The sequence below is a fragment of the Xenopus laevis genome, chromosome 3S (genome assembly GCF_017654675.1).
Source record: "Xenopus laevis strain J_2021 chromosome 3S, Xenopus_laevis_v10.1, whole genome shotgun sequence".
NCBI classification, from domain to species: Eukaryota; Metazoa; Chordata; class Amphibia; order Anura; family Pipidae; genus Xenopus; species Xenopus laevis.
This window is the reverse complement of record NC_054376.1, coordinates 131,225,158-131,339,704: the sequence shown is the minus strand read 5'-3', so window position 1 is coordinate 131,339,704 and position 114,547 is coordinate 131,225,158. Positions and strand designations below refer to the sequence as shown.

The window sequence follows — 114,547 nt, the reverse complement described above, 5'->3', positions numbered from 1 at the left end:
ATGGTGGGGATGGACTCAGTGCCCCAGTTACAGGTGTATGTGGGATGGACTCAGTGTCCAGTTTACAGGTGTATGTGGGATGGACTCAGTGTCCCCGTTACAGGTGTATGTGGGATGGACTCAGTGTCCAGTTACAGGTGTATGTGGTATGGGACTCAGTTTACAGGTGTATGTGGGATGGATCAGTGTCCCCAGTTACAGGTGTATGTGGGATGGACTCAGTTCCCAGTTACAGGTGTATGTGGGATGGACTCAGTTCAGTTACAGGTGTATGTGGGATGGACTCAGTGTCCCAGTTACAGGTGTAATGTGGGATGGGTGCCCCAGTTATGTCCAGTTCCAGTCAGGTGTATGTGGGATGGACTCAGTTCCCCAGTTACAGGTGTATGTGGGATGGGCTCAGTGTCCAGTTACAGGTGTATGTGGGGATGGACTAGTTCCCCAGTTACAGGTGTATGTGGATGGACTCAGTTCCCAGTTACAGGTGTATGTGGGATGGACTCAGTGTCCCAGTTACAGGTGTATGTGGATGGACTCAGTGTCCGTTACAGGTGTTGTGGGATGGACTCAGTGTCCCAGTTACAGGTGAATGTGGGATGGACTCAGTGTCAGTTACAGGTGTATGTGGATGGACTCAGTGGTCCCCAGTTACAGGTGTAATGTGGGATGGACTCAGTGTCCCAGTTACAGGTGTATGTGGGTGGATGTGGGGTGTTGTGGGATGGACTCAGTGCCCAGTTACAGGGTGTATGTGGGATGGACTCAGTGTCCCAGTTACAGGTGTATGTGGGATGGACACAGTGTCCAGTATACGGTGTATGTGGGATGGGACTCAGTGTCCCAGTTACAGGTGTATGTGGGATGGACTCAGTGCCTCCAGTTACAGGTGTATGTGGGATGGACTCAGTTCCCCCAGTTACAGGTGTATGTGGAATGGACTCAGTTCCAGTTACAGGTGTGTGGGATGGACTCAAGTTTCCCCAGTTACAGGTGTATGTGGGATGGACTCAGTTCCCAGTTTACAGGTGTATGTGGGATGGACACAGTGCCCCAGTTACAGGTGTATGTGGGATGGACTCAGTGCCCCAGTTACAGGTGTAATGTGGGATGGACTCCAAGTGCCCCGTTACAGGTGTAATGTGGGATGGACTCAGTGTCCAGTTACAGGTGTATGTGATGGACTCAGTTTCCCAGTTACAGTGTACCTCAGTTCCCCAGTTACAGGTGTATGTGGGATGGACTCAGTGTCCCAGTTTACAGGTGTATGTGGGATGCTCAGTGTCCCAGTTACAGGTGTATGTGGGATGGACTCAGTGTCCAGTTACAGGTGTATGTGGGATGGACTCAGTGTGCCAGTTAAGGTGTGTGGGATGGACTCAGTGTCCCAGGTGGTGTATGTGGGATGGACTCAGTGTCCAGTTACAGGTGTATGTGGGATGGACACAGTGTCCCAGTTAAGGTGTAATCTGTGGATGGGCTCAGTGTCCCAGTTACAGGTGTATGTGGGATGGACCTCAGTACCCCAGTTACAGGTGTATGTGGGATTGGACTCAGTTCCCCAGTTTCACGGTGTATGTGGGATGGAACTCAGTTCCCCAGTTACCAGGTGTATGTGGGATGGATCAGTTCCCCAGCTTACAGGTTGTATGGTGGGATGGACAAGGACAGTGCTCCCAGTTACAGGTGTATGTGGATGGACTCAGTGTCCCAGTTACAGGTGTATGTGGGATGGTTGAGTACAGTTATGTGGGATGGACTCAGTGCCCAGTTACATGTGTTGTGGATGGACTCAGTTCCCCAGTTCAGGTGTATGTGGGATGGACTCAGTTCCCACAGTTACAGGTGTTATGTGGGATGGACACAGTGCCCCAGTTTACAGGTGTATGTGGGATGGACTCAGTGCCCAGTTACAGGTGTATGTGGGATGGACTCAGTTCCCCAGTTACACTGTATGTGGGATGGGCTCAGGTCCCAGTTACAGGTGTATGTGGGATGGACTCAGTGTCCCAGTTACGGTGTATGTGGGAATGGACTCAGTGTCCCATTACAGGTGTATGTGGGATGGACTCAGTGTCCAGTTACAGGTGTATGTGGGATGGACTCAGTGTCCCAGTTACAGGTGTATGTGGGATGGGACTCAGTGTCCCAGTTACAGGTGTTGTTGGGATGGACTCAGTGTCCCAGTTTACAGGTGTATGGTGGGATGGACTCAGTGTCCCAGTTACAGGTGTATGTGGATGGACTCAGTTTGTCTCCAGTTACAGGTGTATGTGGGATGGACTCAGTGCCCAGTTACAGGTGTATGTGGGATGGACTCAGTGTCCCAGTTTACAGGTGTAATGTGGGATGGACTCAGTGCCCCAGTTACAGGTGTATGTGGGAATGACTCAAGTTTCAAGCCAGTTACACGGTGGTATGTGGGATGGACTCAGTTCCCAGTTACAGTGTATGTGGGATGACTCAGTTTCCCATTACAGTGTATGTTGGATGGACAAGTGCCCAGTTACAGGTGTATGTGGGATGACTCAGTGTCCAGTTACAGGGTGTATGTGGATGGACTCAGTGCCGTCCGAGGTGTGTATGTGGATGGACTCTCAGTTCCCCAGGTTACAGGTGTATGTGGGATGGACTGCGTTCCCCAGTTACAGGTGTCGTGATGGACTCAGTGTCCCAGTTACAGGTGTAATGTGGGATGGACCAGTGCCAGTTACAGGTGTAATGTGGGATTGGACTCAGTGGCCCCAGTTACGAGTGTATGTGGATGGACTTCAGTGTCCCTCAGTTACAGGTGTTAATGTGGGTATGGGCTCAGTGTCACACAGTTACAGGTGTATGTGGGTGTGAGCTTCAGGTGCCCCCAGTTTTGGTGTATGTGTTGGAGGACTCAGTGTCCCAGTTACAGGTGTATGTGGGATGGGCACAGTGTCCCAGTTACAGGTGTATGTGGGATGGACTCAGTGCCCCAGTTACAGGTGTATGTGGGATGGGCACAGTGCTGTGCATGCAGGTGGTGCAGTAGAACTACACTTTTACACTGATATTAATAAGAGGCACCAGAAGGTGGCAGTGTGGGGCAGATAAGGGCACAATGTGCTGAAGCTGCACAATTTATCAGGCACAAATGCCCAGCCCATGCCATGCTTAACCCTTTGTGCAACCTGTGGAGAGGTGCAGCACACACATAATATTCACAACAAGCACTCGGGGGCCAAGGACTTCTATATCTCCCCTGAGCCAATCAAAGCTCCCTGTGCCCTGGTATCAGTTCAGCTGGGCAATAAACTGGGCAACCGTGCCATTCAGTTCTGCCCCAGCTTAGATTAGCCACCCCCGCACCTTCTGCCGGTCTGACTTGCGGCTCAGTTTGGGGCCACACACTGTGGGAGATGCTGATTTATATGTCCTCTAGCGCCAACCTCTGCCACTTGCTGGTCCCACCAACCCCTGTGCTGCCATATCACCCCTCTGTTCTGCTGCTAACACAGTAACTCTGAAATAAACTGCCACCCAGCGACACCAACTGTCATCTGCATTCAAACACAGGCACCAACCATACCCCCCTCTGGGGGCACCAGGGCAGCTCATGGGCACAGGTGATCAGACACAAAGTAATAGGGGGAGAAGCCAAAGGTGCAAACACTTGAGAGGGAAGGACAAGCTTCTGTACAGAAAGATACATGTAGATACAAGGAACAGACTCCCAGCAGGGTTGGTAGGACTAATACAGTCACAAGGAAATCCGAGGAAGGAGAGGCAAAGGGGATAAGATCACCAGGAAACAGCAATCCAGCCAGTGGCTACGGTAGGACTACATACAGTAAAGGAATGAGGAGGGAGACGTGAAAGGGGATAGATACAGGGAAATCCAGACTCCCAGCAGGGCGTGGTAGACTTAATACAGGAAAGGAATAACGAGGACAGTGAATAGGGGGATTAGATACATGAAACAGGACTCCCAGCAGGAGGGTGGGAGACTGAATACAGTAAAGGAATAGGACTCAGGGACAGTGAAAGGCGGGATAGATTACAGAACAGACTCCCAGCAGGGTGGTAGGGGACTAATAAAGGTACAAGGATAGGAGGGAGAGTGCCAAAGGGGATAGATACAGGGAAACAGACTCCCGACAGGTTGGTGAGTGCGGACTAATTTACAGTAAAGGAATTAGAGGAGAGTGACAAGGGGATAGATTACAGGGAACAGACTCCCAGCAGGGGTGGTAGGACTAATACAGTAAAGGAATAGGAGGGAGAGTGAAAGGGGATAGATACAGGCGAAACAGGACTTCCCAAGCAGGCGCATGGTAGGACTAATAAAGTAAAGGAATAAGGAGGGAGAGGGAAAGGGACTAGATACAGGGAACAGACTCCATCAGGGATAGTGGGACTAATACAGTAAAGGCAATAGAAGCGAAGAGTTGAAGCGGTGATAGATACAGAACAGGATCCCCAGCAGGGGTGGTAGGGACTAATACAGTAACAGAATAGGAGCAGAGTTGAAAGGGGGATAGATACAGGGAGACACAGACTCCACAGCAGGGGTGGTAGGACTAATCACCAGTAAAGGGAATAGGAGGGAGATGTGAAAGGGGGGATACAAGGAAACAGACTCCCAGCAGTGGTGGTAGACTAAATACAGTAAAAGGAATCAGGAGGGAGAAGTGAAAGGGAACATAAGGAAGTTGATACTTTACAGAAAGCGGGATAGATACAGGGAACAGACTTCCCAGCAGGGGCGTTGGTAGGACTAAATAAAGTAAAGGAATAGGAGGGAGAGTGAAAGGGGGATAGCATACAGGAACAGCAACTCCCAGCAGGGGTTCACGGTGGGGACTAAGTACAGTAAAGGTAATAGGGAGGGAGAGTGAAAGGGGGATTTAGCATACAGGGGAACACGACTCCCAGCAGGGGGGTAGGTAGGACTAATACCAGTAACGGACAATAGGTGAGGAGAGTGAAAACAGGCGCGGGATAGATACAGGAACAGACTCCCAGCAGTGCATGGTTAGGACTATAAAGTAAAGAATAGGAGGAGAGTGAGGAAGGAGGCGATTAGATACCAGGAACAGACTTCCCAAGCAGGGTGGTAGGACTAAACATGTAAACGGAATAGGCAGGGAGACCAGTGAAAGGGGGATAGATACAGGAAACAGGACTCCCAGCAGATAGATGGGATAATACAGTAAAAGGGAATAGGAAGGCGAGACGGAAAGGGAATTAGATTACAGGGAACAGACTCCCAGCAGGGGTGTTAGACTAATACAGTAAAGGAATATAATGGGGCACATGTTACATTACTAATCACACAATCCCATGGGCCAGACACAGAGTAAACTCATCACATTAGAGAAACAGACATAAAAGACTTTATTCTGGATTATTCCTGTAGCAGTTGCTGCCCACATGGGGGTATTACCAGTACATTATACCCACGCAGCACTCGGGGTATATTGGGGTACATATATTGCTGTGCCAGCGCAGTAGTGCCGCTTCCTTACCTTATAAATAACAATATGCTCACACCACAGATATCTGCAGCTCCCACCACCCCATGATTTGTAGTTCAACAATTTATATAGTTCTTTCCCCAAATTGGGGTATTAGGGTCTCTCTTCTACTGCCCCACCCCTCACTGCAGAGTGTGAATGTGCTGTTGGTGGCCCTGCAGCAGAACGGCCTGCTTGCCATTCAGTTGCTAAAACGTCCCCTCTGTTAGCCAGCATCTCCTTGCGGGTTCCCGCACTCCACACCCGACCCTGATCAAGATACCGCCACACAGTCGGCATTTTGGAAGGTGGACAGCGATGGGGCCAATAAATCAGAACAGTCCGTTCCTCCATCTTTGAGTCGCTCCAGAGCCTCCTGCACCAAAAACTATTTCAGCTCCAGGGCGCTCGTTGCTTCATCTAGAAGGAGGAATCTTGGGGTTCTTTCAGAAGGGCACGGGCAATGGCGATCCTTTTGTTTCTGCCCACCAGAAAGCAAGACCCCCTTTTCCCCGACTACTGTATGAAACCCTTTGGGGAAGCTCTCCACAAAGCCCAGAGCATTGGCAATTTTGGCGACTCTACGGAATCCTCTTCTGTGACTGCTGAGGCCTCCCTGCTTCCGTAGGCAATGTTCTCAAAGATGGAGCAGGAGAAGAGCACGGGCTCCTGGTTCACTGTGCCGATGTTTGACCTCAGCCAGAGAGGGTTCAACTGGCGCACGTCGTACCCATCGAAATGAACCGACCCCACGTGGGGATCATAAAGTCTCAGCAGGAGAGAGACAAGAGTTGATTTTCCCGACCCACTTGGGCCCACTACGGCCATGACTGACCCTGCAGGAATAAAAAGGTTGAGTCCTTTGAATATGTTGGTATCTGGCCGGCTGGGGTAAGAGAAGCAAATGTCCCGAAATTCCAGGGCCCCTTTAAAGGCTGATGGTTTTAACTCCAAGCCCTCGTTGAAAGGCATGATGGGCTTCCGGTCAAGCAGTTCCCAAAGGCGACCCCCTGCCCCAAATCCTTTCATTAGCTCTGAATAGAAGGAGCTCAAACCACCAATGCTTATCCCCACCCAAAAAGCGTACATGAGGAATGAGGAGAGCTCTCCAACAGTCATCTGAGCAGCTTGGGTCAGCAGCCCTCCCTTGTAGAGCACCGCCAGCACAATGATGTTCCCAGTCAAACCAGTAAGTCCAAAGAAGCCCGAGCGGAGCAGAGCCTCTTTATACGCCAAGTGGAGCACATGGTCTACTTTATGGTCGTATTTCTTCATCTCCAGGAACCTTTCCAAACGCACGGGACAGTCCTTTATTGCTGCCAATTGCGCTCCTCTGCCAGTTGGGTGGTCTCAGGCCAGGGAGTCCTGCGTCAGTCTGGAGAGTTTCCTCAGGTATCTTCCATAGATCACCGCCATGATGCCGGAGGGGGGACAATGCTCAAGACGAAGGTAGCCAGCTCAGGAGACACATAAAACATCATTCCCACACCGACTGAGGCCTGGGCCACTGCTCTTAGGCCATCAGACAGGTTCTCGGTGAGGGATCGGCCAAGCAAAGCCGTGTCGGAGGACAGTCTGTTGATCAGTTCCCCGGTGCGGGTTTTATCAAAGAACCCAACCTCTTGTCTCATAACAGAGGCAAAGAGGGCTGAGCGTAGCCTGCTCACAATCTGCTGGCCCGAGGTCTGCATGAGGTAGACACGAGCTGTGTTGGCTGAAGCTCCACACAAGAAGACTCCACTCAGAAAGGCACAGAGGGAGGTCAGGCTGGAGGAGAAGTCTCCAGAGGGATTGGAGTATATCACGTCAATAACTTTCCCAAGAAAAAATGGAGCTGACATGGTGACTACGCTGGATACGGTCAGAAATCCCACGGCAGCAGAAAGTCTCCATCTCTCAGGATGGGCGAGGGAAAGCAGCCTCCTTAAATCCTTTGAGCTCACGTCCTTCCTACTTGTGGTGGGAGGATTGTCCTCCTGTAAAGGTTTTGCCTTGTCTCCTGCAGCCTGTGAGGAGGTGGCACTGCTGTACCAACGGCACCTGCTAGTCCATAATGTCCTGTGACTATGGGCACGAGTTAGGCTCAGCCTTAGCGTCTGTTTCCGAGGGCATCTCAGTGAAGAGTAAGTTGGCGTAGCCTGCTGACAGAATGAAGTTCCACATAGAGTCCCTAGCCGGCCAACAGATCCTGGCTGGAGTCTCGTTCTGTATAGAGGTCCAACATAAGCCCTGGAGACCACATGCACCAGCAGCTTTTGGCGCAGCCATTCTCTCCCCACAGATGCTCCAAGCAAGGTGCCGATCAGCATGTCCTGAAAATGCCAAATACAAAGGCGTGAGGAAAAGAGAGAGGAGCTGGGCAAGGGGCATAAAGGTCCCAAAGCAAAGTGAAGGAAACGGAGAGGCTGGAGCAACACAGAACATAGGGCTAAATGAGCACTCAGCCCCCTCCCATGCCTTATACTGAGTTACTCAATCAGTACGGGGGGGGGGGTATACTGCCTAACTGTCAGCTCATTCATGTGGCCTGTAGGGCCTTCCCCCCACCCCATGTCAACTACTGATAAGAGCCCGGCCCTCCTCTTCTCTGGGTGTGAAGAGCTAATCATGTGCTGTGTCATTCTGACAGTTCTGCGGAGCTCGCGGGGGGGGGGGGGCAACTGGAACTGGTTGGGTGGGTCACAGAATTAAAGTTTGCTCCGAAATCAGGACAGAACGGGCAACACAGGGGGGGGGGGGCAGACACTGCTCTTCCCTATAAAGAAGGGTCGGGATGTTGCTTCTACTGTGTATCCACTAATGGGCACATATTCTGTAACATATACAATGAGTATATTAGGGTACAGTGGGGGGCAGTGACAGTATCATGACATCCCTTCCCTATACACCCCACTCCTCTAGTCTGACATTCCTTCCCTATACACTATATACCCCTGCCCTCCTCTAGTCTGACATTCTTATACACTATATACCCCTGCCCTCCTTCTAGTCTGACCATTCCTATACACTATATACCCTGCCCTCCTCTAGTCCATTCCTTAACACATCATATACCCCTGCCCTCCTCTAGTCTGACATTCCTATACACTATATAGCCCCTGCCCTTCCTCTAGTCTGACATTCCTATACACTATATACCCTATCCTATACACTCCTGCCCTCCTCTAGTCTGACATTCCCTATACACTATATACCCCTGCCCTCCTCTAGTCTGACATTCCTATACACTACTATACCCCTGCCCTCCTGCTAGTCTGACATTCCTATACACTATATACCCCTGCCCTCCTCTAGTCTGACATTCCTATACACATTATACCCCTGCCCTCCTCTAGTCTGCATTCCTATACACTATATAACCCCTGCCCTCCTCTAGTTCTGACATTCCTATACACTATATACCCCTCCTGCCCTCCTCTAGTCTGAGCCCTCCTCTATCTAGTCTGACATTCCTATACACTATATACCCCTGCCCTCCTCTAGTTCATGACATTCCTTCCCTATACACTATATACCCCTGCCCTCCTCTAGTCTGACATTCCTTATACACTATATACCCTGCCCTCCTCTAGTCTGACATTCCTATACACTATATACCCCTGCCCTCTCTAGTCTAACATTCCGATTACCACTATATAACCCCTGCCTCCTCCTCTATACACTATATACCCCTGCCCCTCTCCTCAGACATTCCTATCACACTATATACCCCTGCCCTCCTCTAGTCTGACATTCCTATACACTATATACCCCTGCCCTCCTCTAGTCTGACATTCCTATACACTATATACCCCTGCCCTCCTCTAGCTCTACATTACCTATACACTATATACCCCTGCCCTCCTCTAGTCTGACATTCCTATACACTATATACCCCTTGCCCTCTCTAGTCTGACATTCCTATACACTATTATACCCCTGCCTCCTCTAGTCTGACATTCCTTCCCTATACACTATATACCCCTGCCCCTCCTCTAGTCTGACATTCCTTCCCTATACATACCCCCCTTTTTATACTTACCCCTGCCCCCTCCTCTAGTCTGAACATTCCATATACCACTACTATACCCCTGGCCCCTCCTCTAGGTCTGACATTCCTATACCACTATATTACCCTGCCCTCCTCTAGTCTGACATTCCTATACCACTATACTACCCCTGCCCATCCTCTAGTCTGAACATTTCCTTATACCACTAGTATACCCCTGCCCTCCGTCTAGTCTGGACATGCCTACGTATACTATATACCCCCTTGCCCTCCTCTAGTCTGACAATTCCTTATACACTAATTATACTCCTGCCCCCTACCTCTAGTCTGGACATTCCTATACACTATATACCCTGTGCCCCTCCTCCCTAGGTCTGACATTCCGTATACACTACTATACCCCTAGCCCTCCTCTAGTCTGACATTCCTATACACTATATACCCCTGCCCTCCTCTAGTCTGACATTACTATACACTATATACCCCTGCCCTCCTCTAGTCTGTGGGAGGGTGGGGGTTAAAGGAACAGTTCAGTATAAAATAAAAACTGGGTAAATAGACAGACTGTACAAAATAAAAACTGTTTTTAATATAGTCAGTTAAAAATGTATATGATTATGTATATATAACATAATAGCCAGAATATTACTTCTCTTGCTTTCCACTGATTGGTTACCAGGCAGTAACCAATCAGAGACTTGAGGGGAGGCACATGGGACATATCTGTTGCTTTTGAATCTGAGCTGAATGCTGAGGATCAATTACAAACTCACTGAACAGTTATGTCCCATGTGGCCCCCCTTATAGTCACTGACTAACTCAGAGTTAGAGAGCTGAAAAGCAGGAAGTAGTGTTCTGGCTATTATGTTACACATCCACTCACTCCAGCCTTTATACATTACATTTTTGCCTAACTAACTATATATTATTTTGTACAGCCTGTCTATTTACCCAGTGTTTATTTTTATACTGAACTGTTCCTTTAAGCCGGGAGTATGGGGACAGAGGGAAGGGGGAGGAGCCAGTAGGTGGGTTCCTCATAGAGAAATGTGCAGCAACCAGTCCCTTCCTCTGTGACCCCCAACTGTCACTGTAACTGCCCCAGCAGCAGAGGTAACCCAGTCAGCCCCTCCCCCTCTCTGCTAGCCCCTCCCCTCTCTGCTAGCCCCTCCCTGTCAGTCCCAGCAGCAGCAGCAGCAGCAGCACGGGCGGTCAGTGAGTCAGTGGATTATCTCACTCAGATATAGGGACTGTGTGTGAGTAGGGCTGGGGCTGAAGCTGTGAGAGGAATTGGGTGAAGTGAATATGTGAATAACACAACAAGGAAGCGGCACAGGGATGAGAGCTACGTACCTGTACTTGGGCTCCCACTTCCCAACTCCAAGCTCCGCTTTTACTTTCCACTTCTGACCTTCCCAAGATGGCCGCTACCTGTAAATCTTTACTGACCCCTCAGATGATGACTTCCTGTCTAGCGCCATATTTAGTACTGGCACAATATTCCCTTCCAAGACGCTGCTTCCTGTCGGTGGCCATCTTTACATTAACCTGTTGCAAGCGGCGCCGGATGTTGTGGCCAGAGCAGGGTTGCCAGGTTGGTGGTTTTCCAGCCGAATGTGGCTACTAATTCAGAGCATAGGCTGGTTTGAATGTACAAACTAGACAAGGTACAGATTTAGGCTACTTTATGGGCCTTTGGTTGGTTTGTAGTTTGGAAACCAGCTCAATTTTGTCTTTCCCTAATGTGTCAAGTCTGAGTGTCCCAGTGCATGTTGGGTAATGTGGTTTTTGTTTTTTATTAACTACTTACTGTCTCCTCCTCATTTAACCCTTCCTACACTTCTCCTGCTTCTCAAGTGCGTCCTCTTTATTTTATCCTTTTTTTTCTGCTCCCTCTCCTCAGTCCTGGGTTTCTGACATTACTTTTATTTAAACAAATAAACAATCTGTATAAAATAGTTGTCCAGTGCCCACAATTATTTATATATATATATATATACGTATATTACATGAGCAGGGGAATTACAGGCTCACAGGACTACTATTATAATTTATTATTATAATTATTATCTATATGTTTCTATGCAGGATTTCAATTGTTCTGAAGTTTGATTCCTGCCTATTGTCCAATGAAGAGGCTCAGCAGACAAGGCTCTATTTACATCACAGTAGGAGGGAGGGGTAATGACATCACTCCAACTTGCAGCGCAGCAGTAAAGTGCGACTGAGGTTTATCAGAGCACCGGTCACATGACTTGAGGACACCTGGGAAATGTCAAAATGTCTAGCCCCACAGCAAATTTCAAAATTAGACTTAAAAAAAAAAATCCATTTGTTCTTTTGAAAACCAGATTTCAGTGCAGGATTGACTGTGAACTGATGTGTTTTGTAAACGCCATGTTTTTCCACGACACTATCCCTTTAAGACTACACTACCCAGCATGCAATGGGACTGACATAGGAGTGGGGCGTTAGCAGATTTTGGCCTCTGTACCCCAATCTCACTCTTAAACATTCTCACATTTTCCACTGACTTTCCTTAATTTCAGACACTTTTATCTACTGACCACCAATATATCTAGAGGTTGAGCTGTTTTACCAAGATTTAATGAAATTGTATCTGTATTGGGGACCCCTATACCTCCTGGGCCCCCTCCCCCCGGTGACGGCCGAATCTCTCCCATTTTACTTCATGCAAATATTTGGGCAAAAGGTGTATTTTCACATATATTTATTTTTTAGACTTTTCTCTCTCCTCATATAGTGCTAGTTTTGGGCTACTTATGGGCTGGTTTTGTAGTCGACTTTGGCTGCTTTGCAAAATTACACCTGGGAACCCTGGCCCAGAGGAAGCAGTTCCACAGCCCCTTTAACCCTGTCAGTCCCACAGTTCCCTGCACTGGTGGATACATTTAGTGCTGCTAATCCCAGCCGCTGGAAATAAAAGAGTTAATAAGTGTCCCCGCCCACTATTTACTTCTGTAGGAGGAGCCCAGCACTCACTGTACATCACCTCATGTTTCTCCTACTTCCTGTTCTGCACAATGTCACGTGACCAGTCTGATGACTACTTCCTGTGCTGAACTCCCTCTCTCTCATTGGTCACAGTACTGTGCAGGTGACGTAAGGGACATATTATACACAGGGCAGGCAGAGAACTCTCTGGTGTCACTCATGTTACATGTGATGAGGAGTCTTGCAGGAGAGTGCCTGAGATATTTGCAAGCGCAGCTCTGAGCGAGATGTCTGCCCGAGTATGTCCAGTGTATCTGAGGAGAGTTGCCCGAGATGATCCAGTGATTGTCTGGAGGGAGAACTGCCGAGTATGTCCAGTGAGTCCTGAGGAGAGTGCTGTGAGTGCTGTTCCAGTGAGTTCTGAGAGAGTGCCGAGTATGTCCAGGGAGTCTGAGGAGAGTGGCCGAGTTAGTGTTCCAGCGAGTCTGAGGAGAAGTGCTCCCCGAGTATGTCCAGCGAGTCTGAGGGAGTGGCCGAGTTATGGTTCCAGCGAGTCTTGAGGAGGAGTTGCCGAAGTATGCTCCAGTGCAGTCTGAGGAGAGCTGCACGACTGAGTACCTGTTCCAGCCGACGTCTAAGAGGGAGAGTGCCGAGTATGTTCAGTGAGTCTTATGAGGAGAGTGCTGTAAGGTATGTCCAGCGAGGTCCTGAGGAGACACGTGCCGAGCTATGTCCAGCAGGAACGCATCTGGGAGAGAGAGTACTGAGATGAACCAGTGAGTACTGCTGGGTGAGACTTTATGTGGGGAGAGTGACCGAGTGTGTCCAGATGAGTCTGAGGAGGAGTGACCGGAGCTTATGACCAGTGAGTTCTGAGGAGTAGTGCTGAGTATGTGCACGTGAGTCTGAGGAGAGTGGCGAGTATTGCTCCAGTGAGTTCTGAGGAGAGTGCCGAGTTGTCCAGTGAGTCTGAGGAGTAGTCCTTAGTTATGACCACGTTGAGTCTGAGGAGAGTGACCGAGTATTGTTCCAGCGAGTCTTGAGGAGAAGTCGCCCGAGTATGTCCAGCCGAGTCCTGGAGAGAGTGCCCGATATGTACCAGCGAGTCTGAGGAGAGTTGTCCGAGTGGTGTCCAGTGAGTCTGCAGGAGAGCTGCCGAGTATGTCCAGTGAGTCTTGAGGAGGTGTACCGAGATATGACCAGTCGAGTCTTTGAGGAGAGTCCGAGTATGCCAGCGAGTCTGAGTCGAGAGTGTTGAGGTGTCCAAGCGAGCTCTGAGGAGAGGGCAGTATGTCCAGTGAGTCTGAGCGAGAGTGCTGGAGTATGTCCAGCGCAGTCTGGGAGCAGTGCCGAGTATGTCCAGCGCAGCTGGGGAGAGTACTGAGTATTGACCAGCTGAGGCTTGCAGTGTGGGGAGAGTGCCGAGTATGTCCATTGACGTCTGAGGAGAAGTGCCGAGTATGCCACGCGCAGTCTGAGGAAGTGCCGAGTATGGTCCAGTGAGTCTGAGGAGAGTGCTGAGTATGTCTCACGCGAGTCTGAGGAGAGTGCTCGAGTATGTCCAGCGAGTCTGGGGAGGAGTATTGAGTCATAGACCAGTGAGGTCTGTGAGTGGGCGAGTAGTGCGAGTTGTGTCAGCTGAGTCTGATGAGAGTGCACGGTATGACCCAGTGGTCTGAGAGAGAGTGCTGCAGTATGGCAGTGAGTCTGAGGCAAGAGTGGCGCAGTTCTTATTGCAGTGAGTCTGAGGAGAGTGGCGAGATATGTCCAGTGAGTGCTGAGGAGAGTGGCCGAGTCATCGACCAGTGATTTCTGAGGAGAGTGCCGAAGTATGTCCAGCGGGAGTCTGAGGAGAAGTGCCGAGTATGCTCCAGCGAGTCTTGCGAAGAGAAGTTGCCGAGTTCACCAGCGAGTCTGAGGAGAGTGCCGAGTGTGTCCAGTGGGAGTCTGATGAGAGTGCGAGTATGTCCAGTGAGTCTGAGGAGAGTGCCGAGTAATGTCCAGCGAGTCTGAGGAGAGTGCCGAGTATGACCAGCAGTCTGAGGAGAAGTGTTCGAGTTGTCCAGCGAGCTGAGGAGAAAGTGCCGAGTATCCACGTGAGTCTGCAAGGAGAGTGATCCGAGTATGTCAGCGAGTCTGAGGAGCAGTGCCGAAGTATGTTCCAGTGAGTCTGAGGAGAGTGCGAGTGTGTCCAGTGAGCTCTGAGGAGATGCCCGAGTTGGTGTCCCCAGTGAGTCTGAGGAGAGTGCCCGAGTATTGTCCAGTGAAGTCTGAGGAGAAGTGACCGAGTACTGACCAGCGAGTCTGAGCGAGCAGTGCCGAGTATGACCAGCGAAGCTGAGGAGAGTCGCCGATGGTATGCTCCAGCGAGTCTGAGCGAGAGTGGTGAGTGTCGTGCTCCAGCGAGTTCTGAGGAGAGTATGAGTATGACCAGTGAGTCTGAGGAGGATGCCGAGATCATTGTCCAGTAGAGTCCTGAGGAGCCAGTACTCGAGTATGACCAGATGAGTCTGAGGAGAGTTTGCCGAGTATGATCCAGCGAGTCTGAGGAGAGTGCCGAGTAAGTGACGCGAGGTTCTGAGGAGAGTGCCGAGTATGTCCAGCGTAGTCTGAGGAGAGTGCTAGTGTTGTCACAGCGAGTCGATGTAGGAGTTACTTGAGTAATGACCAGTGAGTCTGAGAGAGTGCCGAGAGTTATGATCCAGCGAGTCTGAGGAGCAGTACCTGAGTATCTGACCACGTGAGCTGTGAGTGTGGGAGAGAGTGTCCGAGGTGAGCCAGTGAGTCTGCAGGAGAGTGGCGAGTGCGACATATGGACCACGTGAGTCTGAGTAGAGCAGATTGCCGACGTATGCTCCAGCGAGTCTCGAAAGGAGAGACTGAGATATTGACCACGTGAGTCTGTCGGGGTCTTGTGGGCGAGAGTGCCGAGTTATGACCAGTGAAGTCTGAGGAGAGTGCGCGAGTAGACCAGTGGAGTCTGAGGAAGTGCCACCGAGCTCATGACCAGTGAGTCTGAGGAGAGTGCGAGTATGGACCAGTGAGTCTGAGGGAGAGTACTCTGAGTCATGACAGTGGAGTCTGTGAGTGTGGGAGCAGTTCCGCAGTATGTCCAGTGAGTCTGAGGAGAGTGCGAGTATGGTCCAGTGAGTATGGAGGGAGAGCTGCTGAGATGTGTTCCAGTGAGTCTGAGGACAGTGCCGGAGTATGATGTCCAGTGCGAGTCTGAGGAGAGTGCCGAGATTATGTCCAGCGGAGTCTGAGGCAGAAGTGCCGAGTATTGTCCAGCGAGGTCTGTAGGAGAGTGCCGATATTGATTCCAGCGAGGTTGAGAGAGTGCGCCCGAGTCGAGTAATGTCCAGCGAGTCTCGAGGGGAGAGTGCGAGAGTATGTCCAGCGAGTCTGAGGTGAGAGTGACCGAGTATGATCCAGCGAGTACTGAGGAGAGTGGGACCGCAGTATGTCCAGCGAGTCTGAGGAGCAGTGCCGAGTATGTCCAGTGAGTCTGAGCGAGGAGTGCTGAGATCAATGTCCAGCGAAGTTATGAGGAGGAGTTGCCGAGTATGCCCTCCAGCGGAGTCTTGGGGGAGAGTACTGAACGTTATTGACCAGGAGTCTGTGAGTGTGGGGAGAGTGCCGAGTGTGCTCCAGTGAGTCGAGGAGCCAAGTGCCTGAGTATGGACCAGTGAGTCTGAGGAGGAGTGCTGAGTATGTGTCAGTGAGTCCGGATGGAGAGTGGCGCAGTATGTCCCAGTGAGTCTGAGGAGAGTGCCGGAGTATGGTCCCAGTGAGCTGAGGAGAGTGCCGAGTATGCAACCAGTGAGTCTGAGGAGAGTGCGAGTTGTCCATCGAGTCTGAGGGGCAGTGGCGAGTATGCCAGCGAGTCTGGGAGAGAGTGCCGAGTGTATCCAGCGCAGTCTGAGCGAGAGTGCCCGAGTGCTGTCCAGTGAAGTTCTGAGGAGAAGCTGCCGAGTATGTCCAGGTGAGTCTGAGGAGAGTGCCGAGTATGAACCAGCGAGTCTGAGGAGAATACAGTGGCGAGTATGTCCAGCGGGTTCTGAGGAGAGTGCTGAAGTGTGTCCAGCGATCTGAGGAGAGTGCCGAGTATGTCCAGGAGCTGAGGAGAGTGCTGAAGTATGTCCAAGCGAGTCTTGAGGAGAGTGCGAGTATGTCCAGCGAGTCTGGGGAGCATACTGCAGTATGACCAGTGATTGTCTGTGAGCTGTGGGGAGAGTGGCCGAGTATGTCCAGTTGAGTCTGAGCAGAGGTAGTGCGGAGATGTCCAGCGAGTCTTGCAGAGAGTGCCGAGTTATGTCCAGTAGTCTGAGGAGCAGTGCCTGAGTTCATGTCCAGCGAGTCTGAGCGAGAGTGCCGAGTATGGTCCACGCGAAGAGTCTGGCAGAAGTACTGCGAGTATGACCAGTGAGTCTGTGAGTGTGGGGAGAGTGCCGAGTGTAGTCCACGTGAGTCTGAGGAGAGTGCCGGAGTCATGACCAGTGATTCTGAGGAGAGTGCCTGAGTAGGTGCAGTGCGAGTGCTGAGGAGAGTTTGGCCGAGTAGTGCCAAGTGAGTCTGAGCGAGATTAGTGGCGAGTATTCCAGTGAGTCTTGAGGAGAGATGCCGAGTATGACCAGTTGAGTTCTGAGGAGAGTGAACACCGAGTATGTCCAGCGAGTCTGAGCGAGGAGTGCGAGATTATGTTCCAGCGAGTCTGGACGAGAGTGGCGAGTATGTCCAGCGAGTCTGAGGAGAGTGGCCGAGTGTGACATCCGTCAGGAGTCTGAGGACGAGTGCCGAGTATTGTCCAGTGAGTCTGAGGAGGAGTGCCGAGTATTGTCCAGTGAGTCTGAAGGAGCAGTGCCGAGTATGTGCAGTGAGTGCGTGGAGAGAGTGCCGAGTATTGTCAGTGAGTCTGAAGGAGAGTGCACGAAGTACCTGTCCAGCGAGTCTGAGGAGAGCTGCCGAGTGATGACCAGCGACGTCTGAGGAGAGTTGCCGAGTATGTCGCCAGCGAGTCTGAGGAGCAGTGCCGAGTATGTCAGTGAGGTCTGACGGAGTAAGTGCTCCGATATGTCCAGCCGAGTCTGTAGCGAGAGATGGCGGACTCGCCGAGTATGTCCAGTGAGTCTGAGGGAGAGTGCCGAGTAGACATCCCTCAAGTGGTCCAGTAGTCTGAGGGAGCCAGCTGCCGAGTGCTTGAGTCCCAGTGGAGTCTGAGGAGAAGTGCCGAAGTACTGTCCAGTGAGTCTGAGGAGAGTGCCGAGTATGAACCTGCGAGTCTTGAGGAGAGTTGCCCGAGGTATTGACCAGCGAGTCCTTTGAGGAAGCGAGTGCCGAGTCATTGTCCAGCGAGGTCTGGGAGAGTGCTGCCAGTGTTGCTCCAGCGAGTCTGAGGAGAGTACTGAGTATGGAACCAGCGAGTCTGAGGGACGATGCCGAGTTATGCTCCAGTGAAGCTGCAGGAGAGTACTGCAGTTATGACCAGTGAGTTCTGAGAGAGTGCCGAGCTTATGACCAGTGAGTCTGAGGAGAGTGCCGAGTATGTCCAGCGAGTCTGAGGAGAGTGCCGAGTATGACCAGCGAGTCTGAGGAGAGTGCCGAGTATGTCCAGCGAGTCTGAGGAGAGTGCTGAGTGTGTCCAGCGAGTCTGAGGAGAGTACTGAGTATGACCAGTGAGTCTGAGGAGAGTGCCGAGTATGTCCAGCGAGTCTGAGGAGAGTACTGAGTATGACCAGTGAGTCTGTGAGTGTGGGGAGAGTGCCGAGTGTGATTCCAGTAGTCTGAGCGAGCAGTGACCGCGAGTCATGACCTAGTGAGTCTGTACGGGAGTGCCGTAGCTTATGTCCCAGCGCAGTCTGAGGAGAGATACTGGTATGACCAGTGAGTCGGGTGGGAGTTGTGGGAGAGTGCGAGTATGACCAGTGAGTCTGAGGAGGAGTGCCGAGTATCGACCAGTGATCTGAGGAGAGTTGCCGAGTATGACCAGTGAGTCTGAGGAGAGTGCCGAGTTATGACAGTGAGTTGGGAGAGTTACTGAGTCATGACCAGTGAGTCTGTGAGTGTGGGAGAGTGCCGCATATGGTCCAGTGAGTCTGAGGAGAGTGCGAGTATGTCCAGTGAGTCTAGGAGAGTGCTGAGTTGTGTCCAGTGAAGTCTGAGGAGCAGTGCCAGTATGTCCAGTGAGTCTGAGGAGAGTGCCGAGTATGTCCAGCGAGTCTGAGGAGAGTGCCGAGTATGTCCAGTGAGTCTGAGGAGAGTGCCGAGTATGTCCAGCGAGTCTGAGGAGAGTGCCGAGTATGTCCAGCGAGTCTGAGGAGAGTGCCGAGTATGTCCAGCGAGTCTGAGGAGAGTGCCGAGTATGTCCAGCGAGTCTGAGGAGAGTGCCGAGTATGTCCAGCGAGTCTGAGGAGAGTGCCGAGTATGTCCAGCGAGTCTGAGGAGAGTGCCGAGTATGTCCAGTGAGTCTGAGGAGAGTGCTGAGTATGTCCAGTGAGTCTGAGGAGAGTGCTGAGTATGTCCAAGCGAGTCTGAGGAGAGTGCCCGGAGTATGTCCAGCGAGTCTGGGGAGAGTACTGAGTATGACCAGTGAGTCTGTGAGTGTGGGGACAGTGCGAGTGTGTCCAGTGAGTCTGAGGAGAGTGCCGAGTATGACCAGTGAGTCTGAGGAGAGTGCTGAGTATGTGCAGGAGTCTGAGGAGAGTGGCGAGTATTTGTCCAGTGAGTCTGAGGAGAGTGCCGAGTATGTCCAGTGAGTTCTGAGGAGAGTGCCGAGTATGACCAGTGAGTCTGAGGAGAGTGCCGAGTATGTCCAGCGAGTCTGAGGAGAGTGCCGAGTATGTCCAGCGAGTCTGAAGAGAGTGCCGAGTGTGTCCAGCGAGTCTGAGGAGAGTGCCGAGTATGTCCAGTGAGTCTGAGGAGAGTGCCGAGTATGTCCAGTGAGTCTGAGGAGAGTGCCGAGTATGTCCAGCGAGTCTGAGGAGAGTGCCGAGTATGACCAGTGAGTCTGAGGAGAGTGCCGAGTATGTCCAGCGAGTCTGAGGAGAGTGCCGAGTATGACCAGTGAGTCTGAGGAATTATAATGTTTGTGTTTATTTGACATGATGATATAATTCAGTGATTACATCTATAATATCAATATTTTATACACAAATGGACTCACTATGGATCACTTTTGGATCATCAGTTGGGACAGTTGTTTGGACTAAGTTAATTGAGATTTGGGACTAATATCCCTGTTGGATTGTGGGACATTCAGTCACTCCGCTGTCCCTCAGTTTATGATAAAGGGCCTCGTAGCCCCAAAACGTTGCCTTTTGTACAATGTGGGCTGAATAAATGAATTCCCCTCAATACAATATATTACAGCTTATACAATGTGCTGCTGGTGGTGGGGTTTCTTCCATATTTGGGGAGAACAGTGGGGTAGATAAGGGGTAACTGAGAGAGGAAGGGGCAGAGGCAATACTGTGTGTATGTACCCCAATATCTGGATCATGCTTATTGTTCATGTAGCCCCATGTGGAAATAACGTGCAGAAAACCAATGGACTTTCTCATTGCAGGGAAGTCTGGCCTTGCAGTTCTGATCCCAGGTGTCTCTATGTACCACAGTCCTCCCCATTTACACAATATACTTGTGTCCCCCCCATTGTGTATGTGCCAAGGAGTTGGGACTCCCCACACTGAGTCATTCCCACCACTCTCTGATCGGGGGTCCGGCTGCACATTGGTCTCAAACAATTTGTCCCTCAGTTGCGCCTCTCTGTCTGGGGCTTGGGCACCTGGCAGGGGGCAGAGTCAATATTTTATTGTCTGTCCCAATTATGTTTCAGTGTGCTGAGCTCCCTAGCTGGGTATTTGGTAATGGTGCAAAATAGCCCCCCCTCCTTTATAAAATGTATTCTTCCCCTTTAATTGCACCCCACCTAGTCAGACTGTTACCCCAATAGAATTACTCTCCATTCATTTCCTTGTTGCACCCAGCCCTGTCCCATCTCTTGTCTGCCCCCATCACTCTTATCTCCCATCATACCCTGAGATGTGGCCCCATGGGACTGAGCTGCCCCCCTCGCATTTACCCCACATTCTCTACTCACCAATGAGTATTAATCCCCAAATCAGGGGCCAAAGCTCTTCTCCTCTCCTTCATGTCTGTGTGTTTGTCCCACTGCCCCCTGCAATTGGCTGCCTGTGTGTCTGGCAGGGGGTCTGTGTACAAATATCTCCCCCTTTCTCCCTGTCCCCGGCCCCTGTCCCCTGTCCCCGGCCCCTGCCAGAAATAGCAAGAAATGACCGTTCCCAGCATTCCATTTGTCTTTTCAGCTGTTACAGGACTACAGCTCCCAGCAGACCTGGCTGTTGCCAACTACCTTTCTAGCTGTTATGAAACTACATTTCCCAGCATCCCCTGACACCATTATGCCGGTGTGAAAAAGCAGCCACCAGATCTGAACCGCATGGAGCTGCAGGGCTGAAATCCTGCACTTTCTCACTGACCCCCAGTTTCTAGGGAGAGCACTAGGCTTGTGTCGCCCAGGTCTTGGGCTTCTCATTGACAGAAACTGGGGTGAGGGGCAAGTGCAAAAGCAGTGGGTGCCCATTGGCCAAAGCCTATGTAGTGTGACTAGTGTCTCCTGAACTGAACACGGAAGAGCAGCAAATTGCAGTTAGTCTTGCTTCCATATTGTTATAATTCATTTATGCAGAACAGTGATTGACACTTGGGGGCTGAAGGTGGACCCCCAAACCCCAGTGGTTCCAGCAGGATTGTGCCAACTGCTGAGTAATTCAGCTCATCTGTGTCTGGTGCAATCTCTGCACTGAGCATTGTGGGAAATCATTTGTGGCTATAGATTCATTCATGGTAATACCCCATATGAGCCACATGGGGGCAGCAGCTGACACAGTGTATACAGCTATAGTATCCCTTTATATATACACACACAGCACCCCAATAATACAGACAAGGGGACTGAGAGGAACAGGGAGTGGATCCCAGTGATCTATGTCCTTTTTGTTTTACTCAGAAACTGAGCAAATTGTAAAAACAGGGGGATTACTGGGGCTGCTAATGCCTATGGCAATACCCACATTGCCATTAAAGGAACAGTAACCAAAAAATGAAAGTGTCCTAAAGGAATAACAATATAATGTAGTGTTGTGCTGCAGTGGTACGACTTGGTGTCTTGTCCTACTGTCTCCATCTTGTCCTACTGTCTCCATCTCGCCCTACTGTCTCCATCTTGTCCTACTGTCTCCATCTTGTCCTACTGTCTCCATCTTGTCCTACTGTCTCCATCTCGTCCTACTGTCTCTATCTTGTCCTACTGTCTCCATCTTGTCCTACTGTCTCCATCTTGTCCTACTGTCTCCATCTTGTCCTACTGTCTCCATCTTGTCCTACTGTCTCCATCTTGTCCTACTGTCTCCATCTCGCCCTACTGTCTCCATCTCGTCCTACTGTCTCCATCTCGCCCTACTGTCTCCATCTTGTCCTACTGTCTCCATCTCGCCCTACTGTCTCCATCTCGTCCTACTGTCTCCATCTTGTCCTACTGTCTCCATCTTGTCCTACTGTCTCCATCTCGCCCTACTGTCTCCATCTTGTCCTACTGTCTCCATCTTGTCCTACTGTCTCCATCTTGTCCTACTGTCTCCATCTTGCCCTACTGTCTCCATCTTGTCCTACTGTCTCCATCTCGCCCTACTGTCTCCATCTCGCCCTACTGTCTCCATCTCGCCCTACTGTCTCCATCTCGCCCTACTGTCTCCATCTCGCCCTACTGTCTCCATCTCGCCCTACTGTCTCCCTACTGATGTAGCTGAACTATAACTGTCAGATCCTGTTGCCATTATCTGGATAATTTAGATTTAAACCCTACGTGTCTGGGTCGGCAGAGGCGAAGAGCCTCATTTGCCCTTTTGATTGACAGTTTTCCCCTGACAGACCTGGCCAAGAAAAGTTTCCATGAAAGTGAGAGTTTTGCACCAATCTCACATGGGGGAGCAGTGTATTAACCCCTCCAGGCCCTGCCCTTGGAGATGGGGGAGGGAAGAGCAAGGTTGGGATGGTTCACCTTTATGCAGTCAATTTAAGTGGAATTCCTGCCAAGGAGACGGAGAGAAAACGAGGAGGAGCAGAAGGAGCGTTGGCCGGGTGCCCACATGCGATGTTGCAGTAATGACTTGTCTGGCAGCGACTCCTGCGTGGGAAATGCCCGGGTGCCCGCAGCAAGGACGGCGGAGATTGATTGTGTGCAGCCACTGGCAATTAATGCGCCTTCATTGAGTCTATTAGGGACAAACCGCACCCTACAGGAACAAGCACTTCCTATTGGGCCCCTCTATTCATTCTATAAAATGCCCATTATTATTAGGTTGTAAGGAAGGAGGGGCAGCGGAGGTGGAATAAATAGATCAAATCATAGAGGGGCAGTGAGGAGCCCCCCAGGTCACAAATGTCACAGCTGATGGGATTGGTCATACAATAGGGGCCCCTGACTGTTCCACTGAATAAGGCCACAGGGGATTTGGGGTTTCAGCACCCCATTTTGAGCAGTGAAAATGAGTCCCACCCACTGATAAAAAGGGGCCCAACCACAAGTGATTCTGCATATTTTGCCTAATTTAGGCTCCTCCCACATTGTGCCCTGGATGGAATTGAACTCACTGCATTTAAAGGGCAAGTAAACAAAAAAGCCCACCTCCCCTCAGACAAATAACAACGGTGAGCATGTTGTGTAATGAAATTGTATCTTTATTGAGGCGCCACTGGGGGTCTGTTTATTCCCGGTGTCGATAAATGTGGCTCCGATCATTTCCGGGCTCATGTAGGGCCACAAGTAGAGTCTGAGAGTGAGGCTTCTAGTGTTCCTGACGCTCGGTTATTGCAGAGAATCATGAGAGAAATGTAGATTATGAGTTACCACTTCTCACCATTGCTTCCCATAGGGCTGTGCAGAACAAGCTGGTTACTGCCTCAAGGATTAGAGACTGCTGGGGGTATATATATGACCTTCACTATATAAATATATATGCATATTGAATGTCCACACCCATTTTGCCCCCCAACATATAGAAACCATTATTGCTTTATCTATATCTAGGAGTACATACAGATGCCCTGGGGCGTGTCTCATTAGATATCATTAGATGCTTAGTAACATAAGGGTATATGGGTATAGATATTGCATGGGGTCCCCTAACCTGACATGTAGAGGCTCCTGCTTCATTGAGGTACAAGTCCAATGTTATTAGTCCATCGTCCTGTCAAGCACGGTCTGAATGTATCTGAAAGTCCCCTGAATTCATTGTAGGGTTACAAAGTCATACCTTAAGTTTCCCATCATGCAAGTCAGTGGGAGGTGTATCAGTCCTAGAGGTAAACCCACACGTTCCATAAGATTTCCCTCTTGGCTTCAATCAGGTTTAACAGACCAAGAGATACAGTTCCAAGTTCCATGAGATGTCCCACAATACAAGTCTGCATAAGGTGTATCAGTCCTAGAGGTATACTGTAGTTCCATGTTCCATGAGATGTCCCACAGTTCTAGTCTACATAAGGTATATCAGTCCTAGAGGTAAACTCCCAAGTTCCATGAGATGTCTAATGATGCGTCTGTGTAAGGTCTATCAGTCCTAGAAGTATAGCTCCACGTTCCATGAGATGTCCCACAATACAAGTCTTCATATGGTATATCAGTCCTAGAGGTAAACTGCCAAGTTCCATGATGCGTATGTGTGAGGTGTATCAGTCCTAGAGGTATAGTTCCAGTTCCATGAGATGTCCCACAATACAAGTCTACATATGGTATATCAGTCCTAGAGGTAAATTGCCAAGTTCCATGAGATGTCCCATGATGCGTCTGTGTAAAGTCTATTAGTCCTAGAGGTATAGTTCCACGTTCCATGAGATGTCCCATGATGCGTCTGTGTAAAGTCTATTAGTCCTAGAGGTATAGTTCCACGTTCCATGAGATGTCCCACAACACGAGTCTACATAAGGTGTATCAGTGCTAGAGGTAAACTCCCAAGTTCCATGCGATGTCCCATGATGCATCTGTGTAAGGTCTATCAGTCCTAGAGGTAAAGTTCCACGTTCCATGAGATGTCTACATAAGGTGTATCAGTCCTAGAGTTAATGTCCCATGATGCATTTGTGTACGGTGTATCAGTCCTAGAGGTATAGTTCCATGAGATGTCCCACAATACAAGTCTACATATGGTGTATCTGTCCTAGTGGTATTGTCCCATGATGCGTCTGTGTATCAGTCCTAGAGGTATAGTTCCACGTTGCATGAGATGCCCCACAATACAAGTCTGTAATTTGTATCAGTCCAAGAGTTGGTCCATGTCAGTGCCAGAAGCAGCTCCAGTCCTGACCTTAAACTTTTCAGAGGAGGTGTGGAAGGAAGAGCACAAATCCAATGTCTCCTAAATGGCATTTGCCCCAGTAATCCTCCATCATGGCCTTCCCATCACTTCATTAAGGTCTTCATGTTATTCACCACCTCTTCATACCTAAAGTGCTGCCCCAATACGGCACATTTAATCCGCCATAGATCTCTAGAACATAAGCAGACCCTGCCCTCCCTCTGTTCTCTTGCATCTCCCCATTCTGATGTTGCTTGTTATTTGTGGATCTTCTGGCCTTCACCTCCTTTCTCAGCCTCTTCACCGTGCCCCCCTGAGCCTGGCGCTGGGTTTTGGGGTCAGTCTTTTTTTTGGAGATGCTTTAACCACATCATGTAAAGAGGGTTCTTTATAAAGTGCAACTGTAAAAAGCAGTGAGGGGGTAGGACACAGGTTGGGGAGCATTGGAGAAGTAGTCGGGCACAGGTGATAGTGGAGGCAAAGGTTGAGATTTGGGGAGTAGGAGGATTTTGTTGGGTGTTGTGAGGAAGGTAAGAAGAAAGAAACAAAGATGGCAGGGTAGAAGGGTGAGAAAGATAAGAATGAAATGGGGGGTGTGGAAGGGGAGTAGATTTATGAGAAGTTTGGGGAGGCAAAGGGTGTAGCAAGGAGTTTTGAGAAACAGTGGAGGGAGAATTTAGGAAAAGAGGAGAATTAGTGCCATTTCTAAGAATTAGTGCAATTTCCACATTTCCCTCCCACATCCCAGAAGCCCCTCGTTCCTCACCTTCGCTGAGCTTGGGCAAGAAGTGAGCCGCAGGCCGGTGCCTCTTCACCCTATTGCCCTCCATGGCTCGACCATCTTTACAAATGCCCAGGTACCAGCAGCGGCCAGAGCTGAGCTGACGGTAGAGGGTGGAGGAGTAGGTGACAAAGTAATTCTCAAAGACGCTCTCTTTAAACTGACACTCAGCTGTAAAGTGAGGCTGAAAGAGAGAGAAGAATGGGGCATGACCATCTGCCACCAAAGGTTCCTAAAGTGACTTTTATTGGATCAAATAGGGGAAGTTAGTGCCACAAAACTTATGGAACCTCCCAGGGTGTAAGCCTTTAAGCCCTGTGCCATTTTAGCTCTTATGGAGCTACAGGGTCTTACTACAGGTAACATCATTGACCTCCATTTGGGTCCCTAGGCTGTGGGGTATCACTGGTTTGGGGTTATCACACCCCTAACTGGCTGCCCTACCCCAGGCTCTGGGTTCTACATCTCTCTTCCCATTTCCAGATTCTCCCCCCCCCCACTTAGTATACACCAAGGAAAGGGGGTGCCCCATCACTGTTCAGCTTCTTTCCAATCCCCCCCTGGGGAAGATTTTCCTCCCTTCCCATCTCTCAATGGGTAAATGACACACAGAGGGATATGGATTTCCCACATCTCACCTACTTTCTGCCACTTACCATCTCTATATTTAGAAGAAAGAACTGGGTTATGGCAAGAGAGAAAAGAAAGGGGCAATTTGGAATTAAGGGTGAAGCAAAGATGGGACAGGATTAGGAGTAGAAGAAAGTGAGAATAATGAGATGGTTTCAGGTCAAAGGAAGAAGAAAGTGGGTCAGGCAGAGATTAAGGGGGAGATGGAGTGAATTTGGAATAAAAGGTGGAGCAGTGGCAGGAGAACAAGGGCCAGTACTAGATCAAGGAAGGAAAAGAGAGGGGTAAATGTGCATTAGGCTGAGGGGGTATTTGTAGATATAATGAGAAGAGGTGCAGAAGGGGGGAGTCAGAAGAAAGAGGAGGAGCTTACTGAGCTGTACAGGTGACCTTCGCAATTCATCGCCACATACTGACCACAAGCTGAGCTCTGAATGGCCACCACACGTAGACCCACTGGGATGACATTGAACAGAGCTGCAGAGACAGACAAGGAGAGAAGGGAGGGAGGCAGGGGTCACAGTTGGCAGTTGGAGAGAAAGAAGAATAAGGGGGGGGGGAGAAAGCGCGGAGGGGCAAACAGGGTCCCTGAACAAAATTCACTGTATTGTCATGTTCTGCAGCTTTGTGCTGGAAAGGGCCCCATTTATTCTGCCTATTGGGTGTTCTCATCATCTTCTAGTCTCTGTAAGAAGGGGTTCTACTTATCTTCTAGTCTCTGTGAGAGTGGGTTCTACTTATCTTCTAGACTCTGTAAGAGGGGGTTCTACTCTACTGTGTGGGAGGTGGTTCTCACTATCTTCTAGTCTCTGTGGTATATGGTTCTCCCTGTCTTCTAGTCTCTGATCTATTCTCTGTTGTAGGTGGTTCTACCTATCTTCTATTGTCTGTGGTAGGTTCTCCTTATTTTCTGTCTCTGTATCAGGGGGTTCTCTCTATCTTCTTGTCTCTGTGGGAGGGGGTTCTATCTAATGCTATAGTCTCTGACTGTGTGGAGTTCTAGTTTCTGTGGGATGGGGTCCTAATTTTCTTTCACTTTTTGGCAGGATGTTTTCCTTATAGTCTAGAATTTGTGGCAGGGTGTTCTCCGTATCTTCTAGTCTTGGTGGCAGGGGGTTCAGATTACCTTCTAATCTCTGTTATCTGCGAGGTGATCCCTTTGACCTTTAGTCTCTGTGGGAAGGGTTCCATTTATCTTCTGGTCTCAGTGGGATGGGGTTCTTAACTTCTTATGTTCTCTCTAGTAGGGTGTCTTCCTTATCTCCTAGACTTTGCAGGAGGGATTCTACCTTATATTTTAGATAAATTCTGTTTATCTTCTAGTCCCTGTGGGAGGGGCTCTCCTTATTCCCTGATCTCTGTTGCAGGGGGCTCCCTTTATCATCTAGTCTCTGAGGAGATTGTCCTTAACTTCTAATCTCTTTGGAAGCCGGTTTCTTTTACAGTCTAGGTGGGTGTTTTACTCATGCTTAAGGGCCATGGCACATGAGGTGATTCATCACCTGTGAAAAATCTGGGCTACCATGGCCAACAAATCTTCCAAAAATGCTTTCCCACCGGCAATAATAATCCCCGGATGGGAAAACATGCTTGTTGCCTTTGAAGTTTACTCACCAGCCCACTTTGGAAAAACGTAATACTTGGTATGTTTTCCCACTGCCGATTACTGGTGGCAAAGCATTTTCAGGAGATTCGTTGCCCTTGGTGGAGTGGAATTATGGCGGGTGACTAATCTCCCCATGTGCCATCACCCTAATCAGTAACGTACCCACATTCGATCTTCTTGTATTTGGGGGGGTTCCTATGTTATATAGCAAGGATTTCTGGGTTCTGATGTAAAACAGGGTTCAGTCTAGTCAATGGCGCCATTCTGATTAAGGCTGGAGCCATAGGGCATATGGGCCTGAAGTTTGGGTGGTTCTTACATTATGCACTTCTCCGTTCCTGTAGGTGTGTTTGTGTGGCTGGAATTAATGTGGAGCTCACTTGCGCATTTAATTTGACTTCTTCAAGCCCGACCTGCCTGAGATAATATCTAATTAGTTCACAGCCTATTTCTGCTCCAGTTTTATCCATAATTGAGTAAAAACGTGACTCTGGGTTCTGATCTAATTTCCTCCTGTGAGAGATGAAGAGATGCTGTACTTTATTAGATGCTGATCTGCTTCCAGTCTAAAGTGATTGATGGCTTCCTACTGCAGTTCTTCTTCTAGGGTGCTCACTTGGTTCTTGTGTTTGGGTCTAGATGTCCCTCAGGATTGAGATACATTTTTTGGGCTTATGGCGCTAATACTGGTGTATGAACTGAACAAGACCTCTTTTCTGAACTAGGCGGTTCTCATACTGGAGTTAAGCAGTTGAGCCAACCAACATATTGGGTTTAGTCAAGATGATTGTATTATCATTAACTCAAGGAGACTGTGACCTCTTATGTCTTGCTCTACCTCAAAGTCTAGGTTGTTCTGACCAGGCCCTCATTCTTCAGTGTACAAAACTGAGAAGCTCCATATGTTTGAGTTGAGATCAGGTTCTGATCAGGGAGTCTTATCTACCTACATAGTTCTAAGTAGATCCTTGTGTTTTGGTCCTGCTCTGGTTCATACTCACTGTATGGGTTTCCCTCTTCTTTTGACCCCTGGATGGTTCCATCTGGGAGAAGTTGAAGGTAAAATCCAACTCTACTGAACAAGCGAGTGATAATGCCTTTCAGTTGAGGCTCTATGGGACGGATTGGAGGAAAAGGGGGTACAAAACATGGGGAGATGGAACAGTGATATTAATACTAGTACCTCAAGCTCTTCAACACAACCACCCCATCCTCTCCTGTTTTCTCTTCTCCCTCTATAACATTTTAATCATTCTGGGGTTTTTCTCTCCTTCCGAATGCCCGTGACCTCTTTTCTTTCATGTTTGTGTCCCGCGGGAGCGAGCACTCATTCCATTATACAGACAGGCTGGCAGGGGGAGGAATGGAAGGGACAGCAGAGCGAGAGATACAATGGCATCTCTCTGGGTGGGGGAGGGACGGCAGGGGAGAAGTAGGGACACATGCCGGTACCAGACATCGGTGGAATGAAGATGTTGGGTGAGGAAAGACTAGTTGGGGATGATGGCAAAGTAGTGGAGGGCAAGTGTCTAGAGGTGCAGTTATGTGGCATGGGGGGAAGATTAGGGTCTGGAGGAGCAGTTGAAATTAGGGGTGAATTGGGGGTCGGCAAAGGTTCTCACTAGTGTATTAGTGATGTAGCCTCCGTAACTAGTACTGCCCTCCACTCACACGCCCCACCAATGTCCCCTCTCCCACTCACTGAGTGACTCTCCATCTCCCACTGTCTTACACCCCCTTTACTGTGTGAACCCCAATGCACCCCCACTCACCTGAGTCCTTTTCTTGTGCCCCCAGTTGGGCCCCACAGAGCCGCACTTTGGAGACCAGGATGAGAAGTTGTTTCTGGCACAGGGACTTGGTTCCTCGGGGATAGACTTTCCTTTGTGGGGGAACAGGACGAGGTCCCACCGATTCCCGAACCTCACGTTTCTGTCGAATGAGAGTACTCGCCAAAGCTGCCATTCCCCCCAGCAACGAGTGTGGCCCCCAGAGCAGGTGTCAATCCAACAACCCCCAGTGATTTACATGAAGGATTGGGGGCTCCTTCCCACTAATCTGTCCCCTGGTTACTGGGCTCCGGCATCTCCATCGTGGGCTCCGGCAGGTTCTTCTCCCCCGTCCCAGCTCCGTTATTGTCTCATTGTGAGTCTGAGCCTCTCCCCTCGGTGCTCAGTGGCCCCCCCAATCCTCACTCTCCGCCTCCCCCCCCCCGTTCAACTGTCAGGAGACAAATGGGACCAGGGAGTGTGAGGAACAGGAGAGTTCGGTCACATCAGTGTGTTGGGGGGTGAAATGGGGGACCACTTACTCGCCCCCTGTGTGAGAATAAATATCCCCCCCCAGTGTAACATTAGAACCCATGTGTGGCCCCCAAACATAAAACCTTACGGGGGGGTTAAATTGAGGCACTTGTGGCCCCTGGCGCCTCTCGTTCCGTCTCACAGGTTCCAACCCAAACACTGCGCCGCCGGCAACTGACAGTTTTATTACAAGTGAATGTTGAGCGGTGGGACGGGGGCCAGTTGGCAGCGAGTGACAATGGGATTCCTGCCAGCGCCTGGGGGTCAGTGGAAGGTTGGCATAGAGCGTCAGCTCATAGGGTTTCTCGAAAAGGGCCCCAGGGGGCTGTGACTGTCACATACAAGTTATTTCACCAACACCGACGAGACACTCAGACTCTTTGTACAGACACAAAATTCAGCACTTGCTACACATGTACTCACACTCACAGACAGACTCACACTCACATACTCACACATTCACAGACTCACACTCACAGACAGACTCACATACTCACACTCACATACTCACATACACTCACAGACAGACTCACACTCACATACTCACACATTCACAGACTCACACTCACAGACAGACTCACATACTAACATTCACAGACTCACACTCACAGATAGACTCACATACTCACACTCACATACTCACATACACTCACAGACAGACTCACATACTCACACTCACATACTCACATACACTCACAGACAGACTCATACTCACACTCACATACTCACATACACTCACAGACAGACTCACACTCACAGACTCACATGGCACTGGCAGTGTAAGAGGTGAGTGTGTGATATTTAATGTCTGCGTGTAGCTGTATCAGAGTATGAGTGTGTCAGTGAGTATGAGTGTGCCAGTAGATGGGGTGTGCCAGTGAGTGAGTGTGCCTGTGAATGAGTGTGCCAGTAAGTGAGTGAGCCAGTGAGTGTGGGTGGGCCAGTGAGTGTGAATGTACCAGAATGTGAGTGAGTGCCAGTGAGTGAGTGCCAGTGAGTGTACCAGTGAGTGAGTGTGTGCCAGTGAGTGTGTCCCCCAGTGAGCGTGCCAGTGAGTGTGCTAATGATAGTGAGTGTTACAGTGAGTGTGCCAGTGAATGTGTCCATGAGTGTGCCAGTGAGTGTGAGTGTGCCAGTGAGTGTGAGTGCCAGGTTGGCAGGGCCAGTGCACGTCTCCCCCCAGCCCCAGACAGAGAGAGAGATATATAATATATAATATATACACAGAGCCTCCAGCCTCTCAGTTAATCACAAGATCAGAATTAGATGGACACAGTCATGTGATCATGAACAGAATCAGCGCCCGGGAGACTCTGGAGGGCTCTGGAACAGCAAGGGTTAACTATCCTCTAATGTTCTTTAGGTGGCAGTTAATAACAATGAACTGGTACAGGATAAGGGTTAATGCAGCAAAAACGGTATTGTCTGTGCTCAGCTTTTATACTGTCCTACATTAACCCTTCTATAACCAAAGTGCAATCTCCATGTTCAGCTACCTGCAGTCTCCTCCTACATTAACCCTTCTATAACCAAAGTGCAATCTCCATGTTCAGCTACCTGCAGTCTCCTCCTACATTAACCCTTTTATAACCAATCTGCAATCTCCATGTTTAGCTACCTGCAGTCTCCTCCTACATTAACCCTTCCATAACCAAACTGCAATCTCCATGTTCAGCTACCTGCAGTCTCCTCCTACATTAACCCTTCCATAACCAAAGTGCAATCTCCATGTTCAGCTACCTGTAGTGCCCTCCTATATTAACCCTCCTATTACCAAGCTGAAATGTCTTGACTACCTGACAGCTCTTACTATATTAACTCTTCTGAATCCAAATTGCATCATTTACTGTCTGCACCATTACTTGTAGCAATTCCTTTATTAACCCCTCTCTAACCAAACTTCCCTATTTGCTCTCAGCTTCCAATTAGGCTTAAACCCCCATGTGACAAATCAAAGAGCAGATCCATAAATCCAATGCAGCTCATTCATCTTAGTGGTTGCAAATCACTGGCATTTTGGGTGCCCCCTGCCTGTGCAAATGCTGCCAATGTTATTAATAGGAAAGAATCATAAATATATTGGAAGGCTGGGAGTTTTATATCCAAAAAACATTGCGCCCCCTAGTGCCAATTATTGAATTTACCTGCACCAATAGTCTCTGCACATTATAGTGACACCCCAATGTTTCTATATATCTGTAACCTTGTTATGAGCTAAGGGGGCCCAGTCTGAAGGTCAGTTATGGGGAGATTTGGGGTGAGTGCTTATTTGTACCCTGGGTACCCCTGGAACTATAGCAGGGTGACACCCCAATGTTTCTATATATCTGTAACCTTGTTATGAGCTAAGGGGGCCCAGTCTGAAGGTCAGTTAGGGGGAGATTTGGGGTGAGTGCTTATTTGTACCCTGGGTACCCCTGGAACTATAGCAGGGTGACACCCCAATGTTTCTATATATCTGTAACCTTGTTATGAGCTAAGGGGCCCAGTCTGAAGGTCAGTTAGGGGGAGATTTGGGGTGAGTGCTTATTTGTACCCTGGGGACCCCTGGAACTATAGCAGGGTGACACCCCAATGTTTCTATATATCTGTAACCTTGTTATGAGCTAAGGGGGCCAGTCTGAAGGTCAGTTAGGGGGAGATTTGGGGTGAGTGCTTATTTGTACCCTGGGTACCCCTGGAACTATAGCAGGGTGAGTGTTACCCCAATGTTTCTATATATCTGTAACCTTGTTATGAGCTAAGGGGGCCCAGTCTGAAGGTCAGTTAGGGGAGATTTGGGGTGAGTGCTTATTTGTACCCTGGGTACCCCTGGAACTATAGCAGGGGGACACCCCAATGTTTCTATATATCTGTAACCTTGTTATGAGCTAAGGGGGCCCAGTCTGAAGGTCAGTTAGGGGGAGATTTGGGGTGAGTGTTTATTTGTACCCTGGGTACCCCTGGAACTATAGCAGGGTGACTGTTACCCCAATGTTTCTATATATGTGTAACCTTGTTATGAGCTAAGGGGGCCCAGTCTGAAGGTCAGTTAGGGGAGATTTGGGGTGAGTGCTTATTTGTACCCTGGGTACCCCTGGAACTATAGCAGGGTGACTGTTACCCCAATGTTTCTATATATCTGTAACCTTGTTATGAGCTAAGGGGGCCCAGTCTGAAGGTCAGTTAGGGGGAGATTTGGGGTGAGTGGCTTATTTGTACCCTGGGTACCCCTGGAACTATAGCAGGGTGACACCCCAATGTTTCTATATATCTGTAACCTTGTTATGAGCTAAGGGGGCCAGTCTGAAGGTCAGTTAGGGGGAGATTTGGGGTGAGTGCTTATTTGTACCCTGGGTACCCTGGAACTATAGCAGGGTGACTGTTACCCCAATGTTTCTATATATCTGTAACCTTGTTATGAGCTAAGGGGGCCCAGTCTGAAGGTCAGTTAGGGGGAGATTTGGGGTGAGTGCTTATTTGTACCCTGGGTACCCCTGAACTATAGCAGGGTGACTGCTACCCCAATGTTTCTATATATCTGTAACCTTGTTATGAGCTAAGGGGGCCCAGTCTGAAGGTCAGTTAGGGGGAGATTTGGGGTGAGTGCTTATTTGTACCCTGGGTACCCCTGGAACTATAGCAGGGTGAACTGTTACCCCAATGTTTCTATATATCTGTAACCTTGTTATGAGCTAAGGGGGCCCAGTCTGAAGGTCAGTTAGGGGGAGATTTGGGGTGAGTGCTTATTTGTACCCTGGGTACCCCTGGAACTATAGCAGGGTGACTGTTACCCCCAATGTTTCTATATATCTGTAACCTTGTATGAGCTAAGGGGGCCCAGTCTGAAGGTCAGTTAGGGGAGATTTGGGGTGAGTGCTTATTTGTACCCTGGTACCCCTGGAACTATAGCAGGGTGACACCCCAATGTTTCTATATATCTGTAACCTTGTTATGAGCTAAGGGGGCCCAGTCTGAAGGTCAGTTAGGGGGAGATTTGGGGTGAGTGCTTATTTGTACCCTGGGTACCCCTTGAACTATAGCAGGGTGACACCCCCATGTTTCTATATATCTGTAACCTTGTTATGAGCTAAGGGGGCCAGTCTGAAGGTCAGTTAGGGGGAGATTTGGGGTGAGTGTTATTTGTACCCTGGGTACCCCTGAACTAAGCAGGGTGGACTGTACCCCAATGTTTCTAAATATCTGTAAACCTTGTTATGAGCTAAGGGGGCCCAGTCTTGAAGGTCAGTTAGGGGGAGATTTGGGGTGAGTGCTTATTTGTACCCTGGGTACCCCTGGAACTATAGCAGGGTGACACCCCCAATGTTTCTATATATCTGTAACCTTGTATGAGCTAAGGGGGCCCAGTCTGAAGTCAGTTAGGGGAGATTTGGGTGAGTGCTTATTTGTACCCTGGGTACCCCTGAACTATAGCAGGGTGACACCCCAATGTTTCTATATATCTGTAACCTTGTTATGAGCTAAGGGGGCCCAGTCTGAAGGTCAGTTAGGGGGAGATTTGGGGTGAGTGCTTATTTGTACCCTGGTACCCTGGAACTATAGCAGGGTGACGTTACCCCAATGTTTCTATATATCTGTAACCTTGTTATGAGCTAAGGGGGCCCAGTCTGAAGGTCAGTTAGGGGAGATTTGGGGTGAGTGCTTATTTGTACCCTGGGTACCCCTGGAACTATAGCAGGGTGACACCCCAATGTTTCTATATATCTGTAACCTTGTTATGAGCTAAGGGGGCCCAGTCTGAAGTCAGTTAGGGGGAGATTTGGGTGAGTGCTTATTGTACCCTGGGTACCCTGGAACTATAGCAGGGTGACACCCCAATGTTTCTATATATCTGTAACCTTTGTTATGAGCTAAGGGGGCCCATTCTGAAGGTCAGTTAGGATGGAGATTTGGGCGTGAGGCTTCATTTGTACCCTGGAACTAATAAGCAGGGTGACACCCCCAAACCTATTTCTATTTAGTATCTTGTTTTTATAACTTCTTTTATGAGCTAAGTGGGCCCTATTCTGGTGTGTGTATATCTCTTATGTTAGGAGAAATCTTGGGGTGAGTGTTATATTTTACCCTGGCTAACCCTGGCAACTATAGCAGGGCACACCCCAATGTTTCTATATATCTTAAAACTATGAAGCTAAGGGGGTCCCAGTCTAAAGTCAGTTAGGGGAGATTTGGGGTGAGTGTTTATTTCATACCCTGGGGACCCTTGGAACATAGCAGGGTGACACACCCCAATGTTCTATATATCTGTAACTTGTGATGAGCTAAGGGCCCCCAGTCTGAAGTCATTTAGGGGGAGATTGGTGTGTGAGCTTTATTTGTGCCCTGGTACCCTGGAACTATAGCAGGGTGACACCCCAAGTTTCTACTAATATCTGTAACCTTGTTATAGCTAAGGGGCCCAGTTCGAAGGCAGTTAGGGGGAGATTTGCGGTGGAGTGCTTATTGTACCCTGGGTACCCCCTAACTATAGCAGGGTACACCCCAATGTTCTATATACTGTAACCTTCTTATGAGCTAAGGGGGCCCAGTCTGAAGGTCAGTTAGGGGGAGATTTGGGTGTAGTGTTTATTTGTACCCTGGTACCCCTGGAACTATAGCAGGGTGACACCCCCAATGTTTTCTATATCTGTAACCTTTTATGAGCTAAGGGCCCAGTGAAGGTCAGTAGGGGAATTTGGGTGGCTTATTTGTACCCTGGTACCCCTGGAACTATAGCAGGGGACACCCCAATGTTTCTATATATCTGTAACCTTGTTATGAGCTAAGGGGGCCCAGTACTGAAGGTCAGTATAGGGGGAGATTGGGGTGGATAGTTGATCTATTTTATGACCTGCGGGGTACCCTGGAACTATAGCAAGCGGTGACACCCCCAAACTGTTTCTATATATCTGTAACCTTGTTATGAGCTAAGGGACCAGTCTTGAAGGTCAGTTTAGGGGGAGATTTTGGGTGAGTGCTTATTTGTACCCCTGGGTACCCCTGGAACTATAGCAGGGTGACACCCCAATGTTTCTATGAGCGGAGTACAATGTATAATGTATAAGGAGGCACAGGCTCTGCTTCAGGTGAATAAACATTTAATTGGATGTAATATTGACACATACATTTATAAATATATAGAGAGAGAGATTATTTCTTTTTTTAACAGTGTTTATTTTGTTTTCAAGGTGGGGGGGTACAGGAGAAAAAAAGGGGGGTATCAGGTACATTCCACACAGTCCACAAAATACAGTGTAATGGCAAAAAATAGTAGACCTCACCTCAGTACATAAAGCATAGCATATTCAAGAAGCACAAAGTAACAGATGCATAGAGACATTGTAATATCAGGTGCACCTAAGTTTCATTTCTGGACACCAGCCCGTGTATCACTACAGAAGCCCAATAGTCTAAGAATTGGCCTCCGTCCAGTTCTCCCAGGTTTTCTCAAATTTGGCGGGGCACCCTCTGGCAAAATACGTCATCTGAATCAGTGGAAGATTTTTATTAATAAGGTCCAACCAAAACTGTAAGGAGGGCACTTTTGGGTCCATCCATTTCATAAGGAGCGCTTTCCTAGCATAATACAGTAGGCTACGCCAGAGGTCTCTCTTTGCTCTAAAGGGGGTCACCTCGTCTACCACTGCAAGAACACATACTTGTGGTGACATTATTTTGGGGAAGGTCGTTTTGTCCTGTATATGGGACAGAATCTATGCACCTTAGGGCAGTCCCATATCATATGAAGATATCCCACCTCCCCCTGTTGACATTTGGGACCGGACGCCTTACTCGCATCACCCATACGACTCAGCCTCAATGGTGTAATGTGGAGCTGATGTAGTAGTTTAAACTGAATCAACCTGTCCCTAGTAGCAATGAGATATTGATACGCTGTAGAGGTGGATTTGTCCCATTCCTCCTGTGTGAGATCAGGAATTCCGGTCTGCCACAATGCGTATGCCCTGGCAAACGGTGAGGGAAAGGTAGAGAGCAAAGTACTATACAATTTGGTTATCAATTTTTTCTGAGATGGAGACTTCAGCATTTCCAACACAGGAGGTAAAGCCAACTCCAACCTATTAGATGTAAATTGCGCCACAAAGGCGTGTCGAAATTGCAAATAGCCCATATGACTAACCTGTGCCCCCGGGTGTGCCTGGATCATTTGATCCCTAGTGAGGAGTAGCCCATCCGGCGCCGCATCCCCCAACGTCATAATCCCAGCTCCCGGCCATCTCATGTAAGTGAGGAGTGGCCCAAAGTGGGGCAAGTGTGAGTTGCCCCACAGTGGGAGATCCTCGGTAAGCAGCGGATTAGAAAGGCGAAGAGTTCGCATGGCCATTGTCCATGCTCTATGGGGGGTAGTAAGGACCGGATGCTTCACTGGTAGGTCGGACACCTTCCGGTACACAATATATTTCAGGGAATCAACCGAGCCAGCCAGAGTAGTTTGCAGTTTAAGATTGGGGTTGAGTGGGTCTGGCACCAGCCTAAGGCTATATAAAACAGCTGCGAGGCCAGGAAGTAACAGAAAAGGTCCGGGAAGCCCAGTCCCCCTGCACTGAGTGGTGCTTTCAATTTAAGTTTAGAGAACCGGGGGGATTTCTTTCCCCATATAAACGAGGACTGGATTTGCTCTATACGCTGGAAAACAGATTTGGGTATATATACAGGGGAATTATGTAGGATATACAGATATTTGGGTAGGAAGACCATTTTTAGCAAGTTGATTCTGCCCCATAGGGTAAGAGGTAAATTTTCCCATTGCTTAAGCTGAAGTGACATATTATCTGTTATTGGGGTTAGATTTAGGTCTTTGTATCTGGAGCTATCTTTTACAATTATAATACCTAAGTATCGAAATGAAGTAACCCATTTCAATGGCGAGGGGGGGTAATCCAAAGGCTCTAAACCCTCATCTACTGGGAAGACACTCAACTTGTCCCAGTTAATGCACAATCCTGAGAATCGACCAAATTCTGTAGTGATTTCAAGTACTGCCTGAAGGGAGGGGCCAGGATCATTTAGGTATAACAGCACATCATCCGCATATAGGGATATTCGTTCCTCATCCTGCCCCAAATACATTCCCCTGACAGAATGGGCTGAGCGTATTAGGATCGCCAAGGGCTCTATGGCCAGGGCAAATAATAACGGTGAGAGGGGGCATCCCTGGCGGGTGCCCCGGCTCAGCCGGAATTCCCGTGACATCACCCCGTTGACGCTGATCCGTGCCTGAGGGTTCTTATATAGAAGTTGTACCCAGTCAATAAAGTGATCACCTAAACCAAACCTCTGCATAACCCCCCATAGGTACCCCCACTCCACAGAGTCGAAGGCCTTTGCAGCATCCAGAGAGACTACCACTCTACTCCCTATCTCTCTATGCACAGCCAAGATGTTGGTATAGAGCCTTCAGATGTTAATGTCAGTGGACCTCTCTGGCATGAACCCTGACTGATCAGGGTGAATTATTTCTGTAATCACATGTTTTAATCTATTGGCCAGTACCTTTGCCATGATCTTAGCATCCACATTTAGTAAAGAAATGGGTCTATATGACCCTGGGGAGAGGGGGTCCTTCCCTTCCTTAGGGATAACTACAATAGTCGCTTCCCGGCAGGATTTAGGAAGGGTTTTGCGCTCTATTGCATCCACAAGCGTCTCATGCATACGCGGTGTAATTACGTCAGCATACTTTTTGGAGAGAGATTATTTCAGCAGGAAAGAGACAGCACAATAGAAGTTGAGCCCATTCCTACATTGATTTCCTGGATCAGATTAAAGGGGAAGTTTTGCTGTTATATATATCAGAGTTACATTGTAGGAGCCTTTGTTAAGTTTGGGCAGTCTGTAATTGCCAGTTGCATCTGATATCATTCATGGGGGCTCTGCTCTTATAGGAAAGACTGCCCCCCCTTCAGGACTGCTGAAAAGTTGTAGTAACAAAGCCATAAAGTGAGTTGAGAAAATTGCCCCAGGCAGCAGCGCTCTCAGGAGGAAAATCCTTCTAGTAATTTTAAGAGCTGAAATTGCAATTCCCCTCTCTTGCCTTTAGCTTGGGGAGCTGGAGAACCCCCTCTTCTCTCTGTCTCCTCCCTCCCTTCTTCTCTGTTCTCCTCTCTGACAGGTGCAGGAGGGTCACTCATATCACATAGGCCCTGGGGTCTCCGACCCCTGCAGGAGAGGTCTCAGCACTGACACAGAGTAACCTGGAGAACCTTCTACCCTGGGGAAACTCTCCACTGTCTTTCAGCCCCCAAGGAAGTAGGTGGAAAAGTCTGGGGGGTCCTTGTTCTCCCTCCACTCAGTGTTCCAGATATTGCACCCCCGCTGGCCCCCACGCACCTCCGACACCAGAGCAAAGAGAAAGAAGTGGCTGGAAAAGAGAAGCAACACCATTGCCCAAGGATTCTGCCCCTTCCTGGCACAGACGTGGGGGCTAGAGCTGAGGATGAGGAGGGTCCCATAAGGAGACAATGGCAAGAAGCAGAGTGGGGGAAGGGCTAGTATATGGGGGGGGCAGGAGAGAGGAGAAGCAGAGTTGGGTGAAGGGAGAGGGTGAATTTGCTGGAGGGGCACAAAGGGTAATGTAGCAGAAGTGAGAGTTGGGGGCAGGGAAAATAAAGAACATGACACTGAAACTTCATTTCCTCTGGTATCAACATTCACTTCCTGTACTACAACTCCCAGCATCCCACATGAATCCTTTCTCTGCTTGATCTAAATCATATTTATCATGTCCTCATTCTCCTGCTCTACTGAACCTACACTGACCTTAAGGGCCACACCAGTCAGCCCCCCCCCCCTCCACTTACAGGGGAATAAAGGGGAAATGGGCTTTGTTGTGAGTCTCAGGCAAACATACCTCCCAACATTTTGGAAGTAAAAAGAGGGACAAAAATTTTTTTCCCGCATGTAGCGCAGCAATTTTTGACCGCACCCCTTTCTGTGGCCACACCCCCTAATTACCATGTTTGTTTTACAAAATTTGGCAGGTTATGAAAGTTTGAAAATATTTCTCCTTATCTAAACTGTGTTTTTGTGTCTCAAAATTGTTACAAAGTATCTTATTTGCACCTGTTGGCTGTTCTGGGCTCTCTGCTAAAAGCCAATTAAGTGAGAAACGTTGTTTCTTTTTCTGGCCGTTCAGTGCAGAGAAAAGAGGGACTTTCCAGTACAAATGAGGGACTGCGGGTTGAGCTGTCAAAAGAGGGACTGTCCCTCCGAAAAAGGGACAGTTGGGAGGTATGGGCATATAATTCTCTTCTGTGCCTCAAACCCACAATGTCTGTGAGAGGAAGGAAACCCCATATCTCACATATCTTTCCTTGCTTCCTCTTCCTTCCCAATATTCTGCACAATATTCATTAATACTTCCCATCCTCACTTCCTTACCGAAAATTACTTCCCACCCCTACTTCCTTACAGATATTGCTTCTCACCCCTACTTCCCCTTCCTTACCCAATATTCCTTCCCATCCCTACTAACTTACCCAATATTCCTTCCCACCCCTACTAACTTACCCAATATTCCTTCCCACCCCTACTAACTTACCCAATATTCCTTCCCACCCCTACTAACTTACCCAATATTCCTTCCCACCCCTACTAACTTACCCAATATTCCTTCCCATCCCTACTAACTTACCCAATATTCCTTCCCATCCCTACTAACTTACCCAATATTCCTTCCCATCCCTACTAACTTACCCAATATTCCTTCCCATCCCTACTAATTTACCAAATATTCCTTCCCATCCCTACTAACTTACCAAATATTCCTTCCCATCCCTACTAACTTACCCAACATTCCTTCCCATCCCTACTAACTTACCCAACATTCCTTCCCATCCCTACTAACTTACCCAATATTCCTTCCCATCCCTACTAACTTACCCAATATTCCTTCCCATCCCTACTAACTTACCCAATATTCCTTCCCATCCCTACTAACTTACCCAATATTGCTTTCCACCCCTACTAACTTACCAAATATTCCTTCCCATCCCTACTAACTTACCAAATATTCCTTCCCATCCCTACTAACTTACCAAATATTCCTTCCCATCCCTACTAACTTACCCAACATTCCTTCCCATCCCTACTAACTTACCCAACATTCCTTCCCATCCCTACTAACTTACCCAATATTCCTTCCCATCCCTACTAACTTACCCAATATTCCTTCCCATCCCTACTAACTTACCCAATATTCCTTCCCATCCCTACTAACTTACCCAATATTGCTTTCCACCCCTACTAACTTACCAAATATTCCTTCCCATCCCTACTAACTTACCAAATATTCCTTCCCATCCCTACTAACTTACCCAACATTCCTTCCCATCCCTACTAACTTACCCAACATTCCTTCCCATCCCTACTAACTTACCCAATATTCCTTCCCATCCCTACTAACTTACCCAATATTCCTTCCCATCCCTACTAACTTACCAAATATTCCTTCCCATCCCTACTAACTTACCCAATATTGCTTTCCACCCCTACTAACTTACCAAATATTCCTTCCCATCCCTACTAACTTACCAAATATTCCTTTCCACCCCTACTGACAATAAAATAATGATATTGACAATAGAATAATGAGAACACCCTATTCCATGAGGGGTAATGGCAGGTATTGAGGACTATTAATATAAATGAAAGATCAAGAGCCCTCGTCCTGGTAGTTACAGAGGCCAGACCTAAGGCAGATATGGGGGAAGGGAAGGCTGATGATAGGGGTCTCAGGTAATAATCATACAATGACATTAAGAGCAAAGGTGAAGACTCTGCAGAGAGAAGTGAAACAACAGTGAGATACACAAGTGTTACTTCAGACCTACACCCAATCCTGTCTCACACTGGCACACATAGAGTTTATGGTTTGTGTATATTGGAATGAGGGAAACATAAAATGATGTAACAGGTATTACAATATTTCCTATAATAAGCTCACGTGCCTCTAATATAGGATTAGGGCTTTTGATCATGTATGATATTTCTGTGTACCCTTTACTCTTATGGTAAATGCTCAGTAAAAAGGAATAAAAGGTTATTGTAAGAGGAGAGTCTTTGGGAAGTTCTCCTGTCACACTTAAGTACTACACTGTGGTCTGATTGTGACAACTCCCTAGGCACAACTCGTCTTGTTTGTCTTTGTCTAATAAATAACCTCACTTATTTCAGTAGCCTTTTCTCTGAGTTTTGCTTTTATAAACGAGGTCTAAGTAATAAAAATACCTACACTTCCCACCTCTACTTCTTCTTTCTTACCTAATATTCCTTCCCTTCCTTGTGTGTGTGTGTGTGTGTGTGTGTGTATATATAATACACAAGAGCCATGAATATCCTGTAAATTATATCCTTATAAACGGTGAGTTCTGATGTCATTTCTGTCACATGACTCACTGAAACTTGTGTATTATAATAAATAAAGTTCCCCCAGTTGCAAAATATGAGGATATTAGAAGTTACCTCGGAGTTCCATGAACTGTATAAAAACACTCGGCCTTCGGCCTCGTACTTTTATATGGTCATGTGACTCCTCGGTAACTTATAATATCCTTATATTTTACAAGAGGGGGTACTTTATTCACTATATAGTGTGTGTGTATATATCTCTATCTATATCACACATATACACACACATATATATATATATATATACTTTCCTGGAGTAGCCGCACCTCTGACGTTGGTTGATTGGAGGAGCTTGATCAATGTTGAAGGAATAAAGGATCCGCACTCTCCTTGTTGTTTCAAAGTGTAACAGCTTTTATTTCTACATTATAATCCGACGTTTCTGTCCCTCCTGGGGACTTTTCTCAAGGATTATAATGTAGAAATAAAAGCTGTTACACTTTGAAACAACAAGGAGAGTGCGGATCCTTTATTCCTTCAACATTGATCAAGCTCCTCCAATCAACCAACGTCAGAGGTGCGGCTACTCCAGGAAAGTATATATATATATGTATGTGTGTGTGTGTGTATGTGTGATATAGATAGATAGAGATATACACACACACTATAATATAATATAGTCCATGCAGTAAGACAGAGCCACCAGCAGGTGGCGACACAATTGAGTTATAACTGGGGAGGGTTAGGGCAGGGGTCAGCGACCTTTACTATCAACAGAGCCATTTTGCCCCCTCGCCCACTAAAGAGAAATAATGTGGAGCCGCAATACATAACACACAGTTATAAAGTTTTAGAAGTTGTAACCGTTTGTAATTGTGAGTGTTAGAAGAAGAAAGACAAGTGAGTGTATGTAGGGTTAGTCCTATTAAATGTTTCTTACCTGATGACTTGTGTGACGTCACTGAGGCCCATAATGAGTCAGTCTTGTCGGTCACTCGTGGGACGTCTATACAGGCCTCGCACTTACTGACTGGGGGATCAATGGCACCGCAGTGTCGCACTCAGGAACACTCACTAACTGACAGGACTGAATCTGCGACAAGATGGAGATGTCTACCCCTGGGTTACAGGGAATAAACACACATGTCCTGTAAATACACTGACTGAACTACAACTCCCAGCAGCCCCTGACAGACACATACAGGGGGCGGGGACTAAAAGCTATTGGGTTACACTGAGGCCACTGGCCCCTCCCCCAGCCCCTGGGACCATTCATGGATATCACCAGACGCACACACAGCTGCTGACAGGAGTCACGTGACTGCTACTAGCACAGCCCTGCTTTATGCCCCGCCCAACACGTGCCTCACAATGGGCGGGGTAAAGAAGCGCCTCTGTATCACGCAGCCGCTATCCTTGGGCTGCGTCTGGAATACCCACAACGCCACAGGGCGCCAGGAGTGGTGCATTGTGGGGAGAGGAGGCAGGAAGGAAAGAGTTCTACACAAGGAAAGTGCAGTCCGTATTCACCGTGAGCTCCATAAGCCCCGACTGTCACCGATAATGCTCCAGACACGGCACCGAGCTACCCCCATAACATAGGAGCCGCCATATTTGTTCACCCCGAAGCTGCCCGCGTTTTTATTCATGCCTTTCCCCGCCCGCCTTCAGACAGGGCAGCCAATAGGCGTTAAGCGGGCTTCGCTGACACCTCTAATAGGTCGCGATCTGATCGATCCAGCCAATAGGTTTTCTCTGCCAGTCAGACCGCGTATTTTCTTGCCTCGACAACAACTGGTAAAACTGCGGGCAGTGACGCGTGCGCGTGCGCGAAGTGGTCATACGTCATTCTATTATTATGTTCGCTTAATTCCCTAGCGCCAGACTCCTGCGCACGCGCATTGCCACACACACGTTCTCTTCCACAAAAAGGCCCCGTTTATAAGAAAAAGGAGAAAATGGGCAGCACACAGTTTGCCTTTAATATTTATTGTTACAATATGAGGTGTTAGTAGCACAGTTAGGCCCAAACACGTCAGCTCATGCGCCACAGCTAGATTTATACCTTTTCCTTTATATTCCTCTTTATTCCCTAAAACAACATCATCTTTACTGGCCAGGTGGCAACTTTACTCACAGACAATGACCGGCCCATTTTACTCTTTCCTCTTGTCTCTACATAACAGCTCCACTGGCCCAAACACTGTCTCTCCCCCAATCCACCCACTCCCCTCCCTCTGATCCACCCACTCCCTCCCTCCCCACCTCCTGATCCCACCCACTCCGCCTCCCTCCCACCTCCTCATCCACCCACTCCCCTCCCTCTGACCCACCCACTCCCCACCTCCTATCCACCCTCTCCCCTCCCTCTGATCCACCCACTCCCCTCCTCCCCACCTCCTGATCCACCCTCTCCCCTCCCTCTGATCCACCATCCCCTCCCCCCACCTCCTGATCCACCACTCCCCTCCTCCCCACCTCCTCATCCACCCACTCCCCTCCCTCTGACCCACCCACTCCCCACCTCCTGATCCACCCTTCTCCCTCCCTCTGATCCACCCACTCCCCTCCCTCCCCACCTCCTGATCACCCTCTCCCCTCCCTCTGATCCACCCACTCCCCTCCCTCCCACCTCCTCATCCACCCACTCCCCTCCTCTGACCCACCCACTCCCCACCTCCTGATCCACCCTCTCCCCTCCCTCTGATCCACCCACTCCCCTCCCTCCCCACCTCCTGATCCACCCTCTCCCTCCCTCTGATCCACCCACTCCCCTCCCTCCCCACCTCCTCATCCACCCACTCCCCTCCCTCTGACCCACCCACTCCCCACCTCCTGATCCACCCTCTCCCCTCCCTCTGATCCCCCCACTTCCTGATCCACCCACTCCCCTCCCTCTGATCCGCCCACTCCCTTCTGTCTGATCCGCCCACTCCCCTCCCCCAATCCAACCCACTCCCCTCCCTCCCCACCTTCCTCATCCACCCACTCCCCTCCCTCTGACCCACCCACTCCCCACCTCCTGATCCACCCTCTCCCCTCCCTCTGATCCCCCCACTTCCTGATCCACCCCACTCCCCTCCCTCTAATCCCACCCACTCCCCTCCCTCTAATCCACCCACTCCCCTCCCCCAATCCACCCACTCCCCACCTCCTGGTCCACCCACTCCCCTCCCTCTGATCCACCCACACCCCACCTTCTGGTCCACCCACTCCCCTCCCTCTGATCCACACACTCCCCACCTCCTGATCTGCCCACTCCCCTCCCTTTCATCCACACACTCCCCACCTCCTGGTCCACACACTCCCTTCCCTCTGATCCACCCACTCCCCACCTCCTGATCCACCCACTCCCCACCTCCTGATCCACCCACTCCCCTCCCTCTGATCCACGCACCTCCTGATCCACCCACTTCCTGCCCTGATCCGCCCACTCCCCCACCTGATCCGCCCACTCCCTAACCCACCCAAGCACTGCCACATCCATACCTCCCAACATTTTGGAAATACAAAGAGGGACAAAAATCTTTTGTGAATTTTTATGAACATGCCTATTTTTGTGGCCACACCCCCTAATTACTATGCAGCTGTCATGTATTCTGGACTCTCTGCCAAAAGCCAATTAAGTCAGAAACTTTGTATCTATTTCTGGCTGTTCAGTTCACCCACTTCTCCAATATAATCACTTACCTCTCTCCAAAGTTGAGTTCAAATGTAACAGACACACCCCCTTGTGACATCAGCTCCCATCCTCCATTTGGAAAGGGATATGGGAAAAGGTTGGATATTAGGAGGGAGGGAGGGATAGGACTGTGTGTAGGAATAACAGGAGGGATATTACTGTGTGTAGGAATAACAGGAGGGATATTACTGTGTGTAGGAATAACAGGAGGGATATTACTGTGTGTAGGAATAACAGGAGGGGATAACAGGAATTAGTGTGTGTAGGAATAACAGGAGGGATAATTACTGTGTGTAGGAATAACAGGAGGGATATAACTGTGTGTTAGGGAGGGATATTACTGTGTGTAGGAATAACAGGAGGGATATTACTGTGTGTAGGAATAACAGGAGGATATTATGTGGTGTAGGAATAACAGGAGGGATATTACTGTGTGTAGGAATAACAGGAGGGCTATTACTGTGTTGTAGGAATAACAGGAGGGATATTTACTGTGTGTAGGAATAACAGGAGGATATTACTGTGTGTAGGAATAACAGGAGGGAATATTATACTATAACTGTGTGTAGAATAACAGGAATACAGGAACAGGAGGGATATTACTGTGTGGTGGAATAACAGGAGGAATATTACTGTGTGGTAGGAACAACAGGAGGGGATATTACTGTGTGTAGGAATAACAGGAAGGGATATTACTGTGTGTAGAATAACAGGAGGGATAGGACTGTTGTGTAGGAATAACAGGAGGGATATTACTGTGTGTAGGAATAACAGGAGGGATATTACTGTGTGTAGGAATAACAGGAGGGATAGGACTGTGTGTAGGAATAACAGGAGGGATATTACTGTGTGTAGGAATAACAGGAGGGATATTACTGTGTGTAGGAATAACAGGAGGGATATTACTGTGTGTAGGAATAACAGGAGGGATATTATTGTGTGTAGGAATAACAGGAGGGATATTACTGTGTGTAGGAATAACAGGAGGATAGGACTGTGTGTAGGAATAACAGAGGGATATACTGTGTGTAGGAATAACAGAGGGATATTACTGTGTGTAGGAATAACAGGAGGGATATTACTGTGTGTAGGAATAACAGGAGGGATATTACTGTGTGTAGGAATAACAGGAGGGATATTACTGTGTGTAGGAATAACAGGAAGGGATATTATTGTGCTGTAGGAATAACAGGAGGGATATTACTGTGTGTAGGAATAACAGGAGGGATATTATTGTGTGTAGGAATAACAGGAGGGATATTACTGTGGTGTAGGAATAACAGGAGGGATATTATTGTGTGTAGGAATAACAGGAGTGGATATTACTCGTGTGTAGGAATAACAGGAAGGGATAGGACTGTGTGTAGGAATAACAGGAGGGATAGGACTGTGTGTAGGAATAACAGGAGGGATATTATTGTGTGTAGGAATAACAGGAGGGATATTACTGTGTGTAGGAATAACAGGAGGGATATTATTGTGTGTAGGAATAACAGGAGGGATATTATTGTGTGTAGGAATAACAGGAGGGATATTATTGTGTGTAGGAATAACAGGAGGGATATTACTGTGTGTAGGAATAACAGGAGGGATATTATTGTGTGTAGGAATAACAGGAGGGATATTACTGTGTGTAGGAATAACAGGAGGAATATTATTGTGTGTAGGAATAACAGGAGGGATATTACTGTGTGTAGGAATAACAGGAGGGATATTACTGTGTGTAGGAATAACAGGAGGGATATTACTGTGTGTAGGAATAACAGGAGGGATATTATTGGTGTAGGAATAACAGGAGATATTATTGTGTGTAGGAATAACAGGAGGGATAGGACTGTGTGTAGGAATAACAGGAGGGATATTTACTGTGTGTATGGGAAGGGATATTACTGTGTGTAGAATAACAGGAGGGATATTATTTGTGGTGTAGGAATAACAGGAGAGATAGGACTGTGTGTAGGAATAACAGGAGGGATATTATTATGTGTAGGTAATAGGACAGGATGACAGGAGGGATATTACTGTGTGTGGAGGAATACTGTGTGTACAGGAGGGATATGTGTGTAGGAAATAACAGGAGGGATATCTTTGTGTTAGGAATAACAGGAGGGATATTACTGTGTGTAGGAATAACAGGAGGGATATTATTGTGTGTAGGAAATAACAGGAGGGAATATTATTGTGTGTAGGAAATAACAGGAGGATAATTATTGTGTGTAGGAATAACAGGAGGGATATTACTGTGTGTAGGAATAAACGGAAGGGATATTATTGTGTGTAGGAATAACAGGAGGGATATTACTGTGTGTAGGAATAACAGGAGGAATATTATTGTGTGTAGGAATAACAGGAGGGATATTACTGTGTGTAGGAATAACAGGAGGGATATTACTGTGTGTAGAATAACAGGAGGGATATTACTGTGTGTAGGAATAAACAGGAGGGAATATTATTGTTTGTGTAGGAATAACAGGAGGGATATTACTGTGATGTAGGAATAACAGGAGGAAATATTATTGTGTGTAGGAATAACAGGAGGGATATTACTGTGTGTAGGAATAACAGGAGGGATATTACTGTGTGTAGGAATAACAGGAGGGATATTACTGTGTGTAGGAATAACAGGAGGGATATTATTGTGTGTAGGAATAACAGGAGGGATATTATTGTGTGTAGGAATAACAGGAGGGATAGGACTGTGTGTAGGAATAACAGGAGGGATATTACTGTGTGTAGGAATAACAGGAGGGATAGGACTGTGTGTAGGAATAACAGGAGGGATATTATTATGTGTAGGAATAACAGGAGGGATATTACTGTGTGTAGGAATAACAGGAGGGATATTATTGTGTGTAGGAATAACAGGAGGGATAGGACTGTGGTGTAGGAATTAACAGGAGGGATATTATATGTGTAGGAATAACAGGAGGGATAGGACTGTGTGTAGGAATGACAGGAGGGATATTACTGTGTGTAGGAATAACAGGAGGGATATTACTGTGTGTAGGAATAACAGGAGGGATATTACTGTGTGTAGGAATAACAGGAGGGATAGGACTGTGGTGTAGGAATAACAGGAGGATATTACTGTGTTGTAGGAATAACAGGAGGGATATTATTGTGTGTAGGAATAACAGGAGGGATATTATTGTGTGTAGGAATAACAGGAGGGATATTATTGTGTGTAGGAATAACAGGAGGGAAATTACTGTGTGTAGGAATAACAGGAGGGATATTATTGTGTGTAGGAATAACAGGAGGGATATTACTGTGTGTAGGAATAACAGGAGGAATATTATTGTGTGTAGGAATAACAGGAGGGATATTACTGTGTGTAGGGATAACAGGAGGGATATTACTGTGTGTAGGAATAACAGGAGGGATATTACTGTGTGTAGGAATAACAGGAGGGATATTATTGTGTGTAGGAATAACAGGAGGGATATTACTGTGTGTAGGAATAACAGGAGGGATATTACTGTGTGTAGGAATAACAGGAGGGATATTATTGTGTGTAGGAATAACAGGAGGGATAGGACTGTGTGTAGGAATAACAGGAGGGATATTACTGTGTGTAGGAATAACAGGAGGGATATTATTGTGTGTAGGAATAACAGGAGGGATAGGACTGTGTGTAGGAATAACAGGAGGGATATTATTATGTGTAGGAATAACAGGAGGGATAGGACTGTGTGTAGGAATGACAGGAGGGATATTACTGTGTGTAGGAATAACAGGAGGGATATTACTGTGTGTAGGAATAACAGGAGGGATATTACTGTGTGTAGGAATAACAGGAGGGATAGGACTGTGTGTAGGAATAACAGGAGGGATATTATTGTGTGTAGGAATAACAGGAGGGATATTACTGTGTGTAGGAATAACAGGAGGGATATTACTGTGTGTAGGAATAACAGGAGGGATATTACTGTGTGTAGGAATAACAGGAGGGATATTATTGTGTGTAGGAATAACAGGAGGAATAGAACTGTGTGTAGGAATAACAGGAGGGATATTACTGTGTGTAGGAATAACAGGAGGAATTTTATTGTGTGTAGGAATAACAGGAGGGATATTACTGTGTGTAGGAATAACAGGAGGGATATTACTGTGTGTAGGAATAACAGGAGGGATATTATTGTGTGTAGGAATAACAGGAGGGATATTACTGTGTGTAGGAATAACAGGAGGGATATTATTGTGTGTAGGAATAACAGGAGGGATATTATTGTGTGTAGGAATAACAGGAGGGATATTACTGTGTGTAGGAATAACAGGAGGGATAGGACTGTGTGTAGGAATAACAGTCTGTTACCTGTACCCCCACCCCCAATCTATTCTAAAGTTTTTTACTGGCAGTTCAATAACTAACTGAAGGGGTGTCAGGGAAGGCAACCTGTGTTCAGCCTCTATGGATCTCACCTGTTTGAGGAGGTGAATGGTACTTAGAGCCTGGGGAGGCAGGCCCAGTAGGTGTGGATAGTTGAGGATAGTTCTGCAATAGTATGTACTAGGAGTGAGGGATCAGGGTAACCAGTGAGCAACTTGATGCACCCTCAGAGAAGTGACTCAAGGGAGGTTCTTCCCTGTCCTCCTGGAGGTTGTTCTGCGTTCCTGTCTCCCTCGAGGCAGGTCTGGATTTCCCTCTTTGGCGCCCATGGGATATACATCCCCAGTGCTCCTTAGAATGCGACTGGGGTGGCATGCCGTCCTGAAATATAGTGGCCTTAGGCTCCAGCTTTTGTTGCCTCACCACAAATCCAAACCTGCCCGGAGGTTGTTCTACATTTCTGTCCTCCTGTCAGAAGTTCTAATTTCCTGTCCTCCTTGAGGCTGGTTCACATTCCTGTCCTCCTGGAGGTTGTTCTATATTTCTGTCCTCCTAGAGGTTGTTCTATATTTCTGTCCTCCTGGAGGTTGTTTCACATTCCTGTCCTCCTGGAGGTTGTTCTACATTTCTGTCCTCTTGTCAGTTATTCTATAGTCCTGTCCTCCTGGAGGTTGTTCCACGTTCCTGTCCTCCTGGAGGTTGCTCTATATTTCTGTCCTGCTGGAGGTTGTTTCACATTCCTGTCCTCCTGGAGGTTGCTCTACATTTCTGTCCTCCTGTCAGTTGTTCTATATTTCTGTCCTCCTGGAGGTTGTTCCACGTTCCTCTCCTCCTGGAGGTTGTTCTATATTTCTGTCCTCCTGGAGGTTGTTCCATGTTCCTGTCCTCCTGGAGGTTGCTCTACATTTCTGTCCTCCTGTCAGTTGTTCTATATTTCTGTCCTCCTGGAGGTTGTTCCACGTTCCTCTCCTCCTGGAGGTTGTTCTATATTTCTGTCCTCCTGGAGGTTGTTCCATGTTCCTGTCCTCCTAGAGGTTGTTCTATATTTCTGTCCTCCTTGAGGTTGTTCCACTATCCTGTCCTCCTGGAGGGTGTTCCACATTCCTGTCCTCCTGGAGCTTTTTCCATGTTCCTGTCCTCCTGAGGTTGTTCCACATTCCTGTCCTACTGAGGTTATCCATGTTCCTGTCCTGCTGGAGGTTGTTTCACATTCCTGTCCTCCTGGAGGTTGTTCCACATTCCTGTTCCTCCTGAGGTTATTCACGTTTCTGTCCCCTTGAAGGTTGTTCCACGTTCCTGTCCTCCTGGAGGATCTGGTACATTCCTGTCCTCCTGGAGGTTGTTCCACATTTCTGTCCTTCTGGAGGTTTTTCTATGTTCCTATAAATAGTTTTTGTTATTCTGTAACAACCTTCCTCCACTAAGTGTGCAAGGGGTGATCCCAGAATTTAGGTGCCCATGTTTATAAGTTTAACAGATAGTTCTGATATACAGCAATTGCATTAACTGGGACAGGGACAAACCTAGGAACAAGAAACCTCGGACATGAATGGACCAAACGGAACCAGGACCTGGGAGCAGAGCAGGACTAGGAAATGGAACAAGGCTAGGAACTGGGACATGACTAAGAAACAGTAAAAAAGAATAAACAAAAAAAAACCCAAACTGAAAGCGCTAGTGCCAGGTCTGTCACCAGCTGTCACATTTGATGGACCCACAAAGATTCCCCTAAAGTCTTGTTCCATTGCCTAGTCCTGTTCCAGCCATCTGATTCCCTCCTAATTCTGTAGCTGCCCAGATTCTTGTTCCCTCCTCTTGTTCCTGTGCTATAAAACCTGGCACCACCCAAGTAACCGGCTCCCCAAATCCATTTCTCATTCTACCTGGAATATATACCCCAATATCTGTTTGTCATACTGCTCTCCTCCAGCATAGTCTGTTAGCAGCCTTGCACCCCAAACCTATGTCTCACTCTACCCCAAATGTATAAAGAGTCTGGTACCCCAATACCTCAGTCCCAGGATACTCTCCAGCATGTACTGTAAGCAGCCCCCCCAAATCCATGTTTTTGTTTGCCTTTCAACTCTATAGTGGGTCTCATACCCACAAACCTCCCCTTCCCCATATGCTAAGCCTGGTACCCCCACATCCATTTCCCATGGACTTCACAAATCAGGGCCCCCCATCCTGTTACCCCAGTGTATTTGAAGAGGGTCCGTCAGGTGCTTGGGATTCCCTTCCCTAGAGCTTCTCCAGCAACCTCCATCCAATCTGCATTCTCAGCCTCTCTCCTTGTCCCCCTCCTCCTTCCCTCTCCTCCTCACCCTCCCTCCCTCCCTCGCTACAAAATGGTTTTCCTCGCCTCACACACAGGGATCTGGGGCTGCTGGAGGATCGGGCTTTGGGTGGCACTGGGTTTGGATGCTGAGGATGATTGACAGCCGGTGCCAGGCAGGAGATGGAGGGATGAAGCTGATGATGATGATGATGCTGGGGGCTGCGGAGCGGAGCTGCTGATTCTGCCCCGGGGCTCATTCTACCCCTCCCTGGGCTATTGCTGGATTCACCCCTGTGATCACTCGTCATTAAAGGTGAGGGGCTCTGGGGGGGCAGGGAGAGGCCGTTTAGGTGATGATGAATGTGCAGGGGTAACAGCCCCCCAATAACACCCCATTGATGAGCAGCAAATTCACTGGGACTTGGCACAGAATCGGGGGGATTTGATTATTTGGATAAAGAAGAATTTACCCCCTCCCCCCAGGATTTGTCCCTCTCCGAGGGTGGGGTGGGGGGGCATCTGTGTCGGACACATCCTGGGGGGGCTTGTACCTTTAACCCTTTGAGTGTGGGGCAGGAGATACCGCAGTGTAGGTGCAATAAGACCCCCCTTATGTATAACCCCCGTATAATGAATCGCTGCAATTTCTATGGCTCTGACCCCGGGCCCTCCCCCCTCCCCCCCCAACAATCTCCTGCAGCTCAGTCCCTGGGGGTCCCGTGGGGGGGGTAAATACTGCAGCTCTGCTATAAGCCCCTCTCATTCTGGTCCCTTCTGCAGGGGGGGCTCCTGTCTCTCTGTTCCCCTGGGAACCCCCTTCTTGGGCACACAGCCCCCCCCCCACCAGACACAGATGGACGGACAGAGACAGACAGAGGGGGTGGATTAAGTGCAGCCCCCCCAGTAATGGAAATGAGACTCACTCCCTGCCCCAGCGACGACACTGCCCCCCCCCCATATCCTTATTGTACAACTTGGGCACCTGCTCGGCTGCAAAATCTGCTGCATCTCCTCATTTGCTGCTCCATCCCCACACTCACATATATATATATATATATGTATATACACTCACTCACTGGTACACTCACATATATATATATATATGTATATACACTCACTCACTGGTACACTCACATATATATATATGTATATACACTCACTCACTGGTACACTCACATATATATATATGTATATACACTCACTCACTGGTACACTCACATATATATATATGTATATACACTCACTCACTGGTACACTCACATATATATATATGTATATACACTCACTCACTGGTACACTCACATATATATATATATATATATATACACTCACTCACTGGTACACTCACATATATATACACACACTCACTGGTACACTCACATATATATACACTGACACTCACTGGTACACTCACATATATATATATATATGTATATACACTCACTCACTGGTACACTCACATATATATATGTATATACACTCACTCACTGGTACACTCACATATATATATGTATATACACTCACTCACTGGTACACTCACATATATATATATATACACACTCACTGGTACACTCACATATATATATATATACACTCACTCACATATATATATATATACACACACTCACTGGTACACTCACATATATATATGTATACACTCACTCACTGGTACACTCACATATATATATATATACACACACTCACTCACATATATATATATATATACACACACTCACTGGTACACTCACATATATATATGTATATACACTCACACACTGGTACACTCACATATATATATGTATACACTCACTCACTGGTACACTCACATATATATATATATACACACACTCACTCACATATATATATATACACACACTCACTGGTACACTCACATATATATATGTATATACACTCACTCACTGGTACACTCACATATATATATATATATATATATATATATATATATATATATATACATATATATATATATATATACACACACTCACTCACATATATATATATATATGTATATACACACACTCACTGGTACACTCACATATATATATGTATATACACTCACTCACTGGTACACTCACATATATATATGTATACACTCACTCACTGGTACACTCACATATATATATATATACACACACTCACTGGTACACTCACATATATATATATATATATATATATATACACACACTCACTCACATATATATATATATATATATATACACACACTCACTGGTACACTCACATATATATATGTATATACACTCACTCACTGGTACACTCACATATATATATATGTATATACACTCACTCACTGGTACACTCACATATATATATATATATATGTATATACACTCACTCACATATATATATATATACACACACTCACTGGTACACTCACATATATATATGTATACACTCACTCACTGGTACACTCACATATATATATATATACACACACTCACTCACATATATATATATATATACACACACTCACTGGTACACTCACATATATATATGTATATACACTCACACACTGGTACACTCACATATATATATGTATACACTCACTCACTGGTACACTCACATATATATATATATACACACACTCACTCACATATATATATATACACACACTCACTGGTACACTCACATATATATATGTATATACACTCACTCACTGGTACACTCACATATATATATATATATATATATATATATATATATATATATATACATATATATATATATATATACACACACTCACTCACATATATATATATATATGTATATACACACACTCACTGGTACACTCACATATATATATGTATATACACTCACTCACTGGTACACTCACATATATATATGTATACACTCACTCACTGGTACACTCACATATATATATATATACACACACTCACTGGTACACTCACATATATATATATATATATATATATATACACACACTCACTCACATATATATATATATATATATATACACACACTCACTGGTACACTCACATATATATATGTATATACACTCACTCACTGGTACACTCACATATATATATATGTATATACACTCACTCACTGGTACACTCACATATATATATATATATATATATATATATATACATATATATATATATATATACACACACTCACTCACATATATATATATATATGTATATACACACACTCACTGGTACACTCACATATATATATGTATATACACTCACTCACTGGTACACTCACATATATATATATATATATGTATATACACTCACTCACATATATATATATATACACACACTCACTGGTACACTCATATATATATATATATATACACACTCTGATACACTCACATATACACTCATATATACACACACTGACACTCTGATACAATCATATATACACACACTCTGATACACTCACTGATACACACTGACACACTCACACTGACACTCTTATACACTCACTCTGATACACATACACACTGACACACACTGATACACTCACTGACACTCTGATATACTCACACATACACTGATACACACTGATACACACACATATATACACACTGACACACACACTATGATACACTCACACACTCCGATACACTCACTGATACACACTGACACTCTGATACACACACTGACACACATATACACTCTGATACACTCACTCACTCACACTGATTCACACAGACACACACACTGACACTCACTGATACACACTGATACATATACACACACACATATATACACTGATACACTCACACAGCTCAGAGATGGAGGGGGGCTTGGGAAAGACCCCAAGTTGCTGCAGACTGACACTCACACTGATACACTGACACACACAGACACACACTGATACACACAGTGCAGCCATTGTCCCTTGTGTAGAGGCAGCAGAGGAGATGCTGAAGGCCAGGGGGATGGGGGGCTGATATGACACAATTACACAAATACGAGTCATTAATGGGGGGGGGATGTGCAGCAGCTGCTTGTGTGCCCCCCCCCCCCCGGGATAGGGTCAGCATCTTCTTCTGGGGAGGGGGGGTCTGATTCCTATGGAAGAAATACAGCAGCGCTGATGGAATGTTAATAATTGTTCCCACAGCAGAGAAAAAGCCCCCAACAAGCTACGGACCCCCCTGACTCACAAGCACAGGAATAACGGGGGGAGGGGGTATGGCAGACCCTTTATCAGAGGCCCAAGTTGGGAGGAGGAGGGGGGTTGGTGCCTCCGTGATTGTCAATCAGGACAAGATTTGGGGGGTGAGTGACCATTTCCTGCTGGAATATATAACAGGGGGGCTGTTAGGACACTTGGGGGGTGCCAATATATTCTCCCAAGGCCCCTCCTGTCCCTATACTGCATCACTTGGGGGGGGGGGGTAATAGATTGTCCCCAGAAGATCTTGTTGCCCAGTAGTGGAATTATATTGTGAGCAGGGCCCAGGGCTGGATTTACATTGTGGGTGCCCCCAGGCCGCTGCCATTTGTCACCCCCATTCCTCCCCCTCATTCACATTCATTTGCAAAGATTCACCGTTGGGTCCGGAGCACTGGGATTGGCTTAATTGTATCTCATGTGCCTCCCCCACTGCTTCTCAACCAATGTGCCGCCCCCCTAAATCCCTGCTCCCCCTAAATTCCTTGCCTTTCCACAAATCCAGGCCCAGCAAGGCCCTGACAATTCCCATTCTCACAGGGATCCATGGATTCTATTTAGGGTCTGACTCGTGAGTTGGATTGTAGAGTTGCTAAAATTGGGAGTTTGCTGCATCAACTTCACTGTTTCCTTTCTCTAGTCTTTCAACTTCTCCTTTGATTCACTTTAATTCTTCTCTTTCTTCAGGCTCCTTTTTTATGGCTTCACCAATGTCTCCTGTCCCACCAAATCTGTCAGCTCCCATTTTCTTCTTCTCCTGCCTGGATCTCTCTTTCCATCGATATTCTCTCTCATCTCACATCTTCTCTCTTGCTCCACCAAATATCTCTTTGCTCTAAATCCACAAATACCTCCCTTTTTTTAAGTTACCCCCCTTTCGGCTCTCACCGTACAACAATCTACTAGTCCACTCTTCTCCTCTCTGGTTAGATGTAAATCCTCTCCTTCATTTTGACTGTCACCCAAAATATCTCTCCTTCCTTCCCTTAACTCCATTCTGGTCACAGCAAAACCTTTTGTTTACATCATAACCTTCTTTTCTGTAGTCTCACTAAAATCCTTACTTGCCATCGCTCTTCTCATCTTTGGTGTCATTGAAGTTCTCCCCTGCTTTCTCTCCTTATATCTGTATTCAAGAATCCTTTGTTGCAATATACCCTGAAATCATTTCAAGTCTTACCATCTGTTCCCTCCAAAATCTGCACCTGCCCTCCCTGTCCTATAGTCCATGTACAACTTAAACCCTCACCTTACAGACCCTATACCATTTGGACTCAACTCTCCTACTCACTAGTCCAACCATAAGATTCTCCAACATTTTGGTGCCACCAACATTTTCTCATGTCTTCTATTTTGGTCCCACCAATATTATTTCATGATTTCCAGCTGAAATCCTCTGCCACCTTCCTGTCCTACTCTCTGGTCCGTAAAAAACCTTCTACAACTTTATTTTATGATTTGATCCCACCTCCCAAGGTTCCACCTAAACTCTCTTCTGTAATCCATCTTCTACCCCTTGGTCCCAACAGTATCCTCTTGTGCTTTACTCTTTGGTCCAAAACACATACTCCTGCCTTCCCTCTCCTTCTTTCTGATCCCATCAAAATATTTTCTGCATTACCCCTATTGCTCTTTCGTGCCGTCAAACACTCCTGCCCTTCAATTGCAAAAAAAAAGTTCTTCCTTCCCCGCCATCTTTTTGGTCCTAACAAAATGCTGGATTACTTTCTGGTCCCACTAAAAGACGTTCTTGCATTTGCTGCATCCCCTACACTTTGTTGCATTTGCTCTCTTTATCTCTGTCACTAAAACCCTCTCCTGCTTTCCCTTTCCTACCCTAAAACTCTCCAGTCTCACCAGAACCTTAACTTGTTCTTCTACTCTTGCTTCCATCAAATTGCTCTTCTGCTTTCCCATCTCCTATTTAGGTGCTACCAAAACCCTTTCCAGCCTGAAAACGCTTACTATTGAGTCTCAAGAGAACCTTCACTTCTCATTGCTATTCTACTTTTTGGTGCCATCAAAAGGCCCTTCTGCTTTCCCATCTCATATTCTGGTGCTACCAAACTATTTCCTGCCTGTTAATTCTTTCTCTACAGTTGTACACTTGGGGGCCCATTTACTTAGCTTGAGTGAAGGAATAGAATAAAAAAAACTTCGAATTTCTAATGTTTTTTTTTTTGTGCTACTTTGACCATTGAATGGGCTACTTCGACCTTCGACTACGACTTTGAATCAAACGATTCAAACTAAAAATCGTTTGACTATTTGACCATTCAATAGTCGAAGTACTGTCTCTTTAAAAAAAAACTTCGACCTCCTAGTTCGCCACCTAAAAGCTACCGAAGTCAGTGTTAGCCTATGGGGAAGGTCCCCATAGGCTTTCTAATGTTTTTTTGGTAAAAGAAAAATCGTTCGATCGATGGATTAAAATCCTTCGAATCGAAAGATTCGAAGGATTTAATCGTTTGATCGAACAATTTTTCTTTCAGTCGAACAAGTTAACTTGTTCTTCTACTCCTTGGTTCCATCAAATTGCTCTTCTGCTTTCCCATCTCCTATTTGGTGCTACCAAATCCCTTTCCAGCCTGAAAACGCTTACAAATTGCTGTAAATTCTTTGACTTCGATATTCGAAGTCGAAGAATTTAACTGCGACAGTCGAATATCAAGGGTTAATTAACCCTCGATATTCAACCATAAGTAAATTTGCACCTTGTTGTTGCTCTTCTACTCCTTAGTTTCATCAAATTGCTCTTCTGCTATTTAGGTGCTACCAAAACCCTTTCCTGCCTTCCAGCTCTTACTCTCCAGTCCCCCCGAAACCTTCACTTGTCACAGCTCTTCTACTCATTGGTTCCATCAATAGGCTCTTCTGCTTTCCCATCTCGTATTCTGGTGCTACCAAAACCCTTTCCTGTCTGTCATTTCTTACTCTCCAGTCTCACCAAAACCTTCACTTGTCATTGCTCCTCAACTCTGTGGTTCCATCTGCTTTCCCACCTCCTATTCCGGTGCTACCAAAACATTTTGTGCCTTTTCTTTCCTACTCTCGAGTCCCACCAAAATCGTCTTCACCCGTTTTTCACCTCGTCTACCAAACATCTCACTTACTATCGGGCCCCACGAAAACTCCCTCCTTCATTTGCCCTGTTTACCTGCCTCCTCCATTTTGCCTCATCATTTTCCAGACTTCTCTGTCACCCCCATCTGTTTCTCTCTCAAGCCCCCGCTGTCATCCCTCCTCCCCCCACTCTAACTCTTGTTCATTCTCACATTGACTAATTATATGTTCGTTATAATAATTGTCGGATTGCAAACTATAAACAGAAGGAGCCGTTTAATTAAATGAATGATCCTGTGTCTGTGGGACTGGGGGTGTTGGGAGTCATGGGGGGGGCACTTGTAGAGAAAACGTTTGGCTCTGGAATGAATTTGGTGTTTTTCTGACATGATTCTCTTTTCACTCCAGTCCTGCCAGGCCTTTCAATGCTGCTCCCCAGGGGCCCTGTTTGTTGCTGCCGACCCTGTGTCCCTGTGAAGGATGGAACGTAACAGAGTTGCCCCCCACTTTGCCTCCATCTTGTTTTCCTTGAAACGGCTGCTCTGACCGACGGAGGGCTCCTCCAGCCCCCAACACCCCTTTTTATGAACTTACTGGAGATCCATTCGCTCACCCCCCCTTTTTTATTTTGACCAGATTTCCTATTTAATTGTTCAACTTTTTGATCCACTTTGTCCCGCGTTTCATTTTCTTGGTACAAATCTCACCTTTTCCACAAAAACACAAGTCTCCATTGGAATCGAATTGATGAAAGTGAAGAATTTTTGTTACCAGAATTTGATTGTTTTCCGGCTGATGGTACAATTTTGTCATTTCTGAACTCTGGCTGAAGCCCCTCCAGTCTGTATATTCAGTGCCCCCCATTGTTCATAGTTGCACTTGGCACTGCCACCCCAACCTCATTGCTTCCTGGAACTTTACGGAAACCCTGTTCCATCCAACGCTCCCCCCCCATGGCGCCGGACTTCCGTGCCCCCCTGATCCTGTGGCTGTTGGCCGCTTGCCCGGCGGAGGGGCAGAAAGGAGATGACAAATACCCGGTGGTCAACACCAACTATGGAAGATTGCGGGGGATGAGAAAAGATCTGAACAATGAGATCCTGGGTCCAGTGGTCCATTATTTGGGAATTCCCTATGCCACGCCCCCCATTGGTGAGAGGAGGTTTCAGCCCCCGGAAGCCCCGGCATCATGGACAGAGATCCGGAATGCCACAACGTTTGCCCCAGTCTGTCCTCAGAACCTCCACGGAATGTTACCGGGAATCATGCTCCCCCTGTGGTTCACAGAGAACATGGACGTGGTGGCGGGGTACGTGCAGAACCAGAGTGAGGACTGTCTCTACCTCAACATCTACGTCCCCCTGGAGGATGGTAAGGAGACTGGTGCCAGGCTTGGGGGTGGGGCATCCAGTGAGTGGCGTGAGGCGACGGTATTACTTAGTGTTCCTGATTGGACAGTCAGGGCAACTCTCCCCCAGCAGCTCAGACTGGCAACGTGTGGGTCTGGCAATTGCCTCTGGGGCTGCTGTGAGATCCTATAGACACTATTTATTGGCCTAGGGGAATGTTTGGTACCTCCGTGTTTTAATCCTAATGTCGACTTACCCCCAGCTCTAGTACCAACTATATAGAGCATCACTGAGTATCCCCATCATAACAGAGCTCAAGTGCCTCACCCCTACAGTCTCCACTTTGTACCCCAGGAGCAGCTTCCCCCTAACATCTCTGATTCACAAAGACTAAGTTCTAACAGCAAAACTCCCCTCTTGTTTGTATATGAACCCCAATATTAGTCCCCATTAATACCCTGCACTAGAATGTCATATTGTACTGTGCCCCCAAATGTGCCGCACATATAGTCTTGCTGAGTATATATCCACTAATCATCTTCCAAAGCCAAAGTACTAAGTATCTCTCCTGATACTGATCTCTCCTCTCTGTATAACAGTACTGAGTATCTCTCCTCTGATACTGATCTCTCCTCTCTGTATAACAGTACTGAGTATCTCTCCTCTGATACTGATCTCTTTCTCTGTAATAACAGTACTGAGTATCTCTCCTCTGATACTGATCTCTCCCTCTCTGTATAACAGTAACTAGAGTATCTCTCCTCTGATACTGATCCTCCTCCTCTTGTATAACAGTAACTGAGTATCTCTCCTGATACTGATAATCTCCTTCTGTATAACAGTACTGGAGTATCTCTCCTCTGATACTGATCTCTCCTCTCTGTATAACAGTACTGAGTATCTCTCCTCTGATCTGATCTCGTCCTCTCTGTATAACAGTACTGAGTATCTCTCCTGATACTGATCTCTCCTCTTGTATAACAGTACTGAGTATTCTCCCTGATATGGATCTCCTCCTCTCTGTCATACAGTACTGAGTATCTCTCTCTGATACTGAATCTCTCCTCTCTGTATAACAGTAACTGAGTATCTCTCCTCTTGAATACTGATTCTCTCCCTCTCTGTATAACAGTACTGAGTATCTCTCCTCTGATACTGATCTCTCGCTCTCTCAGTCTGAGTATCTTCTCCTGAACTGAGTACAGTACTGAGTATCTCTCCTCTGATACTGATCTCCCCTCTCTGTATAACAGTACTGAGTATCTTCCTGATACTGATCTCTCCTCTCTGTATAAACAGTACTGAGTATCTCTCCTCTGATACCGATCTCTCTCTCTGTATAACAGTACTGAGTATCTCTCCTCTGATATGATCTCTCCTCTCTGTATAATAGTACTGAGTATCTCTCCTCTGATACTGATTCTCTCCTCTCTGTATAACAGTACTGAGTATACACTCCTCTGTACCTGATCTCTCCTCTCTGTATAACAGTACTGAGTATCTCTCCTCTGATACTGATCTCTCAGTCTCTGTAAAACAGTACTGAGTATCTCTCCTCTGATACTGATCTCTCCTCTCTGTATAAACAGTACTGAGTATCTCTCCTCTGATACTGATCTCTCTCTGCTGTAATAAACAGTACTGAGTAATCATCTCTCTGATACTGGATCTCCGCTTCTCTGTATAACAGTAACTGAGTATCTCTGCCTGATACTGATTCTGCTCTCTCTGTATAACAGTACTGAGTATCTCTCCTCTGATACTGATCTCTCCTCTCTGTATAACAGTACTCGAGTATCTCCTCCTCTGATACTGAATCTCCCCTCTCTGTATAACAGTACTGAGTAATCTCTCCTGATACTGATCTCTCCTCTCTGTATAACAGTACTGAGTATCTCTCCTCTGATACTGATCTCTCCTGCTCTGTATAACAGTACTGAGTATCTCTCCCTCCTGATACTGATGCTCTCCTCTCTGTATAATCAGTAACTGAGTATCTGCTTCCTCTGATACTGATCTCCCCTCTCTGTATAAGTACTGAGTATCTCTCTCTGATACTGATCTCTCCTCTCTGTATAACAGTACTGAGTATCTCTCCTGATACTGATCTCTTCCTCTCTGTAATAACAGTACTGAGTATCTCTCCTGATACTGATCTCCCTCAGATCTGTATAAACAGTACTGAGTATCCTCTCCTCTGATACTGATCTCTCCTCTCTTATACAAGTAACTGAGTATCTCTCCTCTGTACTGATCTCTCCTCTCTGTATAACAGTACTGAGTAATCTCTCCCTCTGATTACTGATCTCTCCTTCTGATAACTACTGAGTATCTCATCCTCTGATACTGATCTCCTCATCTCTGTAATAACAGTACTGAGTATCTCTCCTCTGTACTGATCTCTCCTCTCTGTATAACAGTACTGAGTATCTCTCCTCTGATACTGATCTCTCCTCTCTGTATAACAGTACTGAGTATCTCTCCTGATACTGATCCTCCTCTCTGTATAACAGTACTGAGTATCTCTCCTCTGATACTGATCTCCCCTCTCTGTATAACAGTACTGAGTATCTCTCTCTGATACTGATCTCTCCTCTCTGTATACAGTACTGAGTATCTCTCCTCTGATACTGATCTCTCCTCTTCTGTATAACAGTACTGAGTATCTGCTCCTGCATACTGATTCTCTCCTCTCTGTATAACAGTACTGAGTACTCTCCTCTGATACTGATCTCTCTCTCTGTATAACAGTACTGAGTATCTCTCCTGATACTGATCTCTCCTCTCTGTATAACAGTACTGAGTATCTCTCCTGCTGATACTGATCTCTCCTCTCTGTATAACAGTACTGAGTATCTCTCCTATACTGATCTTCTCCTCTCTGTATACAGTACTGAGTATCTCTCCTCTGATACTGATCTCCCCTCTCTGTATAACAGTACGCAGTATCTCTCCTCTGATACTGATCTCTCCTCTCTGTATAACAGTACTGAGTATCTCTCCTCTGATACTGATCTCTCCTCTCTGTTATAACAGTACTGAAGTATCTCTCCTCTGATACTGATCTCTCCTCTCTGTATAACAGTACTGAGTATCTCTCCTCTGATACTGATCTCCCTCTCTGTATAACAGTACTGAGTATCTCTCCTGATACTGATCTCTCCTCTCTTGTATAACAGTACTGAGTATCTCTCCTCTGATACTGATCTCTCCTCTCTGTATAACAGTACTGAGTATCTCTCCTCTGATACTGATCTCTCTCTGTATAACAGTACTGGTATCTCTCCTCCTGAACTGATTCTCTCCTCTCTGTATAACAGTACTGAGTATCTCTCCTCTGATACTGATCTCCCCTCTCTGTATAACAGTACTGAGTATCTCTCGCTGATACTGAATCTCTCCTCTCTGTATAACAGTACTGAGTATCTCTCCTGAATACTGATCTTCTCCTCTCTGTATAAACAGTCTGAGTATCTCTCCTCTGATAGCTGATCTCTGCCTCATCTGTATAACAGTATGAGTATCTCTCCTCTGATACTGATCTCCCTCTCTGTATAACAGTACTGATATCTCTCCTCTGATACTGATGCTCTCCTCTCTGTATAACAGTACTGAGTATCTCTCCTCTGATACTGATCTCTCCTCTCTGTATAACAGTACTGAGTATCTCTCCTCTGATACTGATCTCTCCTCTCTGTATAACAGTACTGAGTATCTCTCCTCTGATACTGATCTCTCCTCTCTGTATAACAGTACTGAGTATCTCTCCTCTGATACTGATCTCCCCTCTCTGTATAACAGTACCGAGTATCTCTCCTCTGATACTGATCTCTCCTCTCTGTATAACAGTACTGAGTATCTCTCCTGATACTGATCTCTCCTCTCTGTATAACAGTACTGAGTATCTCTCCTCTGATACTGATCTCTCCTCTCTGTATAACAGTACTGAGTATCTCTCCCTGATACTGATCTCTCCTCTCTGTATAACAGTACTGAGTATCTCTCCTCTGATACTGATCTCTCCTCTCTGTATAACAGTACTGAGTATCCTCCTCTGATACTGATCTCTCCTCTCTGTATAACAGTACTGAGATCTCTCCTCTGATACTGATCTCTCCTCTCTGTATAACAGTACTGAGTATCTCTCCTCTGATACTGATCTCTCCTCTCTGTATAACAGTACTGAGTATCTCTCCTCTGACTGATCTCTCCTCTCTGTATAACAGTACTGAGTATCTCTCCTGATACTATCTCTCCTCTCTGTATAACAGTACTGAGTATCTCTCCTCTGATACTGATCTCCCCTCTCTGTATAAGTACCTGAGTATCTCTCCTTCTGATACTGATCTCTCCTCTCTGTATAAACAGTACTGAGTATCTCTCCTCTGATACTGATCTCCCCTCTCTGTATAACAGTACTGAGTATCTCTCCTGATACTGATCTCTCCTCTCTGTATAACAGTACTGAGTATCTCTCTCTGATACTGATCTCTCCTCTCTGTATAACAGTACTGAGTATCTCTCCTGATACTGATCTCTCCTCTCTGTATAACAGTACTGAGTATCTCTCCTCTGATACTGATCTCCCCTCTCTGTATAACAGTACTGAGTATCTCTCCTCTGATACTGATCTCCCCTCTCTGTATAACAGTACTGAGTATCTCTCCCTCTGATACTGATCTCTCCTCTCTGTATAACAGTACTGAGTATCTCTTCCTCTCTGTATAACAGTACTGAGTATCTCTCCTCTGATACTGATCTCTCCCTCTGTATAACAGTACTGAGTATCTCTCCTGATCTGATCTCTCCTGCTCTTGTATAACATACTGAGTATCTCTCCTGATACTGATCTCTGCCTCTCTGTATACAGGTACTGAGTATCTCTCCTCTGATACTGATCTCCCCTCTCTGTATAACAGTACTGAGTATCTCTCCTCATGATAACTGATTCTCTCCTCTCTGTATGAGTATCTCTCCTCTGATCTGATCTCTTCCTCTCTGTATAACAGTACTGAGTATCTCCTCCTCTGATACTGATCTCTCCTCTCTGTATAACAGTACTGAGTATCTCTCCTCTGATACTGATCTCTCCTCTCTGTATAACAGTACTGAGTATCTCTCTCTGATACTGATCTCTCCTCTCTGTATAACAGTACTGGAGTATCCTCCTCCTGATACTGCATCTCCCCTCTGTATAAACAGTACTGAGTATTCTCCTCTGATTGATCTCTCCTCTCTGTATAACAGTACTGAGTATCTCTCCTGATACTGATCTCTCCTCTCTGTATAACAGTACTGAGTATCTCTCCTCTGATACTGATCTCCTCTCTGTATAACAGTACTGAGTATCTCTCCTGATACTGATCTCTCCTCTTGTATAACAGTACTGAGTTATCTCTCCTCTGATACTGATCTCTCCTCTCTGTATAACAGTACTGAGTATCTCTCCTCTGATACTGATCTCTCCTCTCTGTATAACAGTACTGAGTATCTCTCCTGATACTGATCTCTCCTCTCTGTATAACAGTACTGAGTATCTCTCCTCTGAATACTGATCTCCTCTCTGTATAACAGTACCGAGTATCTCTCCTCTGATACTGATACTCTCCTCTCTGTATAACAGTACTGAGTCTCCCCTCTCTGTATAACAGTACTGAGTATCTCTCCTGATACTGATCTCTCCTCTCTGTATAACAGTACTGAGTATCTCTCCTCTGATACTGATCTCTCCTCTCTGTATAACAGTACTGAGTATCTCTTTTCTGATACTGATCTCTCCTCTCTGTATAACAGTACTGAGTATCTCTCCTGATACTGATCTCTCCTCTCTGTATAACAGTACTGAGTATCTCTCTCTGATACTGATCTCTCCTCTCTGTAATAACAGTACTGAGTATCTCTCCCTGATACTGATCTCTCCTCTCTGTATAACAGTACTGAGTATCTCTCCTCTGATACTGATCTCCCCTCTCTGTATAACAGTACTGAGTATCTCTCCTCTGATACTGATCTCCCCTCTCTGTATAACAGTACTGAGTATCTCTCCTCTGATACTGATCTCTCCTCTCTGTATAACAGTACTGAGTATCTCTCCTCTGATACTGATCTCTCCTCTCTGTATAACAGTACTGAGTATCTCTCCTGATACTGATCTCTCCTCTCTGTATAACAGTACTGAGTATCTCTCCTGATACTGATCTCTCCTCTCTGTATAACAGTACTGAGTATCTCTCCTCTGATACTGATCTCCCCTCTCTGTATAACAGTACTGAGTATCTCTCCTCTGATACTGATCTCTCCTCTCTGTATAACAGTACTGAGTATCTCTCCTCTGATACTGATCTCTCCTCTCTGTATAACAGTACTGAGTATCTCTCCTCTGATACTGATCTCTCCTCTCTGTATAACAGTACTGAGTATCTCTCCTCTGATACTGATCTCTCCTCTCTGTATAACAGTACTGACTATCTCTCCTCTGATACTGATCTCCCCTCTCTGTATAACAGACTTCTATAGTAGAGGTTCAGGTCCCTCTAGGCACGTAGCTGCACTGGGACTTGTTGTACTCAGACTCCCTGGAAACATCCAGCTGGATCAGCAACCTGAAGCCAAAGAGGAAGCTCCACCCCTTCTTACTCACTATACCAAAGTGTGACAGGAAGTGGTCACAAGACCTCTTGGCCAATAACTGGGATATGTAAATTACAACTAGCTACATGGGTATCTGCCCAGCAACTAGGGAGAACAGGAAGTGTAGGGATTTAAAGTCATAGGGGCACATTAACCCTTAGAACAAAAGGTTGGAAGGGAATGAGGATTAAAGAGACTCCTCCAGTCTCTGTTGGTATCAGGGGCCCATTATGTGCAGTGACGCGGGGGGCACATACGTCTTTGTACCACTCGCAGGGGACCAATTACTTTTCCAATCCGTCCCCCAAAATTTAGTGGTGTCTTTTCTTCCCTTTGGCTTAAGAATCAATCAGTGTGAATGTTTAATGGGCAGAAATCAGATATTACATAAGCACTGCCCCCTGCTCTCATGCCCCGCCCACATGCCCCCTGTCCCTGCCCCCGGTGGGTCGGTTGAACTAAATGAAATGAAAAAGGATTAACCCTCTCAGCTGATTTTGCAGCACTGGCAGTAAGTGCTTTTTATAGGGAAAATGTACCTATTCTAAGCAGCTTTCCAATTGGTCTTGGATTTATTGGCTACAGTTTCTGAATTATTCGCTTTTTTATTCTACCAATCTTCAACCTGCATCTGTACATCTAGTAACCAGGGTCACTGACCCCACAATCCAATGAAACCTTATTATGAAACCTCTTCAATTCTGACCACTGCTTGTTACTAGAGAAAGTCAGCCCTAGCAACCACATAGTGACGGAAATACGGAGCCTGGCAACTAACTGCAAATACTCTGCATAAACCATATTCCAAAAAGAACTGCCCCTTATCTATATAGGCTCAGGCCCTTAGACCCCAGGATTGTGGCCCCAAACAAATGTAAGTGCAATACAGACTCTGATTAAGTCTATAGGCCTGGGGCACAAAGAGTTAAACAGCATCCCTTGGTATCTGAGTAATTACCCCTGAACCCCAAATCTGTTGCCCTGATGGTATAAACGGTCACATTGTGGGGTATTTAATCACCAGCATCATATTGTCCCTCCCCCTAATCCTTCTCCTGATCCCCCCGACCTGCAGCACCCCGTCATTCAGCAGCAACTGGATCAACAGAAAAGCTCAGTAATGTCCATCTAACAAGCTTCCCAGGCTCCCTTTCTACCAGACTGTGACATCACCAGGGGCGGGGCAAATAAGGGGAGGGAACAAGTTCATTTCACTTCAGAGAAACAACAAGTACAAAGATGTCAGTATATACAGGGCTGTACAGAGGAGAGTATAGAGATGTCAGTATATACAGGGCTGTACAGAGGAGAGTATAGAGATGTCAGTATATACAGGGCTGTACAGAGGAGAGTATAGAGATGTCAGTATATACAGGGCTGTACAGAGGAGAGTATAGAGATGTCAGTATATACACTACTGTACAGAGGAGAGTATAGAGATGACAGTATATACAGGGCTGTATAGAAGGAGGTATAGAGATGTCAGTATATACACTACTGTACAGAGGAGAGTATAGAGATGACAGTATATACAGTACTGTACAGAGGAGAGTATAGAGATGACAGTATATACAGGGCTGTACAGAGGAGAGTATAGAGATGTCAGTATATACAGTGCTGTACAGAGGAGAGTATAGAAATGTCAGTATATACAGGACTGTACAGAGGAGAGTATAGAGATGTCAGTATATACACTACTGTACAGAGGAGAGTATAGAGATGACAGTATATACAGTACTGTACAGAGGAGAGTATAGAGATGACAGTATATACAGGGCTGTACAGAGGAGAGTATAGAGATGTCAGTATATACAGTGCTGTACAGAGGAGAGTATAGAGATGTCAGTATATACAGGACTGTACAGAGGAGAGTATAGAGATGTCAGTATATACAGGACTGTACAGAGGAGAGTATAGAGATGACAGTATATACAGTACTGTACAGAGGAGAGTATAGAGATGACAGTATATACAGGGCTGTACAGAGGAGAGTATAGAGATGTCAGTATATACAGTGCTGTACAGAGGAGAGTATAGAGATGTCAGTATATACAGGACTGTACAGAGGAGAGTATAGAGATGTCAGTATATACAGGGCTGTACAGAGGAGAGTATAGAAATGTCAGTATATACAGGACTGTACAGAGGAGAGTATAGAGATGTCAGTATATACACTACTGTACAGAGGAGAGTATAGAGATGACAGTATATACAGTACTGTACAGAGGAGAGTATAGAGATGACAGTATATACAGGGCTGTACAGAGGAGAGTATAGAGATGTCAGTATATACAGTGCTGTACAGAGGAGAGTATAGAGATGTCAGTATATACAGGACTGTACAGAGGAGAGTATAGAGATGTCAGTATATACAGGGCTGTACAGAGGAGAGTATAGAGATGTCAGTATATACAGTACTGTACAGAGGAGAGTATAGCGATGTCAGTATATACAGGACTGTACAGAGGAGAGTATAGAGATGTCAGTATATACAGTACTGTACAGAGGAGAGTATAGAGATGTCAGTATATACAGTGCTGTACAGAGGAGAGTATAGAGATGACAGTACTGTACAGTACTGTACAGAGGAGAGTATAGAGATGTCAGTACATACAGGGCTGTAGAGAGGAGAGTATAGAGATGTCAGTATATACAGGACTGTACAGAGGAGAGTATAGAGATGTCAGTATATACAGGACTGTAGAGAGGAAGGTATAGAGATGTCAGTATATACAGGGGTGTACAGAGGAGAGTATAGAGATGTCAGTATATACACTACTGTACAGAGGAGAGTATAGAGATGACAGTATATACAGTACTGTACAGAGGAGAGTATAGAGATGACAGTATATACAGGGCTGTACAGAGGAGAGTATAGAGATGTCAGTATATACAGTGCTGTACAGAGGAGAGTATACAGATGTCAGTATATACAGGACTGTACAGAGGAGAGTATAGAGATGTCAGTATATACAGGGCTGTACAGAAGAGAGTATAGAGATGTCAGTATATACACTACTGTACAGAGGAGAGTATAGAGATGACAGTATATACAGTACTGTACAGAGGAGAGTATAGAGATGACAGTATATACAGGGCTGTACAGAGGAGAGTATAGAGATGTCAGTATATACAGTGCTGTACAGAGGAGAGTATAGAAATGTCAGTATATACAGGACTGTACAGAGGAGAGTATAGAGATGTCAGTATATACACTACTGTACAGAGGAGAGTATAGAGATGACAGTATATACAGTACTGTACAGAGGAGAGTATAGAGATGACAGTATATACAGGGCTGTACAGAGGAGAGTATAGAGATGTCAGTATATACAGTGCTGTACAGAGGAGAGTATAGAGATGTCAGTATATACAGGACTGTACAGAGGAGAGTATAGAGATGTCAGTATATACAGGACTGTACAGAGGAGAGTATAGAGATGACAGTATATACAGTACTGTACAGAGGAGAGTATAGAGATGACAGTATATACAGGGCTGTACAGAGGAGAGTATAGAGATGTCAGTATATACAGTGCTGTACAGAGGAGAGTATAGAGATGTCAGTATATACAGGACTGTACAGAGGAGAGTATAGAGATGTCAGTATATACAGGGCTGTACAGAGGAGAGTATAGAAATGTCAGTATATACAGGACTGTACAGAGGAGAGTATAGAGATGTCAGTATATACACTACTGTACAGAGGAGAGTATAGAGATGACAGTATATACAGTACTGTACAGAGGAGAGTATAGAGATGACAGTATATACAGGGCTGTACAGAGGAGAGTATAGAGATGTCAGTATATACAGTGCTGTACAGAGGAGAGTATAGAGATGTCAGTATATACAGGACTGTACAGAGGAGAGTATAGAGATGTCAGTATATACAGGGCTGTACAGAGGAGAGTATAGAGATGTCAGTATATACAGTACTGTACAGAGGAGAGTATAGCGATGTCAGTATATACAGGACTGTACAGAGGAGAGTATAGAGATGTCAGTATATACAGTACTGTACAGAGGAGAGTATAGAGATGTCAGTATATACAGTGCTGTACAGAGGAGAGTATAGAGATGACAGTACTGTACAGTACTGTACAGAGGAGAGTATAGAGATGTCAGTACATACAGGGCTGTAGAGAGGAGAGTATAGAGATGTCAGTATATACAGGACTGTAGAGAGGAAGGTATAGAGATGTCAGTATATACAGGGGTGTACAGAGGAGAGTATAGAGATGTCAGTATATACACTACTGTACAGAGGAGAGTATAGAGATGACAGTATATACAGTACTGTACAGAGGAGAGTATAGAGATGACAGTATATACAGGGCTGTACAGAGGAGAGTATAGAGATGTCAGTATATACAGTGCTGTACAGAGGAGAGTATACAGATGTCAGTATATACAGGACTGTACAGAGGAGAGTATAGAGATGTCAGTATATACAGGGCTGTACAGAGGAGAGTATAGAGATGTCAGTATATACACTACTGTACAGAGGAGAGTATAGAGATGACAGTATATGCAGTACTGTACAGAGGAGAGTATAGAGATGTCAGTATATACAGTGCTGTACAGAGGAGAGTATACAGATGTCAGTATATACAGGACTGTACAGAGGAGAGTATAGAGATGTCAGTATATACAGGGCTGTACAGAGGAGAGTATAGAGATGTCAGTATATACACTACTGTACAGAGGAGAGTATAGAGATGACAGTATATGCAGTACTGTACAGAGGAGAGTATAGAGATGACAGTATATACAGGGCTGTACAGAGGAGAGTATAGAGATGTCAGTATATACAGTGCTGTACAGAGGAGAGTATAGAGATGTCAGTATATACAGGACTGTACAGAGGAGAGTATAGAGATGTCAGTATATACAGGGCTGTACAGAGGAGAGTATAGAAATGTCAGTATATACAGGACTGTACAGAGGAGAGTATAGAGATGTCAGTATATACACTACTGTACAGAGGAGAGTATAGAGATGACAGTATATACAGTACTGTACAGAGGAGAGTATAGAGATGACAGTATATACAGGGCTGTACAGAGGAGAGTATAGAGATGTCAGTATATACAGTGCTGTACAGAGGAGAGTATAGAGATGTCAGTATATACAGGACTGTACAGAGGAGAGTATAGAGATGTCAGTATATACAGGGCTGTACAGAGGAGAGTATAGAGATGTCAGTATATACAGTACTGTACAGAGGAGAGTATAGCGATGTCAGTATATACAGGACTGTACAGAGGAGAGTATAGAGATGTCAGTATATACAGTACTGTACAGAGGAGAGTATAGAGATGTCAGTATATACAGTGCTGTACAGAGGAGAGTATAGAGATGACAGTACTGTACAGTACTGTACAGAGGAGAGTATAGAGATGTCAGTACATACAGGGCTGTAGAGAGGAGAGTATAGAGATGTCAGTATATACAGGACTGTAGAGAGGAAGGTATAGAGATGTCAGTATATACAGGGGTGTACAGAGGAGAGTATAGAGATGTCAGTATATACACTACTGTACAGAGGAGAGTATAGAGATGACAGTATATACAGTACTGTACAGAGGAGAGTATAGAGATGACAGTATATACAGGGCTGTACAGAGGAGAGTATAGAGATGTCAGTATATACAGTGCTGTACAGAGGAGAGTATAGAGATGTCAGTATATACAGGACTGTACAGAGGAGAGTATAGAGATGTCAGTATATACAGGGCTGTACAGAGGAGAGTATAGAGATGTCAGTATATACAGGACTGTACAGAGGAGAGTATAGAGATGTCAGTATATACAGTACTGTACAGAGGAGAGTATAGAGATGTCAGTATATACAGGACTGTACAGAGGAGAGTATAGAGATGTCAGTATATACACTACTGTACAGAGGAGAGTATAGAGATGTCAGTATATACAGTATTGTACAGAGGAAAGTATAGAGATGACAGTACTGTACAGTACTGTACAGAGGAGAGTATAGAGATGTCAGTACATACAGGGCTGTAGAGAGGAGAGTATAGAGATGTCAGTATATACAGGACTGTAGAGAGGAAGGTATAGAGATGTCAGTATATACAGGGCTGTACAGAGGAGAGTATAGAGATGTCAGTATATACACTACTGTACAGAGGAGAGTATAGAGATGACAGTATATACAGTACTGTACAGAGGAGAGTATAGAGATGACAGTATATACAGGGCTGTACAGAGGAGAGTATAGAGATGTCAGTATATACACTACTGTACAGAGGAGAGTATAGAGATGACAGTATATACAGTACTGTACAGAGGAGAGTATAGAGATGACAGTATATACAGGGCTGTACAGAGGAGAGTATAGAGATGTCAGTATATACAGTGCTGTACAGAGGAGAGTATAGAGATGTCAGTATATACAGGACTGTACAGAGGAGAGTATAGAGATGTCAGTATATACAGGGCTGTACAGAGGAGAGTATAGAGATGTCAGTATATACAGGGCTGTACAGAGGAGAGTATAGAGATGTCAGTATATACAGGACATTACAGAGGAGAGTATAAAGTTGGCCGTACACACAGGGCTGTATAGAAGAAGGTATAGAGATGACAGTATATACAGGGCTGTACAGAGGTGGGTATAGAGATGTCAGTATATACAGTGCTGTACAGAGGAGAGTATAGAGATGTCAGTATATACAGTGCTGTACAGAGGAGAGTATAGAGATGTCAGTATATACAGTGCTGTACAGAGGAGGGTATTGGGATGTCAGTATATACAGGGCTGTACAGAGGAGAGTATAGAGATGTCAGTATATACAATGCTGTACAGAGGAGAGTATAGAGATGTCAGTATATACAGGGCTGTACAGAGGAGAGTATAGAGATGACAGTATATACAGGGCTGTACAGAGGAGAGTATAGAGATGACAGTATATACAGGGCTGTACAGAGGAGAGTATAGAGATGTCAGTATATACAGGACTGTTCAAAGGAGAGTATAGAGATGTTAATATATACAGCACTGTACAGAGGAGAGTATAGATATGACAGTATATTCAAGAATGTACAGAGGAGAGTATAGAAATGGCAGTATATACAGGACTGTACAGAGGAGAGTATAGAGATGTCAGCATTTACAGTACTGTACAGAGGAGAGTATAGAGATGTCAGTATATACAGGACTGTACAGAGGAGAGTATAGAGATGTCAGCATTTACAGTACTGTACAGAGGAGAGTATAGAGATGTCAGTATATACAGGACTGTACAGAGGAGAGTATAGAGATGTCAGCATTTACAGTACTGTACAGAGGAGAGTATAGAGATGTCAGTATATACAGTACTGTACAGAGGAGAGTATAGAGATGTCCATTTATACAGGACAGTACAGAGGAGAGTATAAAGTTGGCAGTATACACAGGGCTGTATAGAAGAAGGTATAGAGATGACAATATATACAGGGCTGTACAGAGGAGAGTATAGAGATGACAGTATATACAGTGCTGTACAGAGGAGAGTATAGATATGTCAGTATATACAGGACTGTACAAAGGAGAGTATAGAGATGTTAATATATACAGCACTGTACAGAGGAGAGTATAGATATGACAGTATATTCAAGAATGTACAGAGGAGAGTATAGAGATGACAATATATATATATATACAATGCTGTACAGATGCGAGTATAGGGATGTCAGTATATACAGGACAGGACAGAGGAGAGTATAGAAATGGCAGTATATACAGGACTGTACAGAGGAGAGTATAGAGATGTCAGCATTTACAGTACTTTACAGAGGAGAGTATAGAGATGACAGTATATACAGGGCTGTACAGAGGAGAGTATAGAGATGTCCGTTTATACAGGACAGTACAGAGGAGAGTATAAAGTTGGCAGTATACACAGGGCTGTATAGAAGAAGATATAGAGATGACAGTATATACAGGGCTGTACAGAGGAGAGTACAGAGATGACAGTATATACAGGGCTGTACAGAGGAGAGTATAGAGATGTCAGTATATACAGGACTGTACAAAGGAGAGTATAGAGATGTTAATATATACAGCACTGTACAGAGGAGAGTATAGAGATGTCAGTATATACAGTACTGTACAGACGAGAGTATAGAGATAACAGTATATACAGGACTTTACAGATGAAGGTATAGAGATAGCAGTATATACAGGGCTGTACAGAGAATAGTATAGTGATGACAGTATATACAGGGCTGTACAAAGGAGAGTATAGAGATGTCAGTATATACAGGACAGTACAGAGGAGAGTATAGAGATGTCAGTATATACAGTGCTGTACAAAGGAGAGTATAGAGATAACAGTATATAAAGGACTTTACAGAGGAGAGTATAGAGATGGCAGTATATACAGGGCTGTACAGAGGAGAGTATAGAGATGACAGTATATACAGGACAGTACAGAGGAGAGTATAAAGATGACAGTATATACAGGGCTGTACAAAGGAGAGTATAGAGATGTCAGTATATACAGGACTGTACAGAGGAGAGTATAGAGATGACAGTATATACAGGACTGTACAGAGGAGAGTATAGAGATGTCAGTATATACAGGACTGTACAGAGGAGAGTATAGAGATGACAGTATATACAGGACTGTACAGAGGAGAGTATAGAGATGTCAGTATATACAGGGCTGTACAGAGTTTTAATGGGATTTTTCTCTTAATCACTTGTGGTGAGATCTTCAGGGCACAGCAGCCATTATGTCTGGTTACAACAATCCTTCTACATACTCTGTGCTGACAACAGTGTTCTCTGTGCCTCCTGAGTCTGTGTCTATCAGTGTGTTTAGCAATGTCTTTACTCACCAGTGTGCTCAGTGCCATGTGTATTTATAGTGTATATATATCTTTATATGATCCCTATAGGCAGCTGATGTTTGGCTTGTCTTTTCCAGTGACGCTAGCGAGGGGGCCACATCTATACATACAAGGGCCACAGGGTGCTTCATATTGGTCACCCAACACTGTATTCAATATTCTACTCCCCTATTCTTGTCCCCCTACTACCCCTGTTTAGAAGCCTTCGATTCTGCTCAATGTTATTAATTTGGCTCCACCAATCAGTGCACTGCCTTCCTTTCCACTTGCAAAGTCTTTCTAGCAGCAGATTGTTTGGCAGTGAATGTGTTAAACAGATGCCTGTGAGAGCCTGCTCCATAATGTAGCTATGTATGGGCACAAGTAGCTAAGTATGGACACACGTAGCTATGATCTGCTAAAGTAGCTATGTATCGACTTGAGTATTTGTGTTTTTAGCATTTGTAACTTTTTATGGGTATGAGTAGCTGTAATTTAGGAGCAAGTCATTTTGTATGGTTACAAGTGGCTACTGTATGTATGGGCATGACTAGCAATGTATCAGTGCAAATAGCTAGGTATTGGTGGGAGTAGCTTTGTATCAGCACACGTAGCTATGTAGTGTTGGTGTTGAGGTTGGTAGGAAAAGCCATGTTTTTATGTCATTCAATTTAGCTGGCCAATAAAGCAGCAAAAAAAGATAGAGTAAAAAAATTAAGCAGGAAGGGATAGGACCCTTAATATCAATTGGTCGATGAGAACAGGAAGAAAGCAGAAATTCTGAACTGTTATTTTGTCCATCTACAAAACTGAGGAACCAGCTAACGAAGATTTCCTTTTTAATAGACCCAGCTCAACTAATGATTTATGGGTCACACAAGAGGAAATTCAAAAGAGACTGAAACATGTTATGGTAAACAAAGGTCCTGGACCGGATGGTATTCATCACAGGGTATTAAATGAGCTTAGCTCTGTGATTGCCAAACCTCTTTACTTCATTTTTCAGGATTCTTTGAGGTCTGACATGGTGCTGAGAGGCAAATTGATGATGTGATGCCACTATTCAAAAAAGGATCCCGTTTTCAGCCTAAAAACTATAGACCAGTTAGTCTGATATCAGTGGCAGGAAATCTTTTCAAAGGGGTTTTAAGAGATAACATTCTGGACTTCATTGCAAACCACAATACTATGAGTTTGTTTCAGCATGGTTTTATAGTTCTTATCCTTCAGCCATCATTTATTTGGAGTTTTCTCTGGACTGTGAATGGACTTGTGTGGGATCTTCAGAACTGCCATTATGTTCTGTATAGAAGGATTTGTTGCTGCTGTTTTATCCTTGGCCATTGCAAAATAAATTGGAAACTGCCACGTGGTTACTCTCCAGGGTTTTTGCATGCTTTGGTTTGTACTTTTCATGACATTTGGTGGAAGCGGCGGGATGAAGACATCTTAAATAGGATTCTCATGAACCCAGTTATAAAGCATGGGACAAGAACTGGCTGAGCTAAGTCTGCTAGAGGCAGAGGCTGCAGTACATCCCCTATTCTACTGGATGATCCATTAATGAATCTATGTTGTTCTTGGCTGGTGATCCTGGGAGCTCATTTGCCTGGAGCTGAGACACTGAACTTGAGTTGAGCCAGGGAAGGACCTCATATAGCCGAGAGGAGCATCACCAGGGAGCAGGTCCAGAAATGATAAAACATAAGGTAAAGCACCTTTGAAATCATGTATGAGGACTAAGAAGTCCTTAAAGCTGAGTGGACAAAAATTCTGGGGTACGAACTTATGGGTAAGTGGGTACTTTTTAACAACTGTGCCAGCTCTTCAGAGACCTACCACCAGACCCTCGGAGCTCTAACCAAGGACCGTATAGACACTCACTGGGTCTTTGCTAACTGCTTATGGTGCATCTTTGACCTGTGTTTCAAATCTATCAGCAGAGGAGTTGCACCATAGAACTTAGAGGTGTTTCAGGTGTGGCTCTGGTTACATGTCCACTACCACCTAGGGCATCTTTACCGGAACAGACCCAGCCTGTTGCATCTGTTACAACCGAAATGGTTGAGACTCCATTTCATCCTGTATAGCCTGTACAATGCTCCTCAAATAAAATGTTGGCTTCCAAACACATTGGGTAATATATTCCTATGGGTGTGCAATGAGGAGACCAAATGAAAGTCCATGCCACGCACCAACGAGGGAGTTCAAATTTACAGAACTGCAAAGTTTAAATGGGAAATCTTGGTCAGCATGGCAACAAAGCTGTATCTGAGAAGGCTTTTGGGGTCTATGGGCCTTTGTGTTGGATTTTGGGTTGATTAGAAACCTCTTGGCTTCGCAATTGTAGAGTTTGAAGACCCTCGTGATGCAGCTGCTGCAGTTCAATAAAAAACTACATTAATTCACGTTGGAAGGATCCCCGGTTTTTCTTCTTTCTACATGATATTGCAGTGGAGATGGCTACTCCATTAACCTGTTGATGAGCCTGATTGAAAACAAAGCTGGGAGGAACATCTGGGAATTTAAGGATTATGCTGCAGTTCAAGAGCTTAATGGGAAGATGTTTTGTGGCAGTTGTGTTAAAGTTGGATTCTCAGTTGGGCAGAGGCTCATGAAACATATGAATGTGCCTCAACTGACCCCATCAACAAGGAACTACAAGTGTAGCCGAGATCCTTGGGAGAAAGTCTTCACGTTGGACCTAATACTTCACTACTCTACGGCCATCATTGGAGTTTTCTCTGGATTGTGAATGGACTTGTGTGGGAACTTTGGAACTGCATTTTGTTTTGTATAGAAGGATTTGTTGCTGCTGTTTTACCCTTGGATCTTGCAAAATAAATTGGGAATGGCCATGTAGTTACTCTCCATTGTTTCACATTCTTTGGTTTTGCTAAAGCATTTGATACAGCGCCACACAGAAGGTTACTGGTTAAATGAAGGAATGTTGGCCTGGAACATAGTATTTGTACCTGGATAGAGAACTGGCTAAAAGATAGACTACAAAGAGTGGTGGTAAATGGAACATTTTCTAATTGGACCAGTGTTGTTAGTGGAGTACCGCAGGGCTCTGTACTAGGTCCCTTGCTTTTCAACTTGTTTATTAATGACCTGGAGGTGGCCATTGAAAGTACTGTTTCTATTTGTGCAGATGAGACTAAATTGTGCAGAACTATAGGTTCCATGCAGGATGCTGCCACTTTGCACAGTGATTTGTCTAAACTGGAAAACTGGGCAGCAAACTGGAAAATGAGGTTCAATGTTGATAAATGCAGGTTATGCAAAAATAATATAAATGCAAGTTCTACACTAAATGGCAGTGTGTTGGGAGTTTCCTTAAATGAGAAGGATCTTGGGGTCTTTGTAGATAACAAGTTGTCTAATTCTGGGCAGTGTCATTCTGTGGCTACTAAAGCAAATAAAGTTCTTGTATAAAAAAGGGCATTAACTCAAGGGATGAAACATAATTGTGTCTCTTTATAGGTCCCTGGTGAGGCCTCATCTGGAGTATGGGGGCAGTTTTGGGCTCCATTCAGATTCTGTTCATACCTCTCGGAGGACCTCAGATGATTTGTTGGACAAGCAGAATATCTAAGGGTCCCATTCCTGCCCCTATATACACTTTCCATGCTCTAATGCCTTCTGGGATCTTTGGCCAACACTTTTGGTCAGTGTAGGGTGAGATTGGTACAATCTGAATCCTCAGTACAAGTAGCAATGCGGCTCCACCCAAGTCTTACATAGTCCCATCATTTGCCCCTCCCCCCCTTTTATAAGGAACATTCGCTATTGGAGAAGAGGATAGTTTCCCCAATTCTACCTTACGGTCACGGCCAGCATGTGATCCATATCCTCATAGGGACTGAGTGCACCCGCCTGTGCAAGCATTTAGCCCCCCAGCTAATTATCACTTTCCACCTTCTCTCCTCACCTACATTTATCACTCCCACCCCTGTCACATAGACTTTCACAGGCTAAATATATACCTGCCAACAGCTGACTCTCCACGTCAAGGGGCTGATTAATGGAGACGCCAGGGAACTCTGTGATTTACTGACTGTAACTCAGCTCAACTCTTGGCTCCATTCACTACTGTCTAATCCATGCCTCTAGTTAATCAACCTGTTTGCCACTAGCAATATGGCAGCTGCCAATGACCTCGCTACTGTTTCCCTTACCAAAATGGCTGCCAGCAAGTTGACTTCCTGAAACCTCTTTCCCTCCCCCGCTAAATATGGTGGGCTCACTTGATTGCTGCATGTTGGGGTCTTGTGAAAGATTCTTCCATTAACCCCTCAATGACTGACAAACTCTTGCTCCTCAAGTGAGTCACATTTTTTCTCTTTTTTTAATGTATTTCTTATTTTTTCCTCATTCTTTTGGGAAAAGTCCTTTTACTTCCCATTAAATGCCTTTTCAACTCTTGCCTCTTAAAAAATATTGTTCTTTTATGTCTTGGCAGAAAAAAACATTTTATTCCCATGTTTTCTTATGGGAAATTTCCAACAAAATACCTTAAAAAAAGAAAAAAAAATCCTCTTACGAAGGGAGAGAGAGAGGGGAATCCAAAAGTTTTTTTTCTTTTCTTTTTCATTGATTTCAAAGGGATTCAGTTCATTATGCAAATTAATAATTCTCACTTTCTGTCATGTGATCACTGGTCTTCCCACTCCCCCCAAACCCACTGCTCATTCCCAATGTCACATTCCCACTCCATAAACTCACACTTCAACTAAATACCCATTTATCTGGAGCAGTGGGAGGAGTTATAGAGAGGGGTATATTGTACAGTGGGAGGAGTTATAGGGAGGGTTATATGGAGCAGTAGGAGGAGTTATAGGGAGGGGTATATGGAGCATTAGGAGGAGTTATAGGGAGGGTTATATGGAGCAATAGGAGGAGTTATAGGGAGAGTTATATAGTACAGTGGGAGGAGTTATAGGGAGGGTTATATGGAGCAGTAGGAGGAGTTATAGGGAGGGTTATATGGAGCAGTAGGAGGAGTTATAGGGAGGGTTATATGGAGCATTAGGAGCAGTTATATGGAGGGTTATATGGAGCAGTAGGAGGAGTTATAGGGAGGGCTATATGGAGCAGTAGGAGGAGTTATAGGGAGGGGTATATTGTACAGTGGGAGGAGTTATAGGGAGGGTTATATGGAGCAGTAGGAGGAGTTATAGGGAGGGGTATATGGAGCAGTGGGAGGAGTTATAGGGAGGGGTATATTGTACAGTGAGAGGAGTTATAGGGAGGGTTATATGGAGCATTAGGAGGAGTTATAGGGAGGGGTATATGGAGCAGTAGGAGGAATTATAGGGAGGGTTATATGGAGCAATAGGAGTTATAGGGAGGGGTATATGGAGCAATAGGAGGAATTATAGGGAGAGTTATATAGTACAGTGGGAGGAGTTATAGGGAGGGTTATATGGAGCAGTAGGAGGAGTTATAGGGAGGGTTATATGGTACAGTAGGAGGAGTTATATGGAGGGTTATATGGAGCAGTAGGAGGAGTTATAGGGAGGGCTATATGGAGCAGTAGGAGGAGTTATAGGGAGGGGTATATTGTACAGTGGGAGGAGTTATAGGGAGGGTTATATGGAGCAGTAGGAGGAGTTATAGGGAGGGGTATATGGAGCAGTGGGAGGAGTTATAGGGAGGGGTATATTGTACAGTGAGAGGAGTTATAGGGAGGGTTATATGGAGCATTAGGAGGAGTTATAGGGAGGGTTATATGGAGCAATAGGAGTTATAGGGAGGGGTATATGGAGCAATAGGAGGAATTATAGGGAGAGTTATATAGTACAGTGGGAGGAGTTATAGGGAGGGTTATATGGAGCAGTAGGAGGAGTTATAGGGAGGGTTATATGGAGCATTAGGAGCAGTTATATGGAGGGTTATATGGAGCAGTAGGAGGAGTTATAGGGAGGGGTATATGGAGCAGTAGGAGGAGTTATAGGGAGGGGTATATTGTACAGTGGGAGGAGTTATAGGGAGGGTTATATGGAGCAGTAGGAGGAGTTATATGGAGGGTTATATGGAGCAGTAGGAGGAGTTATAGGGAGGGGTATATGGAGCAATAGGAGGAGTTATAGGTAGGGGTATATGGAGCAGTAGGAGGAATTATAGGGAGAGTTATATGGAGCAATAGGAGTTATAGGGAGGGGTATATGGAGCAATAGGAGGAATTATAGGGAGAGTTATATAGTACAGTGGGAGGAGTTATAGGGAGGGTTATATGGAGCAGTAGGAGGAGTTATAGGGAGGGTTATATGGAGCAGTAGGAGGAGTTATAAGGAGCAGTAGAAGGAGTTAAATGGAAGGGTATATGGTACAGTGGGAGGAGTTACATGGAAGAGTTATAGGCAGGGTTATATGGAGCAGTACGAGGAGTTATAGGGAGGGGTATATGGAGCAGTAGGAGGAGTAAAAGGGAGGGGTATATGGAGCAGTAGGAGGAGTTATAGGGAGGGTTATAGGGTACAGTAGGAGGAGTTATAGGGAGGGGTATATGGAGCAGTAGGAGGAGAAAAAGGGAGGGGTATATGGAGAAGTAGGAGGAGTTATAGGGAGCAATAGGAGGAGTTATAGTGAGGGGCATATGGTACAGTGGGAGGAGTTATAGGGAGGGATATATGGAGCAGTAGGAGGAGATATAGGGAGGGTTATATAGAGCAGTAGGAGGAGTTATAGTGAGGGGCATATGGTACAGTGGGAGGAGTTATAGGGAGGGTTATATGGTACAGTGGGAGGAGTTATAGGGAGGGTTATATGGAGCAGTAGGAGGAGTTATAGTGAGGGGCATATGGTACAGTGGGAGGAGTTATAGTGAGGGTTATATGGAGCAGTAGGAGGAGATATAGGGAGGGTTATATGGAGCAGTAGGAGGAGTTATAGCGAGGGGCATATGGTACAGTGGGAGGAGTTATAGGGAGGGTTATATGGAGCAGTACGAGGAGTTATAGGGAGGGGTATATGGAGCAGTAGGAGGAGTAAAAGGGAGGGGTATATGGAGCAGTAGGAGGAGTTATAGGGAGGGTTATAGGGTACAGTAGGAGGAGTTATAGGGAGGGGTATATGGAGCAGTAGGAGGAGAAAAAGGGAGGGGTATATGGAGAAGTAGGAGGAGTTATAGGGAGCAATAGGAGGAGTTATAGTGAGGGGCATATGGTACAGTGGGAGGAGTTATAGGGAGGGTTATATGGAGCAGTAGGAGGAGTTATAGGGAAGGGTATATGGTACAGTGGGCGGAGTTACATGAAGGAGTTATAGGGAGGGTTATATGGAGCAGTAGGAGGAGTTATAGGGAGGGTTATAGGGTACAGTAGGAGGAGTTATAGGGAGGGGTATATGGAGCAGTAGGAGGAGTTATAGGGAGGGGCATATGGAGCAGTAGGAGGAGTAAAAGGGAGGAGTATATGGAGAAGTAGGAGGAGTAAAAGGGAGGGGTATATGGAGAAGTAGGAGGAGTTATAGGGAGGGGTATATGGAGCAGTAGGAGGAGTTATAGGGAGGGGCATATGGAGCAGTAGGAGGAGTAAAAGGGAGGAGTATATGGAGAAGTAGGAGGAGTAAAAGGGAGGGGTATATGGAGAAGTAGGAGGAGTTATAGTGAGGGGCATATGGTACAGTGGGAGTAGTTATAGGGAGGGTTATATGGAGCAATAGGAGGAGTTATAGTGAGGGGCATATGGTACAGTGGGAGTAGTTATAGGGAGGGTTATATGGAGCAGTAGGAGGAGATATAGGCAGGGTTATATGGAGCAGTAGGAGGAGTTATAGTGAGGGGCATATGGTACAGTGGGAGGAGTTATAGGGAGGGTTATATGGTACAGTGGGAGGAGTTATAGGGAGGGTTATATGAAGCAGTAGGAGGAGTTATAATGAGCAGTAGAAGGAGTTATAGGGAAGGTTATATGGTACAGTGGGAGGAGTTACATGGAGGAGTTATAGAGAGGGTTATATGGAGCAGTAGGAGGAGTTATAGGGAGGGGTATGTGGAGCAGTAGGAGGAGTAAAAGGGAGGGGTATATGGAGCAATAGGAGGAGTTATAGGGAGGGTTATATGGTACAGTAGGAGGAGTTATAGGGAGGGATATATGGAGCAGTAGGAGGAGATATAGGGAGGGTTATATAGAGCAGTAGGAGGAGTTATAGTGAGGGGCATATGGAGCAGTAGGAGGAGTTATAGGGGGGGCATATGGAGCAATGAATCTAAATTAGAAGTGAATGATCTTCCATGTGTTGGATTGAATAGTTATACTTTTACTCTACACAAGAGGAAACTTTGGGTTGGGTGTGTGTCACCTCTTTCTTTTGGCCGGCGTTAGAGTCCATGTTCAGCTCCCACATGTAACTGTATTTTGTTAGAGACTGTTTTTATTTTTGCAATGAGACAGGAAGTAACACAAACTGTTTTTTCATGAACTTTTCTTGAACGTATTTTTTCTTTCTCTCTTCCCCTTTCTCTCTCTCCCTCGGTTATTTTTTATCTTTTTTTTTTTGTCTTTTTTTCTTTTCTTTTTTTATCATTTTTTTTCTATATTTTTTTCGCCTTGACCTCCAGGTCCCATTTCCAAATCCCGGGAGGACCCCAGAAAAGCGCAACACACTCCAGATGAAGGTAGATTTTATCCACTTTCTTGATTACCTTTTTTTCACTTCCTTCCATTTTTGGGGTGTTTTTTGCATGACTTCATTATTTATTCTTATTAAATGAAAGTACTATGTGCACACGTAATGTTGCTGTGAGCAATGGACTTCTGTAACTTATTTTGTGTGAGAAGGGGGGACCATATAAAAGGTTTTTTTTTTTTTAAAGGGGAAGAATACCCTGATTAAGTGTTTATGCATTTGCAGCACAGTTTGATGGCACAGCTTGTGAGCACCATTAGCTCCATATGAGCAGAAGCTGCCCTGTTGCCTGTTCTGCAGGGGAACAATGTCCCTAATTAAGAAACCTTTTTATTTTCTTGATATCTGTGGTGTGTCTAGTGATATGGCAGCTCCTACTCTTATGGATCAAACAAAGGAGGGATATTGTGTTCACACAGTAAGCCTTACCCTCATGCTGTCCGCTCTGGTGAAGCAGAAGTAAATGGTTATATTTTCCTGCATGTAAGTTATTAACCCTTTCTCTGCAGCCTCATATGATAACCCTGCAGAACATTGCTCCTGCCCCTGTCATCTTCTGAATGCTGCTTTCTCATTAATACAACTGCAATGGCGGCATTTTTCCCTTAACAGCTTATTTAAGGAGTGGGGAGAGAGGAGCTAATTATTTCTATGCTGCTCGTTAAGATTAATGAGAGCGGGACAGAGAAAAAAATGCATTGTTAGCATCTTGAGAGAAGAGGGAGGAGGAAACAGGGTGTGAGAAGACATTGAGGGGAAAGAGATGATCAGGGGATTTGGAAAGATATATCAGAGGAGTTGGCTGCTCTGGGAAACAGGTGGGAAGATTAAGGGAAAAGGAAACAGGTGGGAAGATTAAAGGAAAAGGAAACAGGTGGGAAGATTAAAGGAAAAGGAAACAGGTGGGAAGATTAAAGGAAAAGGAAACAGGTGGGAAGATTAAAGGAAAAGGAAACAGGTGGGAAGATTAAAGGAAAAGGAAACAGGTGGGAAGATTAAAGGAAAAGGAAACAGGTGGGAAGATTGAGGGAACAGGAAACAGGTGGGAAGATTGAGGGAAAAGGAAACAGTTGGGAAGATTGAGGGAAAAGTAACCAGATGAGAAGATTGAGAGAAAAGAGAAAAAGGTGGGAAGATTAAAGGAAAAGGAAATAGGAGGAATGAGTGAGGGAATATGAATCAGATGGGAAGATTAAGGGAAAAAGAAACAGGTGAGAATATTGAGGGAGAAGGAAACATGTAAGTAGATTGAGGGAAATGAAACAGGTGGGAAGATTAAGGGAAAAGGAAACAGGTGGGAGGATTAAAGGAAAAGGAAACGGGTGGGAAGATTAAAGGAAAAGGAAAAAGGTGGGAAGACTGAGGGAAAAGGAAACAGGTGGGAAAATTAAAGGAAAAGGAAACAGGTGCGAAGATTAAGGGAAAAGGGAAAAGGTGGAATAATATAGGAAACAGGGGGGATTATTGAACCGAACAGGAAACATTTGGGAAGATTGATGGAGATGGAAACAGGTGGGAGACTTAAGGGAGAAAGAAACATGTAAGAAGATTGAGGGAAAGGAAACAGATGGAAAGATTCAGGGAAAAGGAAACAGGCGGGATGATCAAGGTGACAGGAAACAGGTGGGAAGATTAAGGGAAAAGGAAACAGGTGGGAAGATTAAAGGAAAAGGAAACAGGTGGGAAGATTAAAGGAAAAGGAAGCAGGTAGGATTATCAAGGGAACATGAATCAGGTGGGAAGATTGAGGGAGAAGGAAACATGTAAGAAGATTGAGGGAAAGTAAACAGGGGGAAAGATTTAGGGAACAAGAAACAGGTGGGAAGATTAAAGGAAAAGGAAACAGGTGGGAAGATTAAAGGAAAAAGATGCGAAGATTAAGGGAAAAGGAAACAGGTGGAATGATTAAGGGAACAGGGGGGACGATTGAACGGAACAGGAAACAGTCGGTTAGATTGAAGGAGAAGGAAACTGGTGGGAAGATTAAGGGAATAGGAAACAGGTGAGAAGATTGAGGGAGAAAGAAACATATAAAAAGATTAAGGGAATGGAAACAGGTTGAAAGATTAAGGGAAAATGAAACAGGTGGGAAGATTAAAGGAAAAAGGAAACAGGTGGGAAGATAAAGGGAACAGGAAACAGGTGGGAAGACTAAAGGAAAAGGAAACAGGTGGGAAGACTGAGGGAAAAGGAAACAGGTGGGAAGATTAAAGGAAAAGGAAACAGGTGGGAAGATTAATGGAAAAGGAAACAGGTGGAATGATTAAGGAAACAGGGGCGGGACGATTGAACAGAACAGGAAACAGGTGGGAAGATTAAGGGAACAGGAAACAGGTGGGAAGATTGAGGGAACAGGGGGGACGATTGAACAGAACAGGAAGCAGGTGGTAAGATTAAGGGAACAGGAAACAGGTGGAATGATTAAGGGAACAGGGGCGGGAAGATTAAACAGAACAGGAAGCAGGTGGGAAGATTAAGGGAAAAGGAAACAGGTGGGAAGATTAAGGGAAAAAGAAACAGGTGGGAAGATTGAGGGAAAAGGAAACAGGTGGGAAGATTGAGGGAGAAGGAAACATGTAAGAAGATTGGGGGAAAGGAAACAGGTGGAAAGATTGAGGGAAAAGGAAACAGGTGGGAAGATTGAGGGAGAAGGAAACATGTAAGAAGATTGGGGGAAAGGAAACAGGTGGAAAGATTGAGGGAAAAGGAAACAGGTGGGAAGATCGAGGGAACAGGTGGGAAGATTGATGGAAAAGAAAACAGGTGAGAAGATTGAGGGAGAAGGAAACATGTAAAAGGATTGAGGGAAAAGGAAACAGGTGTGAAGATTGAGGGAGAAGGAAACATGTAAAAGGATTGAGGTAAACAGAAACAGGTGGGAAGATTAAGGGAAAAGGAAATAGGTGAAATGATTAAGGGAACGGGGGGACGATTGAACGGAACAGGAAACGGGTGGGAAGATTGAGGGTAAAGGAAACAGGTGAGCAGATTCAGATTAAGGGAGAAGGAAACATGTAAGAAGATTAAAGGAACAGGAAAAAGTTGGGAAGATTGAGGGAACAGGGGGAAGATTAAGGGAACAGGAAACAGGTGGGAAGATTGAGGGAACAGGGGGGACGATTTAATGAAACAGGTGGGAAGATTAAGGGAAAAGGAAACAGGTGGGAAGTTTAAGGTAAAGGAAACAGATGGGAAGATTAAGGGAAAAGGAAACAGATGGGAGGATTAAGGGAAAAGGAAACAGGTGGAAAGATATATCAGAGGAGTTGGCTGCTCTGGGAACAGGGCTGGTGGGGAGATGTAGTAATCGGAAGACAGAGAGAACAGGTAACAGGTGGGAAGATTAAGGGAAAAGGAAACAGGTAGGAAGATTGAGGGAATAGGAAACAGGTGAGAAGACTGAGGGAGAAGGAAACATGTAGGAAGATTGAGAGAAGGTTAAGGGAAAAGGAAACAGGTGAGAAGATTGAGGGAGAAGGAAACATGTAGGAAGATTGAGAGAAGGTTAAGGGAAAAGGAAACAGGTGGGAAGATTGAGGGAAAAGGAAACAGGTGGGATGATCGAGGGAACAGGAAATAGTTGGGAAGATTAAGGGAAAAGGAAATAGGTGAGACGATTGAGGGAGAAGGAAACAGGTGCGAAGATTGAGGGAAAAGGAAACAGGTGAGGAGGTTAAGGGAAAAGAAAACAGGTGGGAAGATTGAGGGAAAAGTAAACAGGTGAGAAGATTGAGGGAGAAGGAAACATGTAAAAAGATTGAGAGAAGGTTAAGGGAAAAATAAACGGGTGGGAAGATTAAAGGAAAAACAGGTGGGAAAACTGACAGAAAAGAAAACAGGTGGAATGATTAAGGGAACAGGGGGGGACGATTGAATGGAACAGGAAACCGGTGGGAAGATTAAGGGAACAAGAAACAGGTGGGAATATTGAGGGAACAAGCGGGATGATTGAACGGAACAGGAAACAGGTGGGAGGATTAAAGGAAAAGGAAATAGGTGGAAGATTGAGGGAAAAGGAAACAGGTGTGAAGATTAAAAGAAAAAGGAAACAGGTGGGATGATCGAGGGAACAGGAAATAGTTGGGAAGATTAAGGGAAAAGGAAACAGGTGGGAAGATTAAAGGAAACAGGTGGGATGATCGAGGGAACAGGAAATAGTTGGGAAGATTAAGGGAAAAGGAAACAGGTGAGACGATTGAGGGAGAAGGAAACATGTAAGAAGATTGAGGGAAAGGAAACAGGTGGAAAGATTAAGGAAAAAAGAAACAGGTGGGAAGATTAAATGAAAATGAAACAGGTGGGAAGATTAAAGGAATAGGAAACAGGTGGGAAGATTAAAGGAAAAGGAAACAGGTGGGAAGATTAAAGGAAAAGGAAACAGGTGGAATGATTAAGGGAACAGGGGGGACAATTGAATGAAACAGGAAACAGGTGGGTAGATTTAGGGAACAAGGGGGAAGATTGAACGGAACAGGAAACAGGCGGGAAGGTTAAGAGAAAAGGAAACAGGTGGGAAGATTAAAGGAAAAGGAAACTGGTTGGAAGATTAAAGGAAAAGCAAACAGGTGGGAAGATTGAGGGAAAAGGAAGCAGGTGAGAAGATTAAAAGAAAGGGAAACAGGTGGGGTGAAGACATTGAGGGGACAGAGATGATCAGGGGATTTGGAAAAATATATCAGAGGAGTTGGCTTGTCTGGGACCAGGGCTGGTGGGTAGATGTAGTAATAGGAAGACAGAGAGAACAGGGAACAGGTGGGAAGATTGAGGGAAAAGGAAACAGGTGAGAAGGTTAAGAGAAAAGAAAACAGGTGGGAAGATTAAGGAAAAAGGAAACAGGTGGGAAGATTTAGGGAGAAGTAAACAGGTGAGAAGATTGAGGGAGAATGAAACATGTAAGAAGATTGAGGGGAAGTAAACAGGTGGAAAGATTAAAGGAAAAGGAAACCGGTGGGAAGATTGAGGGAAAAGGGAACAGATGGGAAGATTAAGGGAAAGGGAAAAGGTGGAATAATTAAGGCAAATGGGGGGACGATTGAATGGAACAGAAAATAGGTGGGAAGATTAAGGGAACAGGAAACAGGTGTGAAAATTGAGGGAGAAGGAAACATGTAATGAGATTAAGGGAAAGGAAACAGGTGGGAAGATTAAAGGAAAAGGAAACGGAAGGGAAGATTAAAGGAAAGGGAAACAGGTGCGAAGATTAAGGGAGAAGGAAACATGTAAAAAGATTGAGGTAAAGGAAACAGGTTGGAAGATTAAAGGAAAAGGAAACGGGTGGGAAGATTAAAGGAAAAGGAAACAGAAAGGAAGACTAAGGGAAAAGGAAACAGGTGGGAAGATTAAAGGAAAAGGAAACAGGTGGGAAGATTAATGGAAAAGGAAACAGGTGGTATGATTAAGGGAACAGGGGGGGTGATTGAACGGAACAGGAAACATATGGGAAGATTAAGGGAACAGGAAACAGGTGGGAAGATGAGGGAACAGGGGGGACGATTGAACGGAACAGGAAACCAGTGGAAAAATTAAGGGAAAAGGAAACAGGTGAGAAGATTGAGGGCGAAGGAAACATGTAAGAAGAATGAGGGAAAGGAAACAGATGGAAAGATTAAGGGAAAAGGAAACAGGTGGGAAGATTAAATGAAAAGGAAACAGGTGGGATGATCGAGGCAACAGGAAACAAGTGCAAAGACTTAGGGAAATGGAAACAGGTGATAAGATTATTGGAAAAATAAACAGGAAAAGAGGGAAAAGAAAACAGGTGGAATGATTAAGGGAACAGGGGGGACAATTGAATGGAACAGGAAACAGATGGGAAGATTGAGGGTAAAGGAAAAAGGTGGGAAGATTAAAGGAAAAATAAACAGGTGGGAAGATTAAAGGAAAAGGAAACAGGTGGGAAGATTGATGGTAAAGGAAACAGGTGGGAAGATTAAGGGAAAAGGAAACAGGTGGAATGATTAAGGGAACGGGGGGGGCGATTGAACAAAACAGGAAACAGGTGGGTAGATTAAGGGAACAGGAAACAGGTGGGAAGAACGAGGGAACAGGAAACAGGTGGGACGATTGAGGGAAAATGAAACAGGTGGGAAGATTGAGGGAACAGGAAACAGGTGGGAAGACTGAGGGAAAAAGAAACAGGTGGGAAGATTGAGGGAACAGGAAACAGGTGGGAAGATTGAGGGAACAGGAAACAGGTGGGAAGATTGAGGGAAAATGAAACAGGTGGTAAGATTGAGGGAACAGGAAACAGGTTGGAAGATTGATGGAAAATGAAACAGGTGGGAACATTGAGGGAAAAGGAAACAGGTGGGAAGACTGAGTGAAAAATAAACGGGTGGGAAGATTAATGGAAAAGGAAACAGGTGGGAAAATTGAGGGAAAAGAAAACAGGTGGAATGATTAAGAAAATGGGGGGGGGGGGACAATTGAACGGAACAGGAAACAGGTGGGAAGATTGAGGGATAGGAAACAGGTGGAAAGACTAAAGGAAAAGGAAACAGGTGATAAGATTAATGGAAAAATAAATGGGTGGGAAGATTAAAGGAAAAGGAAACAGGTGGGAAAATTGAGGGAGAAGGAAACATGTAAGAAGATTGAGGGAAAGGAAACAGGTGGAAAGATTAAGGGAAAAGGAAACAGGTGGGAAGATTAAATGAAAACAAAACAGGTGGGAAGATTAAAGGAAAAGGAAACAGGTGGGAAGATTAAATGAAAACAAAACAGTTGGGAAGATTAAAGGAAAAGGAAACAGGTGGGAAGATTGAGGGTAAAGGAAACAGGTGGAATGATTAAGGGAACGGGGGGGGGGCGATTGAACGAAACAGGTGGGTAGATTAAGGGAACAGGAAACAGGTGGGAAGAACGAGGGAACAGGAAACAGGTGGGACGAATGAGGGAAAATGAAACAGGTGGGAAGATTGAGGGAAAAGGAACCGGTGGGAAGATTGAGGGAAAAGGAAACAGGTGAGAAGATTGATGGAAAAGGAAACAGGTGGGAAGATTGATGGAAAAGGAAACAGATGGGAAGATTGAGGGAAAAATGAAACAGGTGGGAAGATTGAGGGAACAGGAAACAGGTTCGAAGATTGAGGGAAAAGGAAACAGGTGAGAAGATTGAGGGAAAAGGAAACAGGTGAGAAGATTGATGGAAAAGGAAACAGATGGGAAGATTGAGGGAAAAATAAACAGGTGGGAAGATTGAGGGAAAATGAAACAGGTGGGAAGATTGAGGGAAAAGGAAACAGGTGGGAAGATTGATGGAAAAGGAAACAGATGGGAAGATTGAGGGAAAAATAAACAGGTGGGAAGATTGAGGGAAAATGAAACAGGTGGGAAGATTGATGGAAAAGGAAACAGGTGGGAAGATTGATGAAACGGGAAACAGGTGGGAAGATTAAGGGAACAGGAATCAAGTGGGAAGATTAAGGGAAACAGGAACAGTTGGGAAGATTAAAGGAAAAAGACACAGGTGGAAAGATTAAAGTAAAAGGAAGCAGGTGAGAAGATTAAGGGAAAAGGAAACAGGTGCAAAGATTGAGGGAAAAGGAAAGAGGTGGGAAGATTGAGGGAAAAGGAAACAGATAGGAAGATTGAGGCAACAGGAAACTGGTGGGAAGATTGTGGCCATAGGAAACAGGTGGGAAGATTAAGGGAACAGGAAACAGGTGGAAAGATTGCGGGAATAAAATAACTCGGAAACTGAGGGAACAGGAAACAGATGAGAATTTTGAGAGAACAGGAAAGGGATGGGAAGACTTAGGGAACGGGAAACAAATGGGATGATTGTTTTCTGTTCTTCCCTTAATCTTCCTAACATTTTCCTTTTCTTCAGAGAGACTGAGGAAAAAGGAAACAGGTGGGAAGACTGAGGAAACAATAAAACAGATGGGAAGAGGGGGAACAGGATAGAGGTGGGAAAGACTGAGGGAACAAGAAACAGGTGAGACAATGGAAGGAACTGGAAAGAGACAGATGGGAAATGGAGCAATGCTCTGCAGTGAGTACCTAGTGAGGGGCTGCAGTTACTTCCCAACCCTGTGAGCCTCATTCTCCCCATATGAGTTTCTCACCCTCTCAGCTCTTGTCTCCCCTCCAGATATCCGGGATAGCGGCAAGAAGCCTGTCATGATGTTTATCCACGGGGGATCCTATATGGAGGGAACTGGCAATATGTTTGATGGCAGTGTTCTTGCTGCTTATGGCAACGTCATTGTGGTCACTCTAAACTACAGACTGGGAGTACTGGGTAGGTCCTTGAGCAATATGATATATGTGTATGTACAGTGTGCTTGAGAAAGAGAGGCTTTGAGCAATATGGTCAGAGAAGGAGAGTCAATGACTAGCCCAAACAATGTGTCGTGTTGATGGGGTTAATGAGCCATCAATAGAGATAGTAATGGGGGAGTAGGAGCAGGTTTAGGTGGAACAATAGAGATAGTAATGGGGGAGTAGGAGCAGGTTTAGGTGGAACAATAGAGATAGTAATGGGGGAGTAGGAGCAGGTTTAGGTGGAACAATAGAGATAGTAATGGGGGAGTAGGAGCAGGTTTAGGTGGAACAATAGAGATAGTAATGGGGGAGTAGGAGCAGGTTTAGGTGGAACAATAGAGATAGTAATGGGGGAGTAGGAGCAGGTTTAGGTGGAACAATAGAGATAGTAATGGGGGAGTAGGAGCAGGTTTAGGTGGAACAATAGAGATAGTAATGGGGGAGTAGGAGCAGGTTTAGGTGGAACAATAGAGATAGTAATGGGGGAGTAGGAGCAGGTTTAGGTGGAACAATAGAGATAGTAATGGGGGAGTAGGAGCAGGTTTAGGTGGAACGACGATAAAGTCAGGGTTGGGTTCAGGTTGAGTTAGAGTCGGTTCATCCAGTTGGAGATTGCTAGGGGGCAGTTTTAGGTCTGGGTGTTAGTTTCAGATGTTAATCCAAGCGTTGGTAAGTATATTTAAATATTATTATCATACAGATATAAAGCCAAATTAACAGGTTAAATCTCCCAAAGACAGGGTGTATAGGGAGAATAAAAAAGGGGAAAAAAGAACTTGCCAATGTAAGATCACAATGTTTACAATCTCAATAGTACAACATGGAGTCTGGGTGTACCCACACCTGCAGCTCAATGTGGAGGTATTCAACCAAAAAGGGAATGACACTCACACAGACTTGTAAAAGAACTGAGAACTTTATTTCAGGCCAGAAGTAGATCAATACATAGCCTTACGCGTTTCATGCGATTGGCACTTAATAATAAAAATGGACCAAGTACAGAGCACATATTTCTCTCCTGCTGCAAAACTCCCATAATCCATTACTAGCCTTATATACCCACATTTGGGCCAATGTTAGCCATTAGACTTTTTATCCATAGAGCCTTTAGCAATAGATTTAATTTGTAGTTGGTGGTGATGATCTGTTCCATATGATGTTCTACTCCAGAGCTGCCTCTCATTTCAGGATTTATGAGCACTGGAGATCCGGCAGCCAAAGGGAATTATGGCCTGTTGGACCAAATTCAGGCATTACGGTGGCTGGAAGAAAATATTGGCCATTTCGGTGGTGACCCAGAAAGAATTACCATCTTTGGATCCGGAGCAGGTGCTTCTTGTGTCAGCCTGCTCATTCTCTCCCATCATTCAGAAGGTAAAAGATCATACTGCATAAAATGGGGACCCCAAATTCACAATACAGTTTGACAGTATATTTAACCTTAAAGCCAAAATATGTACCTTAAAGCCTATTTTCTCATCTATAAAGAGAGGAGAAAGATAAGAGATTGGAAGGCTGTTGTTTTTTTTTCTCCAGAAAATGTGGCCACCATAAGCTGAAGGCCACAATCACACTAGCACTTCAACAAGGCCTTATACAAGTGTATGGCTATTAAAAACTCATACATTTAGGGTTTGACAAGCACATACCCCAGGTTTTTTTGTGTGTGTGTGTGTATACCCAGATTAAATAAAAAAAAAAAACATGCATTCACAGCTAATGGCAAGTAATTAGGGGTTCCTCCTCACTTGTACTTGAATATTAGCAGTATTGTACTTGGATCTACTATGTAGAGCAGGGGTTGGCAACTAAAGAGGAGGAATGTCCTTTATTATTTTGTCTTTCTTCCTGAACTCCATTCAACTGCCCCTACCTTGAATTACCTTTTTCTTCTTTACATTCCTTAAACACTGAATGTTGGCTCATCCATGCACAGGTCTCTTCCAGAAGGCCATAGCACAGAGTGGAACAGCCATTTCCAGTTGGTCTGTCAACTACGAGCCGCTAAAATACACCCGGCTTTTGGCTGCTAAAGTAGGTTGTGATTACCCAGAAAACTCGGAGATGGTGATGTGCTTAAGGAGAAAGTCTTACAGAGACTTGGTTGACCAAGACATCCAGCCAGCGCGGTATCACATTGCTTTCGGGCCTGTGGTTGATGGTGATGTAGTGCCGGATGATCCCGAAATTTTAATGGAACAGGGAGAGTTTCTCAACTATGACATCTTGATGGGAGTAAACCAAGGCGAGGGTTTGAAGTTTGTGGAGGACACCTTGGAGAGTGAGGATGGCATCTCTAACAGTTACTTTGACTTCACAGTGTCTAACTTTGTGGACAACCTTTATGGCTTTGCAGAAGGAAAAGATGTTCTCAGAGAGACCATCAAGTTTATGTACACAGACTGGGCAGATCGTGACAATGGAGACATGAGGAGAAAGACTCTGCTGGCTCTATTCACAGATCACCAGTGGGTGGCACCAGCCGTTGCCACTGCCAAGTTTCATGCCGAGTATGAATCGCCAGTGTATTTTTATGCTTTTTACCATCGTTGCCAGGCTGAAGGGAGGCCTGAATGGGGAGAAGCTGCGCATGGGGACGAGGTGCCCTACGTCTTTGGGGTGCCTATGGTTGGAGCGACAGATCTGTTTCCATGCAACTTCTCCAAGAATGATGTCATGCTGAGTGCTGTGGTCATGACCTACTGGACCAACTTTGCAAAGACAGGGTGGGTAGAGAACATTAGGAATAGTGGTGATAGATTTCTCCCTGTGTAGCATCTGTCTTTCATTTTAGTTAATTTTTACGCTTTTTAAGCTAAAATTATTTCATATGTTCTGTTTCATGTTTATCCATTAAAATGTCTAGAATAACGTGTCTTGATTAACCTGCCATCTCTGTGTTTAACTTCTAAATTCCTTAGTTAAACCTTTTTCCCATTCTTTTGATGAGAAAGAAAGACTGGAAAACTATGGAAACCCCTACAATATTGTTTTTTCATATCTAAGTGTCTTTAATTCTTCGTCTTTGACCTTAGGCCTGTGCTCTTGATGTTAATGCTACTTTTTTATTTTGTGTTCTTCACAGTGATCCCAACCAGCCTGTCCCTCAAGACACCAAATTCATTCACACAAAGCCCAATCGCTTTGAAGAAGTTGTGTGGACAAAGTTCAACCCCAAAGAGAAGCAGTATCTCCACATTGGCCTCAAGCCTCGTGTGAAGGACAACTACCGTGCCAATAAGGTGGCCTTCTGGCTAGAGTTAGTCCCCCATCTACATGAACTTAATACAGGCCTCCACACCTCCACCACTACTAGGCAACCAGGTGGGCCCCGCAGGGTAAGTACCACACGCCCACCACCAGTCACCCTTCCTCCAGATATAGATGAATATGACTTGGACAATCGTCCAAGATATTCTCCCTTCCCGGGAGACTCAAGGGATTACTCTACAGAGCTGAGTGTGACAGTGGCAGTGGGTGCCTCGCTCCTGTTTCTCAACATCTTAGCTTTTGCTGCTCTTTACTACAAGAGGGACAGACGCCATGAGCTGAGACATCGAAGACATAGTCCAGGGAGAGGAGGTGCCCCTGGCAATGATCTAGCACATCATGGTCCAGAGGAAGAGCTTATGTCTTTGCAGATCAAGAGGGCCGGAGGTGCCCCGGACCTTGAGCCACTGAGACCACATGATATATTACGTCCGGCTTGTCCTCCTGACTACACCCTGGCACTTAGAAGGGCTCCTGAGGATGCCCCTCTTCCACCTCCACCTCCTCCACCCACCTCTGTTATGGTACCCAACACCATCTCTGGTCTCCCTTCATTACATCCATTTAACACCTTTCCAACCACTGCCCACAACAATACCCTTCCTCACCCGCACTCCACCACAAGAGTATAGGGGTGACAGGCATCTTCTCCTCTACCCATGTTTCACCTATGCCCTTTTCTTATGGACTGCAACATGGGCTATCAATGCTCCTACATCTGGATCTGCTTTGATAGGGGATGTGGGCAGACTGAAGATTTGGTCTGAACGAGGGGGCGGACTGGAACAGCCACTGCCTTTAACTTTAACCCCTCCAACTCTTCATTTTCAGGCTTTATAAACTACTCTTTACCGAAGGAACTCAGCCTTTTTGAATCTTCTCCCCCATTCTTGTGGCTCCAAATAAACAACTGAAGGGGCAGTTATGTAAAGGAAAGCTGAAATGGGAATGGGGTGAAACACATATCACCCATAATTCTCTTTTTAGAAAGGGGTGGGCAGTATAAGGAGGAGAAGAAGCCTAATTGATTAGGCTGAAGCCTCCACAGACTTACTTCTACTGCTTTATTTTTATTCATGAAGAGTGTTTATTTGATAAAAGGTAACATTGGGTTCAGGGTTAAATGCCCCCGTGCCCACTGTGTTCAGAGTCCAAGACAACTGTACAGCTCCCAAACAGTTTTTAAGTATAAAGGATTCTGGGTACCATTAAAAGATGGGGCGGTGTCCCCTGTCGCAAAGAGCAAGATGGGGCAGTGAATGTATTTTGGGGGAATGCATGACAGGCCAAATGAAATACACCCCCCAACACATAGTGCCAATGATTCCCTGCCACCTCTCTGCCAGGTTTAGCCCACGTGGATGTTAATGATGTGGGTAAATGCACATGGATTCTTTGCCTTTTCACTGCCATAAATTCCTTATGCCCCTTTATTAAAATAGGGGAAGGGGAGCTGTGCCAAAATATCAGAGAGAGAAGGACTTCTTCTAGTAAGACATTTGCAATTTCCTACATCTCCATGTCTTTCTCATATCCCAAATCTCCCCTTTCCCATATCTTTGGTCTTGGGCTTCCACCTCTATTTGATTCTGTTCACTTCCATGCCAATCCATAACCCCCCTACTTGCATTGTTCCTGTGCTCTCCTTTCCTTCCTCCATTTTTACTTTCCCTTACTCTCTTTCCTTCGCTATTCAATTTACTGCCCCTTGCTCTTCCACTTGATTTAATAGGGAATATAACAAAATAGGCTATGTAATTATTACCTTCCAACCCAGTGGATCGATTCAATAAAACGTGTTTGTTCATTTCAAATTTTACAATTAAAAACAAATTATTTCAATAAAAATGTACCCACTTTCGACAGAATGAGGTGGTGTCAAGAAAGAGAGGGGTTCATGTAACGTCACATATATATCAGAAAGTGACCGGAAACAAAAATAATTCAATATAACATATATTTCCCCCCACTTTGTTTCCCTTGTTGTACCCCCTTTCTATTTCTACTCTCTTGTTTCCCTCTTGTCTTTCCCTTTTTTTGCCTTAGCTTTGATTCCTCAATTTTACCAGTTATTACCCTGTATATGAACTGGGAATTTATACGATTTATGTTGGATTCTATTTGTATGAATATTCACATATGGGAGCTGCAGGCTGAGCCCTTATTATCATTTCTCAGTAGGGATTTGTTCAAAATCATGTGCAAATGTAGGGTTCAAATTTGGGATTTGGCCAAATCGTGGTTGGTGCTTCCTATTTCTTAGTCTTAGTTCCTAATTTTATCCCTGTCAAATATCCCCTCACTCTTTTTCTGTCTGCCTACATAAGTCTGACTTGCAAAGTTTCTTTTTCCCAGTTTTCTCCTGTCTTGGTTTCATTTGTTAATTCTCTCACTTTCTTTCCATTTCACATTCTTTCTATATCTCTTCTCCTGTTTCACTTCCAGTTCTTAATGCCCCCGCTCCATCTCAGTTTCTATTCTTCACATTCCTCACCTTTTGTCTTTTACTATGTTCATGACTCACTTTCTATACTTTTCAGTTTCTCCCTTTCACATCCCTCCTGTCTTATTTTACTATCCTGGCTTTCCTCCTCTCCCCAACTCTCTGTCTGTCTCAGTTTCTGTCCTTTATTTTCCTCCAGTCTGCGATCTAGTCCCTTAAAGTGGCCATACACGGGCAGATAAAGCTGCCGATATCAGTCGTTTGGACCAATTTGACATCTTATCTGCCCGTGTATGGGGGCTTCCGACGGGTCTTCCCGATCGATATCTGGCCACGATATCGTTCATTATTCTCCGGTCTCAGTTTTTGTCCATCACTCATCTCTGATCTTGGTTAAAGTCCCCTAATCTCGTTTTGCCTCTGTTTTTGTCCATTAATTTTCTCCTGTCTTAGTTTCTATCCCATACCCTCCTCCTGTCTTTGCCCATCACTCTCTTCCAGTTCTAATTTATGTCCAATACTCTCCTGTTGACTTAGTTTCTGACCATAACTCTCCTCCTATCTTAGTTTATATCCATCATTTACCACCAGTCTTGGTTCAAGTCCATCACCCTTCTCCTGTCTTAGTTTCTGTCCATCACTCTCCTCCGGTCTTGGTTCCAGTTCCTCACTCTTCTCCTGATTTAGTTTATGTCCATCATTCACCTCTGGTCTTGGTTTAAGTACCTTATCATTCTCTTTTTGTCCACCACTCTACTTCAATTTTGGTTCTAGTGCCTCGCTCTCCTCCTGCCTCTCTTTCTTCCCATTACTCTCCTCAACTCTTGGTTCCAGTCCCTCACTCTTTTTGCTCTTAGTTTCTTCCCATCACTTTCCTCCAGTCTTGGGTCCAGTTTCTAGCTCTCCTCCTGCCTCAATTTTCATCCATGACTCTTCTCCAGTCTTGGTTCCAGTTCCTCACTCTCTGTGTCAGTTTCAAACTTCAATCTTTGTTTGTGTTTCACTTCCATCCTCTTTCACTTCTTGATTTTTCTTCTCTCACCATCAATTTCCTCCTTTCTTTTAATGTCCCACTCCGCTTGGGCATTTTTTTCCTTTAAACTGAGATAGGAGGAGTGCTGTGTTTACTGTCTACTCAATCTGTTTTCACTTCCTTCTCTTTCTTTCACCCCCAGCCCAAACTCTATTCCTTCACCCTAGGCCATACTTTAAGTCACAGTTTACATGTCATTCTGACTCCTTGGCTTTTAAAAGGGTTTCGTAATAAGAAGCACACAGTTAAAGCCCATCCTTCCATTATGGACTGGGATGACACTACAGTAATATTGTAGACCCTATATTCAGTCAGGGCAAATATCATATCAAAGGGTAATCACAGAGTAAGCTAACATATTGTTGTTTACAAGTCATTTTCAAGTCGATGACCCCTCCGTTTGATGGGATACGGGCATGTCTCACACACAGGGTACAATGTAAATCTGTTATCCCTCAGATGAGATATGAAAGTGTCTGGCACATAATGACCCTAAACTTTACAAAAGTCAATATTTCCCAGCTGAGGTAAGTGCCACTGCCTGTATTCTGCTAAAAATCTATTTGTTCACAGATTAACAGATTTTATAAACAGGTTTAGACGTGTTCAGGAACATATACACCCATGTTTGTCTCTATGTGTATATATATAATCACATATGGAAGCTGCAGGCAGAGACGATGCCTTATTGTCCTCTGGGGCTTGGCGCTAAATTGGTTAATTACTGGCACTTTTTTTCTTTAATTTCATTCTGATTTGGGATCTTGGACTGAAATAAAAATAAAGATTTTGATGACACTATCGCAGTCCAGTTATTTATTTGGTAAAGAATATACCCTGCCCAGGCAAAATGTAAGGTAAGGGGCACATACAGAACAAGGAACCACAGATGGACCCTGACTAGGCTCTAAATGTATTTCTCTATACTACAGTAGTGGGCAGGTGGTATGAGTACTAGTGGGCTTGTTGTTGCCACCCAGTGCATGCCATAGCACATGTATATGATATTGAAGCCATCATTCCAGGAACAGAGATAGATGATCCAATAGATACTGGTGGGTTGGGAAAGCAACTTACAGAATGTAAATACACTGTTTCACTCTTTGGAGGCTTCTGCAAAAGACTGATGTAATAGGTGCAGGTGAATTTTGGGTATACAGTTTCCTTTAACATCAACATCTAGCCTACAATAACCCATTTTGTGTGAAGATGTTGTGGAAGCCAGTTCAGCAATCACTGCACATTGTATTAGTGCATCCAGAATGGACACATCTGCTGTCACTTACTTCCAGCAGTTACACATCCGCATCACTGGCCTAGATGGCCAACAAATGCACATCAGCCCTTTACTGAGGGGGTTGCAAATCAGTGCACAAGCAATGGCATCAACCAGACACAAATCATAGCAGAAGGGTGTTTGGAAAAGACAAAGGCAGAAATGGGCTGAAGGGAGTTTAGAAGAGACAAGGGTAGAAATAGACAGATTATAATTTAGAAGAGGTGGGCAGAAATGGGCAGAGAGGAGTTTGAAAGAGACAAGGGTAGAAATGGACAGAGGAGAGTTTGGAAGAGACAAGGGTAAAAATGGACAGAGGAGAGTTTGGAAGAGACAAGGGTAAAAATGGACAGAGGAGAGTTTGGAAGAGACAAGGGAAGAAATGGGCAGAGGAGGATTCCGAAGAGATAAGGGCAGAAAGACATGGGTAGAAATGGGCAGAGGGAAGTTTAGAAGAGACAAGGGTAGAAATGGGCAGAGGAGGGTTCAGAAGAGGGAAGGGAAGAAATGGGCAGAGGAGGGTTTTTTTCATCTTTGTTTTGTGACAAAAAGTCATGCAATTTTCCTCCCCATCCCTAATATGCATATGCAAATTAGGATTTGGTTCGGCCTGGCAGAAGGATTCGGCTGAAGGGTAATAATGGACAGATTATAGTTTAGAAGAGGTGGGCAGAAATGAGCAGAGGAGAATTTGGAAAAGACATGGGCAGAGGTGAGTTTGAAAGGGACAAGGGCAGAAATGGAAAGAGAAGAGTTAAGAAGAGACAAGGTAATAAATGGGCAAGGAAGAGTTCAGAAGAAACAAGGGCAGAAATGGGCAGAGGGGAATTTAGAAGAGACAAGGGTAGAAATGGACAGAGGAGAGTTTGGAAGAGACAAGGGTAGAAATGGGCAGAAGAGAGTTTGGAAGAGACAAGGGTAGAAATGGGAAAAGGAGAGTTTGGAAGAGACAAGGGAAGAAATGGGCAGAGGAGGGTTCAGAAGAGATAAGAACAGAAAGACAAGGGTAGAAATGGACAGTGGAGAGTTTGAAAGAGACAAGGGCATGAATGGAAAGAGGGTTCAGAAGAGATAAGGGAAGAAATTGGCAGAAGAGGGTTCAGAAGAGATAGGGGCAGAAAGACACTGGCAGAAATGGGCAGAGGAAATTTTGGAAAAGACAAGGGAAGAAATGGGCAGAGGAGGGTTTTTTTCTTGTTTTGTGACACAAATTTCCCTCCCCCATCCCTAATTTGCATATGCAAATTAGGATTTGGTTCGGCCTGGCAGAAGGCTTCGGTCGAAGGGTAGAAATGGACAGATTATAGTTTAGAAGAGAGGGGGAAAAATGAGCAGAGGAGAGTTTGGAAAAGACAAGGGCAGAAATGGAAAGAGAAGAGTTAAGCAGAGGCAATGTAATAAATGGCCTAAGGAGACACTTATTATAGTTAAATTGGGTTGAAAAAAGACTAAGTGCATCAAGTTCAAACCCAGAGGAGAGTTCAGAAGAAACAAGGGCAGAAAGACACGGGCAGAGGGGAGTTTAGAAGAAACAAGGGCAGAAATGGGCATATGAGGGTTTGGAAGAGACAAGGGCAGAAAAGGGCATAAGAGGGTTTGGAAGAGACAAGGGCAGAAATGGGCAGAGGAGAGTTAGAAGAGGGCAGAAACAGGCAGAGGAGGGTTTGGAAGCGATAAGGGCAGAAATAGGCAGAGGAGGTTTGGAAGAGAAAAGAGCAAAAATGGGCAGAGGAGAGTTAAGAAGAGACAAGGTAAGAAATGGGCAAAGGAGACACGTATTATAGTTAAATTGGGTTGAAAAAAGACAAAGTCCATCAAATTCAACCCCAGAGGAGAGAGTTTGGAAGAGACAAGGGCAAAAATGGGCAGAGGAGAGTTAAGAACAGACTAGGTAAGAAATGGGCAAAGGAGACACTGGCAGAGGAGAGTTCATCAGAAATGGGCAGAGGAGGGATTTAGAAGAGACAAGGGTAGAAATTGGCAGAGGAGAGTTCAGAAGAAACAAGGGCAGAAATGGGCAGAGGAGAGTTTGAAAGAGACAAGGGCAGAAATGGAAAGAGTAGAGTTAAATGGGCAAAGGAGACACGTATTATAGTTCAATTTGGTTGAAAAAAGACAAAGTCCATCAAGTTCAACCCCAGAGGAGAGGGTTTGGAAGAGACAAGGGCAGAAATGGGCAAAGGAGACAATGGCATGAGAGAGTTCAGAAGAAACAAGGGCAAAAATGGGCAGAGGAGGGATGTAGAAGATAGAAATGGGCAGATGAGAGTTTAGAAGAGAAGGGCAGGAATGGGCAGAGGAGGGTTTGGAAGAGACAAGGGCAGAAATGGGCAAAGGAGACAATGGCATGAGAGAGTTCAGAAGAAACAAGGGCAGAAATGGGCAGAGGAGGGATGTAGAAGATACAAGGGTAGAAATGGGCAGATGAGAGTTAAGAAGAGAAGGGCAGAAATGGGCAGAGGAGGGTTTGGAAGAGACAAGGGCAGAAATGGGCAAAGGAGACAATGGCATGAGAGAGTTCAGAAGAAACAAGGGCAGAAATGGGCAGAGGAGGGAGGAGGGATTTAGAAGAGACAAGGGTAGAAATGGGCAGATGAGAGTTTAGAAGAGAAGGGCAGAAATGGGCAGAGGAGGGTTTGGAAGAGACAAGTGCAGAATGGGCAAAGGAGAAAATAGGAAGCAGTGATTGGTCGGCAGCCACTACTATATTAGCCTCACACAGTGAGACCTTTCCCAATTTACTGTAGGGAGCCACTCCTCACTGCTTCCTTAAAATTTGGCTCATATATTAGACTGGAACAGCAAACTGGTGGTGGCCTCACATTTCCAAAATTCCCAGCATCCATTTGGTGGTTGTGCCAGCTGTCAGCTTCTCACAGTTCCTCAGTGTAACTCTCAGTATATTGACCCCTAGCTCCGCTCTGGATGTGGTGGCCAAAGAGTGGTGCCAGGGGAGGATGAGCTCAGTATATTTGGCTCCATCCAGGAGTTCTTTGTTTTGCCTGGAATCACCACAAGGACAACAATTGGCTGGCAATGGATCCTTGGGCTTCATTGGTTCTACAGAAAACGACTCGAGAGCTGGGGTCTGATTGGTGAATCAAATACTTAGCAACAAACATCTAAGGCAAGAACCCTGTAAGTGACAGTTGTAAATGGGGTTGTTGTCATATGTGACCACCGTCTGTGACTGTTCTTGTGCCGACATTCTACTTCTACTGCACAGAAGCACCAGTATTCCTGACCCCCGGAATTAACTCCCACCATCTTTCTCATAGAGCAAAACACAGATTATTGCCCAACATATGGTCTAGTCTGATATGAACTTGTAACGGGAAAGGGTTCCATAGTTGTCTCAGTGAAATTTTAGTCCACCCAGAGGAAACCAAAAACAATCCCACAGCTCTCCCGGTAGCAACCCATTCCCTCTTCCTTATTATGGAACCTCATTTCCCTTATATAATAGGGGTTATGGTTGGGTTTGAATGAGCAAGAGCTTGCAATCAATAACCTTTCTGTTTGTTCAGCCTGACATTTCTCAACTCATCAGCAGAATTCTCAGGTTGCAACGGCACAAAAGAAGCTGAATATTAAATCAAGAATAATTAGATGCTTCGTTTAAGATGTTTCCAGCCTGCCACTAATTGTGCAATAAGCAGATTATTACACAGACCCCCACCCTCCAGTGCTGCTGCTCTTGCTTCATCTTGTAAAATATCCTTCCTTTAATTCTCATGCACTTTTTTATTCAATATATTCAAATAATATCACTGTTCCCTTCTAAACCCTTTCATACTCACCATTCCCTGGTTCAGCTTCTCCAGTGTAACCAATCCCAACTTGTCTTTCCCCATAACTGATCCCTTCCATTCCCTTTATCAGCTTAGTCGCTCTTCTCTGTACTTTCTCTATTTTATTACTGTCCCTTATATATTTCTATATAGTGATCATATCCCCCTTATATATTTCTATATAGTGATCATATCCCCTTATATATTTCTATATAGTGATCATATCCCCCTTATATATTTCTATATAGTGATCATATCCCCCTTATATATTTCTATATAGTGATCATATCCCCCTTATATATTTCTATATAGTGATCATATCCCCTTATATATTTATATATAGTGATCATATCCTCCTTATATATTTGTATATAGTGATCATATCCCCCTTATATATTTATATATAGTGATCATATCTCCCTTATATATTTCTATATAGTGATCATATCCCCTATATATTTCTATATAGTGATCATATCCCCCTTATATATTTCTATATAGTGATCATATCCCCCTTATATATTTCTATATAGTGATCATATCCCCCATATATATTTCTATATAGTGATCATATTCCCTTATCTATTTATATATAGTGATCATATCCGCCTATATATTTATCGCTTATATATTTATATATAGTAATCATATCCACTTATATAATTATATATAGTGATCATATCCCCCTTATATATTTTTATATAGTGATCATATCCCCTTATATATTTCTATATAGTGATCATATCCCCCCTTATATATTTCTATATAGTGATCATATCCCCTTATATATTTATATATAGTGATCATATGCCCCTTATATATTTATATATAGTGATCATATTCCTCTTATATATTTATATATAATGATCATATCCCCCTTATATATTTATATATAGTGATCATATGCCCTTATATATTTAGTGATCATATCCCCTTATATATTTATATATAGTGATCATATCCCCTTATATATTTCTAGTTATCATATCCCCCTTATATATTTCTATATAGTGATCATATCCCCCTTATATATTTCTATATAGTGATCATATCCCCTTATATATTTATATATAGTGATCATATCCCCTTATATATTTAGTGATCATATCCCCGTTCTATATTTATATATAGTAAGCATATCCCCCTTATATATTTATATATATTGATCATATCCCCCTTATATATTTATATATATTGATCATATCCCCTTATATATTTAGTGATCATATCCCCTTATATATTTATATATAGTGATCATATCCCTTATATATTTATATATAGTGATCATATCCCCTTATATATTTATATATAGTGATCATATCCCCTTATATATTTATATATAGTGATCATATCCCCTTATATATTTATATATAGTGATCATATCCCCTTATATATTTATATATAGTGATCATATCCCCTTATATATTTATATATAGTGATCATATCCCCTTATATATTTATATATAGTGATCATATCCCCTTATATATTTATATATAGTAATCATATCCCCTTATATATTTATATATAGTGATCATATCCCCTTATATATTTATCTATAGTGATCATATCCCCGTTCTATATTTATATATAGTAATCATATCCTCCTTAAAGGAAAACTATACCCCACCACGTAATGCAGGTCTCTATAAAACCGCTCATATGTAAAACCGTTCTTCATGTAAATGAACCGTTTTCATAATAATATACTTTTCTAGTAGTATGTGCCATTGGGTAATCATAAATAGAAAATCGCCATTTTAAAAAATAAGGGCCGCCTCCTGGGATCGTATGATTCATGGTGCACACAAACAAACCATACATCACATGAGCCAATTAACAGACAAGGTTCTGTCTTTTGCTTCAACACTTCTTCCTGTTACAGTTAGAGCTGCAGTATTTCTGGTCAGGTGATCTCTTCCTGTTACAGTTAGAGCTGCAGTATTTCTGGTCAGGTGATCTCTTCCTGTTACAGTTAGAGCTGCAGTATTTCTGGTCAGGTGATCTCTTCCTGTTACAGTTAGAGCTGCAGTATTTCTGGTCAGGTGATCTCTTCCTGTTACAGTTAGAGCTGCAGTATTTCTGGTCAGGTGATCTCTTCCTGTTACAGTTAGAGCTGCAGTATTTCTGGTCAGGTGATCTCTTCCTGTTACAGTTAGAGCTGCAGTATTTCTGGTCAGGTGATCTCTTCCAGTTACAGTTAGAGCTGCAGTATTTCTGGTCAGGTGATCTCTTCCTGTTACAGTTAGAGCTGTAGTATTTGTGGTCAGGTGATCTCTTCCTGTTACAGTTAGAGCTGCAGTATTTCTGGTCAGGTGATCTCTTCCTGTTACAGTTAGAGCTGCAGTATTTCTGGTCAGGTGATCTCTTCCTGTTACAGTTAGAGCTGCAGTATTTCTGGTCAGGTGATCTCTTCCGGTTACAGTTAGAGCTGCAGTATTTCTGGTCAGGTGATCTCTTCCTGTTACAGTTAGAGCTGCAGTATTTCTGGTCAGGTGATCTCTTCCTGTTATAGTTAGAGCTGCAGTATTTCTGGTCAGGTGATCTCTTCCTGTTACAGTTAGAGCTGCAGTATTTCTGGTCAGGTGATCTCTTCCGGTTACAGTTAGAGCTGTAGTATTTCTGGTAAGGTGATCTCTAAGGCAGCACACAGACCATCACGAAATGGTGGCTCAAGGCAAGAGATGTAATAGGGCAAGATTTACTTAAATATATAGACCATTTTGGTAAGATTCTTTAATATGCCATTTAATATGATATAAACTATCTGGTGCTTAAGTGTTCATTTTGAGGGTATAGTTTTCCTTTAACTGCCTCTTCTCTAGTGTATGGAGGGCACTGCATGGAAAAGGTCCACATTTTGGTACTTTTATCCAGGTAGGTGTTTTGCTCTTTACTCTCAGATATCAAATTAGAAGGTGCTGCCACCTATTTCAGTCTTCAGGCTTTTTGACAATGTCTGTGATTATTTTTATTGAGTGTCTCCATTCCTTGGTGATCATGTTCTTTTCCCTTCACTTTCCCAAGCGTTAACTGGCTCTTTACCTTGCAGGTAGAACATAAGGCAAAGCAAGTCTTGTTGTGGTTCAAGTGGAAGGTCAGGAAGGTGCTCTCAAAAGTCTTTACCAACCAATAAAGTTGAGAGGAGATATATTTTGTACAAAAGCTCATTTCTGCAGATACGGCTTAACCCAACATGGGCTCCAGCTATAGTTTGTACCAGCAGCTTGTGTAATGGGTGTAATGCACATGGGCATTGATTAGGTGCAACACTGTAGTATGAATCAGAAGTGATCATTGGCTGTGCTGGGGCCTTGGAACAGGACTGAGGGATGATGGGAAAGAATAGGGCAGCTCTCAGCACCAGGGCTCATGTGGGAATCAGGACACAGGTCAGCACCCTGCAGTCATATGATCCACAGCAGCAGCAACAAGCACGGTCTTACTTTAATCTGCCATTTACTCCTGTGCACGCCCACCCACCAACTGCCAGTCAGAACCCTGCCACAGTCAATGTTGTACAAGTGTCACTTAAGAGAAGTTTCACTGGGCAGACAGACGTTTGTCAAAATAGGTTAAAAAGCCAATATTGTCAAATTTCCATTTCTCCCTTTATTAAATATGTCCCATAGTGTCACCTGCAAGTACCGGAATTGGCCAGGGATCACCTGACGGCTGCTGGGAATGAAGTGGGGGTGCAAAGAGGGTGCTGCCACATAATTTGTTGTACCCCATTTAAAAAAAGAAAATAGAAAATAAAGCCACTGCACATGTTGGGGCTCATTAGCTAAGAGAGGACAGTAACCTATGGCAACCAATCAATGACTATCTTTGTGCAGCCAATGGCAGCATAGAGTGTGGCAGTTTTGGGGGGTTTCCAGTAAATAAGAATTGTATAATAGCTCACTGCTTGTCACAACTTCACTCAATCTTGCTGTTATTTTGGGGGGAGGTAGGAGGCAATACTCTAAGCTACAGTCAGACTTCCCTGGGTGACAGTTGGCAGCGTGACTGTCAGACTGGGGGAAGCACAAACATGAGTGGGATGTATAGAATGAGGGGGGTCTGGAGATAATGTCCCCCCCTATCCTCACGGCTCTGCTACACAAACAATACAATGTGTTCCCCTCCCACGGACGACGCAGCTCACACAAACCATTTGCAGCAGTAAATATGCCGGAAACCAGAAAAAGAAAATCAATAGAGTCAGCAGGCGGCCGCAGGTAACCAGAATGTTCCGCACAATCAATAGAATCTTCTCCTGCGCCCCCATCACTCACACCCGGGGCACAGCAACACACTCCTCAATGCACTGGCCTTGTATAAGCAACAACATTGTGTTCTGTGGCAACTCAGCCCCAACCCCTGCTCTATAAGCCACATGCTAATAGGGGGCACAATAGAGATGTCACAATCGTATCCTACTGTCTCCATCATGTCCTACTGTTTCAATCATGTCTACTGCCCACATCTTGTCCGACTGTCTCCATCTTGTCCTACTGTTTCAATCATGTCTACTGCCTCCATCTTGTCCTACTGTCTCCATCTTGTCCTACTGTCTCCATCATGTCCTACTGTTTCAATCATGTCTACTGCCCACATCTTGTCCTACTGTCTCCATCTTGTCCTACTGTCTCCATCATGTCCTACTGTTTCAATCATGTCTACTGCCCACATCTTGTCCGACTGTCTCCATCTTGTCCTACTGTCTCCATCATGTCCTACTGTTTCAATCATGTCTACTGCCCACATCTTGTCCGACTGTCTCCATCTTGTCCTACTGTCTCCATCATGTCCTACTGTTTCAATCATGTCTACTGCCCACATCTTGTCCGACTGTCTCCATCTTGTCCTACTGTCTCCATCTTGTCCTACTGTCTCCATCATGTCCTACTGTTTCAATCATGTCTACTGCCCACATCTTGTCCGACTGTCTCCATCTTGTCCTACTGCCCCCATCTTGTCTGACTGTCTCCATCTTGTCCTACTGTCTCCATCTTGTCCTACTGTCTCCATCATCATAATATTAATAATAATAGTAATGATCCCAGCACAGAGCCTTGAGGAACTCCAACAGAGAGAGGTAGGGGAGAAGATGATACTCAATTGTAGGAGACACTGAAGGAACGATTGTTGATGTAAGAAGAGAACCAGGACAGGGCTGTGTCACGAAGGCCAAGCGACTGGAGGGACTGGAGGAGGAGAGGGTGATCTACAGTGTCAAATGCGGCTGAGAGATCAAGCAGTATTAGTAGTGAGAAATGATTGTTGGCTTTAGCGGTTAAAAGGTCATTAGTTAGTCGAGTCAGGGCAGTTTCAGTGGAGTGTTGTGGCTTAAAACCAGATTGTAGGGGGTCCAGCAGGTTATTGTCAGAGAGGAATGAGGTAAGTCGGTTGTAGACTAGGCGCTCAAGTAGTTTAGAGATGAAAGGTAGCAGAGAGATAGGTCGGAGGTTGTCAAGATTGGAGGGATCAAGAGAGGGGTTTTTCAGAATGGGGGTGACAAGAGCATGTTTTAGTTGAGAAGGAAACAGTCCAGTTGAGAGGGAAAGATTAAATAGGTGAGTTAAGGCTTTGATTAGACAAGGATTGGTATTGGGGAGAAGTTTTGAGGGAATTGGATCAAGCGGCAGGTGGTAAGGTGAGAAGAGGCCAGAAGCTTTGAGATTCCTCATCAGTGACAGGGGTGAAGGAGCACAGGAGAGACTGGGGAGTGTGGAGGGAGGGTGGTGGAAGTCTAGGGGGGTTGAGTAGTGAATGTCCCTTCTGATAGTGTCAGTTTTGTTTTTGAAGTGCTCAGCGATATCTTGAGCAGAGACAGATGTGCATGGAGGGGGTGGAGAAGGGGAAAGGAGAGGGTTAAAGGTGGAGAAAAGTTGTGCTGGTTTTTTAGAAAGGGAGTTAATGAGTGAAGTAAAGTAAGTTTGTTTGGCTTGGAAGAGGCTGGTGTTAAAGGAGCGCAGGGCAGATTTGTAGCTCCAAAAGTCTCATTCTGAACGGGATTTGCGCCATCGACGCTCAAGTGCACGTGAATGTCTTTGGAGCTTTTGTATGAGCAGTATGCCACGGTTGAAGTGGTTTGGGTCTAGAACGTTTAGTTTTTATAGGAGCAGCTCATTTAGGGCAGTGGTGAGAGGACTATAGTAGTAGCCACATTAGGACATGAGATGGCTGAGATATTAGAGTGAAGAGAGTCAAAGGAAGAAGAGAGATGAGACTACAGCTTGTAAGTCACGGTAAGTACGTGTTTGGGGAATAGCAGGGGGTGAGGAGGGAGTTAGTGAGAGTTGAAATGTGACCATATTGTGATCAGAGAGGGGAAATGGTGAGTCTACATCATGTCTACTGTCTCCATCTTGCCCTACTGTCTCCATTTTATCCTATTGTCTACATCTTGCCCAACTGTCTCCATCTTGTCCTACTGTCTACATCTTGCCCAACTGTCTCCATCTTGCCCTACTGTCTCCATCTTATCCTATTGTCTACATCTTGCCCAACTGTCTCCATCTTGCCCTACTGTCTACATCTTGCCCAACTGTCTCCATCTTGTCCTACTGTCTCCATCTTGCCCTACTGTCTCCATCCTGCCCTACTGTCTCCATTATGTCTACAGCTCTATCTTATCCTATTGTCTACATCATGTCTATCGTCTCCATCTTGCCCTACTGCCTCCATCTTGTTCTGCTGTCTCCATCTTATAACAATAATCCATGTTATCTTGTCCTACTGTCTCCATCTTGCCGTACATTTTCCATCTTGCCCCACTGTCTCCATCTTGTCCCACAGTCTCCTTCTTGTAACACTGATCCCATGTTATCTTGCCCTACTAAACCTATTGGAGCCAGGTAAGAGATCTGTACACAGAGGAAGTAAATAAAGATGAAAGAATGGAAAGGAACACATTGAAAGAGAGTAGTGTGTTTGGTGGAAATAAACATTTCAAGGAGGAGGACACAAGAGAGGAGAAGAGATTTAGGAAGAAAACAAACTGAAGCAGAAGGAAAGATGGACAGAAAGGACTTGGGAAGAGGAGAGAGAAGGAGGAATGGGAGGGGTGGAGAGAGAATGATTAGAGAAAAGGATTGGGGGAGAGAGAATGTTTCAGTTTAGCTCAGCTCTCAACCTGAGGGATTGTGGGATGAATACTAATGAGGCTGATTTACATACATCTCATTTCCTTTCCCCGCCCTCCATTCATAAGGCAGAAACAGATATTAATTGGGGTGAATATTAATTAGTGGAAAGGGGTAAAGGTCAGAAGGAGCTGGGGGGAGGGAGAGAAGCTGATAGGACATGTTGACTTCAGAGAGAGACTGTGGGCAAGCTGCAGCCCTCCAGCCATGGTTTGACTACAACTCCCAGCATCCCTTGGCAGCCATAGGCTCGGCTTCCCCCGCAGTAGACAAATGGCGCGTGTGTCTGGCACGTGTTGGTGACACGATGTGAAAGTGTGTGAGTGCGTAATCCAGTGTCAGGGTGTTTGTGTGTGTCACAGTGCAGTCTCTGGTTGCCGTGGTAACAGCTGTAGTTGCTAGGCAGCATCCTGTTACTATGGGAACAAGGAAGGCCTGCATCTTCCACCTCATACCCTGCTCACATATGAGCACAAGCAGCAAAGCTTTATACCCAGTGTGAGCCCACGATATACCCAACCCGATGTGTGAGATTAACCCTTCCCACGTACACTCCTGCTCAGATTAACCCTTCCCACGTACACTCCTGCTGAGATTAACCCTTCCCACGTACACTCCTGCTGAGATTAACCCTTCCCACGTACACTCCTACCGTGATTAACCCTTCCCACATAGACTCCTACCGTGATTAACCCTTCCCATGTACACTCCGACCGCGATTAACCCTACCCACGTACAATCCTACATAGATTAACCCTTTTTCACCTACAATCCTACCGCGATTAACCCTTCCCACGTACACTCCTACCACAATTAACCATTCCCACATACACTCCTATTGTTATTATCCCTTCCCATGTACACTCATACTTCACTACAAAGTGTAGCAGCCCACTGACACCAATCCAATATCTATTATGGATATTGATCAGTCCTTGGACACTCTCTCTACATTGTTCAGCAGCAAAGTATATATAGAATAGTATTATTCCTCAGTGCCAACCATCACTATCTGCACTGCCAACCACTGCTGGCACTGGGGATCTTTCCATGGACTCGACTCCTGCTTCCACTAAAACTACAAGACATTCCTACTTGTTTATATATAGTGATCATATTCCCCTTATATATTTATATATAGTGATCATATCCCCTTATATATTTATATATAGTGATCATATCCCCCTTATATATTTATATACTGATCATATCCCTTATATATTTATATATAGTGATCATATCCCCTTATATATTTATATATAGTGATCATATCCCCCTTATATATTTATATATAGTGATCATATCCCCTTATATATTTTATATATAGTGATCATATCCCCCTTATATATTTATATATAGTGATCATATCCCTTATATATTTATATATAGTGATCATATCCCCTTATATATTTATATATAGTGATCATATCCCCTTATATATTTATATAATAGTGATCATATCCCCTTATATATTTATATATAGTGATCATATCCCCTTATATATTTATATATAGTGATCATATCCCCTTATATATTTATATATAGTGATCATATCCCCCTTATATATTTATATATAGTGATCATATCCCCCTTATATATTTATATATAGTGATCATATCCCCCTTATATATTTATATATAGTGATCATATCCCCTTATATATTTATATATAGTGATCATATCCCCTTATATATTTATATATAGTGATCATATCCCCTTATATATTTATAAATAGTGATCATATCCCCTTATATATTAATATAGTGATCATATCCCCTTATATATTTATATATAGTGATCATATCCCCTTATATATTTATATATAGTGATCATATCCCCTATATATTTATATATAGTGATCATATCCCCTTATATCATA

General features: G+C 45.0%; 2 protein-coding genes, 2 long non-coding RNA genes and 1 pseudogene across 5 annotated transcripts; 2 read left to right on the top strand and 3 right to left on the bottom strand.

Moving 5' to 3' along the window:
- Positions 1-5,347: 5,347 nt before the first annotated feature.
- On the bottom strand, positions 5,348-10,962 carry abcb10.S (annotated as a pseudogene).
- Positions 10,929-12,430, top strand: LOC108703579. The gene is made up of 2 exons (XR_001933479.2): positions 10,929-11,065; positions 11,560-12,430. It is a non-coding gene; the product is annotated as an uncharacterized LOC108703579 (long non-coding RNA).
- Positions 12,431-23,163: 10,733 nt separating this feature from the next.
- Positions 23,164-30,000, bottom strand: fgf11.S (fibroblast growth factor 11 S homeolog). The gene is made up of 5 exons (XM_041589009.1): positions 29,587-30,000; positions 28,816-28,926; positions 26,582-26,685; positions 25,564-25,762; positions 23,164-25,198 (listed from the first exon to the last, which is right to left on the bottom strand). Exons 1-5 carry the CDS (start codon positions 29,777-29,779, stop codon positions 25,098-25,100), a joined length of 708 nt encoding a protein of 235 aa, XP_041444943.1. The 5' UTR covers positions 29,780-30,000; the 3' UTR covers positions 23,164-25,097.
- Positions 30,001-36,177: 6,177 nt separating this feature from the next.
- LOC121402293 lies at positions 36,178-44,661 on the bottom strand. Its single transcript, XR_005966725.1, has 2 exons — positions 43,406-44,661; positions 36,178-39,478 (listed from the first exon to the last, which is right to left on the bottom strand). It is a non-coding gene; the product is annotated as an uncharacterized LOC121402293 (long non-coding RNA).
- Positions 44,662-52,800: 8,139 nt separating this feature from the next.
- On the top strand, positions 52,801-101,269 carry nlgn2.S (neuroligin 2 S homeolog). 2 transcript variants are annotated; one of them, XM_018239786.2, is made up of 7 exons: positions 52,802-53,068; positions 60,418-61,380; positions 85,390-85,446; positions 93,553-93,702; positions 94,914-95,099; positions 95,662-96,451; positions 96,811-101,269. In XM_018239786.2, the coding sequence occupies exons 2-7, from the start codon at positions 60,963-60,965 to the stop codon at positions 97,625-97,627; spliced, it is 2,418 nt and encodes an 805-aa protein (XP_018095275.1). In that variant the 5' UTR covers positions 52,802-53,068; positions 60,418-60,962; the 3' UTR covers positions 97,628-101,269. The 2 variants fall into 2 exon arrangements, with proteins under 2 accessions (XP_041444942.1, XP_018095275.1); XM_041589008.1 differs by lacking the exon at positions 85,390-85,446 and having other exon boundaries at positions 52,801-53,068.
- Positions 101,270-114,547: the final 13,278 nt, after the last annotated feature.

Bases quoted from the DNA above. Each gene is read 5' to 3' on its own strand.
- fgf11.S (XM_041589009.1), bottom strand. From the start codon at position 29,779: ATGGCAGCTTTGGCGAGTACTCTCATTCGACAGAAACGTGAGGTTCGG. The intron at 26,686-28,815 runs GTGAGTATGAAC...CTGTCTCTGCAG, and splicing joins AGAAGAGGGAAACCCATACA to CTCTGTTCAATGTCATCCCA. The intron at 25,199-25,563 runs GTGAGGAACGAG...TGCTTTTTACAG, and splicing joins CTTGCCCAAGCTCAGCGAAG to TTGCACTTTATAAAGAACCC.
- nlgn2.S (XM_018239786.2), top strand. From the start codon at position 60,963: ATGGCGCCGGACTTCCGTGCCCCCCTGATCCTGTGGCTGTTGGCCGCT. The intron at 85,447-93,552 runs GTAGATTTTATC...TCTCCCCTCCAG, and splicing joins GCAACACACTCCAGATGAAG to ATATCCGGGATAGCGGCAAG. The intron at 95,100-95,661 runs GTAAAAGATCAT...ATCCATGCACAG, and splicing joins TCTCTCCCATCATTCAGAAG to GTCTCTTCCAGAAGGCCATA.